This window comes from Lygodium microphyllum, chromosome 6 (assembly GCF_053477565.2).
Source record: "Lygodium microphyllum isolate KBCC chromosome 6, Lygodium_microphyllum_v1.1.10, whole genome shotgun sequence".
Lineage (NCBI taxonomy): Eukaryota > Viridiplantae > Streptophyta > Polypodiopsida > Schizaeales > Lygodiaceae > Lygodium > Lygodium microphyllum.
The window spans coordinates 37505154-37649332 of record NC_141140.1 but is presented as its reverse complement, the minus strand read 5'-3'; the positions used below and the strand labels follow the sequence as shown (position 1 = coordinate 37649332).

At 40.5% G+C, this 144179-nt stretch overlaps 1 protein-coding gene and 1 pseudogene across 1 annotated transcript; one reads left to right on the top strand and one right to left on the bottom strand.

The window, feature by feature from the left end:
- Positions 1–44934: 44934 nt before the first annotated feature.
- On the top strand, positions 44935–129111 carry LOC148034471 (glycerophosphodiester phosphodiesterase GDPD6-like). Its single transcript, XM_087679416.1, has 10 exons — positions 44935–45089; positions 45188–45339; positions 45577–45760; positions 58464–58538; positions 58826–58935; positions 100077–100295; positions 127322–127480; positions 127953–128254; positions 128655–128722; positions 128857–129111. The coding sequence occupies exons 1-8, from the start codon at positions 45056–45058 to the stop codon at positions 128205–128207; spliced, it is 1188 nt and encodes a 395-aa protein (XP_087535542.1). The 5' UTR covers positions 44935–45055; the 3' UTR covers positions 128208–128254; positions 128655–128722; positions 128857–129111.
- LOC148034472 (uncharacterized) lies at positions 76860–77440 on the bottom strand (annotated as a pseudogene).
- Positions 129112–144179: the final 15068 nt, after the last annotated feature.

Below are 144179 nucleotides of genomic sequence, written 5' to 3'. Positions count from 1 at the left end.
AGCATGAATTGGTGCAAACTTTTTGAGCTTTGATCATTGGCCCAATGACATACAAATGTAGTTTTCTTTCAAACTCGGGCTCATTCTTGCTTGCCCTTTCTTGTCATCTTATTACTTTTTTTGTTGCCTACTTCTTCTCTATGAGCTCTTCCTTGCAACCATGGTGGCCAACTAGGTTGCATTCAACAAATTTGTGCATGTTCTCCCTAGTTTTTTGGAGGTAGTTCACCCTTAAATGCCATCTATCCTTCTTGAGGCCTTCATTTCTTTGCCATGAAGGACCATACTAGGTTACCTCAAGGTGCAATCCATTGTCACATAGTTACATTAGGACACTATGATGTAGCTTGGGCAAGTGCACTATGTTGAGACAAATGATTGAGTATTGGAATGGCCACCAACCATGGAACATGTCAAAAAATTGTCTCGAAAAACAATACCCTTCATTGGAAAATTGGGCCAACCTAAGATGTAGTGAATGCGGCATTACTCACATGTCTCAAGATCTCCCTAGATGCCAAACATCCACCAACATGTAAAGGAAGTCCAAAGGATGTAACATCTCAATTTGTTTGATAATCACCAAACAAGATCATATCATTGAAGCTTTCAATGATGAAGAAGAAGACTATAACATCTTAATGTATGATGCATGGACTAAAATTGGACAACTTGATCTTGTGTTGATTGATGTGACAATGAACCCATACAAGGGATCTCCATACATAGTCCTAGGAAAATGCAAAATCTTGATGGCCATAGAATTGAAAGCATACCAATCATGTTCTATGTGCTTTTGAATCAAGAAAATGTGGGGAAAGAAATCATGCTTGTGAAATGGACTATGAAGCACATCAAATATACTTGAATCTACCTTCTAACATCACGATAATCATCACTTTCAACAAAGACACCCTTGCCAATTCTCAAGGAAATGGTAATATCCATCATCAAGATTGTGTAAGAAATAGGTTAGGGAGGATGCCAACTATGATTAAGCAATCTTGAGACCTTGATGCTATGATTAAGTTCCTTGCTCAAGCTTATATTGAAGCCAATGTGGGTGTTCTATTGGAGAGGCACGATTCATTTCTAGCCTTTCTAGTGAGGCATGATTCCCTTCTAGCCTTTCTAATAACATGGAAAATGTACAAACACATCTACCTAGAATATCCAATGATCATGAACAAGTACTTATAGATTATCCCTAATTGCATAGCCAAGAATCTTTAGTTTATCACATCCTTCCATAGCAAGCTTTGTCAAAAGAGCTTCGATGAGGTGGAAGACTTGAAATGCAAAACAAAAGGACAAAGCATATTCAAACATGAATGGTGCTCCATTTGTCACTCCATTATAAACTTTGGTTGCCAAAAAGTGACTTGTATTAAGAAAATAAGAGCCATCAAAACCTTCCACATGCAACCAAACTCCCATCTCCCTCCAACTGCTTGCAACAGTATAATGGTGTCGATCTGATAGAATCGTTTCCACAACACCTCCTCCTAGACAAAGTCCTCACAAAGGAAGAGTTGCATCAAGATTTCATAAAATATCTAACCTTACTACTCATCGTGCCACAATTTCTCACTACATATGAAATGCTTTTCTACACATGGTTTAATTCCTAAGCTAAGCAATTATGTACTATAGGCATCCACTTGTACGTAAGTAGACAATTGTTACATTATCCTATGTAAACAATTATCTAAACAAAAAAAAGGCCATGCACGCCACCAAAAACTAACCCTACAATGCTCAAAAGTATTGTAAAAAAAAATTAGAGGGGGAGAGAAGGAGCCATGAATCATGGCACAACTGTGATATGCAACATGGCATGCATAATGCGATGATATTTTAATTTATAGGAAATATGTCTTGAGTTTGAAACCAAAATCAACTACACGTGCTCTCAAGTCTTATTGAGTGGGGCACATAGAAGCCTCGACCAACCTGGTAACATATAAGACACCATCAATATCAAGGCCTTGACTTTGTAACAAGGATACACCTTGATCTCTATCTCAAGAACTTCTACCTTCCTTGGATGTTGTGTGACCTACTCATTTAAAACATTCCAATATTCATCAATGACTATGGTTCTTCATCAGCAACAATGTCTCCCATGTCGAGGCTCATATTCCAATCTTCCTGGCTCAATGTTTGACCTATCTACTTTAGTGCATTGATAACATGGTGAGCTAGAATCATTCTCATGTTTAGTTTCTCGATCTTTGGTGCTTTCATGTCACTTTTGTAAGGCCAAAAGCTCATTGTATGGCACATGTATATATATTCAAGAGAGAGAGAGAGAGAGAGAGAGAGAGAGAGAGAGAGAGAGAGAGAGAGAGAGAGAGAGAGAGAGAGAGAGAGAGAGAGAGAGAGAGAGAGAGAGAGAGAGAAGAAAAGAAAAAGGAATAAATATGCATGCACAATCATGGTCCCACATCTAGGACCCCTCAAGCTAGGAATTCCTAGTGGTCTCGGTTAGTTAGCTCTATCTCTAACCTTCTAGCCCTTCTCCTTCATTCCCCTACACTTTCTCTAGGCATATGAAGGGGCAAGTCATACCTAGGGAGCTCAACTCACCCTATCTCCCTTAGTCGCTTGCACTTTCTTTCCCTATTCTTTTTTAGCTTACTGCCATCACAACAACAATGGAAGAAAGGTGAAAAGGCACTTGAGAAAGGGGCCAATTCCTTCAAGTACCACAAGGAATTGCCACCACTAAAGACCCTACTCTTCTAATTGCTCCACTTGGATATAACATTTTGTCCAACTATTAATGGCATCTCTCCATAACCTTATCCAAGTAACATTTCCCTCAACATCAACAATTCTTCCCATAATCTAAAGAAAAATTCCTTACTTCATAAATGAATGCAATTACAAAGAACCAATTAAGTCATCTTGTAGGTAAATGCCTAATATGCATGTCCACTTACATAATTTCTACATAGCAATCTATTCATTGTTTGGGTCCTCAAGTGTGGGACATGCATATTTATAGCTTTCCACTTCCAATAACTAGCTATAAATGTTTTGCACATAAAAACGAACTCTACAACATTCCCCTAGGAAGTGAATGCATGTAAGGCTTTACTTATGTGTATAACAGATTATGGAGATCCATGAGCTATCACTTTTACTTCCACATTGAATCTTTTATCTTCTACAACCAATAATCTAAAGCCATGACATCAACATCACTATCTTGTACATATTTTGTCACCCATAACAACATCAACCAACCATCCACCTAAGATCCCATGAGCAAGACCATCATCTTCTTCATCAACAACATACATTACTCCTCCATCAAGGTTCCTTCAATCAACTACTCCAACATTTTCTATTTGGTGCAAGCCATAGCCTATTACCTTTGATGTGAGTGCCATGGGGTTGGCACTTGTCTAGGGTGGGGGTAATCTTAATTGCAAATGGCAAAGAAGGATTGAGGCTAACAAAGGTATAATACGTTTAAGACATTTGCTACACTAATTTAATTTAGATATGATCATCTGCAATGTGCAACCACAATATATTCCAATCAATTCTTATGGTTATGTGTATTTTTAAAAAATAATTCAAGAGCCAGGATCACTCTTGTGCAAATTGTAACATCTCCCAAAGTTAGACAGGAAGACCCATAGTTAAGTGAGACGGTAGGAACTAAGCTTTTGTTCACTTTTGATAGGATTGATTCCATAAACCCAATATATATATATAAATCAAAAGAGCATTGATCAAAGGCCAAATATATGGGTAGAATGCACAAATTTTGGAGGGAACCCTAAACTCAAAAGCCTATGTATAAAAGCTTAAGAGTGAATAGAGGAGCTCATTCTTATGTGTGCCAACTTTGAGAGCTCCTCTTCTTGCTTCTATCTTATCTACTTTCGAGAGAGAGAGAGAGAGAGATAGAGTGAAGGGGAGCTACGGAGCTCTACCCCGAGACCTACGGACTGCTTATTGATCAAGTGTTTCAAGCCGAGCAGCCATGGCTACCTCTCACATAGCCGACGCGCAATGCCTACCTTACGGGTGTAGTGAGCTTACCTTGATGCTCGATCGAGTTCCCTCCTCTCTCTTGCACTCTGGTAGCTCCACGATCCTTGCGGCAAGCTCAAGCAACCTCAAGCCCTCTCCATCAAGCTCCATCCTCCATAGCCGCACGAGAGAAGAGAAGAGAAAAGAAGAAGAGAAGATGAAGAGAGAAGATGGGGAGCTTCTTCTCCACGATCCCTCACTCTCACACACTCACTCCCTCACACTCCCTCAATCCCTCACTCAAGCACAAGCAAGAAGGCAAGAAACAAGAGAAGAAGAAGAAGAAGCATTAGCCACACACAAGAATGAGCTTCTCATTCACTTTTCAACTTTATATACAAAACCCTAAATCCCTTTTGGGCAGTTATCCCCTTATCCCCTTTTTTACATGGCCGGCTGTGGCCTAGGCCCTTTTTCCCATTGTCCTCCTATCTTCCTAGCTTCCTTCCTACCGCCCATCTACCTTTACAAATTGCACGGGTGAGAGCCCGGCGCTCCTTAAATTAAATCATGATGCACTTGCACTCTTTTACAAAAGTATTGACTTGTGCTTTTCCTTGTGCATATTTCTCCCTTATTTAGGACTTTTCTGTGCTGCTTGTGTTTCTAGATTTTTCTTGGTGCACCTTTGTCTTCCGTTTCACTTTGCCTTGGCCTTTTTCTTATGTTTTGACTTTTCCAGATTTTCCACCTTGTTCCTTTGGCGGTTAACATTATCCCCCTCCTAGAGAGTTGCATTCCCATGGCACTCACCGTCATAGGTAGCAGGCTTTGGCCTCCACTGAAGACGTGGGTGGAAGGGGCATCGATGGTTGCCGCAGAGGAGTGTTGGTGGTGGTGTGGAGGAAGGTCATTGGGGGCATGTTGGTGGCCTAGGTGGTTGGTGGTAGGGTTGTTCGAGTTGGTGGTAGGGCTGTTCTTTGTTGGGGATTGAACTGATGGCTAGCACAAGTGTTGGTTTGTTGGAGATTCTGCACATGACGATTCTTGGTGGGCTTGTAGGATGATAAAGGATAAGAATTCAGAATTAGATGTCGATGAAGAGTGAACGACTCTTTCGTTGGAGTCTTCAATACCTGCAAGCCCACCAAGAATCTAAATGTGTGGTGAGAGGAGGATCTAAAGAGCTTAGCCTATTGAACCCAACTCTTCTCCCTGCGCTTGACTATCATTGCTTGTGTGTATTGATATTGTCTATACAGGGTCACAAAAATCATTGTTTATTTATATACATATCTACAAATCCATGTCACTTCACGAGGATAAAAGCCTATTGTAGAACTCCGGATTGTACTGGAGTGGGACACACGTATCTAGTACTCGTGGCAACTTACTCAATACTAAAAGATATTTTGCAACATTGAGTAGCATGGAACCTTGTCCGGGTCTACTGGCAACATGTAACTCCTCCTCAGTGAGAACCTTATCAGATAGAGAGTTCTCTTGGCTAGTTTCAGCTAAGTCCATACCCCGAATGATAGTCAGCACTCGAAAGGAAGTTGGTGCCACATAGGTTGGGTCTCTTTGAGATCGCCATTTGGCCAATCACTCCTTTGAGACTGTCATGATCTGGGCTTCTAGTTCGGCCATTGCAACACGGTTTTCACACCAACGTTGTTCAAATTGACTTCAACCCTCTGATTGTCGCTTTAGTTGCTCTATGTTTAAGAGATTTGGTCGGCAGAGCACATCATTGAATGTTACAATTAAGCGTAGTTTGTCGGCTTTCTGGCTAGAGATGAGTCGTATACATTCATGTAGGAGCCTATTATAGTGCTCGTCAAGATGTTCTTGCTCTTCCCAGGATAAGGAAAATGGCAAGTATTCTTCAAGCTGCTCTTTAGGGAATGCGCCCATGTCTGCTAGGACATAGACACGTGCAAACACTTTGAGCTTAGCATCCAACTCGATTAAGCATTCTGTGACACTTCTATGTTCAATGAGAGCTTGCTCGGTTGCTATCACATGCAAGGTTCTAGGAGTTTGCCTAGGCTTTAGCATAGCTGGGGGCTCAAGCCTAGACGAGCAAGATTGGTCAACGCTAGGATTTATTATGCTCTTGGGGTTTCCATGTTTCTCATGAGGCTTCGTTATTGGGTCATGGTTCTCCTTGGATGTGATTGGTATAAATTTTTCACCTTGTTGTGACAGCGTTGTATCCACTCTTGATTGGCCAATGTGAGTTCTGTTGTCGGTGGATTGAGTGTTGCAAGCAACCATTGATGGCTGCTTTGATTTTTCAGAGCACACGGATGTGTTTGAGGTTTCACCGCTATTAGGAGAGGCATCAATGGGGTCATTGGTGGATAGACTCGATGCTTTATTCCTCAGCTCTCCAACGCTCTTAGTGTTAATGTTCTTGGGTCCACAACCACCTATAACTGTTGTTGTTTTCATTGTTTTTTCCTCTTTTTCTTGGTCAATGAAGGTGTATCTCTCAACGACTCAGGACCCTGGACTAGGTTAACCGTTGATGTTCTTGGTTGGGCCTCAGCATTCTCTTTCTCTATTGTGTACTTATGGGACATAGCCGTGGCCTGCTGAATAGCCTCGCTAGGCTGTAAGGGTACAACTGCCTCTCTTTTTGGAGAGTCTAGCTCTTCCCTTCTATTTAACTCCTCCATCCTAGACTTTAGGCGCTTTGGAATTGTTGGAGTTGTTAATGAAGTTTATTGCGACAGCTCCTCCATAGGTAACCTACTAAGGACACATTCCACAAGGGGCATTGTCACGGCCAAGGGCTGTGACTGCTGTGATCCCTGATTGGAAGTAGTAGCAACTAGTTCGGTGGACTTGCTATTATTGGTGGATTGCGATGTCAAGTCCTTAGGTTGACTAAAAGTGATCGTGTCTTTTGTTTCCCTTAGAGCATTCACTTGCATAGATCGAGTATCAGTTGAGCTAGCCACGATGGACTGCACAGGCATATCCTTAGGTTGAGAGCTAAGGGTGGTGTCGTGTCCTAGCTCTTGGACATTTGGAAGCTCTGATGTAGGTAGAGATTGGGATTGAGTAGCCGCACTTGACGACTATTGTGCTTCCTGTGTCCGTTTAGGGGAAGAGGGTGTAGGAGACTTGGGACTCCTAAGTGGCTTTGACACTGGCTGGGAGATTTGCTCGTGGCTTTTAGATGATTTTCCTATTTGCTTTGTTGAGCATTTACCCTTGCCATGAGCAATATTGTGCCTATGATGCTTGCTATCCTCTTGGGGAATCAAAGGCTCCTTGGGCACTAATGGCTTTTGCGTATCCTCAACGATTACATCTGATACTTGCTTGTCAGGCACACTAGGCTGAGGATCTACCTTCGATTGGTCCTGTTTGGTTTCTTGATTTCGACCATGAGAGGCTCGGTCACTCCACTGTTGTTGACTCGAGACTTGGTTTTTCGTTTAGATCTCCTCCTATTCTTCTTTGCTCTTGATACGATCTGGCCTTCAGTCGACAAGGGAGGTTTAGCAAGGGATTTTGGCACCCAAATCCATTGGTTACCTGCGTAATACCCTTGAGCATGTAGCAATGCTTTGGATATCATTCGTGACATTGTGCTGACCCTCCATCGATGCCTTTGTCTATAAGGCTTGGGCTTCTTTTGGGGTCTTCTATGATATTTGTAAGTCCAAAGCCTGTCCTTGGCATTGTCTCTTGACCTTCTTGTTTTAGGCATGGCTTCACTCACTGGTTCTCGTTGTTCGACCTATGCTTGTATCAACTCTTCCAACAAGTCCTTGCTCTCGTTATGATGCCCGGAGGCATATTTCACGGTGGATTCCGTGCCACGGTGGATTCCGTGAGGTTTTACGGTGGATTCCATAAATTTTTTTGACCGGGGCTCATACACAAAGTGGATTCTTTGTGCGAGAAGTTGATGGGGACACCTATCCTTTTCGGGCGTTTCATTAATTTAGTGTGTACATGGGTAATTCCATAGCGGGTGATTCTGCAAAATACATATTAAATTAATAAACGTTTATGAGTTTAGAGTGCACACTTGTAATAAATTAAGGTTAGGATTGATTTCTAACCAGTTGATTTATTTATGTAGCTGAAGACTGCTAGGTATTCACTTTTTTCGATTTAATTGTATTATTTTACTAACGATTGTGAATGCTTCAATTGATGTGTAGAGATAGCAGCAGTGGCGGAGAAAAGCATTGAAAGATAGCATGTATTCGAGTTATCACTTATATTTTGATGGGCACATACCTTAGATATGGCGCCTATATTTTGTCGCGCCTATTTATTGAGGAGTTGGATATTTATTTATTATTTTGTATGCGCATGGGCACACGATTATGATATTTGTATTTGGACATTGTATTGGGTACGTCTGACTCTTTGGGCGCCCGTCCATTAGCTTTATTTCTATTTTATGCTAAAGCAAACTCAAAAGCCAAAAGCGTGCTATTTTGTAATTTGGGCTATTATTTGAGCTTGAAGATTATTAATACATAAAATACATGCTTTGTAGAGCGCTCACAGAAGGCATGGGGGGAGATTCCACCCAATTGGTCTCTTGTTCATGCCGTGCATGCTTTTTACCTTGAGTTTTGTGCAAAAAGTAGAGTTCTTTTGTTCTCGAAGACCTTTTGGCATTCACTACGTGAGCATACGGCATCCGATCTGCACACCAATGGTATCATAGCGAAGCTGAGATCGAGAGCTTCCAATCGCTACCCATCTTATGCGAAGGTGGAGCTCCTGGAACGATCGAGCTCTATGGTCAATCTCATCGCGAACGGTCGATACGGGTGGATTCCTGGCGGTCAAGAACCTCTGTTTCCAGCCTCTGATCGCGAAGGACCGCCCTACAACGGCGGAGGACCACTCCTACATCCTCTTCTCCAAGTCATGGATAAACAGAGATAAGTTTCCAAATTTTATAAGCTTAAAAGCTTAAGTAAGCTTAATAAGCTTAATAAACTTAGTTTAAGCTTAAAGAAGCTTATAATTCAAAATCATTGATCAACGGCATCAGGACGTGCAGGGCGACGAAAATTCCGCCGAGGATATATTCATGTCCTAAAATTCGACGACTTGTGAAGAAGCTAAAAGCTTCTTAGTAACCTAAGTCTACTAAGAATCTCCAACTCTTCAAGTTTAAATTTACCTATCCTGCAAATTCTGTTAGTCATCAGTCACGTAAATCTACCAAGTTGATCAAGTCTCGTAAGTCTGCAACTCTGCAAGTCCGGCAAGTAACCTGAAGTCAGAACTGACTTGTGCCCAAAACTCCTATAAGGATTGTTCATGCGCAGAAGTACCGAACTGCAAAGTTGTTCCCTAGTAGTTATTGTTCGCATATGCAGACTTGCTGAACCAGTTTTAGCACACGCAGAAGGTCAAAACGCAGATTTTTCAAAGATTACAAATCCCGCAATAGCCAAAGACGAAGATTGTGAAAGCCACACATAAAAATATATAAGCCTTGTACACCCGATCTTGAGCTACGCTCATCCCGCTAATTGGATTTTGAGAGTGTGAGGTCTTTTGAAGTTTTACAGGATAATAGAACAAAATATGGATGATTTAATGGCTGAAGGCGATCTTCCTGAACCTACGATGGAGCAAAAGCTGGATTTAATTATGATGCAGTTGGACGAAGAACGAAGAGCCCTGCAAGCATTGCAAGTTCAATTGGCCAATTTACAAAGATCGACTATCGACAAAGAGGAACCACAATCTCAAGATCTTATCCGACATACCATCGATATGACTCTCGAAGCTCAATCCATCCGCAAAGAAACAAAGATAAGTAAAAGAAATTTCAAATTCCATACTTTCAATGGCACTCGAGATGGAAAAACTGTTCTTGCATTCATCAATCAGTTTGATGATTACTTTCATGAGGAAACATACGCTGAAAAAGATAAAATCAAGTGTGTCACTGATCATTTAGTAGATAGAGCATCTCTTTGGTGGACCGTGGTTCGTAAGAGCATAGATTGTCCCACTACCTGGGAGAGTTTCAAGAAGAAGTTTATGCATAATTTCCTTCTTCCACAATTCTATGAAAAAGCCATAAAGCAATGGGACCTTCTTCAGCAAAGAGATCGTGAGCCTATTCCTCAGTACACCGAACGCTTTTAGAATGCATTACTCCAGTTACGCATGCTTGAAGATGTACTTGAAGCGACTCACAAGCGTAAGTATATGTCTGGATTACTTGGGCATTACTACGGTTGAAGTCAATATGTTCAAGCCTACAACTCTTGAAGATGGAATTTCTTTAGCTCATGACACTGAAGACAAGCTTCGAGGAAGAGACAAGCGTCCACAACAATTTCAAGCCAATGGTAACTATGGATCTAAGCAATTCAATTCAAATTTTAGAAGATTTAATCAAGGTCGATTTCCTTCATCATCTTTTCGTAAGTCTTGGGCAAAACCACCCGCTTTACCATCAAATACCAATCAAAACCCTAAGCCAACTCCACAGCCAAATCCTAATATTCGTAGACTTCCTGCTATTGCAAACAATGTATCTAAAGCCAAACCTATAGTGTGTTACAAATGCCACCAACCTGCACATCTAGCAGCCAATTGCCAATTGAAGAAGCCACCTGTCCATATCAACTATCTTGGAGCAATGGAAGATGAAGAACATGAAGAAATGCTTGACTTTACGAAAGATGAAGACGACATTGCTACTCCTTCGGATACTTTACCAAGTATGCCAACTCCACATTCTTTGTTGACAATGAAATGTTTAGTGCATGGAAAAGAAAAGATTATTTTGCATGATGATGGTAATACACATGATTTTATTTCTGCAAAGTTAGTGAAAGAATTGAAATTACAAACTGTTCATACGCATTATCGCATTAAAGCAGCATTCTTAAGCACAAGGTATAATGGAACACAAGAGGTGCATGATTTAGAAATTCAAATTGGTGAATATATTGAAAGAATGAATTTTCTAGTTGTACCATTACAGTCCAGTGATATTATTTTAGGTATGCCTTGGCGTCATCAGCATAACCCTGATATAGATTATTCCACGCATTCAATTAATATTCATTTTCAAGGAAAACATATTACATTGTACGGTATGCATGCATCTAATGCTTTTCCACTGCTTTCTCATACTCAAGCTAAACGTGCATTACGCAAAAGTAGTAAATCTTATCTAATTTGGGTGAATGAACTGCAAGCTAAAGAAAAACATATGCACCCTAGGCATAAAGAATTCATTGCACAATTTAAAGACTGTTTTGTAGAAGATCTACCACCTGGTTTACCTCATTCACGTCCTGAAGACCACAAAATAGATTTAATTCCTGGTACACAACCACCTTGTAAAGCACCATATAGGCATAACCAGATAGAGCAAAAAGAAATTCAAAATCAAGTTGAGGAATTACTAAATAGAGGTTTGATTAGACCTAGTAGTTTTCCATTTGGCGCACCTGTTTTGTTGGTAAAAAAGAAGAATAATACTTATCGTATGTGCATTGATTATCGTGCTCTAAATAAAATTACTGTAAAGAATAGATATCCAATTCCTAAACTCGATGATCTTATGGATAAACTGCAAGGTTCTGCCATATTTAGTAAAATAGATCTTAAATCTGGTTATCATCAGGTGAGATTAGATAAGTCTGACATATTCAAGACTGCATTTAGAACATAATTTGGTCATTATGAATTTTTAGTGATGCCTTTTGGATTGACTAATGCACCTGCTACATTTAGTAGAATGATGAATTGTATATTTTTGAAATATCAGCATTGTGTTATTGTATTCTTTGATGATATCTTGGTATTTAGTAAAAATGAGAAAGAACATTATGAATATCTGTCCTTAGTTTTCAAGTTGTTGAAAGATAATCAATTGTATGCTAATCCAGAAAAGAGTGAGTTCTTTAAAACTGAAATTGAATATTTAGGTCATATTGTGTTGTCAGATGGTATTAAGGTTGACCCTAAGAAGATAGAAGTAATATTGAACTGGCCTATACCTAAAAATGTGCATGAGTTACGATCTTTTCTAGGTCTTGCTAGTTTTTACAGGAAATTTGTGCGAAATTTTTCATTACTTGCTTTGCCTTTGACTAAACTTTTAAAGAAAGATATTGTTTATCATTGGTCTGATAATCAACAGAAATCCTTTGATTTATTGAAGCATGCATTAACCCATGCTCTTGTATTACAACTACTTGATTTTAATAGACCATTCTTTTTAGTAGTTATTACTGATGCTAGCGGATCTGGAATAGGAGCCGTACTTATGCAAGATAATCATCCCATAGCCTATTCTAGTTGTAAACTGAAACCCTCCAAACTTAAATATTCCACATATGATAAAGAATTGTTAGCTGTGGTACAAGCTTCAAGACAATGGAAACATTACTTAATGGGTTCTGAGTTTATGATTAAGACTGATCAACAAAGTATTAGACATTTACTTAGCCAACCTCAAATATCTAACCGACATATCAAATGGGCAGCTTTTATTCAGAGTTTTCATTCCATTATTCAATATCAACCAGGTAAAGAAAATGTAGTAGCCGATGCATTAAGTAGAAGACTCACCATTCATAATATCTCTATTATATCATTTGATTCTCTAACTCCTATGAAAGATACTTATCATTAGGACATTACTTTTCATGCTGATTGGAATAAATTAGTTGAAAATAACTGGATTTCTATTGATTCACTGTCTTATAATGATGGATTGATGTTTTATGAAAAGAGATCATAATGTGTTACAGTTCCATTCAGATCTTTTGTTTTGAATGAGATTCAGTGTCCTCCATATCAAGGTCATAGAGGTATCATATCTACTTTACGTACATTAATTGAAGATTTTTATTGGCCACATATGGACATTGATGTATCTAACTTTGTTTCTAAATGTCTGATTTGTCAAAGAGTTAAGAGACATCATGGTAAACAGTATGGATTACTTATGCCTCTATCTATTCCATCAAGACCATGGGAATAGATTTCTATGGATTTTATGACTGGTTTACCTAATACTAAAGCTAACCATGACATGATTTGGACTGTAGTAGACAGGTTTAGTAAACAAGCATATTTCATTCCATGTAAGAAAACTTTAACAGCATCTCAAGCAGCACAATTGTTTTTGAAAATATTTTCACTAATCATGGATTACCAAAAGTTATTATTACTGATCGTGATTCTAGATTTTGTAACAACTTTTGGATTACTTTGTTTACTAACCTAGGAACAAAGATTGATTTCTCATCTACATTTCATCCTGAAACTAATGGACAAACAGAAGCCACTAGCAGTACTATTTTAGATCTTTTACGTGCTTACACTATTTCTAAACCACAGACATGGGACACACATTTGCATTTACTACAGTTTGCATATAACAATACACCACACACATCTACAAAGAAAGCATCGTTTGAAGTGATTTATGGTTATAGATTGTCTATACCTGTTGCATCTTTATCAAATAGAATTCGGAGTGCTGATTATATTGCTATTATGCACGCTACTATTTTTTATGAGGTTAAAGACATGATTGCCAAAGCCCAGCATCATATACCAAACAAGCCAATAAGAAAAGACAAGCAATGAATTTCAAAGTCGATGACTATGTTTGGTTGCAAATAGAAAAACGTAGATTACAAAGTGTAGATAAACACCCAGTTGTGAAATTAGCACCTAGATTCTATGGACCATTTAAGATCATTCATAAAATCAATGACAATGCATTTAAGTTAGAATTACCACCTCACTGGAAAATTCACAACACATTTCACATTAGTTTATTACGACCCTTTAGAGGCCAATTACATGTACACCCTGTTTATGAAAACCCACCTTTGTTAGATGAAGAGACTGAAATACTTGAACCTGAAGCTATCATAGATACTGACTTTATGACTACTAGAATTGGCCGAAGATATTCTAGATATTTAGTCAAGTTTAAGAACCATCCTGTAGAGGAAGCCCAATGGATGCATGCTAGAGACTTAAATGCTTTCCCCACTCTATTAGCTCCACATTGAGCTAATAGCAATTGAGGTCAATTGCTATCCCACCCCGGGGGTATGATGCCAGGAGGCATATTTCACGGTGGATTCCATGCCACGGTGGATTCCGTACACTTTGTTGACCGGGGCTCATACACGAAGTGGATTCTTTGTGCGAGAAGTTGATGGGGACGCCTATCCTTTTTGGGCGTTTCATTAATTTAGTGTGTACATGGGTGATTCCATAGCAGGTGATTCCGTAAAATACATATTAAATTAATAAATATATATGAGTTTAGAGTGCGCACTCGTAATAAATTAAGGTTAGGATTGATTTCTAACCAGTTGATTTATTTATGTAACTGAAGACTGCTAGGTATTCACTTTTGTCGGTTTAATTGTATTATTTTACTAACGATTGTGAATGCTTCAGTCGATGTGTAGAGATAGCAGCAGTGGCAGAGGAAAGCATTGGAAGATAGCGTGTATTCGAGTTATCACTTATATTTTGATGGGCGCATACCTTAGACATGGTGCCTATATTTTGTCGCACCTATTTATTGAGGCATTGGATATTTATTTATTATTTTGTATGCTCATGGGCGCACGATTATGATATTTGTATTTGGACATTGTATTGGGTACGCCTGACTCTTTGGGCGCCCGCCCATTAGCTTTATTTCTATTTTGTGCTAAAGCAAACTCAAAAGCCAAAAGCATGCTATTTTGTAATTTGGGCTATTATTTGAGCTTAAAGATGATTAATAAATAAAATACATGCTTTGTGGAGCGCTCACACAAGGCATGGGGGAAGATTGCACCCAATTGGTCTCTTGTTCATGTCGTGCATGCTTTTTACCTTGAGTTTTGTGCAAAAAGTAGAGTTCTTTTGTTCTTGGGGACCTTTCAGCATTCACTATGCGAGCATACGACATCCGATCTACGCACCACGTTAGCAAGCTTGATTGTTATGTCACCATCCTCTTTGCCTTTTCCTTGAGGTTCGATGAGGTCACCCTTGCTAAAGGTTGTGACTATCCTCACACTCGGTAGTGTCAAGTGTATCCTCTGTGCTACATAGTCGGCCTCACACTTGGTCGCCCTTTTGAAGGGTCTTCCTAGGAGGGTTTCCTTCCCGTAATTAGCACTATTTGGAGGAACATGAAATAGGATAGGCAAGCTTTCAGTTTCAATTGTCGCAAGGATTTTGCACTTCCCTATGAGTGCTTGTGGGTGTCCCGCATAAGGGCTAAGAGTTGCATTAGTCGATGTAAGCTCTGGTTGGCCTAGTAGGTCTTTGTGAAGAGGGCCTCCATTATCCTCGCTCTCCTCTTTCTTTCTCTCTGGTCCTGTCAAGCTTGTCAAGGGGGGAGAGAGAGAGAGAGAGAGAGAGAGATGTAGAAGAGAGAGAAAGAGAGTGATGAGGAGAGAGAATGATAGACTCAAAATTTAGAAGAAATCTTACTATAAGAACAGACCCTGTTGAAAAAAATTTGCCATAGCTTCTAGTGGAACTATCCAAACAAAGTGTGTCACATCTCAAAACATAGCTCTTGAAGAGTACTTTGGCCTTATGTAAGTGGTATAATTCTAAAAATTTGGCAAAATAAAAGTGCTCTAAAATAGACTATTGTGAGTGTTGAGAATCTGCCAATCACACCCTATGTATGCCCCTTTGTATGGAACAGCCAGGCTAGGAAGATGCAGTCCATTCTAGGAAGAGAGACAAAATCCCATATGCACAGTGGATGTTAAGTGCTACCAAAGAACTCTATATAATGATGTACTTGAACTATCACTTTCATATGATGATAATGCAATAGTACTTGTCTCTTTCTATCAAGTGTCTATGTCATTGTTAGTACTACACAAGAATGTCTTTATGAGTCCAAGTCTCAATCTTGGAATCTAATTCACTTGTGTAATAACAGTTGTCTTCTTTGTCAATGTCATCATGAGTTCTCTCTTCATCTTCCATCCTCCATAGCTTCCGCAGTTTGCCATGCTCTAGATCCTGCATCTTTAACATGGTATCAGAGATTAGCTGAGCATGGCTTAGCTCTCCTCTACTCTCTCTCAACTCATCTTAACCTCAGGTCAGCTCAAGTCCAGCTCATGGTTCCATTTCTCACCTCCATCTCTACTTGACCTTCCTTGGCAGCCATAGCCAGCCTACACCCTGCCTACTTCAAGCTCTTGGATCTCTCTCCAAAAGTCATATCTCAACCTGCTCTCTTCTAGACATTTGTTTCTTAACTCCCAAGGCTTCTTTGTATCACTTAAGAGCTCGACATTGGCCACTCCATAACTCAGCATTGACAATTTTCTCAATCTCTGCCCTGTGTCTGGCATAGCCAAACTGGACCTGCAGTACTTTGAGCTTCCATATCTTTCTCTACAGTCCTTATCTCTTCATGTTTCTTCTGAGAATATCTTCTGCACTCCTAGGCGCAATTGCCTAGCACAAAAAACACCAACATTGTGCATTGTATGGCTCGTCATTGTTGGTCTCCCCAAACTAGCATAGATTTTCGCAGACATCTAAATGACATGTTGTAGCTTGGCATAGGGGCGGCCATTGAAAGGGTTTTTATGGGGCTTTAGTAGACCATATAGTGGACCAACTCCAGCTAAGAGGGCTCTTAAAATTTTTACTTCTACGAGCTGCTACAGTGAAAAAAACAGTCGGGTCCAGGAACCCTAAACTCAGACAGGCATAGCTTTGAGCTTCAAGCTCAAAAATCCATCAGTTTCTCTCTCCTTAGGACTCAACAAAGCTTTTACCACTCTGATCTACTCCAAAACTCAGTCTTTAGCAAGAAATCAAAACATCAAAATCAACAAGAAGTAGGTTCAAGAAGATCATACATCAACATCAGGCTCATCAAGAACAATATCTATTGATACTTATCAAGTGTTATTTGACACTATTCTTCTTGTATCCTTTGATACACTTAAGTACAACACTCTTACTAATTTATCTTAGATTTGAAGCTGATTCTTGGTCATATCAATGACAATCAAGAAGATTTCTATGTGGATACACTTCATGAAGAGTAACATGACTTGTGTTGCTTATTTACATAACATAGAAGATGTTCTTAATCTACTTGCAGAAGGAAATGGAGCTGCCTACACCAAAGAGAAATCAATGAATCCATTTGAAGATTTTGAAGACACGTCTACCACTTTGCTTGAGGGGGACAACTGGAAGAGCAAACTCAAAAATGCTGCAAGCAAAGTCAATAAAGGAGCAGACCAACAAGATCATGAAGAAGAGAAGAAAGACAAGAAGATTTTCCATGCTGACAAAGAAATAGCAGATGTTGAAAAAGACCACAAGGGCCTATCGGTCCTTGTCTCTCATTTTCTATTCTAAAAGCATTGTACCTGCCTTAATGTTCCTTTTATAAGCTTGTAAAAACTCCTTATGTAGCCTTGTACTACAGCCTCTGTACACTTTGTGAGGCCCTTGTTACACCCTCTGGATGTCCACCATGTTTATGGTACCCACACTTAGCCTTTTCTGCGATAGCCTCTGGTGTTTTGCCATGTTTGTGGTATATCCACACTTTGCAAGTGTTGCTCTCACTAAAACCTCTATACACTTTGTACTTTCAGGTCGTGATTGAGGAGGGGTGTTGAGAATCTGCCAATCACACCCTATGTATGCCCCTTTGTATGGAATAGCCAGGCTAGGAAGATGCAGTCCATTCTAGGAAGAGAGACAAAATCCCGTATGCACAGTGGATGTTAAGTGCTACCAAAGAACTCTATATAATGATGTACTTGAACTATCACTTTCATATGATGATAATGCAATAGTACTTGTCTCTTTCTATCAAGTGTCTGTGTCATTGTCGGTACTACACAAGAATGTCTTTATGAGTCCAAGTCTCAATCTTGGAACCTAATTCACTTGTGTAATAACAGTTGTCTTCTTTGTCAATGTCATCATGAGTTCTCTCTTTATCTTCCATCCTCCATAGCTTCCGCAGTTTGCCACGCTCTAGATCCTGCATCTTTAACAGTTAGAACCCTGTCTGTACCATAACTCGCTCCACAATAACTATGTTTCAGCCCATCAATGCATCCCACAGTAACTATGTTTCAGCCATCAATGAGTCCCATAGGTAAGAAAACTCATCTAATATAGATTTGGGCCTCCAAGAAGTTTCTTCGGGTAGTAAACCTCTCTAGCTAATCAAATACTCAATGCTAGAGTGAGAGCGAAACTTCTTCTTACACTGACCTATGATAGCCTCAAGGATGTACTGAATAAGACCTTCTTCATCTATAGGTGGCAGCTCATCAATTATATCAATAGGAGCACATAAAAAGGATTGAGCTAACTAACATGGAATACATTATGAATATTACTTGAAGAAGGTAGTTCCAATCTATATGCCAAGTCTCCAATGTGCTTTGGGATCCTGTAGGATCCATAAAACTTGTGAGCAAGATTGTTACTCGATCCATCCTTCAAGGTAGAATAACGAGACCTGGGAACTTTCAACAAAGCTAATTCTCCTTCTTGGAACTCTAAAGGTCATCTCTTCTCATCTACATATATCTTCATCTGATCTTGGGCCATCCTAAGATTCATCTTACATTGTCAAAGAAGGTCAGCATTCTTTCCAATTCTTTTTTCCCATGATGATTAATTTTCTCATTGAAAATGACTATGGGTAAGGACACCTTATAACCATACATAGCCTCAAAGGGTAAAACTCAAATACTAGCACAAGTGGAGTTATTGTAGGCAAACTCGGTGAAGTGCAACCAAGAATCCCATGAATGTTGCACATCATGACAGAAATGGCGAAGGTAAGTCTACAACCACTTGTTTACCCTTTCTATTGATGTCCATTCATTTTTGGATGATAAGATGTAGAAGGAGAGAACTTAGTGTCCATGGATGTGAATAATGCCTACCAAAAGTTACTTGTGAACTTTGAATCTCTATCATGAACAATCACTTGCAGTAATCCATGTAATCTAAAAATTTGCTCCATAAACTAACTAGCCACCTATGAGGCAATAAACTAGATCTTGGTTGAAATGAAATGGGCTACCTTGGTGAGTCTATCCAGCACCACATATATACTATTCCATCTCTTTTTAGTAGTAGACAAGCCAATAATGAAGTCCATGGTAATGTGTGTCCATTTTCTCATAGAAATAGGTAATGGATACAACAAACCAACTGGCTTGTGGGTATTGTCCTTATTCTGTTGATAAGGCATACACTTCATCACAAAATCTTTAACATCTTTCTATAATCCTTTCCAATAAAAGCTTTTGTTGATCTTATCATAGGTTTTAAAAACTCCAAGGTGTCACAATGCAACTCCTCTATAATTTTCTATATAAAAGAAGAAGTAGAGGCAATAACAATCTTGCCATTTAACCAAATTAGGCCATTTTTAAGCTAATAATGTGAATTTTCCTCCATGAGACCTTACTATAATTTTTGAAAAACATGGCTAAGCTCTTCATCCAATAGACAAGCTTCATGTAATTCTTCAATCCAATCACTATGTAGCTTAGTCATAAGCTGAAATTTCACATGCCCACATATGAGAAAGAGAATCAACCACTACATTGCAACTTTCAAAGGCAATCACTTCATGCTCTTGTAACAAAATAGCCCCTATGCCTTGGCCACTGGCATCACACTGTATGGTAAACTCCTTCAAAAAATCTGGGCATACTAAAATAGGAGCAAAACTAAGAAGTTCATTTATTTGGTTGAAGCTACTATCTGCAAGTACATCCCAAAAGAAAGCTTCATTCTTCAACCTATTAGTCAAAGGAATTGCAATAGCCGCATAGTGCTTAATGAATTGGTGATAAAATGAGGATAGACTAAGAAACCCTCTAAGTGAAGTAGTAGTAGTAGTAGTAGGTGTTGGCCAATCTTTAACACAATGTACCTTCTTAGGGTCATCCTCGATCCCTTTTTCACTAACAATATGGCCTAAGTACTCCACCTCACTCTGCATGAAATAACATTTCTTTTCCTTAGCAAAGAGTCTGTGGTGTCTCAATACATTAAAACCTTCCTCATATTTGATAAGTGGTCAAGGGAGTCTTGTTGTAAATCAAAATATCATCAAAGAAGACCAGGACAAACTGAAAGAGAAAAGGCTGTAACATCTTGTTCATCGAACTCTAGAAGTTAGTTGGAGCATTAGTAAGCCTAAATGGCATCACTAGAAAATAGTAGAGCCATCAATCAGTCCCAAAGGCAGTCTTGATTTCATCGCCCTCTCACATACAGATCTGATGATATCTTGACCTCAAGTCAATCCTTGTAAAGGATCTAGCCCCCTCAAGCTCATAAAGCAAATCATCAATTCTGGATGTTGGGTATCTGTTCTTCACAATGATCTTGTTTAGATCCATGTAGTCAATACACTACTTGAAGGATCCATCTTTCTTCTACAGACTTCTCGTATGTGTGTGTGTGTGTGTGTGTGTGTGTGTCCATACATACATACATACATATATATCTACACACACACACACACACACACACACACACACACACACACACACACACACACACACAATCTCCATTCTCCTTTCATGTGCAACAACTCGTATCAATAGGAGAGAGGTGAGATCGATAAATTATGAGGCATGCTTGTAAGAGAAAAAATTGCTCCATTTTTTTATCTAAGTCTGTTTCAACTCTATTTTGTGTGTGTGTGTGTGTGTGTGTGTGTGTGTGTGTGTGTGTGTGTGTTGCACATGCTAATTCATCTTCTTTTTTTTGCAATTTTACATTGTTTAAAAATTGCAAAATAGGTCAATAATTCAATATCCATTGTAGAGACGCTATATACATGCTAGTGTGGATTGGTAACTAGTTGACAAACTACTAGAAAGTAGTTTCGAGTTGCAAGTAGTTTTACACAAGTTGTAGATTATAGATTTCACAATTCTAGAGATTGCTATCGGTTGCAACCATATGCAATGTGTTAGTAGAGTAGAGACTTTAATGTATATGTTGTAGCAATTATTGAGCAACATATATTGTTATATTATCCATGCATATTTGCTTGTGGATGAGTAAGAACATTGTTCCTTGATGTAATCTGTGGTTTTAGGGAGATTTGTTTTCTGATATGCTTCTAAATATTTGGATGATGTTGTGTTGCTATATTTGTGAGGAATTACTGATGTTGTAGTACTATGTTTTATCTATATACAATGATTTCCACAACATTTAAATAGTGATATATGCACTATGTGCTGAGTAATGATTCATTTTCTAGCTTCTCTTAGTTTTGGTTATACTAAGTAGGTGTTGTAGAATGTTTACTAGTTTTGTGGTGCATTTTGTTGATTTTCTCGTTGCTATCACTTGAAGTTGGTTGATGTTTTGCATAAATGGCATTATCATCTGAAATGGACAAGGAATTGTAAAACATCAAGAAGTTTAGTTGTACCAACTTCAATTTGTGGAAGGACGAAATCTAAGATTTCCTTATTCAAAAGAAGCAATTAAGGCCCATAAGAGGCATAGATGGAAAACTAGCAAACATGTTTGAAGTTGATTGGTTAGAGCTTGATGCATTGGCCAAATCTACTATTAGGTTGCACTTGATAGAATATATGTGCTTTATAGTTGTGAATAAGACCACTCGCATGACTTATAGAAGAGGCTATGTGACACTTTTGAGCAAGAAACTACCTCTAATAAGGTATATCTCATGAAAAATTTGATTGAGTTGCAAATGAAGGAGGGCTCTATTATCACTTCCCACCTTAGTAAATTCAACATCATATTCAATATGATATAGGCTCAAAATTTGAATTTTGAAGATGAGGCTAAGGTAATCTTTTTGTTGTGCTATTTGCCTACATCATGGGACACATTTAGGATAGCCATCAATAACTAAACTCTAGATGGTGAATTGAAGTGTAACGATATTGTGGATAGTTTATTGGCTAAGGAGATATGCCAGAAATATATGGACCAAGGCAAAAATTGTTTGTCTTTGGCAACTCAGGAGGAAAAAGGCAAAAAAATAGTACAAAGGTAAGAACCAGGATCATAGATGGTCACATAATAAATTCGCGTCCAAAAAAGAGATTGAATGCTTCCATTATGGGTAAACATGTCGTATCAAGAAGGATTGTTACAAATGGAGGCAAAAGCAAAATAATGATAGTGACAAGAAAGAAGATAAAGGAAAGGTAAAGATTGAAGAAATCAATATAGTGATTGTGTGTAATTATGATGGTGAGGTGCTATCTACTTCTACTCTTCTTGCACATATGCTAATTGTAGTGGATAGACAACTAGCTCAAGACTTGGAGTCATAATTTTTTACATGTCTCTTCATGTGACTCCTCATAAGAAGTGATTTACTTCATATGACAATAGCAGGTGTAGATCAACTCATTTTGGTAATGACTATGTGTGTAATACAGTGGGTGCAAATGATGTGTACTTTAGTTTTTAGATCTACCTTTACTGTGTAGAATGTATGCCACATACCTAAGCTTACTAAGAGCTTGATAATTAACTAGCTAGTTGGATGACTTGTAATACTCTACTACTTTTGGGAGTCAATTTATGAAAAGTTCACAAGGGATCATTTTGTTATTGTTAAAGGAGTTGAATGTAGTAATTTGTATCCCCTTTATGTATCTTCTATCAAAAATCATGTAATTGCATTAACTAAGCAGCCAAATGTATCTTTGTGGCATCATTGATTGGGATATATATCTAGAAAAGGAATGAAGATGCTATCTCATTGGGGTTACTAAACTTCTCTTGATTTCTCTAATCTTTCTATTTGTGAGCATCATATACATGAAAAACATGCATTTTCAACCCACAAGAAAAACTTAAATAGGAAAATGAGTGATTTGCTTGACTTAGTGCTAGGAAAGTGTGGGCTTTCATTATAGGTAGGAAAAATGAGGCTTTATCTTGCTTTTAGAAAATTTTGGCACTTGCAAAAAATAAATCTAATAAGAGACTTAAGTGTCGTCAATATCATAATGGTGAAGAATATGTCTTTAATGAGTTCAAAAAATTTTACGTGGGATAAAATGAGAACTCACAACACTTAATAATCCTACCCAAAATGATATTACAAAGTGTGTAAATAGGATAATAAATAAAAGGATGTTGAGTATGCTATCTAATAGTGGCCTAACGCAAGGATTTTGGGCTAAGGCTATGGTGACTAATATATATTTGATATAAATAGGTCACCTAATACTACTTTGGATCGTGGCATTCTTGAAGAGGCATGGTCGAGCAAGAAGCTTTCTGATGATTATCTAAGAGTATTTGGTTGTGAAGCTTATGTGCATGTGCCAAAGGAAAAGTGCAATAAGTTAGAATGAAAATCTATTGAGTATATCTTTTTGGGATATAGACAAAGTGGCGAGATGGGTTATCACCTTTGGGATCTAGAAGGTAGAAAGATTTTCTGTAATAATGATGTAAGCTTCAATGAGAAGAAGATGCACAAAAAACTTGTTAAGGAAGTGGAAACAAGAAAGGCTACTTTCCAGGATGTAACACCACCTCTTATTTTGCCACATAGTAGGGTAAGTGCTAATGCACCGTGTGCAGACATAGGCACAACTGATGCTTCATCTAGTGACTAGGAAGCAAGTAGATTTATGCTTTTCAAAATCATATGAGATAGTCACCTAATAATTTTGATGCCCTCATGCAATCTCACGGCTACAAGACATGTGAGACAGGTCATTTCTTATACACTAGAAAGGCTAAAGATGGAAGCTAAATAGTGTTAATTCTGTGGAAAATCAAAGTTTGCAGCAAGAAGAATGTGCACAAGAGGGAGAAAAGAGCTCAAAGTACAAGAACACAATCTTGCTTACTAAGTTGCTTAGAGTACAACTTGGGTAAACTCTCTCTCACTTGATAATGACCCATAGGCTGTTTATATAGCCTCTGCCAAGCTAGGGTCAGGGTTTTCCCTATCCCTTAAGGCTGTTCACATCCATCTGCCCTCATAAACCCTTGCTTAGGGTGAATTCCCATGCCTATATTCTAACCCCCCCCCCCCCCCCCTCAATGCCAGGGTGGCATTGCATCACAAGATATGTTAAATTTCCCCCCCTCAATCAAATGGGTTAGGGTAGATGAAGAGTATGGTTCAGGATATTAGTTAGGGTAGTCACAAGAGTTGAAAAAACATTTTTCACAGACTTCAAAAGAATGGCAATGGCATCTTCATCATGAATGGGTGCTTGAACAGAGGCTAGTTGTGCCATAAGCCCCTTCATATGTGAAATAAACTTAGATCTTCTCCCTATTTGTACTCTAGGCTAAAAAACTCAATCTTGAGAAATAACTTGGAGTTCTTCCCTGTAGCACCGTAGAGCCTTTCAAGTTCATCCCACTTCTCCTTCGTAGTGGAGAGTTGGTCAATATGATGAATTAAAGATTCATCTAAATGAAGCATGATGATGGCCTGAGCCCTTTCATCATCTTCTACATCAAGGGGATTGGATGGGTCAATAACTTTGGTCCCTTTTATGAAGGGCCAGTAGCCTCTTTTCCATCATTTTGTATTTTACCAGGAGTTGCCAAAGATGGAAATCTTTTCCATTGAACTTGTGAATTTGAAGCCTTACATCTACATAGGCCACGGCCATTATAGGAAGGTCTTACCTATTGCCTTAAGCAACGGTAGTTTCTGGTCCTTTACAAATGGCCAAGTACAACCAAATAGCAAAACTGATAGCCAATTTTTAAAGTTGTAGATTTGAAAATGGTTGGAAATCATACATATGCAATATCTCAAGATAGGATTTAAGAGGTCTTGTTCTTCAAGCAACTCTTGACTTAAGCTTTAATGTTTTCCAAGGTTTCAACGAGATGAGCTTTGACTGGACTTCAGGCTCTTCCTGATAATGTGGCCTATTAGAGGAGTTCTTGGTGGAGCATGGCTTGTCAATCAATTCTATGCTATGCGATGAATCAGAGGAGAGTACAATAACACTCATATCTCTGATTTACCAGCAACAAACTAATATTGGGATATGGTCTATGTGTTTATAGTTGTACACATAGCCTTACAACCAAGCAAGAAGTGGTTAATGACATAAAGCACTTGATGGGAAAAACACTAGATTGAGTCAATATTTAGCTAGCAACATGATTGAAAAATGCAACATTAGTGCTTACAAGCACTCCTCTCAAAGTTTATGCCACTTGAGATGTGAAATGTGGGTTGTTTGATGAACTAAGGAGGTCCACCGAGGGTAAGAGACTTTGAAATAGAGCTTTCAAATCTTCAACTAACTTTGGAGAAAATCAATTAGTGATTAGAATCACTATTAGTGATAGCAATAGTGTGAAAATTTTGAAATATGAAGAAAGCTTGAGGTTTGGCTATGGCTGCCAAGAAACATGAAATTAGGGTTTGCCTCTATGTGGCGAGCAGAGAAGGGATTTTGTCCAACCCTTTTAGGGTTAGGAAGCCCACTTGGGGGGCTACCATTGCCCCAAGAAGTCTGCCATGATTGCACCTTCTTCAGTACACGCAACAATATGCAATCCAGATCTGCGCCTATCTCTGGGTTTTTCACAATGCCACCTTCCACAATGCCCAATGTTAGCCTCTGATGTGCCACGCCAGGTTGCCTTGTGTTGGGGAAGAAGTCTTCAGTAGAAGTCAGGAGTTGAAATGCTCTCCTTTGGCTTCCCCAGGTCCTCCAAGGTCAAGGGGTCAAGGTTTGACAATGAAGGTAAGAAGGAAAAGATGAAGATGATGGAAAATCATGTGCACTTAGTGAAGCTGAGGATAGAAGAAGCTAAAAGGATCAGAGGAGGCTCTGATACCATGTGGAAAATCTAAGTTTGTAGCAAGACGAATGTGCACAAGAGGGAGAAGAAAGCTCAAAGTACAAGAACACAATCTTACTTACGAAGTTGCTTAGAGTACAACTTGGGCACACTCTCTCTCACTTGATAGTGACCCATAGGCTGTTTATATAGCCTCTACCAAGCTAGGGTCAGGGTTTTCCCTAACCCTTAAGGCCATTCACATCCATCTACTCTCATAGACCCCTGCTTAGGGTGAATTCCCATGCCTATATTCTAACAAATTCTTTATGTGGATGGTATGTTGATAGCTAGAAAAAACAAGTATGAGATCGATGCCCTAAATAAAAAGTTAATGAAGACCTTTAAAATGAAAGATTTGGGACATGCAAATCACATTATTGGTATATGCGTAATCAAGGATAGGACAAAAAGATTGCTCTTTCTATTCCACAAGGATTATGCTAGTAAATTGTTGCAACATTTCGATATGAAAAAGGGAAGGCAATTAATACTCTACTACCTCATATATAAAACGTAGTAGTCATGATTGTCCCAAATCTGACGAGAACAAGGTTGAAATGGCCAAGGTTCCATATTCATCATGTGTGGGCAGTCTCATGTATGCTATGATTGCGATTTTCTTGGACATTGCATTCGAAATGGGAGTAGTTAGCAAGTACATGTCAAATCCTGACAAGAAGTATTAGGAAGTAATGAAAGGCATATTAAGGTACTTGAGTGGTACAAGAGATATGTGCATGTGCTTTGGGAGAAGCAACAGTGGTATACAAGGATACATAGATGTAGACTATGCAATGAATATTGACAATAGAAAGTCAACCACATATATGTTTTTACCTTGTATGGTAGTGCAATCTCATGTATGTCTTGCTTGCAAAATGTGTGGCATTTTGTACTTTGTACCACTAAAGTTGAGTATATTATAGCCACAAAGGCATGTAAAGAAGCCATATGTCTTACTTGTCTAGTGGGAGACTTAGGCTTCAATGAAGACATGCGATTGTTGCACAGTGATAGGCAGAGTGCTATCATATTGGCAAAGAATGTTGTGTTTCATGTGAAAACCAAGCATATAGAAGTGAGGTATCACTTCATACATCAAGTGCTTGAGAATAAGTGATTTGGGCTTATCAAAGTTCATACTTATGATAACCCTACAAACTTTCTCACCAAGAGTTTATGCTTTGAAAAGTTTGCACATTGCAGGGAGTTGATGGGTATTGGGTAAGGGTAACTCACATATATTGTACCTCATATATTCACTCATTATTTTGTCCCCCTTAAAGGCACATTGGCTTTTAAGTGGGAGGTTTTTGGGATGCACTCATTCTTTATTCATTGAGTGATAAGATAATAATGTGGTGCTCACTACAAATATAGCATCTTCTGTGTGTGTGTGTGTGTGTGTGTGTGTGTGTGTGTGTGTGTGTGTGTGTGTGTGTGTGTGTGTGTGTGTGTGTGTGTGTGTGTGTGTGTGTGTGTGTGTGTGTGTGTGTGTGTGTGTGTGTGTGTGTGTGTGTGTGTGTGTGTGTGTGTGTGTGTGTGCAATCTCCATTCTCCTTGTAGTTCCAACACTGTATTGTAACTCTATCCCTACACAAAACTATCACCTGCCTTGACCTTTCATCTCGCCTCATGATTGTGCTCAAGGATGGCATGTAATCTCCCATTTGTAACCTCTCACCTCTGATAGGCAAATTGCTAGGTGACCTTTGTGTACAAGGTGACATCTATAGAGAGAGAGAGAGAGAGAGAGAGAGAGAGAGAGAGAGAGAGAGAGAGAGAGAGATTGCCATTGAAATTCTTGTAAGAATTGGCCTTCGTAAAAGTATGGCATTTTGGTCATACACATCAGTACGAATGCAACACACAATTTGTTACATGTGAAGCATGCCACCTATTACAGCCCCTAATCTATGCATAACACATATATAAGGCTGCAATGTTACATAAGGAATGCAACAGACTATTGTAGGCATTGCGGAAAAAAATCATACTGTATCAAGAAATGAATATGAAGAAACTCAATGATAATGCTATAGAACCATGGGAACACATCATAGATCAATCATGATAGTGCATAATAAGGATAGAAAATAGAGAACATGATTGAGACATGACAAAAGCACACAGTATGATGAATGGCACCAACCATCAGAGTATCTCTATTATTAGGAAATCCCATCATACATGACATGGTCATGATCAAAATGATACATGAAATACATCTTTTCAAGCCACACTTGTAACAAAATTGTTAACTTCATTTCATATGACTTACTAAGTCTATTTATATCAAGAGGCAACATAAACTTAGGTATGAACCATAGATAAGGGTAAATGTGATGTATCATACGACATTTAGGGGGCTATGAGTATCCAAGAGAAACCATAGATAAGTCTTTCCTTCAAAATAAGCCACACATAGAAACCATGAGTAGAGCCTCTTTAGTAGGATACTTATAGCCCCCTAATGTAGTTGCATAACCCACCCAAGAGACAAACATCAAAACAATAAGTATATACATAAACATATCATGAAGGAAAAATCAAAACACTAATAGTTTGCCAAATCTCTTCATAAGCTATGATGGCCATGAACATAATGAGAATTTGACATAGAAGCTACATGAGACTAATCCTAACTCAGAGGCTCATGCATAGTGAAAGAAACTACATCAATCACATTAATCTTTTCTAGTGTGAGCTCTCTAATTTTGACGTGCTTATTAATATCCAAAAGTACTTTATCAATGCTTGATTTGCTACATTAGCCCATTACATTTTGGCATACCCAAGTGACTTGGCACTCTATAGACCAAAAAATACAACAAGCATTCTATCATTCTCCTTTTTTGGACCGTATAACCTATCTTTTAAATCATCCTTTTCAAAATCTAACCTTCTAGATTTTCAAAAATTGAAACTTTTGTAGGTATCACGGGTAATAATGTCACTCTTGATGAAGAGGAGAAACCTCTCAATGAACTACTTGATATGTTCCCTTCTTTTGGGATCCAAATTCTGCATTACATATTGGTTTTGAGCACTATTGGCAAACCAAACTCTGTCACTACATTGCTTCCTCCATACATCTCCATGTTTAATATGGTCATTGCATTCCAATGAAAAACCCTTAGATAAGAGAGAATGAGTAATGTCTAGGTTGCCACCAATCTTCCCTATATTATGAAGAATAGCCAACTCTTTGTAGCATGTGGGTTATTAGCCCATGAATCCCATGGTAGCTCAACAAATTTAAGCAAATCAATTTGCAATAACTAACCCCTAGTATTTGCATCAAATGTATCAACATGAAGTACTGAATCCACTAATGGAGTAGATATCTCATCCTCTTCACTTGAAACTCCATGAGTAGCTTTATGTGTCGACTCCCTCTTCCTGAAAGGTGTGATTTTTGGTGGACTATCAAACCAATCATGATAATCCGTGTCATCATCTTATAGTTGTTGTTAGCTCCTCTTCACACGTAACTTTTGTGCTTTCATCCCCCTGGTCTTCACCATGTTATGTGAGATAAAACTTGACTGAGAAGGAAGAGATGAATGCAGGGGATGAAGAGAAGTAACGTGTTGATCAAAATGAATAGAAAATGAAGGTGCTAGACAGCATGATGTGTTCTTGGCCATGCTCTTCTCGCTTTTTGCTTCATTTTTGTTCAAATTATAAGTGCAAAACCACAAAAAGAGAGACTTGTAACTCTTCTAATTGCAAGTTGTACTCAACATACCACAAAAGTTTGACTTTTTGTATTACAATTGTGTCTAGTGAAACTGAAAGTCAAAGCCCACTCCTAGTTCTTGCGCATAAAACCTTGTAGTTACAACCAATTCCCCATATGTCTTATCAACAAACACACCTTGATTAATAGATAAAGACCCTTTAAAATTTCACATGATCCATGGAATGAAAACTTGTAAGAAACCCTTAGCAACATCTTGACCTTGCCACCTATTCCCATGGATAAGTCTTTTGTGCATCAAGTACCACAAATCACTGAAAACTCGCATTACCTATAACAGGACTGCAGAAAGACAAATGACATCCCGCACTTCTTATAGTAGGAATGAAAACTGTTTGGCTTTTTCATGAGAAGAAAACATTACTTGAAGAATGAATGTATCACCAATAATACTACAATGAAATGTCGACACTGCTTGAAAAGAATTAGCTCCATAGAACTTGCGTACAACCATTACAACTAAAAGATATTGAATTTCCACTTTAGGCACCACTGTGGGAACCTAAATCATATTTATTGCTACTACTTCCTTAAACTGTCAATCTTGAGCTAGGTCATCATAATCAAGTTGCACAAGTCTCCACAACCTCAAACCATTGAATACTGGCTTTATGACTTCACCCTGCATTGTAGCTAGGACAAAAGTTCCTTGTCTGACATCCTTCATTATTTCATTGGGGCCTATGTAATGAAGCTTAAGCTTACCTGGATGTTTTCCAAGCTTCGAGTTGTACACCATCACTAGAACTCTTCTTTAAAGATTTTCTTTTTCACATGATGGCTAACCCAAGCTTGCATCCATGAATGCACTATTGTTGACAAGTACTAAGCAATTATCTTATCTTACTCTAGTTGCATCAACTATTGTAGCCTATCATGCACTAATTCTTTAGGGGATAATCTATGATTGACTGCAATTCTTAAGCTATGAACTATGAACTCCATAAGAACCACTACTTCAAGCTCATACACCAACTCAAATGGAGTTAAGCCTATGGTGACTTTGTAAGCTATTCTAAAAGACCATAAAGTTGAGTCCAACTTAGTATCCTAGTCTTTGTGATTGTCACTCACAATCTCTTTCAAAATATGCAACAAGATTTTATTTGAACTCTCATCTTGTCCATTTGCTAGAGGCTGATACTATGTTGACCTCTTATATAGTATCACATGTTTGACGGCCAACTTCCTTATAACCTCATTCAAAAAATGTTTACCTTGATCACTAACAAGCGCAATAGGACAATGGAATCTTGTCATGATATTAGAATAAAGGAGTTGAGCCACGCTTGTTACTTTGTTAACCCATAATAACTTCGCCTCAACCCATTCAATGCATTAATTTGTGCACACCAAGATATAGTGATTCTTGCTCTAATGGGCTATTGGTTTGATGGGCCCCACAAAGTCTATACCCCATTTTTGAAAGGGCTCTAGGGATAGAATCATATGATCTTGCAGCCTGTCCTTAGGCCATGGTTAACCTTCCTGCATACAATACACTCCTTTGCGTATTGATGGGCATATTGAAGAGCCATAGGCCACCATAAACCTACCTCGAGGATCTTTTTACTTGTAATTTCACCAAAGAAGTGTCCCCTTGCTTATACAACATGAGCTTCATGTAGTACAACAGGTTGTTCATCGATTATAACACATATTCTAAGTACATTGACAATACCCTACCTATATAGCACTCCTATTATGACTTAAAAATGTCTACTCTATAATGCCAACCTTCTTTGTCGGTCTCTAAACAAGGTTGCTAGCATTACCCCATCAAGCAAAATGTTCAACATTTGATCATAAAAAGAGTTGAAGTGGTGTACTTAGACATTGAACAATTCATTGTTAGGCAACTAATCATTAACACCTTGATCCATTGGCTTAATCCTACTAAAAAAAATCTACTATACCATGTTCTTTACTTGGGATATGCACAATTTAATAGTCAAACTCTTGCAATAGAAGCATCCATTTGGTTGATCTCCTTGTTAATTGGGGTTTATTAATTAGATAGAGTAGAGCCTGATGAACATGAAATACTACTTGATCCCCCAATAGATAGCATCGAAACTTTTGTAATGTGAATACCATACCTAAGGCTTCTCTCTCTATCATAGTACAATACTTTTATGCCTATTATGAGCCTCTATTAGCATAGTAGACTGGTGCAACTTTCTCCTACATCAAAACTGCCCCCATCGCAATGTTTGAAGCATTTACAAATACATGAAAAGGAAGATTCCATTGCAGGGTTGCAAGATTGGAGGTACAACCAGCATCTTCTTTAATACACTAAAAGGCTTCTGTTGATCATGTCTCCATATAAATTGAACACTTTTTTAGCGAGCAAAGTAAGAGGAAAACAAATATGAGCCACATATCAAAGATACCTAGTATGCTACTTACATAACCTCATGTATTGTTATAAGTACTACAGCTTTTTGAACTAAAATTTTCATAGGATCGATGGTCATGCCTTCTTGTGAAATGATACGTTCTAACAAAACTCCTCTTTTTTCAACAAAGACTAATGTAAATGAATTGAATGACATTCCAAACTTGAAGCATCTTTCAAAACAAAACCTTAAGTGCTGTAAATGTTTGCTTTCTTACCCAAAACACAAAAATTATTAATAAATACTCTCATAAATATAGTGAGGTACGAGTCAAAAGTTTCATGAGCTACTCCTTGGAATTCTAGTGGTCCATTCTTTAATCCAAAGTTCATGACCATACTTACAAAAGCTCCCCATTCACTGATAAAGGTGGTCTTATCCATGTCTTTTGGATGCATTACTATATGATTATAACCTGAAAAATCATCCAAGAAGCAATAAATTTTATGACTCGGTACATTGTCTAACAAGGAATCTATAAATGGAAGAGGAAATGGGTGAATATGCCAGGAATCGCATAGTGGGGGAACTTGCTTGAGCTACTATTCCAAACACACACCATACACACAAGAGGAAACTCACTTAAGAACACATGAAGAGAGATGGAGGTCGAAACATTTTCTTGCCAATTTCTTCTTCTTTCTCATCATACAATACAAGGTACACAAAGTATAGATAAGATATAACATAAAGGAAAGTGACCTACTAAGTCAAACAACGCATAATTGACTATACCAATTTATTGGCACTATAACTATGCCAATTGTAGGTAGGTGCAACAAACTAAATACAATAAGTGATAAGTTAGTAGCCATGTGAGGATCATAATGACCACTGACGTGCTAAGTGTAGACGTGCGGACCCATCTAGCATGGCAGTCCATTATCAATGTCTACATGTGTTGAGCTTGCCATCTCAACACAATAGTGGTAGCTGCATTCAAACTTTTATAGTTTACAGAGACCCATATTTTTCCATTTTTCATTGGTACAACCACTATAGGTGACTTGATAAACCCCACTCTAAGTAGCTTATTAATTTCCTCCTTCACTTGCTTAGCATAATTGGGGTTCATATGGCACCTTTTTGATATGTAACCTGCCCACCCATCATCTGTCTAGGCACATTTTTAGTGATCCATCGAGAGACGAGTCTAAGCGATGCCACCTGGCACTCCCATGGAATGTCACAGGGTTTGTCGCCTAGGGTTTCCTGAGTCCGCTTTGCAATGGAACGTCCAAGGTTGAACCCACTAGGATCGACCTGAAATTCGAGGTTCCTAGTGGCCAAGGTCTCTTGATAGCATTCTAGTGTCACATCCTAGACATCCTACTTTATGTAGAGATACCCAAGCTGAAGCAGACCCATGCCGCACTTGGTTCAGAGAGAATGGGAAACGAGAGGGATGCACCACTCAACCTCTCTACCCGTAGGGCGTAGTCCCATCCCGGTCCCCTAAAATGCCATGAATTGGGTTCTAACCTATCAATACTTAAAGGTCAAACGACGATAAAACCTTGTAAGAAGCCTCCCAATTATCTAGGATGACCCTGCCCCAAAACAGCATGAATCGGGTTCTAACCTATCAATACTTAAAGGTCGAACGACAGTAAAACCTTGTGAGAAGCCTTCCAGTTCTATGGGACCACCTTGCCATAGAACAGACCCGTTGTGGGTTCCGCCCACCGGCTTCCCTCAATAGGCATTCTTTAGTTATCTAATAAGGTCCTATCACATTTATGTGTGACATTTAAAATCAACTTCCTTAATTAAGCCTTTAGGGAATAGGGTTCGTTCACATAATTTACAATACATTCATGAAAATAGAGTAAGCAGTCCTTTTGACAAACAAGTTCCTTAACTTATCTTCAAGTTAATCTTTGTCTCCTGCCCATACAAGAGAAATTATCTATCCCTTCTCTCTAACAAAAGTACCCAGTCCAAATCACATGGCACCATAATTGCCATCCAATATCTAGAATAGGATCTTCCAACTCCCTAGATGTTGGGCTCACGATAGTCTAGAACTCCATTCCGATCTAGGCAAGGGGTGTCCAGAGCTCCATTGACCCCAAGCAACCTAGGAGTGAGACACAACTTTTGCGAAAGGTGGCTACGATCCTTGTCAATCCAAGAAAAATGTTGGATTACAACTCTAGTTTTTTAAAAATATATTTTTAATTAAATAAAAAGCACTAGTTAGTTTTTACTTTAGTTAGTCTTTAGTTAGTAATCTTACTAACTTATTAATTGACTAACTAACTTTTAATTGCATGGAAATATTACACGATACAATGGGTTTGGCATCTACTTTTAAATTGATTCTATGTTAACACACCTATGGGTCAAAACCTTTCATATCGATATATTCCCAAGCAAAGATATCTTGAAACTCTTCACATAATTGTACCAGCGCTGCTGCTACTTAAAATCTTGCTCCAAAAAGATACTCATCTTGATCAGTTTTGACTTTATGTTAGCATCCAAATTGACTTCTTGCACATCATCTTCTAATAATATCATTGATTTTCTCATAGTATGCTTATGCTTTAGTTCAACATCAATAATAGCATGTTGATTGGCTTTGTCAAAAGCCTCTTGTATCTCCATTAAAGTATCATCTTGCAGTTTCTTAGTCTCCCCATTAGCTTCTTGACATAAAAACTCAATAAAAGATACTTCACCAATAGAATCTTTCTTTAGTGCAATTGATGCTTACTTGGCCCAATTTACTGCCTTATTGTATCAAGTCACTATCTTCTTGCATTAGTGTAACTATCTCCCACAATAGAGTGCCTATTTCCTACATCAATATTGTTGTAAATACATTGTATTTTGATAAAATCTTTTATACATTAACCTCAAAAATTGGCAGAATAATGAGAGTAACTTGTAAAAATAGTTCCTCTTCATCATCTCCTATTTTAGGTGCGATATTTGCAGTTTGAGAAACTAACGGCCTATATTTAGGTTTCAACACAACCTGATTAGCCATTGATAGCTTTACCTCTTTACTACCATACCACTTCTATACCTTCCTTTGATTTGCCATAATTTTTTCCAAGAGCTTCTCCTTAAAACCTAGGATCAAATCAAGAATTTTCTTGAAAAATTAATTGTAATGGAGATCTAGCTAATACTATAAATAATTCACATGAGCCCTGAGAATGCTCATAAAGATCCAAACTTTGTTCCAAACCATTTTGTTGCTACTTTATTTGCTACTATAGAACATGCTGATTTTTTGCACTTTGTTGTTGACTCTCCTATAAACCTTGCAGTGGGTTTGCGGGATTGAATTGATTTAACTCTTTTTTTGTCTACAATTATTGGACTTCTTTAGAGGCTACTTTCCTAGCTTTCTTTTGCTCATTCAATTCTATCCTCTTATTAGCTTTGGCTCGAGTTATGGCCAAGACTTTTATAACATTTGGATAGTTCTCTACAATAATGCAATTTAAATAGTCGTGGCCCACATGATGCTCTAACCCATGTTGGTCTATACTTGATAGATCTCTATTAAAAGATGCGGATCTAGAGCATGACACAAGCTATGGTGGATGAAAGATGAAGACCAAACTCATAATGACATGGACAAGTAGAGACAAAATGTTACACAAGTGAATTAGGTTCCAAGATAGATTAGCTTGGACTCGTAAACACAATCTTGTGTAGGATTGACAATGACAAGACACTTAGTTGAAAGTACAAAGCATTATGACATTGTATTCATTTCATATTCAAGTACAATGCTTTATAGAGTTTGGGTTGTTCCACTTTCCTCATTGTGCATATGGGATTCAGGACAGCTCTTCCTGGAGCATACATCATTTGTCTATTTCTCAACAATCTCTACAATAATGCAATTTAAATAGTCATAGCCCACATGATGCTCTAACCCATGTTGGCCTATACTTGATACACCTTTAATTGGCACATCTCTAAAATTTCTCTAATTTTAAGCCCTAGCTATTGGCCTACTACTTGGCCCGTTATGATCTCTATAGGAATCTCGACCAAGGGCAGTATTGTGGGTGCCGGTGGTTATTGTCAGTGACATGCTCCCATTGGTTGCATCTCTTACTAATTGTCAATTTGTATCCTTGTTTTAGTCCTAAGGCATGCTCATAATTCATAGTTAGGTATTCACATGTGTCCTTGCCTACCATAGTAGTAGCAAGATCCTCACTACCTCAGCTAAGCATTATTCGACTATCTTGGGGCTGATCATTTCCTCACTACTTTAGCGGTTGACCCTTCCTAGCAAAACCTCTAAATCCTCTCAGCTATGCCATCTCAGGTGTGATCTAATTAGTAGGTGTTGCTAGCGATGTTGCTTGCATTCTAGCATTTTGCACTATTAGGTTATACTAGCATTCCTTAGCTTCATGACCCATCTTCTAACATATATTACATTACTCGAGCATTAATCGCTCCCATATCCAACAACTGCTTCTTGGTTCTCTTTTTCAATCACTTTTCCAACGTTATCTTTTCATCTATTTACCCTTAATTCCTATCTTTAGAGGACCCTTTGTCTTGCTTGGACTTTGTCTCCTTTTTCCTCTATAATCATTAGGGCCACGAGATACAATATTTGAATTAGAGTTTTGATGAGGAATCCTCCTCATCACGGCTATCATTTGAATCTGAATGTTCAAAGTCAGAATATGAAGAATCCTTGCTGATCTTTTTCTTGGACTTACTTTTGTCAAGTCTCTTCTCTACCCTTTGGGTAGCATCAACCAACACATCTATGATACCTTTTCCATGCACTTCCACATTAGCAAATGCACTAGAAATAGCTTTATCCAAACCTTTCTCAAAGTACAAACATTGTAGATCCAAAGATGTTCTGTTTGCAACATCTAATCTATTCAATAAATTTTTGAACTTTTGTGCATAATCTTGCACCAACATTGACTTTTGCATGATCTATTTAAGCTTCTTTAACACATACATATGTGACTGTCTTATGTTTTTTGAATCTACTTCGAGAAGCACTTTTAAGTACATTGTATGTAGTAAAATAAGCAGCATCATAAGTGTTATACTAGTCCATAGCCTTACCCTTGAAGGTTGTTGCAAATTGTTGCAGTTTAACTTAGTCCCCATACATATTATTAAAACCACTAGCCAACCACCTTGCCTTGAACTACATGACATGGCAATCCAGATCTTTCTTCTTCTTTCTAGAAAATTTAGAATCTTTGACCTTATGATTAATAGGTGGATTGGGATTCATTGTCTTTTACTTTTTCTTCCTCCATGGGGGTAAAGGGTTTGAGAGATTTCATTGTAGTTACTACCGTACTCCACAACACTTCCAAGTACTAGATGCTACAATCTATTAGCCACAAAGTCAAGAGGGCTTGTTTGATCTTGTACAATAGACGCTTCACTCTTTTTATCAGGAGGGCTTGGAGGAGTCTTTGTAGGGCTACTAAGAGGATGATAAACTATAGTAGTACATGTAGAGCTACCCACATGGTCAACAGGGCTTGTTTGATCTTGTACAATAGACACTTTACCCTCTTTATCTAAAGGGTTTGGAGGAGCCTTTGTAGGGCTAGCAGGAGAATGATAAACTATAGTAGTACCTATAGAGGTAGCCACATCCTAGAAGTCCTTGAAGGGAGTGAGCCATAAAGTAAAAGCAAGAGCTATGGTGGAATTAGCAAGAGCAAGAGAGAGAGAGAGAGAGAGAGAGAGAGAGAGAGAGAGAGAGAGAGAGAGAGAAGATGTGGAAACTCCAACAATCACAATGTGTGACCGCCTTTCCCTTTATTTAAATGTCACTAAAAGAATAAAGAATGAAGTGAGAGTGATGGGAACCTACCACCTGCAGTATATAGGTGTGCAAGTATGCATGTACTATCAATATAACTAATACATGAGTGGCTAGGTACACTCACCTTTATCCCCAACAACCTCCCACTTAAAGGCAAATGTGCCCCTAGTGTGAGGAGAGAAAGAGAAAAAAGTGAAAAAGTACAACAGGATGAGGAAAGATGTCATTTCATCCAACACCCATCAACTTCCTAAGGAAGGCAAAACACTCCGCTAAGGGACTTTTAATGAGCAAATCTACAAGATTTTGGTTAGTTGAGATCTAGACAAGCTTAATGGGCTTGTTCTCAGTGACCTGTTGAATTCATCTTCACATGAAAGACCGAATTCTTGGCCAATTGAATAACACTCATAAAATTCGAATGCAGTATGGGGACCATCTTAGTAATGTCGAGGTTTGCCACTAGATGGGACTAACCAGAGAGCCTCCTTACAAGCCTCAGTGGCTACAACATACTTTGCCTTTTTAATAGATAGGGCAATGCATTTCTACACCTTGGACATCCAAGATACAACACCTCTAGCAAAGGTGAAGACACAGCTAGAGGTGGACTTCCTACTGTTTGCATGTCTTGCATAATCAGAGTCAACGTATGCCATGACTCCTATATCATGGCCGCCATAACAAATGCACATAGTTGCTATGCCCTTTAGGTACCTCATGATACCCTTGATGACATCCCAATGCCGTCTACAAGGTGTAACCATATAGCATGGTACAACTCCCACTACACAAATACTCTATCATGATGAGTGACTATCATAGCATACATCAAATTGCCCAACACTATAGGTGCATAAGGTATCTTGGTCATCCTAGCCTTCTACTCATCAGACTATGGATAATCAACCTCACTAACCTTCACATGAGAAGGTAAAGGATAGCGAATAGGCTTAATATCCTATAGATGGAATTGCTCAAGGACCTTCTGAATGTACTCCTTCTATCAGAAGTAGAGGAGCCCCTTAGAGCAATCTTGTGTAATGTGCATCCCAAGAATATGTGAGGCATGTCCCATGTCCTTAATCTCAAAGGTCTTCTTGAGCTGGCATTTCAAGGCATCGAGCTCATTATGAGCACTCCCAACAAAATCAACATATCATCCACATAGAGGATCAAAATCATAAGGTTGCCATCGCGAGTCTTCTTTGTTGGGGTAAAAGGCCACTAGACCTACCCATGTACATATGTTACAATATAGGCATGGGAATTCACCTTAAGCAAGGGTATATGAGAGTTGATGTATGTAAATGGCCTTAAGGGGCAAGGGAAACCCTAACCCTAGCTAGGTAGAGTCTATATAAATAGCCTATGGGTCACTATCAAGTGTGAGATAGATTGTACCCAAGTTGTACCTTGAGCAACCTAGTAAACAAGATTTTGTTCTTGTACTTTGAGCTCCTATCTCCCTCTTGTGTATACTTTTCTTGCTGCAACTTTGTTTTTTCACAATATAGACCGCCCATTCTTTATTCATATATAATATGAAAGTGCAATAAGGTTGTTATATCATTCTTGACAACACCTACATTGTGTGTGCTCTTCTCTTCCACATCTTCCTCTTCTCTTTCTCCACTGCCATTGCATCCCCTTCAACTAGTATTAGAGCGGGTCCTTTGCAAGCGCTTCTTGGCCTTTTTTCGGCATCGACATGAGGTATGGGAGTTATTCTCTCACCTAATTTTTAACCTCATAGGTACAACAGGGTTTGGAAGAGCAGGGCATCCATAGCTTCACTCTTTCAAGCTTGTTTCTACTTCCCCTTGACTTGAGTCTTTGTAGGCTTGTTTGGGCATACTCTAGGTCTCAATTGGGACTTGTCTTGTCTCCCCCCACCCTAGTTTTGTACAAAAAATGTGATGTTGGAATGATTCAGCATTTTGTGCTAGTTTTTCAAACCTATCTACAACTCGTGGCCATCATTTGAAGCAGCCCCTCCATCAATATGGCACTTGGACATGGCTTCTTGAGCCCCGAGCACTTGATTTCAACCTTGGCCTTGGTCTTCAAGCTTGGCATTGAGCATTGATGCGATTTACTTCAAATTTGGGATTTTTATACATAATTTACAAGGCAGCCCACAATAGTGCTACATTAGCATTTTATGTTTGGGCCACTTTGGCATTGACATTGGTTGCCCGGTTGGTCCAGAATGCTCCCCGAATGTTAAGGGAATGTATGCCTATGATGTGAGATGCTTTTGAGGCTGAATTTGCTTAGCCATTGACTATTTTACATGGTCCATAGGCAGCCCAAAATAGGGCCCTGTCATTATATTTTATGCTTATGCTACATGGTCATTTGATACTCGATTATGCCCAGTTGGTACCTATACATATGGGAAAGTATGCCTATGGTTTGCCTATGCTTTTGAGCTTGTTGGCTTGAGCCATTTTTTGCTCAGTTTTGGACTATTATTTGTTGCTGGAATAAGCAGGGCTGAAGCTATTTTTCTTCCAGTTTGGTTATGCCTTACAGGTTGCTCCCGGCTACTTGACTTGACATCTTGATGTATTTGGATGATGCCACATTGATGTTTATGCTCCCGGAATCATTTTGAACCAAGATTAGAGCTCAATTTATGGTTTCACTATCATTTTTCATTTGCAACTAGCATGCTACTTGAGACAGTTCATGTTACATATCATTTGGGTGATTCTTGTATGACCCTCTTTGGGATTGATGTCTGAGGTGGATGCTTTTGGTCTTGGCTGCGAGATGGCAAATGTTTGGGCTTCGTCTTTCATTGCAATATTCTTTTGAGCAGTTTGACATTTGGTTGGTTTATCCCTTATGTATCTTGGATGCTATTTAGCCTTTGATGCTCCAATGATTTTCTTGGATCTTGGATGTTTGGTTTATGCAGACGTATATTGAGCAGTGTTGCTTCCTTGTCTTGGAAGTTGGTTGTTGAGCAGTGATTGCTCATTGATACTTGGATTTATTGCGGGTTATTTGGTTGATCAGTGAACTTTACAGTGCTTGGGATTAGCAAACAATTATGGCTTTCTTGCTCCTTTGTTGTCTAGCTTCTATGCTAGTTGGGCTAATGTTGCCTGTCCTTGTTAGAGAGCATATGCTATGTATGCTTACCCGCCATCTATGCACATGGTCTACTATTTTATACCTTACAAATGGATGATTTTGTACAGGTATTTGGGCTTCTCCTGGAGCTTGACCATTTCAGGATCTTATGTGACTTACTGGTCTTGCATTGACTTGGATGCTACTATGTGGTCAAATGTACTGCAGAGTCATGTTTGCCATTATGGTTATGGGCTGATTTCATGGTTGAATACCATATGCTCTTATGAAAAATGTCTTATAATTTACCATACTATGGTTGGTTATGTCATGTAGTTGGCTACGACTCTTCTTCATGTGGAAGCTTTTGCATCCTTGGTTGATGCCTTTATGTCCTCTCGTCCATTGAGGTTTCATGAGCCTTTGCAGCATGCTTCTACCACTGATGTACTTGCAGATGATTTACAAGTTTTTCAATTACAGATGTTATATGCTTCCATTGTGGAAAGCTTGGGCATGTTAAAAGAAAATGTTTTAGACGGATTAGAGAGCAGCAAAGACAGAGACAAACTCAACATGAGGAGAGTGTCAGCGATGCAGTAGGTGTTACCACTTTTTCTAGTGGTGAGGTACATGTAGTTACCCATGATGATGCAGTTGAGCATGTCCTCCTGTCATCTAGTTTTCCTATAGCTTACTTGCTCAATGATCAGGCCTATGTCTTTGATTGGTTGTTGGATTCTTCAGCCTCTTGTCATGTTATCCCTCATAGAGCATGGTTCTCTTCTTACAGGAAGGTTGACAAATGTATTGATTTGGGCCTTGAGCAGACTCATGCTATTGTTGGTACAAGGGATATACACCTAGCTTTGCCTGATGCTACTTCTCTTGTGCTCCATGATGTATTACATGTTCCTATGCTTAGTAAGAGCTTGATGTCTATCCGTCAGTTTCATGATGCAGGTTACTCTATTTCTCTTCAAGATAGGTCATGGCAGAACTGTCGTGGTTGCTTGGTTTTGGCAAGAGAATCTAGAGTTGGTTCTCATTACCCAGTGCATGTCTCTCATGTGGGAGATTCTATTGTTGCATTTATTCGAATACCACATGCATTGTTATGGCATTATCGCCTAGGCCATATGCACCACATAGAGATGGAGCTATTGTCTCGTATGGGCTCCTTGCTGCCTCCTTTGTCACATGCAGATCTTGATGCTTGCCCTGGACATACTTATGGTCCTTGTAGAGCCCCTTTGGCTCATGGCGATCGTGAGAGGCATGATCCTCTAGATCTTGTCCATTGTGCAGTGCATGGACCTATGCCTTCCTAGTCGCTTGGTGGAGTATCGTTTTTTTTTACCTTCATGTATCATGCTACCCACCGTGTTTGGGCTTTTCCCTTGGTACGGATTGAGGATGCCGCAGTTATGCTTGATAGGTTTATGGATTTTGCTAGTTGTAGGCCTAGGTGCTTGCAGATGGATTATGAGAGTCATGCTATATCTCCTAGCTTTTAGTCCTATTGTCAACAGTCTGGCATTGATTTCCTATGCCCATGGTATTATGGGATTGCTCATGGCATGTGCCTAACTCTACAGGCAAAGGTTGCTTCTATGCTTACCACAACTGGATTATCTTATGGCTTTTGGGCTGAGGCCCTTATGATGGTAGCCTACTTGCTTAATATGATGCTGTGTTTGACTTTGGATGGTATTACACCACACGAGGCATGGAGTGGCATGAGACCCTCCTAAGATTACTTGAGGATGTTTGGCTACCAAGCATTTGTATGTATACCAAATATGACTATGTCATGCACATGTATCCTCCCTGGTTATGGAGATGGTGATTTTCAGGCTTACGGGTTATGAGATTTGGATGACGAGTAGGTTATATGTAGCCGTTATGCTTTCTTTTATGAGACACAGACATCTCTCAAGCATCTTGATGCACGTTTGGTGCGCTACTGTCGTATGTCAGTCTTCCACTTCATTGAGGGCGCATACTATCTTGAGACTATGACTGACTTTGGAGAGTCTATGTGCTCTCAGCTATCTCCTATGCACCACACTAATACTATGCGCTACTTTGATGCTTATGCATTACAGCCTTGCACTCATGAGTTGTGCTTGCTTCATGAGAAGTATTCTTGGACTGCTCCGCTATATGGAGATGTGGGATCGCTTGTCTCCTGGATGTCATGGACTTGGGGATGCTTCAATCTTCTACAGAGATTCTCGATGCTTATTGCACAGCTCGCTTTTTGATTGGGTATTGGGTGAGATGTCATGATTTCTCACCTTGTCTCTTTTCATTTTTCTTTGTTTTTTCACTCTGGCCCATTGGCCTTTTAGTGGGAGGTTATTGGGGTAAAAGGCCACTAGACCTACCCATGTACATAGGCTGCCCATTCTTTATTCATATATAATATGAAAGTGCAATAAGGCTATCATATCATTCTTGATATCATCTACATTGTGTATGCTCTTCTCTCCTGCATCTTCCTCTTCTCCTTCTTCACTGCCATTGCATCCCCTTCATATCATTCTTGACAGCATCTACATTATGTGTGCTCTTCTCTCCCGCATCTTTCTCTTCTCCTTCTTCACTGCCATTGCATCCCCTTCATTCTTTATGTTGTATAAACATGGATCTATATCGTTGCGGGAATATCCTTGTGAATGCATAAGAGCATCCCCTACCATGTTCTGTAAAGCCCTTAGATTGCTCCATGTAAATCTCATCGTGTAAGTCCCCATGAAGGAAAGTTGTTTTGATATCCATATGATAAAGATTCAAGTAAAGTTTAGCAACCAAAGCCAGTACCAAGCGTAACGTAGTTATGTTCACAACAGGAGAAAGACTTCATCAAAGTCCACACCATGTTCTTGCCTCAAGCCCTTAGCAATCAATCTGGCCTTATATCCTAGCTTGGGGCATCCATGGATACTTTTCAACTTGTACAGCCACTTGCATGGAAAAGCATGTTTACCATGAGGAAAAGAAACCAAATCCCATGTATGATTTTTCTGTAGTGAGTCATACTCTGATTGCATGGTCCTCTTCCAAGAGCGACTATCACCTCTATGCATGGCCTCATCGTAAGTAAGAGGTTCACCAATATCTGTCACCATAACAGAATCCATAGAGGGCTCTAATTGCACATGCTATCATCTATCTCTAGTAGATTACCTCAAAGCTGGCTATGGGGCATGTACATCTAGTGGAGCATTAGGGACATGGGCCATTAGGATATTAGCTACTATTGTAGATTGTCTAGCAGGTTGCACAGTAGTAGGAGGTTCCTCCTAAAAGATCACCCTACATATCTCAACAACATGCTCAGGCTGCTTATACATTTCCTTCTCACTATGGAAAACAATATCATGGCTACGAATAACCTTTCGAGCTTGTGGATCCCATAGATGATAGCCTATCTCATTTGCATGCCCATAACCAATAAATATGCATTTCCTAGACTTAGGATCTAGCTTATTGCACTTGTCCTTGGGTATATGGCAGAAAGTCTCACAACCAAAGAGACGCAAATGAGCATATGAGGGAGGTTTTCTAAACCATACCTCCTGTGCAACAACCTAATAGTCAAGAGTAGTACATGGGGATTGATTTATCAAGTGTACATCAATCGTAACTACCTCAGCCCAAAAATGTTGTGGTAAGCCTGCTTGGCTAAGCATATTGCGAACTTGTTTCTAAATTGTCCTATTTATGCGATCATCCATACCATTCAGGGGTAAGATATACAGGGTGATCAACTGATGCTTAATACCTCTCTCATCATGAAACTGCTCAAAGGCTTTAGAGATATACTCAACCCCATGATTTGATCATAGGCATTGTAACCTATACCTAGACTGGTTCTGAACCAAAGTAACTCAACAGTGAAATGTAGCCAAGACTTTTGATTTTTGCTTAATAGGATATGCCCATACTTTATGTATATAGTCATTAATAAAAGTAAGGGTGTGGTATATACAATTATGATTAATATATATTCTCCGCTTTGCAGTTAGCAAAGCTTGAGCCTGCTATCTCTATTTAAGACGAAGCAGAAAGGTACAATGGAAGAATATTCTAATCACTTCTCAAAAGATCAATGATGAGTAGGAATCGGCCCCGTTTCTCGCCATCGCCATGGCTAGTGTGTTACCCCTGCTCTTCTTCTGCGGTAGGTTCCAATTTCAAGATTCATGCAGGTGCCTGTTTTGTCCTGCTAACTAGCGTAGTAGCCTTTGCAAAGCACTGAAAGATTGCCCTTCTCCGCAGTGGCTTGCAACCTCCTCAGTCTCGGCCACTCCCGGCCCCTCCATCATGCCCACGGCTCCCAGCGCCAGCCCTTGCAGACAATGCGGCCTTTTAACATAGCTCACCGCGGCTCCAATGGCGAACTACCAGAAGAGACAGCGCCAGCTTACTTGGTATCGTCTCGCTTTTAGCCCCAAAGGACTGATTCTCCTGGCATTGAATGAATCCCCTTATTCTCTTCGTTGTTTACTTCCATGTGATCCCTTATGTTGGCACTGATTTTCCCTTCTTCTTTTTTTCTTTCATGTGATTGATGGTCCTGGCACTCTTAAAAAAGAAATTGTTTGTTTGCTTGTTTGTTCTTTTTTTTGCTGGGTGGGGATTGGATGGGAGGGCATATGCTTCCGCAGAGAGCAATACAGGAGGGTGCCGACTTCATCGAAACTGACATCCTTTCCACCAAAGATGGCGTACTCTTTTGTTTTCATGATCTGACCCTAGAAGACACCACTGATGTTGCCGATCATCCTGAATTTGCGGATCGCATTGCAACCTATGAAGTTCAGGGTAGCAATGTGACAGGACGATTTTCTGGTAAGGGCATTGACATAGAAACACGATCTTGAAGTTCCTCCTGGTTTATGTGATGTGAATGTGAAGGTGAGCAGCCATTAGCTGTTTGTGGCCATAGCTTCAACACTGTGCAAATCATGGTAATCAACGTGTGATAATGGCTTCCAAGCGCATGAAGCATGATTATCAAACTGTCATCATAATAACATGCAAGTAAGTGTAAGAATTGTAGGCTGGCTGCTCTGACACGCTACAGTTGATCTTCCATGTACTTATAAGCCAAAACCTCCGCACAATGACACATGTAGGACAGTGGAACTTGGGGAAATATATTTTGCAATTTATGTTGTCAGCATCCCGATGGCTGCTGCCTCTCTGAGTTCTGACTGCCATGAGAACACAAAATACTACATCCTTAGCATGCAAGTAGCTGGATAATGTTTTTCTCACTAGGATCCCGATTGTGCATATGCCCATTCACTCCAATGAGAACTTAGTCTTGTAAATCTTCTACATTGATATCTCTTAACCCTAAATCCAACATTTGGTACTAGAGTGAGCTTCGACCTCTTTGGTAGAAACTTAAACTTTCTCCTCTTCATCTCCTTTGACTGGGATGAGATTTGACAAGCATTTGTAGGTGAACTAGTACTTTGAGAGAGACCTGTTGAACTTGGTGTTATTAGATAATTTGCTCGGATCATTTTGGGCTCTATTTGCATTATTGCCAACACTATGTAGGCTATTTCATCCTTTTGTGCAAAAATTTTGACAGTCTTTATTTTTGTAGGTAAGGCATTTTACAACTATTTTATGTTGTGCTATATAGCATGGATTGGCTTGGTGCAAAATTTCCTCTATACAAGTAACTTTTGCGTCATGTGTAGTCAATGGCCATAGCTAGCAACAATGATGTATTCCGTATACTGATTGTTGAGGACACGTTGGATTGAATTAACTGTCTGTTGTGGGTTTACATGATTCATTATGTGTTGGTTACAAAAGGATTGTGGAGCATTGCGCATAGAATGTGTAAGTACAATAGAAAATAGATCATGTTGAGGATGTTGTAGGTCCTTTCGTTGCAATCAATGATAGAGCAACATTGCCTTTTATTGAGTAGATTTGTTGGGATGGTAAAGATATAGAGGCTTATGCCTTTATTGCATTATCTTTTATGTGTGCCATGATCTTGTACATTTGCTCATGTAAAACACGACTAAAGAGGCTTGGGATACACTTGCATGTCCATATCAAGGAAGAAATGAGATCTGTGTTATTGACATGTGTAAGTACTTCTAGTGAACACACGCATGAGGGTGACTATGGACAAATTTTCAATAAAAATCAAAGATCTTAAGAAGCAATTAATTGTTATAGATGAGATTTTGCTAGATAGTTCACTTATGAAGCCGTTCTCAATGGTCTTCTTGATTTTTATTAGAGTTTTGTGTCTACTATTGGCTTGATGATGAAAGGCAATCCCAATGCTTCGTCATTTTGAGGATTTGGCTTTTATTTTGTTTCAAGAAGGCCATCATTGCAAAATGGGTCTATCACTTGTATTACAGATGCAGCTTTTGTGGTTTGTCAAAAGTATAAAGGAAAAGCTACATTTTCTACTAGCAAATAAAAGTATGTAAAACTGTTGAGATAAGGAAGAAAGACGAGGGTAAAAGCTGTTGTAGATATTGTAAAGCAAGAGAACATGTCATTAAGAACTGTCCTAAACTAGTTGCGAAAGAGGCATGTAGATGTCTCTCCTAATTCAAAATTTGCAAATGCTATATAGGATGCACAAAGGTCATCTAGTGCACAATACAGTCATGACCCTTTGCTACATGATTCTTGTATGGCTATTGTGTATTCAGATATGTGTTACTTTAACAATGGTGTTGTTGAGTTAAAACACTCTTTACAGTTGATAAGCATTTTTAAACAGTCCAAAAACATGCTTAATTAATAAAAAATGCAAATTTGGTATGTGGTTTGAGAGAGTTTCAGTGGTCCCCCAAAACCCTAAAATTTTGGGGAACCCTTCAATATCTATAAATAGACGGGTTGTCTACCATTTAGCCATATCCTTTTGTGCAGGTTTCCCACTCTATTGTGCAGATTTCAGCCATCAGCCACCTACCATTTGCTGTCCAACCATCACCGACTGCAGCCCATTACTATCCAACCATAGGTGTTTTGTTTTCAGCCATCGCTTTGCTGTTTGGAGTTCTCCATTTGTTGCGTCATCATAACACTTGATCAATCTGTGTTTTCAGCATCCAATGCCAAGCAACAGGCTGTTGCCATCTCTCCCATTGAGTGATTGTTGCAGTACTTATATTTTTGCTTTCCAACAGGCTGTCTATTTAGCAAATGCATCTCCTATTGTCGCGTGATAGTTCTTTGCCTTGGGTGATCAGTTTTCAGCCTTCCTTTGCTGCGTTTACTAGATTTCAGCCTCCGATTGTTGTGTTTTGGTGACTAGTCTACTGCCCTTCATTATTCGGCACTCTCTCTTATCTCCGATCAGTGGTTACTACACTTGGGATCCTTCTTCGGTGAGCGTCACTGTTCGACACTACATTGCACTGGCCTTGGGCATTATGTACACTCTTATATTCATTTACAACATTCATTCACTTCAAAGTTTATTCTCTCTGTGTTTGAGTTTTGAGTTTTTGCGTTTTGCGTTTAGGGTTTGAGTTTTGCTTGTCTTTGTGTTTCAGTCTTGGTCGTACATACTGTATTTCCTCAGTGCAAACCCTAGCATATCTTCACATGGTATGAGAGCGGGTGCTCTTCAAAAGAGTATCCTGCGGTGATTGTGGAGGTTAGTCTTTGTGCGAGACTCATACACAACTTGATTCAGACTCGCAATTTCTCAAGCATCTTCTTCTTCGGATCCTATGATGCCCTATCAAGCTTCTCCATCATTGGAGGCTCTAAGAAGGCATTATGGTCTGGAGGAGGAGGTAGACACACCTTCACCTTTACCATCTTTTTCTTCTCATTTTGGTTATCTTACAGATGAAGAGTTTGAGGAGTATTTGTGCATCATGTACAGTTCGGTTTGCACTTCTCCAACGAGTGCTACTACTCCATTCAAACTGATTGGTGAGATTGTCTACCTCTCTAATCTTGGAGAGACGATGACATTTGGTGCATTTGGCGATCCATTTTCTTTATCTTAGCTAGGTCGTATATCAGGTTCGTATAACCCTTTTGAGTCGTATGAGCCAAAACCCTCTCCTGTTTCTTCCTTTGTTGTGCAGGATCTGGATGATTTTCAGTATATTAACTTTAATACAGGAGGCTCTCGAAGTAGACACTCTTCATTGGGTATATCTCTACCATTTGTTTCATTTGAGCACGTAAACCACACTTTTCAACTTACTTCTGTCTCGACACTATCTTCTTCATATTCTGATCTACTCACATCTTCATTTCAAAATCTTGGATTACACTTTACTTTTGCTCAAAGCACACTAGGGGTTGGATCTTCCATGTCCTAACACTCTCTCTTTCTCCTACCCTCCATTCACTCCACCTCTTGGTGCATCGTTAGGGAGAATGTCACCCTTCATCACATCCTTTCACTCTAGGACTGTAGTGATGGGCATCCCCCTCACTACCCCGGACACTTACAAACCCCCCACATGACCTTTTAGACGCAGGGATATTCATCCTCTACTTATGGACTGTCGTCCCACATCCCTTAGGTCACTCCTACGAAGGGATTTTCATCTTCTGCTCCCCATGTCCCTAATCCTCCACCTTGGGCTCCTTATGTAGTTACCATGCCCATACCTAGTCCGCGCATGCCCATGTTTGGATCCGTTGTGCACACTTCTTGTATACATGGTGGGCACTTTGGGATTACTTCCCAAGTATACTCCACTCCACCTCCCTATCCTCCCTAACCACCCTACCTCCATTACACACCTTCATCTCCTAGCACTACCACTCTTGTTGCCACGACCAAGAATGCCTTCACAGATTAACGGGTCGAATTTCACCACTTGGTCGAACTTCATGCAACAAGTGCTTGAATCTTAGGGACTTTGGGACATTGTCATTGGTACCAATGCTGGACCCTCGATTAGCTTACCTTGATCACATCCATCAATGGAGAGCCCACAATGCCACAACCAATGTTGAGATAATGTCGGGGTTGCTTTCTGAGTTCCACTCTCAATTATAGCATTTTCCCCTCGCATCTGAGCATTGGAGTCATCTCATTGACCGCTATGCGGCTCAAGATTACACTCAACCTATCAATCTTGATGTTGAGCTTTAGGAGTTTTCCATTAAGGAAGGTGATGATTTGAAAGTCAAGTTGGCTGAATATCGGTGGTTACTTTTCGAGTTTGCCACTACTGGCTCCTTGAAGTTAGGTGACGATAAGGTCACGTTCTTCTTGAACAAGTTGCTCGACAAATACTTTTATTTTATCCAGCACATTATCTCACTCCCTAGATTGGAGACCTTCTACGAGTTTGAGTGCCAATTCTTGTGTTACATGAGGTTGCACGATCAAGTCCACAAGAAGTCCTCAACACATATCCATTTAGAGGGGGCAAGGGTTGGTTGCCTCTTCTTCAGGAGAAAAAACTAGGGTAAGAACTCGCAAGATGCGAACACAAGCCAAAACAAGGGTGACACCACTTTCTCTTAACAGAATGAAAGAAACATGACCCCTTTGGCAACAAATGCCTAAGAAAAATAGATTTTCCACACACTACCAGAGGTTGGGCCATGTGGAAGAGGAGTGTTATACGAAGGTCCAAGGTATTTCTTCTAGAAAACCATCGCAGATTGTTGCAACTGCCTCCACTTTGGCTGGCCAGTCTAGTAGGGCTACGCCTCCTACCGTTGCACCATTTGTTCCATCTGTCCCAACAGTTACTAGATATGTGGCATGCAGATAGTCTTAGCAGCCTATCTTTTTCTCTGCTCTTGAAGGATTAGTTGATTGGTTTGCTAGTGGCTTACCTATTGCACTTTACATATCCATTCCTAGGGTATGTGTTGCACCTTCTAGGACCACTTCCCTACCTCACCGTATGTGATGGTGGCCACACACTTAGCCTTTTCTTTTTTTAAAAACTTCCATTGCATACTTATATACTCATTGCATTGCACTTAACTTTGTTTTCTTTTTTTTTAAAGATTTGTTTTTTGAAGCATCTCACTACTCACCTTTGTGCTTGTAGATTTTGATATCTTTTGTAGAGTTTTGTATTTCAATGTAGGGCTAACATATAGGCTTGCACTAGTCCTTATTGAGTTGGAGATAGAAGATGTGCGTCATTTCTTTCATGGTTTCGTCTACTTGGAGTTTTTCTCTTTTACTAGCATGGATGCTTACTCTTCTGCGGTGGATTGTGTAGCATCTCTCTTGTTGCTATCATGGCGGTGTCTTCTATCCTTGCTTTTCTAGTAGAGATGCCTCATCCTCTTCATCCACATGGTTCTCGGTACCATACAAAGACCAGCATCTTCAGGCTCCTCTTCCTTCTTCGGCATCAATATCCACGTTGAGAGGGGGTTTCTACCCTTCTTGGTATTCTATAGGTTTCTGTACTTGTCTTCAACATCGGCCTTCCCTCCTTGTCATACCTTTTACTATGCATTGTATGATTTCATCATCTTTGTACTAGGCACTTGGGCAAGTGAACAATTTTTCCATGAGAGACACTGTCTAGGTGGTACCTGCTCCATGAGCATTCTTCAACATGTAGCATATTATGCATCCCATTGTGTAGAGTATCACTAGACAGATCCTAAGTTGTTTCTATTGGCAGATTACACCAGTATTCTTCTTCCCATGACACTTCATCACCTTTCCCTTGTCATCGATATTCTCGAGTGGTTGGGTAAGCTTGTATTGCTTTGTGATGTGTTGGGTGTACCGTCCCTATTCTCATCTTCTGGGTTACTATTACTTAATCAACCGCCACCCCTAAAATTAACTTTTCACAAAAAAAAAAGGAAAAAAAAGAAAAATGTGGTTCCATTTGTCTTTGCAAGGCTTAGTAGGCCATTGGGCAGCCAAACGAGCACCCTTTGTTCGATGCCTTGTTCTCTCTGGAGTGATTACTTGGACTCCCTTGGTAAGATAACCATCGCCTCTGTAGTCTTGGTAGGCCATTGGGCAGTTGACATGTATTCTTTGCCTGATGCCCTTGCTATTTTGGGGTGGGATGCCTTGGGGTAAACATTGTAGGCCTTTTCTTTTAGGCTCAGTTTTGGGCTTGAGAGGGAGTGTTGAGCTAAAACATGCTTTATAGCTGATTAGCATTTTTAAACAACTCCAAAACATGCTTAATTAGTGAAAAATACAAATTTGGTATGTGGTTTGAGAGAGTTTCAGTGGTCCCCCAAATCCCTAAATTTTTGGGGTACCCTTCAATATCTAAAAACAGACGATTGCTCATCATTTAGCCATATCCTTTTGTGTAGGTTTCCCAGTCTACTATGCAGATTTCAGCCATCAGCCATCAACCATCTACCATTTGCTGTCCAGCCATCACCGATTGCAGTCCATCACTATCCAACCCTAGGCGGTCTGTTTTCAGCCAACCATCACTTTGCTATTTGGAGGTCTCCATCTATTGCGTCATCATAGCACCTGATTAGCTTGTGTTTTCAGTATTTGGTGCTAGGAGACAGGTTATTGCCATCTCTCCCACCAAGCAATTGCTACAATACTTACGTTTTGCTGTCCAACAGGCTATCTACATTAGCAAACGCATCTCTTGTTGTCGCGTGATAGTTCTTTGCCTCGAGTGATTAGTTTTTAGCCTTCCTCTGGTGGCACATTGCTGCCTTTACTAGATTTCAGCCTTTGATTGTTGTGTTTTGGTGACCAGCCTGCTGCCCTTCATTATTTGGGGCACTCTCATATTCGATTGGTGGTTACTGCACTTGGAATCCATCTTCAGTGGACGTCACTGTTCGACACTGCATTGCACTGCCCTAGGGTATTTTGTACACTCTTACATTCATTTACAGCATTCATGCACTTTAGAGTTTATTCTCTCTGTGTTTGTCTTTGTGTTTGATTTTTGATTTTTTGCATTTTGCATTTAGGGTTTGAGTTTTTCTCGTCTCTATTTGAGTCTTTGTGTTTTAGTCTTGGTCGTACATGCCGTGTTTCCTTAGTGCAAACTCTAGCATATCTTGATAGGTACTACAAAGCACATTATTGTACTTGTTCACTTCTCTTGAGTTTTCTTCTAAGGATGGTACTATTGCATGCCTTGATAACTCCTCTTATCTTGTAACAAGAGTTGGTAAAATTGTGTTGATTGTTGGTAATGGTAGTGCATTTATGCTTTCAAATGCTTTGTATATGCCAAAGATAAAAGCAAATTCAATGTCAGTTTTTACATTTACTAAGGTTCACTTTATTGTCAAATTTGTGGATAAAAGATGTACTTTTTATGATCTTTGTTGTAGGGATACAATTGTTGCATCTAGTTTGCTATGTCATGGGTTGTACAAGCTCAACAATTATGGGAAATGTGTGTAAGATATAGGATGTGTAGTTGCAAATTCGCACATTCTTTCTTCAGAAGCAAAACTTTGGCATACATGTTGAAATTTGGGGCTATATATTAGGTAAAATGCAGTATGCTTGCTTTCCAAAAGATGGTTATGTGAGAGTTTTTTGCAAACTATAGCTTGTATATGTTAGCAGTCATGTGTGTCTTGCATAGTCATCTTGTGTCTATAAGCCTCAATTTGAGTTAGATGAAGACATTAGGAGCTCTGAGATTCAGTTTGTCATGTGTTTTGATGGAGGAGTCAGCTCTATTTAGAGCATTCATTTCTATTTTAGCCATTTTCAGGTGTGTTTATACTCACTAGTTATTTATTTTCCAACTTAGTGCTTTCTTCCTTTTTAGTGGGTTTGGATTGCATTTATACTAGCTAGGATGGGGCAACCAGCATTTATGATAGCAATCAACATTTTCTTGATTATTTTATTGATGATGTGCAATCGGCTAGCATTTTTGGCAATCGGCATTTTCTTGATTATTTTATTGATGATGTGCAGTCGGCCAGCATTTATGGCTCCTCATGGATTAGGTCGGCTATTTTTTGGCACTTTCAGCTATCTATAGTTGTCCTTCTCAATTGGCTAGTCATTCCACTTTGCAGCTTTCAACATGTTCTAACATTTAGTGATTCTCCTCCGTCTTTTGGTGTTGTGCTCTGTCATCGTTCTAATCCAGTGCCATCATGGACGTCTTGGGCTGTTGTAGGGACTAATCAATTCTCTTTGTATTCAACATTTTTTCAATGTTTAATGCAGATTTTCTTCTTCCATTCTTTTCTTTCATTGCAGTCTTTCTCTTCCCTTCTCTCTTTGTGTTCATATTTTCTCTTCTACTGCATACTCTCATATGGTATCATTGCCAAAATGGGGATTTGGAGGTTCTATGAAGAGAAGACCATGTACAACTTGCTGTTTGGAGCAAATCTGTCGCAAAGAACACAAATGTTTTGCTTAGTTCAGGTCTTCTACAAAGTGTGTAGGGCATCTAAAACTTATTGTTGCAAGGCATAGTTGATTTTGCCTTTGTTTTGTGCCCATCCTCGATACCAAAGCACGTGTTTTTTTGTGTGTTTGTAGGTTTATTTGAAGAGTTATGGAGTATTGGTTTGACAGGTTTGATGGCTTAGATGAGGAGACCGTTCAATCTTTCTTCGATAGGCAATCCCATTAGTTAGACCATTGCAAAGAGCGATGCAAAGATCAACATTTAGAGCCTTGTCCTTGCTTTGATAGATTAAGAAGTTTAGAGCCCCCTTGCTTTTGTATATGTTTCTCACAGGGCTCGTACTATAGGTTCTTGCATAATAGCCATTATGGCTTTCTCTATTCAAGTGCTCGTGCTTTATTTTCTCCTCAAAGAAGATAGACTTGTGCAAACTACTCCCTTTGGTTCTGCAATTGGAGTGTATACTTAACATCTTCCACTAATGGGACGTTATTACTATTCCAATACCTTGTCTAGTGGCGAATTCCCGCATTGGTCCAATGATGGACCAAGTAGCCCTTCGAGATTGGCTTAATTTTGGAGTGTGCTCTTTTTTCTTCATGAGTCTATAGGATTCTTTCCTTATGCATGTTAGCAGTCATGCTTGTCATGCCTTGTCATCTCCTGCCTATGAGCCTCAATCTGAATTAGATGAGGACTTTAGGAGCTCTCATCTGACTATGTCACTAAATTGATTGCTTATTACACATTCTCTATTTAGTAAATTTTATGTCAATAAAATAACGACTCACTTTTCTTTAAGTGTTGATGATAATCTAGCATGGCCATGAGACCATTTAGAGACAAGTATTCCTAGTGCATCACTTAATGGGGTGATCAGAGCACTGTGACGGGGATATCTGGTACAGGCAGTACAAGTTATGAAGGTGGAAGGAAGTATTTGCCAAGTGTAAGAGTGTACACAAGAACCAAGGAGTTATACATAAATGAAGATGGATTGAGTTCTAAGAAGAGAAAGTGCATTAGCATTGTGTATATGTATTTATGTGTGCATCCAGGGATACCTGGGAACGTTTACTTGTGTGTAATGAGTATTGCATTCATTTGGGGTCATCCTCTCCCTTACAAGTCAAGGTTTTAAGTTCTTTCATTAAGAAAGATGAGAGAGGTAATTCTCTCACTAAGAAAGACGAGAGACGTGATCCTTTGGAAGTGAGGAGAGAAGTGATTTTTCCTTTCTAAGGTCTAAAATGACACAAGCTTTTGTGTGGAAGTCAATCTTAAGGTTGAGGCCCAAGGAAATCTAATGAACTCTCCTTATCTATGGCTCAAGGTGGTTGCATGGACCACAAGTTAAGAGTACAGATTAAAAAGTTATTTTTCTTAAAATAGGCATGGTGAATCCATTTTTAAAATATCTCGCAATAGAAAGACGATTTCTAAAAACGACCTGCGTGGGTTATCGGAAACAACGAGACCTACAATTTTCGTGTTGGATGTTTTTTCATCCGAACAACGCACAGAGAGATATTCCAAAATTGGTGCTGTAGAGTAGGTCATGGAACAGCCACGTCTTGCATGAAGATCAACCTTTTCAATCTTGGTATTCAAGTCTCTCTCCAAGAAGAGAAGCTCTTGAAGTCTATAAAAGAGGAGGCTCTCCTTGGGTGTGAGGGAGGTGAAAGAAGCATCACTTTGCATGCATCCAAGAGGAGAAGAGGAGCAAGTGTTACGGAAGCTGTGGTGAAATTAAGTTCCAAGAGGAGAAGAGAAGGTGCAAGTGCTACAGAAGCTCTATTGAAATCAAGCTTCAAGAGGAGATTTCTACACATATTGTGTAGGAGAGAAGGGAAGGAGAGACTATAGAAGAATCAAAAGGCGCCAACTTCCAAGTTGTGCAAGTGTTAGCCAGTTGTATACCGTGCAAGCAACCGTGATCTTGTTCCCAAGATCTACAAGTTAAGAACAAGTTTATGTGTAACGAAGGAGCTTACTCCTTGTCAACAATATAACTCCACAAGGGGGGGTGGGGACTGGCCCATCTTTCAGTCCCCAGCGTGTTGTCAATCTCTCTATATCTCTTTCTTTCTCTCTACATCTTTCTTTTCTCTCATTTGTTCTCTCTCTACGCCAGCATAATATTCACCATATATCTTTTAAGTATATAAGAAGGTCGAGCGTGTATCTCGGATCTTATAACAGACTATCACTTGTTTTGATGGAGAAGGTAGCTCATTCCAGAGCACTCAATTTATTGCATTTTAGTTCTTCTCTAGTTGGGATTTTATGTGCATTTCTTAGGGTAGTTTATGCATTCTTCAGCTTGCCTCACTTACTGGACATTGTCCACCCTTTTCAGGGTTTTTTTGAGTATTTATGGTATTTTTACCAGCATTAAATGCTGGTCGGCCATATCTTTGGCCCCAGATTTCAGGTCAGCTTGTTTTTGGGATTTTTGGCTATTTATAGTCATTTCCCACTTGGCAATTAGTTAGATTATCACCTTCCCTCCTTCCTTGGCAATTGCACTTTTTGGCTCCATCATCTTTCTTCGACTTCGGTGTTGCCATCATCATTAGCCTGATTTGGTGCCCTCACTAACAGTGTGGGCTGCGTGCAGGGGCTGATTAGTCCTGCTTCTGTATTTAGCATTTGTCCCTTGTTCAATGCAAGTTTATTTTCTTTTTCTCTCTTGCAAATTCTCTCTCTCTCTCTTTCTGCATGTTAGAGTTCCTTCTTTTGTTGTGCACTCTCTTAGTACATATGCACAGACTTCAAACCGTAGTAGATGTTTGGACAAACCTCTCTTTCCTCTAACATTAGAAGACCTTTGTCCACTGTCTCATCGTAGAGAAAGAACTTTCAATGCTTTCTGTGATGATTCCCCTTTTACGCAAAATTACATCAACAAGATGGAGGACGAGGGATGAGCTTGCATCCCTTAGTAGGACGATTTCATCAAAGGACATGGCGATGATTATCACTACTCCTTTGCCATCTCCCAAGTATGATGTCTTCTACACCAGCTTGCTTACCTCCAGGGTTTAGGAAACTCTTCTAAGGGAATACCTAGCTTCTGTTATTTTGGAGCACGAAGAGTGACTCAAGGAGATTGGTACTAGTGGATCCATCCTTACTAAGGCTTCTGTTGTAGGTTTGGAAGGGGGCAAGAAGAAGGACAAGAAGGCCAAGAAAAAGAAGAAGAAGTAGGTTAAACATTCAGAGTCTTCCTTGGGCTCTGACATAGATTCAGAGAAGCCTCCATGTCCATACTATGAGAAGGGCACTCAACTTGAAGAGAAGCGTTGGACGAAATACCCTCACCTTCGTCTGGGAGTGAAGGATGGAGCTAAAACGTCTAAGCCCTCCTCTACTTCTACACTAGCTATTTCATGAGTCCATGTTCCTTCACATCCATGAGATGGTGGAGCCTTCTTCATCAGCTATGAAGAGGCCTTGGCTGCTCGTAGCACGTGCCCTTTGGTCACATCATTGTCCCCACTTTTGTCCTATTTATATATGACACCCACTTGTGCATACATCAATCATTGACATCCCATCTGTTTTAAATTCTGCTCATTCATTGTACATATGGTATTTTGGTTTCTTCTTCAACATCTTGTGTTTTTCTTCTCTCTCTCTCTCTCTCTCTCTCTCCTCTGCTAGGCACATTCTCTGTTTTATCATAATTCAGCCTTGATGACCTCCAAGATGCTGCCTCGAGGTGGGTCCTTGTGTTGAGTTTGTATGCATTAGACATCTTGCAGGAATACCTTAAATGCAGGATTGTACTGCATACTTCTAAGAATAGGCAAGTAGTCTTGTGTGGCTAATGCATAAATAGGGAGCTGCAATTAATAGATCCTGAAATAGAAGCTGCATAAATAGGCAAGTGGTCCTGTGGCTAATGCATAAATAGGGAGCTGCAATTAATAGATCCTGGAATAGAAGCTGTAAGGTATCACGATTGGCAATGACTGTCTATCTCCTTGTTTAGTGTAGTTCTGACAGATGAAAGCTGGGTGAAGCAGAGTGTGAAGAATTTCTGTATCAAAGATTGGACTGCTTTTCCGCTTCTGCATGTTTTGATTATCTTGGCGGTGTTCAGACGGTCAATGAATTACCACTGCTTTACTTTAAATGCTCAAGCGACTCTTCCATATTGAGATGAAATGAAATAAAGCACCTCTGGTTTGATGACTCACTTTTCCTTACAGTTGATTTTACTTGGGAGGAGCTCAGGACGCTGAGAACAAGACAAAGATATAGTTTCCGGGATCAAACTTTCAATGGTAAGCCTATCGTTTGCATATGGTGTTTTTGTTGGCCTTACATAAATTCCAGTCCAATCTTTAATTTCTGTATGCTTCTTATCTGGCAAATAACTTAGTACTTATATACTCCTAGTAATCTGTCTAGTGTCATTCTTAGGCTCATGGTATTCATTAATCTCCTTTCCCCAATTTCCTTCTGCTTGGAAAATTGCCAAAAAAGCTACTGCTGCTGAAGAGGAAAAGCTCAATGGTTCAGAACTTCTGACTTTCTCACGCTCCCTTCACTTCCTCAATGTCGAGTGCAGATAAATTTTCAATCATCGCTTTCGAAGAATACATTGAAATTGCCTTGAATGCTTCACGAGTTATTGGCATTTACCCTGAGATAAAGAATCCTGTTTTCATCAATCAGCATGTAAGTGCTTACCATGTTCATTTGTCTTCTCAATGTTTAGTTGGATTCACCTTCATTAGTCTAAAAACAACCCTCTTTGCACCTGATTGTATCTGAAACTAAAGATGAGACAATGTTGAGTCATTTGCAGCCTTAAGTAAGGATGGCATAGTTAATATAAGTCATGACAAAATCTGCGAAAGAAAATTACAATAGTGGTTGCTAGAACAGTAAAAATGTAGGATAGAGCATCATAGACTCTACTCTCATTGCAAAGGGCATTGACATGTTGGAGTAGCTTTAGTAATGAAGACTGTTCCATTAAAACCACTTACACTCACATTTTGGAGATAGTACTTGTGATAAAAAGTTCATCAGTCCATAGCGAGCAAGTGATCAGGGAGATAAATTGATGTGCACTTGCAAAGTCCATAAAGTCGAGTACTTTGTCTTACCAAACATACTTTGAATGTCATAGTCAAGTTGAATGTCAATATCTCAAGTTTGAACTAGGTTGGCAAGTACCAGCCATGGGATAGTGTGTGGGGGCATTGCCTACAGACTGCCTAGGTCATTGCCAATGGTATGCTTCATTAGTGACTGCCTTCGTGGCTGTCCCATGAGCTGAGCAAGGGCAATTATTTAGAGCCCACCATTTATAGGCAGGCTCCCTTCTCCACTTTTAGTTTGTCACTACACTTGCAGATTCACTTCATGGTGGAGAGAGAGAGACATGCCAGTGCTTGTGCTTGAGCTTTGTACTGTCTTGTGCCTTGGTTTATGGATTCCACTTCATGAGCATAATCTTCTTGCATTCTTTTGTTCTTTGCAGTGTTCTTCTTTCCTTTTGTGTTTTGTGTAGTCTACCACCAAGTCTACCACAACAATACTTTATGCTTTCATTGCTGCTCCCTATTCTTGTTCGTTATTTTTTCCCATGTGCAAACACATCTTATGTGTGTGTTAAAGGTGTGAACACCTTTTACACCTCCTAACATTAAAAGGTGTCAAAGGCTTAGGTACACTCAATGGCTTGTATATTCAAGCCCTACTCTTGAACCAACCCTTGCTGTGACTGCCCTATCTCAACAGCCTATAGATGCTATCGCCTGCTGTTGGGAACCTCTCCTTCTTGTCGCCTACAATAAATGCTGCCGTCAGCATCCCAGATGTTGTTGCCTGCAGTTTTGAGGTCCCTAGGAGTTGTCACCTGCAGCCAACCTGCTCTTTCCTGCTGGAAAATGGACGAAAAACAGTCCCAATCAGCTCCAACAGCTCCCCATGATTCACAACAGCAGAATGGTCATGTTTTTCCGCTTTCTTCAGCCTCCCACCAGCTTTCATGGGCAAGCTTGCCAAATGGTAGTCTTCCCAAATAGTTTTCCAGCATTATCCATAATTAAATAATAAATTTCAGTCTTTAAATACTGAAAATTAATCTAATAATTATTTTGGTGCCCATAAAAATAATCTGATTGGCTAATAATTAAATTGTCTAAGCAACTTTAATTTCCGAGTGTCTTTGTGCCATCTTTGACCATTAGATTGGCGTTAGGTACCCTTAAATGCTACTTCTGTAGTGTCACCAACAATTGATGCTTATGGCCAAATGAATGACCTAGGCCAACAACTGGCACTAGACACCACTAAGTACTTGTGCAACATAACTTATGGCAACTTTTGCCTTTGGCATCTCGTGATTTCCTTGAGCCGCGGGCTCATAAAATTACTTTAACCTCACTTACACCTCATATGTGTAACATTTACTTAACCATGTGATTAAAAATCAATCCATATGTTAAGCGAGGTTTCAAAAATACATGTCCTCATGGCAACCCTTTCTCTTAAAATTCTTGCAATCGTCCTCAATTGCATTGCCAGATGCATCAAAATAGTGGGCTAGAATTTCCACAAGGCATCATAGCTAACACAACATTGCGCATTGCTACCTAACCATTCCATATGCCTAAAACATGCTGAAAATTACTAGCCGACATAATAAAACATAACATAACATAATATAAGACTCACAAAGAATCTCAAAAACATTGCGAGATTATTATGTGATATGTCTATTTCTCATGAGCTCAACTCGTTTGGCAAAACCAAATCATAGCATAGTATAAACCATGGCTAAAACGTCAATGGCATCATAACATATGTTGCTGTCCATAAAACCAGCTGAATACCATTGAATAATGATGATTATACATTTGAAATCAGCATTCATTAATCAGTCCTCGATGATCAGTAATCAATGCAAATATACATTTTCAGAGCTGCAGGAAAACCATATCCATTTGAATACCAAACATAGTGATTAGTACACTGAATAGTGATCTCTTGGCAAACGTACTGTTAGCTACAGTATCCTGAATATATGTTGAATACATCCGAGATCCACCACATTTAGAGCTATTCATCATTGAGGATCGGAGTTGCTAGCTCTCTCACAAGCATCAGGCAATACTCTGGACCCGTGCTTTGTTGAACCTAATTGAGCCCGAACTAAAGTCGGCTCCTAACTGGAAAGCATTCAGGCAAAGCTGCAACAACTGAGGATGGTCTGCCAAGTCATCCTCTTCATCCTCTTCTATCCATTTGGTATCATTGTGGTGAATAATTGTGAAACTTCACTAAGTACCTTTTGGAAACCTTACCTCTGATCTTCTGCTTTTTATTTGCCAAAATCTACTTTGGTAATTTTATCGAGCTCTTCAACCTTAGGCTGAATTTCAGTAGATACATCCTTTGGCACATCACCATGAAAAAGCATAAGCAAGCTCACATGAAAGGTATTGTATATCCGCTAGTGTGGAGGTAATTTCAGCCTATAGCATGCATTAGTGATCCTCTCTAACACTTGAAATGGTCCATAGTATCTCATAGATAGCTTTGGATACAATCACTCTTTGCCCTTCATCTTTTTCAGTTGTGCCTTTTCAAAACGCAACAATATATAGTCGCCCTTTGCAAAGTACAAAGCACACCTATGATGATCAATTGTCTTCTTTTGCTTATCTTGAGATCTTTGAAGCACATACTTAACCTTTTGATAAGCTTCGTCCACGCTTTCCACATAGCGATGAGCCTCAAAGATCTTATTTGTTGTGTGCAAAATAGGGGGTAGTCTCTTACTACCCTCTACCACTTCAAAAGGAGCCTTACGAGTGGAACTATGCACGGTGTTGTTATATGCAAACTCAACCAATGGCAAATACTGTTTCCATTGTGCTTTGTGGTTTGATACACAATACTTCAAAAGATCTAACATTATGGAATTAGCCTCCTTAGACTAACCATCAATTTGTGGATGGAAGAATGAAGAGAATTTCAACGTTTTGCCCATGTTCTCAAACAATCCTTTCCAAAACAAATTGTTATCCATGGGTCATGATCACTAATGATTGACTCTGGCATACCATGATACTTCAACACATGCTGTATAAAAAGACGTGCAATATGATCATCCTTGATGTTTTTCCTCACGGAAATGAAGTGGGCTTGCTTACTGAACGTGCATATGATAGTCCATATCCCATCATTCCCTATAGGTGTGCGTGGAAGCTCAAAGATAAAATCCATAGCAATGGTTTGCCAAGGCTTATCAGTAATAGGCAAGGGCTGCAATAAACCTTGCATCTTTTGCCTATCAGACTTAACTTTTTGGCACACTATGCATGTCTTGACAAACTGCTTAACATCTTGCCTCAAAGCTAGCAAAAAAAAGAAGTGTTTAACTGCCTCGACTGTGACATGAATACCTCTATGACCTGCATAAGGAGGAGCATGACTCTTAATAATTACCTTGGCCCTCAATTGCTTTGTGACACACAGTTATCCATGCATCATCAGAAAGCCCTCTCGAAGTACGAAATGATCATGCCTCTGGCCATTGCAAAGCTGATCAAAGACATTTCCAAAGTCAGAATTAGCAGCATACTGATTCTTCATGGCATCCAACTCAATGTGATAAACCATACTGACAGCCAATAACTGAGGCTTACATGACAATGCATCAGCCACTACATTCATTTTGCCATCTATGTGCACAACCTGAAAGTGAAACATAGACAAAAAGTTTGCCCATTGCATATGCTTCTTAGATAACTTCATTTGAGTCAAAAAGTAGCACAAAGTCTAGTGGTCTGTCTGCACTGTGAAATCAACTCCTAAAAGATAATGTTTCCATGTAGAAAGTGCATGAATTACAGCCAAGAGTTCTTTCTTATAGACTTGCGAACTCCTCTCTGCACCATGGAGAAACACAGCTCTCATAAGCAACCACACGGTTGTATTGCATTAAAATGGCCGTAGTCTTGTTTCCACATGCTTCACACTGCACAACAAATGAGTTCTTGAGATCAAGCAACACAAGCACAGGGTCCGAAGTCATCTTTATTTGTGAATACATCAAATGCTGAAATTTTCACTACTATCCATCTGAATGGCATATTCTTCTTCTACAAAGCATGCAATGGAATTTCAGCAAAGTTCTGTACATACTTCTTGTAGTAGGAACATAGACACATAAAGCAACGAATCTCATGAACATTGTTGGGTGTAAAGTCCCTTCATCTTCATGTGTATAAACTTATATTGGTGTAAATATACCCTTATTTGTACCCTAACGTATAAATATGTTTTATTCTTTGTGTATCGTGACTTGGTGGTACACTCATCTTGGGATTCTCTCAGTCTCAGTCTCACTCTCACACACTGTTCTTGCTTCATTTTTGTCTCGCATTTCATTGTACACTCATCCCAACAAACTTGTATGAGAGCTGTGGCAAAGGTGTGTGCGCTTCCTAAGGTAGGCGATTGTTGACAGCGTTGCAGGCTTGTTTTTTGCTCGCAGAGGTCAGGTTGTCATTTTTCAAACACGTGTGTACCAGGCGAGGCAGGCAATAGGTCAGTTTTGACCAAGTGTGGCAGGCGATAGGTCGTTTTTGACTAGGCTGATCAGTTGAGGTAGTTGATAGGTTAGTTTTTGACCAGGTGGATCAGGCGTGAGCTGCGATAGGTCAGGCATGAGCAGGTGATAACTTTTTTGGCCTACAGTAGTCAATCGCAGGTAGGCGACGGCATGGTAGAGACGACGTGATAGTAGGCAAGATGCCTTATGTTTCAGCATTTTTTTTCCGTCAGATTTTTTATGAATTTCTGCAATTAGTTCCCCTTCTCATTGATGGGGGTTCGCAACGTAAGCACAATTCTCAGATTTGTGCTTGGAAATTTGGGGGGTTTTTCTATATTTGATGCTGTTCATGCATAACAGTGACATTGTACTCGGAAATTACAAAAATTGTACACATTGCCCTTGAAAATTTTGGGGATTTTCATGTATCAGTGAAATTTTGCTCAGCTGAGCCGAATTTCTCAAGACCAAAACCCAAGGAAAGTCCTAGTCATCTCTAAAACTTGGGTGGCAATGTTCTATGAATTTGAGTCATCTCATAGCCCACCATGTCCACATTCTATGAAGTTGAGTGTTAGCTATTGCATCACGCTCGGATGCTCAATCAATTTCATAGTGTGACCTCTACAGTGGGGGCTCTCATTGCTTCTTCTCAAAAGGGCAGCAAGGGAAGGATAAACAAAATCAAAACTACAATCAAAATATAAAACGAATAAAAAATCAAAACCAAAATCAAACTAGTGAGACCTAAGGAAATTCCTAGTCATCTCTAAAACTTGGGTGGCGGAATGTATCGAAGAAAAATTGGTATTGTCAACATTGTTATAAGGTTGGCCATTTTGACGACGAGTGTTGATCAAAGGCAAGAGGCACATCACCAAAAACTAAGACTTAGATCCTTGTCCCTTAGTTGGGCAATTTCGAATAGGGGAGGGAAGGTAGTAGCAACCCTCAGTAGGGGTAGTGGCGAGGCAAGGTTGATGCTGCCACCGATTGGCCATCATAGTTGACAACATTCTCAATGCCGGAGGGCTTGTTTGACTGGTTTGGAGGGGTCCACATTGTCTTTGTAGAGGCATTTGAGGATGCAAGTCTTATCCACATCTGCGAGTTGCCTCTTGATGAGGTGACAGTAGAGGCCTACTCATCACAATTGCATACTTTAGCTACTCGGATTGTGGATAGTGGAGCTACCTATCATATGACCCCCATTATGGATATTTTCATTTCCTAAGCCACTATAGCCATGCACGTTTGAGTTGGAAACAACTTCTTGGTCACAATTCAGGCTCACGGTCGCATCAGGTTTGCCACTAACTAGGGCTTGGATCGCACTACACTAGATGATGTATACTAGGTCTCCCATGTAGATGTGAACTTGTTATCCGTTTACGAGCTTTGCCGATTGGATGGAGCAATTTTTTTTACAACGATCACAATCGAGATCCTTGGCTCTTAGACTGGTTTAGTGATTGCTCGTGGTAAGGCACAACCTAGTGGCTTGTACCACACGACACAGTTTCTTTCCGAGCCGACATGTAAGGGATTTGAGCTCCACTACTTTTAGGCTTTAGCTGCTACATGGGAGCCTACGAGCACTGCGCATCTTTGACATTTTCACTTAGGATATCTCAAACACGACTCTCTTCATGAGTTGCCGCATCAACAGATGGTTGATGGCCTGTCTTGCTTGAAGCTACGACGGGACATTTGTAAAGCTTGTCAACTTGGAAAACATCAACGTATCCCATTCCCTTAGTAGTCTATACATAGAGCTAAGGCACCTTTTAGATTGATTCATGTTGATCTTTGTGGGCTGACATCCATTACTGCCTTGAACGGTGCATTGTACTTCTTTTTGATTGTGGGCGATCATTCTCGTTACATGTGGGTATACTTTCTCAAGCATAAGTTTGATGCCTTCACATATTTTTGTGCTTGGGTGTTGCTAGTGCATAACTAGTATGGTCATTGTGTAGGATGCATGAGGAATAATAGCGGGAGCAAGTTCACCTCCCATGAGTTTTTTGAGTTTTTATAGGAGCATGGTATTTCATGCCAGCTTACCTCTACCAACTCCCCTTCATAGAATGGAGTTGTAGAGCATAGGAATCAGACCATCATGAACATGGCACGCTCTATGCTATTTGCAATAGAGCTGCTTGAGCGGCTTTGGATTGAGGCTGTTAACACTTTGGTGTACATTCTCAATTGGTGCCCATTCCTCAAAGAACTCTATATGAAGTACTCTTTGGCTCTTGGCTTGTGGTTTCCCACTTTCGAGTCTTTGGGAGTCGTACTTACACGCACACCCCTGATGACAAAATAAATAAGCTCACTCCCCATGACGATCTCTTTATTTTTGTAGGATACTCCTTTGAAGAAAAAGCTTATCGTTTGTTCGATCCTTGGACGAACAAGATGATTGTTAAGAGAGATGTAGTGTTTGATGAGAGGGACATTGTGCAGTCTTTTGTACCCGATCAGTGCTCTTTCCTCACAAATTGTTTCTTCGGAGATAGTGCCTTCTTATCTGGGTCTACTATCTGTTCTTGACCCACCTATAGATTCTTTACCTCCTAGGCCCCCTCCACGAGATTTGTTACCTCGTTGCTACTAGCAAATCATGTGGGATGCTGGGATCTTTTTATCATATTCCACTTTGAAGGGCCCTAGAAGATCTGTCTGTTTTGCATCTCAAGCTTCATGTGCACCTTTGTTTATAGTTGATTATATAGCGCATTCTGAGTTAGATAGTTGGCAGGAGGTTCTTCAACACCCCCCCAATGGCGAGAGACCATGCCAAAGAAGTTAGAGAGTATTGATTGGAATGAGACTTGGATCTTGGTGGATCGTTCGAGCCAGGAGAAAGTCATCCGGACAAAGTGGATTTTTAGAAGTAAGCTAAAAGTTCATGGGACTTTAGACAAGTACAAGGCTTGCCTTGTGGTGCAAGGGTTTCAAGAGAACCAAGGTATTGACTATGAAGAGACCTGTGCTCCTATTGTGTGGTTGACGTTATTTCGTTTGTTGGTTGTGCTTGTCGCTCGCTATGGTTGGCCAAATAAGCTAAAAGTTGATGGAACTTTAGACAAGTATAAGGCTTGACTTGTGATACAAGGGTGTCGACAAAAGCAAGGTATTGACTTGAAGATTCAAGATACCTTTGCTCCCATTGCGCAGTTGACATTATTTCGCTTATTGGTTGCACATGCTGCTTGCTATGCTTGGCCAATCTCTTAGATGGATGTCAAAAGTACCTATCTAAACAAGTATTTGAAGTAGGAAGTCTATATGGAGCACCTTGTGAATTTTCTTTTGCTGATCGGAAATATAAGGTCTTTCGCTTACGAAAAGCTCTTTATGAGTTGAAGCAAGCATTGCGGTCTTGGTTCTAGAGGATGTATGAGTTTCTTTACAAATACCATTCTACCCCCTTATGACCCGAAGTCATATATTCATACTACTTCAGAGGGGTCAGTTTCACTGCATCGATGATGTCACATTGGATTGCATCTCTTCATATTTTGAGATATTTGCGGTGTATTTATTCTTATGGCCCAACTTATGGATTTGGTTTTTGTTTGCAGGGGTACATTAACTCTGATTGGATAGGAGATTTTGACGATCGGCATTTCCATGGTAGTTATCTTGTTACCTTGGCACGATACCCATCTCTTGTGCCAGCCGTAAGTAGAAGACGGCAGCGGCTTCCATGGCTAAGATTGAGTATTAGGCTCTTTTTGAACCACCATTGAGGCTATCTACTTTAGTAGCTTATTGGCGGCACTTCAATTTCCATGTGACTCTTCCACCATTGTCCATTGCAACAACTAGAGTGTCATTGCCCTTGCTGTAGACAATCTGATCATTATACCACGGATGTGGTATGTGGGGGTCCATATCCACTTCACTAAAGAGTAGGTTAAGCTAGGCACCACATGCCTAGAGTTTGTGTCTTTCTCTAATAACTATGCAGGCATATTGACCAAGGTGGTCAATCGGCCAGTGTTGTTGTATATTTTATCCAGGATCGGCTTGGGTACATTTTTCTTTAGTTCTTTAGATTGATGGGGAGAGGGTACTTTCCTCTAGCTTTTCCTTTCTGTTTCAAAGGGGACGATTTTTTTCTCTTGGTGGTGTCAAGATGTTGTTTATAATTTCTTAATTTCACATTATTGTACATTGTCCTTTGTATCTTTATCTGCATCATCAGGATGACATGATTGTAAAAGGGTGCTTGGGCAAGTGAACAATTTCCTTGCGAGGGCACTATCCAAGTGGTATCGTTACATAGTATTTTGCATGAGCATGATCACATCTATATTGCCTCTTGCATAACTCCAATGCATGGGCATTCTGTTTTGTAAACATGCAGATTGCTTTGCATCAATTATGAGAGTACTATGCTCGAGGCAATAAGAGACATCCGATGCGCACTAAGTCCTTTTGAGCACATGGAGGATCACTTGGCGCTATGACCTCCTGGAGATCATTGTAATGCCATTGGCAGTCTTCTCCCACCTATTTTCGGATGCGGTGGCTACCACGATCCGCGGTTCTGTAGTCCGCTCCATCGGACAAGAGTGATTGTTTGATACCGTCTCCTTGTCAGTCCGCTCCTTCGAGTGACAGTGGCTGCTCGACTTCTTTCTCTTCTTCAGCTTCCCAGTTCGCTCCATCGAGAAGTAGCGATTGTTGCCCACTCATTGCTCAGTCTGAGCCCCACCCTTCTTCACCCTCTCCTACTCAGGTTCGAGAGGCCACCTTTGGGAGTTCCTTACCACCCCAAATACCTTCTTTGGTACGACTAGTGGCACTTCCTTCGTCATCAGACATTTCAGAGTCCATGATCCATGAGTTTTTGGATTCCCTATCTATCTCAGTGGGGGATTCAGAGGGGGATGATCTTTCATTGCCCTCCGAGGGGTTATGTACATCTATTGTGACTTCAGAGGGGGCTCGTATTTCTCTAGTTTCAAAGGGACTTTTCCCCACCCAGCGCTCAGTCTTCCGCACATCTTGGCGGAGGCCTTTTACCTTCTTCTTCTACCCTTGGATGGGGTGCCTTCCTTCTAGCGGTCATCTCACCTATCGATACCCAGGATCTCAAGGATCTACCTAGATTAGGGCCTTGGAGGTTCAGTTGTGACTTGGTGATGAGGCCTGCGTATTCCTTCCTGCATGGATGCATGGAACTAGTGGCTTCTCTCCCGAGGTTGAGTTTCGGTTTCTCCAGTTCACTTTGTCTACTATTCTTTACTGTAGGTTACCTTTGAGGTTGAAATCTTGGATCTTAGTGATCCTCTACATCTTTTTCCTCCTTTTCTTCTTGCCTTGGTCACTTGGTTAGCATGGAGCCAACTTCGAGATAGAGTACAGGCATATCCTTATGGTTCTCGACACCATACAAAGTTTGACATTCCTCCTTTGCATTGCATGATTTCATCATCTCTGTACTAGGGTATTGGGGCAAGTGAACAATTTCCCGACGAGGGACACTGTCCAAGTGGCACCTGTTGCACAAGCATTCTTCAAACTGTTGTATTGCATCTCCACCTCATTCTTATCTTGCTGCCCTTTGTTGGGTCTGAGAGGGAGTGTTGAGAAACCCTTCACTTGCAGTTTGCATTTTACGTTTAGGGTTTCACAGTGGACCCTAGACAGCCGCGGTGCCCTCCCTCCGAGTACCACCCTAGATAGTCTCTTGCCTATTTATAGGCTGCCTTTGTTACTCATTCTACACGGCTGATTCATTTAGTCCGTCATCTCTTCTCTCTAGCCTCTCCACTGCCCTCATACCCCTTCAGGAGGACATTGCGGTTTGTGGTTTGTGGCTGTCTTCATCATCTTCCTTGTGCTACGGCACCCTTGTTCCCTTGTATTACTTTCACTCCATGATTCAGATCTTCATCATTCCATTCATCAGAGTTTCTTCTCTCTTCTCTTATTTTCTTAGTGTTTGTTGAGTTTACTCTCTGTTCCTCCCTGCAAACCCTGCTCTCTCTCGCTGATATGTCATCTTTTGACACAAGGCAGTCTCCCTTGCTTACTTAGCCTTTAACTTGCTTTCCACACATTTTTTGTTTTCTCCACACACACCTCCCCTTCCATTTTCTACACTCTCCACTGGCCTATTCCTTCGTCACATCGACATTGAGTAGTGGTAGAGATAGCTTGTTTATTTTGTGAAAGCCTTTGGGTTTGGCTACTTTTCTCTCATTCATTACTTAATCGATCGCCACCTTCCCTTTTTGAATAATCATTATCAAACAAAAAAGGGGAAAAAAACCTAGCTCATTGTGGTTTCATCTGTCTTTGTAGGACTTGGTAGGCCATTGGGCAACCAACGTCCACCCTTCGTTTGATGCCCTAGCCTCTCTGGGGTGATCACTTGGAATCCCTTGGTAAGATAACCATCATCTATGTAGACTTGGTAGACTAGCAGCCACCGTGCACTCTTTGTCCAATGCCCTGGTTGCTTTGGGATAGGACGACTTCGGATAAAAACACACAAAAACCAAAAACATTCAAAAAACTTTGGGTTGGCCTTTCTTGCTAGCTCAGTTTTTAGGCGTGAGAGGGGGTGTTGAGCTAGCATATGCATTACATGCTGAATTAGCCACTTAAACAGCTCCAAAAATGCTTAATTAATGAAAACCCTAAATTGATTCACGGTTCGAGAGAGTTTTGAAATAGTGCGTAGTACAAGGTCACAAAACTTTCTATAAATAGACATGCTGCCATCCATTTAGTCCCAATCTCGTTTTTGGAGATTTTAGGAATTGTCTCTACCACCCACACCCCGTTCTCAGAGGACATCTCAATTAGAGTTTCCCCTTGCTATCTTCTGCCGTTTGGCGCCTGATTCCAGTGGCCATCTCCATCATCTTGTTGTTGGCATCATTAGGAGCTGTTGCCTACATCATTGGTGCTTGCGTTTGTGGTGTTGTCTAAGTATTGACAAAAGTATCTCCATTTGAAGCCAAAGGAGAAGGATTGGAAGGATATGAAGGTTCCCCCTGCAATGACAAGAGTCTGTCTTTGTGCATGTATTTGTTGAGGAGGATACAAGTCTTGCTTCTTTCGCTTAGGAGAAGCCTTGGGTCGTTGACAATGGGGCCTCTTCTCACATGACCTATAGATAGGATTGGCTTCAGGACTTGAGTGCCAGAGGAGGCCACTGTCACCATTGGTGACAATCCTACTGTTCTCGTTTGTGAAGTGGGGACTATTCCTTTATTGCTGCACAGATAGTTTTCTTTGGCCAAAGTTCTATATTTACCGGATTTAGGTTTGAACCTTTTGTCTATTCATGGTCTTACATGGCTTGGTATCCACAAGGTATTTACACAAGATGCGGTGATAGTGGAGGATGCTTCTACAAGTGTCGTTCTTTCGACAGGATCCTGGGAGGGTGGGCTTTACATGCTCAGAACCGCTGTGAGGTCTTGCCATGAGCTTGGGCTGCTTTGGCATGCTCGTTATGGTCATCTAAATTTTGAGGCTATACAACAAGGCTGTTTGAAGAAGATGGTGGAGGGGCTTCTTGATTTCCCTCGTATTCACACTTTGTGCCCTAGCTGTTTGAGGGGCAAGCAATATCTGTAGCCTCATCCTTTGGTTGCCACTAGGAGGGCTTCTACTCCGCTTGACTTGGTTCATGCTGACCTTTGTGGACCTATGGGCATGGGCTCCCTTGGGGCCAAGTATTTGATGCTGATTATAGACGACTTCAATTGTTATGTGTGCCTTATTTTTCTGAAGTACAAGAGTGAGGCATATTCTCATTTCTGCGAGTGGAAGGTGTTTGTGGAGAGACATACTACTTCCAAAGTTTGTGGCCTATGAGCAGATCATGGTGGAGAGTTTACCTCTAAGCTCTTTTCTCAACTTTGTAGGGATCATGGCATTTGGGTGGCGTATACCCATCCAAATACACCTTCGGAGAATGATGTGGTGGAGCATGCGAATCAAGCCCTACTTGAGATGACCCGATTGACGTTGAAGCATTAGGGTCTACCTCATACCCTTTGGGGTGAGGTGGTGGCTATTGCGGTTCATATCCGCAACCATTCCCCGACTTTTGCATTACAGGACATGACTCCTTAGGAGGTTTTCGTTGGTCGAAAGCCCTCCATGTCTTACGTTGGCATCTTTGGATGCGATGCATTTGTCCATGTGGACAAGAAGAAGAGGAAGATGAAGCTTAACTCAAAGTCTAGGAAGCTCATTTTCATGGGCAGCAGCACTAACACGAAGGGCTATTGACTCTACGATTCGCGGACTCAGAAGCTTGAGACGAGCAGGGATGCAATCTTTGACGAGGTTGCGGCCTTCGAGTATTCTATTGATGGTTGTCTTACAAGTGATTCTTCATCATTGGTTGACCCTTCCCCACCCTTAGTTCATCTCCTTCCTTCCAAGGTACCTCTTAGCACCCCTTCTTCATCTTCGGCTCCTCCCTCTTCTTTTTAGCCCTCTACTCTCGCTTCACTACTACCTTTGTTTTCATCCCTTTAGCCTCCCCTCCGGAGTCATTTAGGGCTAATCAACTGTGTGAAAGGAGAGACATCTTCTGATGAGAAGGATTTACCTTCCCTTGGTAAGGGGGACTCTCTACCACCAACAGGTGCATTACAGATATTGGAGGCTGCTCAGTCTCCCTCGCACTAGGATGAGCCTATTCGGATTCCTTGTTGGTATGGTCCATGTAGGATCCTGGTGTTTTGAAGTGTCTGATGCGTAGTGGAGAAGCGATGGTCAACAATGGTAATGGATGAGAGAGAGAGAAAACATGAGCAGCAGTAGAGAGTGTGAGATGCATGATGTGTGGGTACAATAGAGTTGTACCTCTTTTAGGTTTTAGAGTTGTACCAAAATCAGCATGCTGAAAATGAATTACAACAGCCTGAAATTGTATTACAGCAACTTGAACATGCAGTTCAGCAACCAAACAATGAGGTCATTGACATTCCCTTGGATGTGGATCCATTACTTGATAACACATATCATTGGGTAAGAAAGTTTACACGTGTCAGAAGATCTATACACGTATAAAGAGGCCTTATCATGCGAATTAAAGAAAAAGTGAGAGCTAGCTATGCAAGAAGAAATGAAGTCATTGTATCAGAATGATACTTGGGATTTGGTTACATTGTCCAATGATAGGAAAGCCATTCCTAACAAATGGGTCTATAAAATCAAATGTGTGGATGGTAAACCCAAATACAAAGCTAGACTTGTGGCTAAGGGCTATACACAAAAGGAAGAGTTTTTTCCTGTTGTTAAAATGACCACTCTTTGAGTGTTATTTGCCATTGTAGCATCTATGGATCTTGAACTTGATCGGATGGATGTTAGAATTGCATTTCTGCATGGTGATCTAGAAGAAGAGCTGTACATGAAACAACCCGAAGGTTTTGTTATACAAGGAAAGGAGCATTTTGTATGTAAACTTAAGAGACGCTTGTATGATTTGAAACAGGCTCCTAGACAATGGTATACAAAGTTTGATGCCTTCATGCTTTCACATGGATTTAAAAGGAGTAGTGCACATCACTGCTTATATATTAAGAAGGTTGATGATGGAAGCCTTATTATACTTGTGCTTTATGTGGATGATATGCTTATTGTTGATAAGCATAAAAGCCAAATTAATGCATTGAAAAGACAGCTGAATTCAGCCCTTTCCATGAAGGATTTGGGTGCAGCTAAACATATTTTGGGCATGCGTGTAACACCAGATAGAGAGCAACAACTCTTATTTCTCTCACAAGAAAAGTACATCAACAAAGTACTTGATCATTTTTCTATGGCTGATGCTAAGCCTCTTGGTGTACCTTTTCCATCTTATCTTAAACTTAGCAAAGAAAATTGCCCAAAAGATGATAAGGCAACTGGTACTATGAAGGGTGTTCCTTATGCTTTAGCTTGTGGTTCACTCATGTATGCTATGGTTGCCACTAGACCTGACATTGCTTACGCAGTAGGAGTTGTAAGTAGGTTCATGCCAAATCGTGGCAAAGCACATTGGGCAGCAGTGAAATGTATCTTACGGTACCTTAAGGGTCCACAAAGAAAATGTATTTTCTATGGCAAGGGTACGTTAGATTTGTAGGGGTATTGTGATGCAAACATGGCAGGTGACTTGGATACTCGCAAGTCTACTAGCGGGTACATCTTTGCCTTGAATTGTGGGGTGGTTTCTTGGTGCTCTAGATTGCAAAAAATAGTAGCACTCTATCACTGAGGCTGAATATATTTCAGTCAGTGAAGCTTCAAAAGAAGTAGTTTGGCTTGGTCGTTTGGTCAAGGATTTTGGGCTGCCCACCAAAACACCTATACTTAGATGTTATAGCGAGAGCGCTATATGTCTAGCTAAGAATGCCATGTTTCATGCACGTACCCATTATATTGATGTTCGGTATCATTTTATCAAATAGGTTCTGGACAATGGTCTAGTCATACTGACTAAGATCAAATCACAGGATGACCCTGCAGATGTTCTCATTAAAAGTCTTGCAAAGGCTCAACATGAGCATTGCATTAGACTTGTGGGAGTTGGTTAAATGTTTGCTTTGGACCTTTAAGTGGGAGGTTGTTGGGTGTAAAGGCCCTTTACGCTCTTCCGTGTATATATTACTTCACATACGTGAACTCACCCTAGCAAGTGTAAGTGTACCGTACCCTAAGTATAAATACATTCTTTTTTCTTTGTGTGTATCACATTTGTACACACCTATCCATCGACTCACTCTCACTCTATCTCACTGTTCAATACTGTCCAGTTCTGGATCATTGAGCACCTCGATTAATGTGCTCGCTCTCAACTCTCTCTCTATCTGCTTCCGCTTCAACTTTACAATTTGGAGGAGGAAGTTGACATGGAGCAGCCACCAGGGTTTCCTTTTGTGCATTGTCAGAATCAAGTGTTTTGTTTGTGGAAAGCTCTTTATGGGCTGAAGCAAGCTTCAAGGTCTTAGTTTTGGAGGATGGATGAGTTTTTATAGACTCATGAATACCCTTCTACCCCCTATGATGCAAATCTCTATGTGCGTATCACATGCGTGGGGGTCAACTATATTTGAAACCGGCCTGTTCACTGGAAAGGGCGGTAGTGTACAACCAAAATATATAAATGCTTTCACCCAATTCATAGTCGCCCATTTTACCTGAACTTAAAGACATAGAACCAAGAAGAAACACAGGAAGCTAGAATGCTCCTGTTGCGACACAGACACCCTGTTTGCCCCTAAGTCAGGCACCCCTTGCGGTATTTCTTTATTCATTAACAAAGGGATAATCCCACAATAACCTGCCTACAAGCTGTCCCTGTACAAAGTGGAGAAGGAAACACAGTTCCAACCCGATTTCGACACCATAACGGCAGTACAACTTGACTTGGTCATTATCCCTACTCAATAGGTGCCTCCATATACCTAAACACACTCAATGAAGTGCCTGGTTAGAAATTCACCACTCTGAATTTTCTGGTTTTTGTCTTTAAACTGCTCCAAAATACATGTACAGTGTCCCTGGAGCTTCCTTGAAGCTTCTGGAGCAAATAGACACCAAAAATGTCCAAAAACCTAAACTTGCAAAAATATACAGCAGGCTGTAATTTCCTGTTTTGGGCCCTGTTTTACCTGCCAATCACTTGTGTGCGTAGCCAGTGGGCTCCTGCACCTTGTGGGCCACTTGCCCTTTGAAGGAGCAAGCTCAACCTCTGTACATAAGTCAGAGATGAAGAAGTACCCTCCATAGCTGATGTATTTGCAGCACGTTGCCCTCAGCCCCATGAGTTCCATGCTCCAATCTGCCCCTCATGCATTGAAACTCGTTTTTGTGCTGCGCTCTCTCTCTCTTTTGGGAATTTATGCCCAAATTGTGACATATGGCATACATGTAACAATTTTCCTGTTTAAACCTTTCGGTCTAAAATTCTCTATGATTGGTGCAAAATTTGACCTCGGCATAGACTAGAGAATTAATCCTAGTGCAAAAATGAAGATAATGACGTGAACAGATTCTGGGGTCCAAAAATAGTAACTCCCTAAATTTTAGGAGTTGCTTCCATTGCATCCCTACTAGTCTTCTGACCATCTTTGCAGACTATGGCTACATCCAAATTTGCAATGTAGCTCAACTGAAAGTGAATTTCCACTGATGATCCCACATGGACTAATCTCTTGCAGATTTGTCCATCTTCACTTTGAACTAGTCTCTTCCAGGCTAGTTCTTCAACACACTTGTCCATATACACTTTCACAAGTCTCTTCCAGGCTTGTCAATCTACAGTGTCATCAGTCTCTTCTAGACTTGTACTGGACCTTAACTGTCCAGTCTTGACTCATTGGACATTCCTGTCCGTTTCACATACTGGCCATGCAACTCAGGCGTTTAGATTTCAAGAGGGATCCTTCCAAAAAGAAAAACCAAATAAAGTAGTAATAAAGAAATGAGCAAAAAGGTAATAGTTGTCACAGTCTTGTGACATACCTCCCTCTTGAAATCGCAAACGTCCTCGTTTGCATGAATGTCATACATGCTTCCAGCTAACCCAGTGAACTTACACTTGGCAGCACATGTACAACATATACATGCTATCAGTCAACATTGTGTACTGAACACATTGTTAACACATGTATGTTCTAACTGTGAAACATGGCAGACTATCATCATGTGACTCCACTTCACTGTTTCCAGATATAGTGGCCGGTACATTACAATGATATCCCCATAGTGGCAGATTCTCATTTGATGACTCCACATCACCCTGACTAGAGATCTAGTGGCCGGTACATCAAAAAGATATCCCCAATGAGTCAATTCACAGAATACATACCCGATCGAGTAACCATTGTTACAACATGTATTCAATTCAATAGAAGTAAAAACTGTATTCTTTCAAGCAATACTTACTTCTTTAGCACTGAGAAAACAATATGGACACAATAAGTGTTAACCTGTACAAAATTTGTTTCTATACATAATTTCTTTCTTGAGCAATTGTCACTTTGATAATCTATTTCAGCTTAGAGATACAAGGGGTCAAGGTAGGTTGCAAGCGAAATGCTTCAAGGTAAAGTTCCAACACATTAGGTGACTCTGCAAGTTCACCTTCGTCCATCCACTTAGCATCTATAGCTGGATAGTTCTTGAACTTAACCAAATACCTTCTAGCAACCTTGCCTTTCTCTTTCCTTTCCTTGTGTGCCAGTACCTGTTCTGGAACAAGAATTTCATAAAGTTTCTCAACTTCGGGCTGTTCCTCAGCTGGCATATCTTCTGGCACATCACCCACATAGGTCTAAGAAGACTTACATGGAAAGCATTATGAATCTTCCAATTGTCAGGCAATTTCAGCCTATAGCTGACATCACTAATCTTCTCTGTTACTTGAAAAGGCCCATAGTATCGCATACTAAGCTTAGTGAAAAGACTTTCCTTGCCTTTCTGCTTCTTTAAGCGTGCCTTTTCAAACTGCAATAGTACCCAGTCACCAAGTGAAAATAACAATTCACGACGGTGATGATCAACAGCTTTCTTTTGCTTTGCCTGAGTCCTTTCAAGGGCATGCTTAACTTTCTGATACATTTCATCCATACTCTGCACATACTGATCTGCCTGAAAGATCTTATTCTTTGTATGCAAAATGGGAGGAACCTTTTTACCACCTTCAACAATTTCAAAAGGGGCCTTGCCTGTTGTGACGAATGCACAGTATTATTGTATGCATACTCAACCAAAGGCAAATATTGCTCTCACTTTGACTTGTGCTCTGACACATAGCACTTAAGCAGATCCAAGACAATAGAATTTGCCTCTTCTGACTGTCCATCAGTCTGTGGATGAAATGACGATGAGAACTTGAGCGTTGTGCCCATGTTCTCAAATATGCCTCTCCAGAATAGACTTGTCATCCGTGGATCACGGTCGCTGACAATAGACTGTGGCATACCATGATACTTGAAGACATTGCACATAAACAAACGTGCCATCTGATCTGGTTTTATCTTCTTCCTGACAGGAATGAAATGAGCCTGCTTGCTAAACCTGCAAATAATAGACCATATCCCATCATTTCCTGTCTGTGTCCTTGGAAGATCAAAGATAAAATCCATAGCTATGCTTTCCCATGGTTTATGTGGAATAGGCAATGGCTGTAAAAGCCCTGGTGCTTTCTGCTTGTCAAACTTGACCTTCTGGCAAATCAAACACTGCCACACAAAAGCATCCACATCGCTTCTCAAAGTAGGCCAATAAAAGAATGTCTCTACTGCTTTGACTGTTGCATCAATACCACAATGCCTTGCATACAGTGGAGAATGACTCTCTGTCATAACTTTCTGTCTCAATGGCGTAGTCACACATAGTCTACCATGCATCAACATGAAACCATCCTTGAGAAGATAATGCTCATGATGTTGTCCATTGACAAGCTGATCAAAGATCCTTGCAAAATCTTCATCATCAGTATACTGTTCCTTCATATCATCAAGCTCATGATGATAAGGAATTGACACAGTTGAAATTTGTGGCTTCCTTGACAAAGCATCAGCCACAACATTCTTTTTGCCTTCCACATGCACAATCTGAAAATGGAACATTGACAAAAAGTTTGCCCAATGCATATGCTTTTCTGACAGCTTAGTCTAAGTTAAGAAATAACGCAATGTCTGATGATATGTCTGGACAACAAAATCTGCCCCAAGTAGGTAGTGTTTCCAACTAGAAAGCGCATGAATCACAGCCAACAATTCTTTCTCATAGACCTGCATAGTCTTCTCTGGCCCTTGCAAGATTCTGCTTTCATAAGGCACTACCCGGCCATCTTGCATTAGCAATGCACCAATGCTATTGCCACAGGCATCACATTGGACAACAAATGACTTCCTAAGATCTGGCAGAATGATCACTGGACTAGAAGATTAAAACCTGAAATCTCTTTCTGTGTCCACTGGAAAGAGACTCCTTTCTTCTGTAAAGCATGTAAAGGTGAAGCAATCTCTGCAAAATTGCAAATGAACCTCCTGTAGTAAGAACACAAACCCAAGAAGCTTCTAACATCATGGACAGTCTTCAAATCTGGCCATGTTCTAATTGCTTCAACCTTAGCAGGATCAATTCGGACACCATCCTTTGACACTATGTGCCCTAGGAACTGGATTTCTTCCAAGAAGAACTCACTCTTCTTGCCATTGATAAGCAACCTATTACTGCGAAGCTCATCAAAGATTGCTTTCAAGTGTTCTCTATGCTCCTGTTCATTCTTTGAAAAGACAATCATGTCATCAAAGAATGTACCAACAAACTGCTTGTATGGACGAAAAATCCTGTCCATCATTCAATTAAACGTAGCAGGAGCATTAGTAAGTCCAAATGGCATTACCAAGAACTTATAGAGACCAAACGTGGTCCTAAATGCATTCTTATGCACATTCTCTCGCTTAATCTTGATCTGATGGTATCCACTCTTCAAATCTATCCTGCTGAAAATTGACGCTCCTTCCAAATGGTCAAGGATGTTGTCAATTCTTGGAACGGGGAACCTGTTCTTGATGGTACTCTTGTTCAATGCACGATAATCTATGCACATGTGCCAAGAGCCATCCTTCTTCTGCACTAAGAGCACTGGTGAGCAAAGGGGAGATGAACTTGGCTGAATCAGCTATTTTTCTAACAGCTCATTCACCTAGCTCAATATCTCTTTCTGTTGGGCTGCACTAACCCTATACGGAGGTCTATTTGGTGGGCTACTGCCTGGCACCAAATCTATTGCATGATCCTTAGACCTCTCTGGTGGCAACTGTGATTGTAATGAGTCAGAAAAACAATCATTGAACTGAGACAAGAAAGCAGACCTGTCTCTATCTAACATAGAGAAAATTGACTCATCATTATCCTTGACATCACGTGCAAAAATCAAGTACGCAGAAAGATGATTCTTTATTACAGATGTAATGGCAGAAGCCGATACAATAGGTACAGACTCTTCTTTAAGCTTCACATCAAGCACATGAGTCTTTTCCCTATGTTCCAAAGTTAGTGTCTTGTTAAAGGCATCCAACACACCACGCTTTCTGAACATCCATGGCATTCCCAACAAGACATCATAGCCTTCAAGTGGCATGATATAAAATTCTTTTGCATCAACATAAGACTGTATATGAAGACGCAGCTTTCCAAGAATGGGTGTCACAGACTCTGAGTGGCCAGGACATGCCAACCCTGCCTCTGCTGTGTAGCCCATCTCATCTGCTCTAATGCCCAAAGTAGAAGCCAACTCTGGTGAGATAAAGTTTGCCTTAGCTCTAGGATCAAAGAAAATGAGTACATGTTGATCCCTAACTTTACCCCAAGCTCTGCAAAGCTCATTAGCATCCGAGTGTGGCTTGTCTCCCAGCATATTTGGCACTAAACCTTCTGAAGGTTTGGGCTTCTTTCCTTTCCTGTCCTCTTTATCATCATCAGCTGGTTGACCAGTCTGCTCATAGATAAAGCACTTCCTCTCAGCCATCAAAGCCTTTTTCTCTTCAAGAGACTTGCGCACAAAAGGCTTCTTCTAGTCCTTTGACTGTTGTCCAAAGAACTTGGCTGGCTTCTTCTTGAATTGCCAAGGTTTACCTGTGCTTTGAGAAATTTGAGAAACCTATTTACCAAATGGCTTCTTTGCTGAAAATTTCTCAGATTTGTCCTGTTCAATGCTGCCCCCAAAACCACTTGACTGTCCCAGCAATAATGCATTTCCTCTGCTGACATTCTCAATTAACTGAGTCAAAGTGGTGACCTTTGTCTTTGTACAATAATTCCGGAGTTCCTTGGGCAGCCTGCAATAGTATTTCTCTATCTGCTCGGTCAATGGCACAATCCTGTAAGAAGTGACTGGAAGCAAAGCCTCCCAAAACTTCTTGTTATAATCTTCCAGATCCTTGCATTTAGATGCATCCAAATTGTGCCAAGCTGACATAACATTGATCTCAAATTCATTGGTCAACCAAGCAGAAGCAAATACTTGCTTAAAGTAAGTCCAAGTGGCAGGAGCCTGTCCTTGCATCAACAGTGTACTCCACCACTGACTAACATTGTCCTTAAGAAAGGTGGCAGCTTTCCGGACCTTAGAAGGCTCTGTAAAGTTCCCTCTTGCAAATGCGGCATCAAACTGCTGTAAGAAAGAGAGAGCCTTAGTCCTATCTTCAAATCCTCGAAAGATGTCAAACTGTACGGCTACACCACCTCCTTGTATGGCTTTGGCTTCTCATGAGTCATCAAAGGGTCCGTAGGATATGCTTGTAACATAGGAACACTAACAGGTGGCATGGAAGTTTCCGGACCACTGACTACAGGGCTTGTAGACACAATACTTGCTTGCTGATTTTGATAATCAGCCATACCAAAAGTGCCCTGTGGCATGCCAAAACTGCCCTGAACTCCCTGAAATCCAGGTTGCATGCTTATATTGCCATACATGGGGTTTGGCATAAAACCCTGTGTACCCCCAAACACTGTTCTTGGTACATAAATCTGGTTTCCAGGCGCATAACCAGCCATACTCTGAAATACAGATCCACCTCCAAAGTACCCAGGATGTATAGAGGTCGGTGGGAAAACCTGTGGTAAAGCCTGAAAACTGCTTCCTTGTCTATTTAAGCCAACATTTGGCTGCTGTAAAGTGGCGAGCTGAACTAGCAATGCTTGTATAACTAGCGTTTCCGCCACCTGTTCGTGGACAGTTGGAACCAATCTTGGAGTCTCCATTGACTCCGCAACCTGCCTTGGTGTTTCCACTGAATCTGCAGCATGCTTACCCTTATCCTGGACCTCTACTGGATCCGAAATCTTTGCAGATTGCCCAACTTGCTGTAAAGGAAGAGAGGGCTGCAAAAATGCCAAAAACCTTGGATTCTACATCACTTGAGTAAACATACTCACAGTAGCAACTCACTGAGTCTTGAAAATGTCTTCATCCATAGAAGAAGCCATAAGAACTTGTGGCTCAACCATAACAGGAGGAGTAACAAACTGTGGAGGTCTAGAAGACTCTCCCACCTCATGAACAACAGGGATCTCCTGTGATGAAGACAATTGGTGTCTTCCTTTCTATCAGCCATAATGCACAATTCTGTGTTTACACCCAAATAGACCCTGGCTCACTCTTTAGGAAAAAAGTGATTCATGTCCTGGCAACGGAACCATGAAACCGGCCTGATCACTGGAAAGGGCGGTAGTGTACAACCAAAATATATAAATGCTTTCACCCAATTCATAGTCGCCCACTTTACTTGAACTTAAAGACATAGAACCAAGAAGAAACACAGGAAGCTAGAATGCTCCTGTTGCGACACAGACACCCTGTTGGCCCCTAAGTCAGGCACCCCTTGCGGTATTTCTTTATTCATTAACAAAGGGATAATCCCACAATAACCTGCCTACAAGCTGTCCTTGTACAAAGTGGAGAAGGAAACACAGTTCCAACCCGATTTCGACACCATAACGGCAGTACAACTTGACTTGGTCATTATCCCTACTCAATAGGTGCCTCCATACACCTAAACACACTCAATGAAGTGCCTGGTTAGAAGTTCAGTACGCTGAATTTTCTGGTTTTTGTCTTTAAACTGCTCCAAAATACATGTACAGTGTCCCTAGAGCTTCCTTGAAGCTTCTGGAGCAAATAGACACCAAAAATGTCCAAAAACCTAAACCTGCAAAAATATACAGCAGGCTGTAATTTCCTGTTTTGGGCCTTGTTTTACCTGCCAATCACTTGCGTGCGTAGCCAGCGGGCTCCCGCACCTTATGGGCCACTTGCCCTTTGACTCCTGCAAGATTTCACGTGAGAAATCTCAAGAAAACAGCGTTTTCTACACAAGTATGTGCTTGGGAATGCAATTAGCAAACCCTGTACCTGTTCAAGAGGCTCTTGCCTCGGCAATTATGCATAAACCCACAACACTATACATGATCCATCTGATCAGCCCACAACACTGTACATAATCCATCTGCTCAGATAAGGAGAGAGTGACCTAGGAGGAGCAAGCTCAACCTCTGTACATAAGTCAGAGATGAAGAAGTATCCTCCATAGCTGATGTATTTGAAGCAATCTACCCTCAGCCCCATGAGTTCCATGCTCCAATCTGCCCCTCATGCATTGAAACTCGTTTTTGTGTTGCTCTCTCTCTCTCTCTTTTGGGAATTTATGCCCAAATTGTGTCACATGGCATACACGTAACAATTTTCCTGTTTAAACCTTTCAGTCTAAAATTCTCTATGATTGGTGCAAAATTTGACCTCGGCACAGACTAGAGAATTAATCCTGGTGCAAAAATGAAGATAATGACGCGAACAGATTCTGGGTTCCAAAAATAGTAACTTCCTAAATTTTAGGAGCCGCTTCCATTGCATTCCCACTAGTCTTCTGACCATCTTTGCACACTATGGCTACATCCAAATTTGCAATGTAGCTCAACTGAAAGTGAATTTCCACTGATGACACCCCACATGGACTAATCTCTTGCAGATTTGTCCATCTTCACTTTGAACTAGTCTCTTCCAGGCTAGTTCTTCAACACACTTGTCCATATGCACTTTCACAAGTCTCTTCCAGGCTTGTCAATTTACAGTGCCATCAGTTTCTTCTAGACTTGTACTGGACCTTAACTGTCCAGTCTTGACTCACTAGACATTCCTGTCCGTTTCACATACTGGCCATGCAACTCAGGCGTTTAGATTTCAAGAGGGATCCTTCCAAAAAGAAAAACCAAATAAAGTAGTAATAAAGAAATGAGCAAAAAGGTAATAGTTGTCACAGTCTTGTGACAATATCCTACTGTACACTGATGACTTATTTATCATTGGCTCAGGTTTTGCTACCATAGCGGAAATTAAGGCTAAACTTTGTGCTACCTTTGAGATGATTGACCTCGGTCTATTGTCTTATTTCTTGGGGATGGAGATAGTTCGATCTAAGGGAAGTATTTTTGTGTCCTAGCAAAAGTATGCCATTTAGCTGCTGGTGGAGCAGTATTGCATGGATTAGACACGACATGTGGCCACCCCTCTTGATCCCACTTTCCATTTGTCGAAGGATACCATAGGTCAGCCTTTTGATACACACACCTATCGATCTGTTGTAGAAAAGCTTCTTTGGTTGATTCATACTAGGCCAGATTTAGCATGCTTAGTATTTTTTAGTACTTAGGATGTCACATTAGATTGCTTGTCTTTGTGTGTTGAGATATTTGTGGTGTACTTTTAATTATGGCATGAATTATGGACATGGTTTGTACTTGTTGGTTAAAATCGATTCTGACTGGGTGGGAGATCCTCACATTCGGTATTTCCATGGCAGTTACCTCTTTTCCTTGGGTACGGCTCCCATTTCTTGGTCAGGCCATAAGCAAGAGACAATGGCGGCTTCCAGAGCTGAGGTTGATTATAGTTATTTCTTTGATGGTACCATTGAGGCTATCTATTTGAGGAGCTTGCTGGTCGTGCTTTAGTTTCCTTGTGATTCTCCTACAGTCGTCTACTGTGGCAACCGGATTACCATTGTCCTTGCGGGCATTCCAATCATCACACTTGTATGACTATATCGAACTTACGATACCATTCATGTGGTGCCTATTTCTGCCCATACAAACTTTGGTTGAGTCTACATACCATTCTACCCTTTGGCCACTAAACCTTTTGGCCATTGCATAGAATGAGTTTCTTATCCTCATATGCAACCAAGCTCAATATGGTTTGCAAAGTAGTCTTCTTGACTATAGGAGAAAATATTTTGTCAAAATCAATGCCATGTTCTTGCTTGTATCCCTTTGCAACAAGTCATGCTTTATACTTTGTCTAGGAACAAAAAGTGACATTCACATTGTAAAACCCATTTGCATGGTAGGACTTTCTCCCCTTTGGGCAAATGCACCAAATCCCAAATACCATTCTTCTTTAGAGATTTCATCTTTGACAGCATAGCTTTATGCCATTTCTTATTGTCCTCTATATCCATTGCTTCCTTGAAGCATGACGGTTCACCACAATCTGTCAACATGACATAATCAACAACATACTTTACACTTGGAACAAACCTATCAGGTTGTTTGGTATTTCGGGTTGACTTACGAACCCAATGATTAGTGTATGCTGGGTATTTCAGCTTGCAAATCTGCATTGACAGCTTGCTGTTCATATGGGCCTATTCCGGCTGCTCTAGTGGTGCATTTTCTTACTGAAATTCTGGTATATCATGGGCAGCTTCTTGTTGATCAATTTCAGCATCATTTCTTGCATTTATAGGGTTATTTACATCATGTATTTTTGTTGTACAATGGGCACTCTTTGTTGTCCTACATGTATCTCTTCTCGGAATACAACCCTTCTGACTTCCTCAATCTTTTCGGCCTGCTTATGCATCGTTCTTCTTGAAAGATAACATCATTGCTCTGTACAATTTTCCTTTTCTCGGGATTCCATAATCTATAACCCATTTCACCCTTGTCACCATATCCTAAGAAAATACATTTATAGGACTTTGGTTCCAATTTGCTACATTATTCCTTGCATCTGTGCACAAAAGCCTCGTAGCCAAACGCTCTCAAGTGTGCATATGAAGGTGGCTTGCCTGATCGCCCTTCTTGAGGGACTTCCTGCCTGGTCATATTTTCAGCAAGTGCTAGGAATGTTTTAAACTTATCTAATGCCTTGTCATTTCGAGGGATTGGATAAACCCATACTTTGTGTGTGGCATCATCAACAAATGTGATAAAATATTTCTTTTTCCCTAGAGATAACCTTGACATCTCACATACATGTAATGGATATGGAGTGTCATTCTTAGAGCCTTTAGTAACAATCCTAGATTCCTTACATCTCTTCCATTTGCCATCCCATAGGTGGTGTGATAGCCTTCATTATCTAGCTGCCTTGTGCTTATCAAGATTTTCTTGAGCTAGGGTGCACGTCTCACATTATGTAAGGTGAACATTGAACCATGCTGAAATGCCAACTCCACATTGCCAATCCTTATGTTGCCACCTATGGCGCAAGGATCGAGACACGTAGTGCTTGCTAGCAATAGAGAGACAGAGAGAGTGTAGAGTAGCGAGTGAGAGTGAGCATGACTTGTGGGTACAATGATGAGTATACCTCTTTAGGTTTTTAGATAGATATATATATGAAAATACAAGTTTACTAAGGGTGTGTTCACACCCGTGCACATGTAAAAGGCACGATGGCTCTTTATTCCTAACAACCTCCGACCTAAAGGCAATGTGCCTCAAGAGGAGAAAAGAATCAACTAAGTCTAGGTATATACAAAGCTGAAATACATATATCTATCAAATTCCCATGATCTGTTGGCAATGAGCAAACCGCTTTGCTGGAAGACCCTTCGTGAGAAGGTTTGCAGGATTATCATATGTATGCGCTTTGACAAGTTCAATGCTCTTGGTGTGGAGTACATCTCTAATGAAGTGATACTTTACCTCTATGTGCTTCATCTTTGCATGAAAGACGGGATTCTGTGCTAGCATGATAGCACTCTGACTATCACAATGGAGAATATGTAACTTTGTACTGCCAAAGTCTCCCACCAGACGTGAAAGCCATAAAGCCTCTTTGCATGCCTCAGTGGCAGCCACAAACTCTGCCTCTGTAGTAGACAATGCAACACACTTTTTTAGCCTGGAGATCCAAGAGATTGCTCCTCATGTGAAGGTAAACACATACCCAGAAGTGGACCTTCTGCAATCTGTATGACCAGCATAGTCTGCATCCGTAAAGCCAACGACAGTTGCCTTCTGCTTTTCAAAGCAGATGCACAAATTCTTTGTGCCTTTGAGGTATCTCATAATACCTTTCACTGCTTCCCAATGCTTTTTACTAGGGTTTGCGATGTATTCGCTAACCACTCCCATTGCAAAGGCAATGTGAGGACGTGTAGCAACCATAGCATACATCAAACTGCCAATGGCTAAAGCATATGGTAGCTTGGCCATTTCAACCTTCTCATCATCAGATGTAGGGCCGTGCTTTGAACCGAGTTTCATATATGGAGGCAATGGAACCCCAATTGTTTGTCTCCCCTCCATATTGAAACGCTGCAAAACCTTGGAGATAAACTCCTGCTGAGATAGATAGAGTAATCCTTTCGGCCTATCTCTGAGTATTTGCATGCCAAGAATGTGATTTGCATCACCAAGATCCTTCAGATCAAAGCTGCCATGAAGACTTTGCTTCAGTGAGTCCAAGGCATGAGTATCCCTGCCAACAATCAGCATGCCATCAACATATAGAACCAAGATAATCAGACTGCCATCTGCTGCATTCTTCGTATACAAGCACTGATCCACTTGACTTCTATGAAAAACTTGAGATTGCATAAATGTATCAAACTTATGATACCATTCTCTTGGTGCTTGTTTCAGCCCATACAAACTCCTTTTGAGTTTACATACCATCTTCTCTTTCCCTTGTGCCACAAACCCCTCAGGCTGTTGCATATATATGTCTTTATGCAAATCACCATGTAAGAATGCAGTCTTTACATCCATCTGTATGAGCTCCATATCTTCAACTGCAACCAAGCCCAAAATGGTTCTCAATGTAGTCATCTTGACTATAGGAGAGAAAATCTCATCAAATTCAACTCCATGTTCCTGGTTGTACCCCTTTGCAACCAATCTTGCTTCGTACTTTGGCGAGGAACTAGAAGTAACCTTCATCTTGTAAACCCATTTGCATGGAAGGGTTTTCTGCCCCTTAGTCAACTGCACCAAATCCCAAGTGCCATTTTTCTCAAGAGATTCCATCTTTGACAACAGGCCTTTATATCATTTCTTGATGTCTTGTTTGTCCATTGCTTCCTTGAAGCAAGACGGTTCACCACAGTCTTTCAACATGACATAATTAGCCTCATTGTTTGCACCAGGAACAAATCTATTAGGTTGTCTAGTAGCCCCAGATGATCTCCTAACCCAATGATCATTGTTTGCTGGCTGTTGAGCATTTTCAACTTGTTGTCGTGGCATCTCAGCCTGCAAATCAGCATTAATAGCTTGTTGTCCTAGCTGTTCGTGCACTTGTAGAAATTTTTTGCATTTGCAGGTTCATTTACAGGAGGTATTTGCTGTTGTACAGCGGGCACATTTTGCTGTCCAAAAGGTATTTCTTGTTGAAATACAAACCTACGGAGCTCCTCAGTCTTTTCAGGTTGTTTATGCATGTAATCTTCCCAGAAGATAACAACATTGCTGCATACTACTTTCATTTTCTCGAGATCCCATAATCTATACCCCATTTCACCCTTGTCACCATATCTTAGGAAAATGCATTTACATGACTTTGGCTCAAGTTTGCTGCATTTTTCTTTACGAATGTGCATAAATGCTTCGTAGCCAAATATTTTCAAGTGTGTACAAAAAGGTGGCTTACCCGACCACGCTTCTTGGGAAACTTTCCCCCTTAAAGATCTGTTTGGTGATCGATTAATCAAGTGTAGAGCTGTCACAACAACCTCTGTTCAAAAACCATGGGGTAATGCAACATGAGATAGCATCGTACGGACCTTATCCTGTATGGTCCGATTCATATGCTATGCAACTCCATTTTGGGGTGGGTTATGAGGGGCAGTGAGCTCTCTCTTTATTCTTTTGCTGTCACGAAATGCCTGAAAGGCCTTGGACACATATTCCTTGCCATTGTTAGAGCAAAGACACTTAAGTGTCTTATCAGTTTGATTTTCAGCCAATGCCAATAATTTTTAAAACTTGTCAAGCTCTTAATCCTTGCTACGAATAGGGTAAACCCATACCTCCCGTGTAGCATCATCGACAAAGGTGACAAAATATTTCTTTCCCCCTAAAGATAACCTTGGCATCTGACATACATCAGAATGTACTTACTCTAGAGGAGAAGATTTTAGCGAAAGAGACTTTTTATGAGACGTTTGTGCATGTTTACCATAAACACAATGATCACAATGCTCAAAATCAGCATAACGAAGACAAGGCAAGTAATCCAAACGAGAAAGCACTTTCATTCCAGTTTGACTCATGTGTCCCAACCGGCTATGCCACAAAGAAACACTTGGCTGCTCGGTCATGGCAACAACATGATCACTCACACTAGATACATGGAGAGGATACAAGGTATCACTTGTACAACCTCTGGCAATCACTCTAGATCCCTTATATATCTTCCATTTCCCATCACCAAAGGTGGTATCAAGTCCATCGTCATCTAGCTGCCCTGTGCTAATCAAGCTCTTCTTGAGCTGAGGTACATGCCGTACATGTTGAAGTGTGAAGACAGAACCATGCTGAAACTACAACTGCACATTGCCAATACCTGCAATGTCACACGCATAGTTGTTCCCACAAGATGGACAACGCTATGTCGACCCCCTGTATAGTCAGAGAATCACTCACGATGAGGGGTGACATGAAATGAAGCACCTGAATCGAGAATCCAAGTATGCATGTCATCATCTGTATCTGCAAGTAAAGCATGTGCACTAAAGTGTGAAGAGACCAAGAGTACGTCATTCCCATTGTCATTGTCATGAGTGACTACATTCACCTCTTCAATTTTGACATTGCTCTTCTTAGGCCGACTCTCTTTCTTCTCTTCCTTGCTATCATCTGTCTTCTTGCCATTTCCTTTTTCTTTCTTCCATTTGTAGCAGTCATGTTTAAAGTGACCCTTCTTGCCACAATGATGGCATTCAACATCCTTTCCACGTGATTTACTGCGTTCCTTGCTATCAGATTTGCCTTTCTGCTGTGATCTGCCCTTAGTATGCAAAGCACTGGAAGACTTACTGGATGTATTGTTCTAACGATTCATTTCTTCCATGAGTAGAGCACTCTCTACATCAACATACAAAAGGATCGCATTGGAATTGCTCATAGCAGTCCTGAATGTATCCCAACTCTATGACAGAGTGCAAAGCAAGAACGTAGCCTTAAATTCTTCATCAATCAAGAACTTCAAGGCAACTAGCTGGCTGAAAATGGAGTTAAACTCACTCAAGTGAGTAGACATTGCTGTACCCTCTTTCATACCCAAATCCATAAGCTTTTTCAGTCAATACACTTTGCTTGCGGCACTCTTCTATGCATACAGTTCTTCAAGTCGAATCTAAATAGCATATGTAGAATCCAAACATTCAATGTTAAACAGCAAGGCATCAGAAATCAATAGCTCGATGGTTGAGCGTACAAGCTCGTTTAACTCATCCCAATTTTTCTATTCCATTTCTATGGGCTTTCCCCCTTTGGTCTTAATCGGCTTTGCTTGCTTCTTCTGCAATAGGATATTGTAGCATTGTTTTTGCCAAACTGCAAAGTTATGTGCTCCTTCAAGCTTCTTAATGTGCATGAGATTACTGCTGTCATTGCTGCTAGCCATGATTTTCAGCCCAAATGTGACAAAAACATTCGGCAAATGCAGGCCCAAACTGTCACACAAGTGACCAAGGTACAAACAAGTACCAACCAGAAATAAATAGCCACGTAGAAGCAGAAATTTCAGATCTGCAGATAAATTTTCAGAAGCACCAAACCATGTGCTATAGCACTCCACAATTGATTACAGCTGTTTTAGGGGCAAAATACATCACATTACATGAGAAGTCCCAAATTTTAGCTGCAATTTTTGTTGTACATGCACCCACGGGCACAAAATTTGACACGCACAGTCAAAAACCCCAAAATTTTTGTACTCAAAGCATCAATCATACATGTGCACTGTCTCTAACATGCATAAAATAGGCCAATTGTGCCAAAAGAGAGTAATTTTAGCAAAATCTCCGAATTTTTTACATGTGCACTGTCTCTGACATGCACAGAATAGGCCAATTTTGCCAAAATAGAGTAATTTTAGCAAAATCCCCAAATTTTTTCAAGTGCTAGGTGTCCAAGTTGCATGGAATTAAACCCGCATGTTCATAATATGACCAAATGGCGCAGAAATTTCGCCCAAACAGTAAAAGCCCCAAATTGCACAGGGTCCATTGTGCATCAATGTCGAGAAATTGGGTAAATTCCAGCCCAATTTTTGCATGTACACGAAAAGCCCCAAATGTTGGAGGCAAAATGGGTCAAAGTCCTGCAATTTTTGAGACAAATGGTCTTGCTCTGCTTCACAATCCCCAAAGCCGGGAAAGGGCCCAAATTTTCGAGTCAAGATTGCACAAATCTGCACTGTGTGCTTCCATTGTGAAACCCCGCTAAGAAAGAGGGGTAGAAGCTGATTTTTTTGAAAGAAAAAAAACATGTGTATGACCTGTCGTAGGTCCATTGACCCGTCAAATTCGTGACGTGACGATCCGTTGAAGCCTCCCATCCGTCGCGCGCCGTGGTCCCGCCGTCAGCGCTCATGAAGTTGCCTGTTAGTCCCGCCGTCTCGTAAGTTGCCGTCTCGTCTGCAGCTTGAATCAGGTTGCGTGTCGCCCGCCCAATTGGTCGCGGCTGTTGCCCCTTTGACCTGCCGTTGCTGCCGTTGCTTGCTCTGTTACATACCTGCGCCTGACTCACGCCGTTGCCATCTGCAATCCATGACCTGACTACTAGCCTTCGATTGTCTATCGTTTGCCGACGTGCCCAGTCTACAACCTAACATCTCCTCCTCAACTTGCTCTCTGTGCACGTGGTCTTCTGCCTCAGCCCGACACATAGGTTGCCAAGAACTCCAGCTGTCTGCTGGGGTCTTGGTAGATCTTGGAAAACGCACAGAACCTGATGGCTCTGATACCACTTGTTGCCACTTGTGGCGCAAGGATTGAGACACGCAGTGCTTGCTAGTAGCAAAGAGACAGAGAGAGAGTGCAAAGTAGTGAGTGAGAGTGAGCACAACTTGTGGGTACAATGACGAGTGTACTTCTTTAGGTTTTTAGTTAGATATATATATGAAAGTACAAGCGTTCTAAGGGTGTGTTCACATGCATAGTTGTCCCCCAAGTGGACGATACCATGTCTACCACCATTGTAGTCAGAAAGCCACTCATAGTGTGGTGTCACATGGAATGAGGCACGTGAATCAAGAATCCAAGTGTGCATGGCATCATCAAAATCTTCAATCAATGAATGTGCACTAACAGAACAAGGAAAGAGTACATCACTGCCACAACCACTCTTGTGACTGACTACATTGACTGCCTCTATCTTCACACTGCTCTTCTTTGCATCTTGGTTATCCTTTTTCTCATCTTTGCTATCATCAATGCTTTTGCTCTTGTTCTACATTTTTTCCATGAGACTTGCTGCATTCATTGTTGTCAGAGTTACCCTTTTGTTGGGATCTATCTCTAGAATGAAGTGCATTGGAATACTTATTTGTTGAATTATTTTGCCTATTTAGCTCTTCCATGAGCAAAGAGCTCTCCACATTTGCATATGACAGCATATCATTGGAGTTTCTCATTGCTGTCCTAAAAGTGTCCCAACTTTTAGGCATAGTGCATAACAAGAATGGTGCCTTGAACTCCTCATCAATGTTGAAATCCAAAGCAATCAATTGGTTGAAAATAGAGTTAAAGTCATTTAAATGTATAGACATAGCTGTATCTTCCTTCATACGAAGGTCCATCAAAATTTTCAACCAATAAACCTTGCTTGTTGCACTTTTCTAGGCATATAATTCCTCAAGTCTTCACTACATATCATAAGCAGATTTCAATTTCTCTATGTTAAATAGCAAAGTGTCTAACATTGAAAGTTCTATGGTAAAGTGTGGAAAATCATCTAACTCATCCCACTCATCTCGATCCATGGTTGTCGGTTTTACTTCTTTTGTCTTGATGGTCTTCACATGTTTTGTCCAATGACTCAGAAGAAGACTCAAGCCAGAAGAAACAGTCCGGATGGGTGAGCACGAGTGATCCTTTTCACCTCCCAGCCTTGCCTAGTATATTGCTGGCCAGACCATCGTGATCCGATTGCCAGCCGTAAAAACTTGGTGAGTCCTACTATTCTTGGATTCTCTTTATTTCTAAGCTCCCCTTAACTCCGTTCGGGCGCCCAAGAGTTTGGACGGTCATCCTCGTGCGTGTTCCCCTAGATTTACGTTAATGTCATATGAAATGTCACTTTAATGTCACATTAAATATTTGTGATCTTAATGTTACATTAAATATCACTTTAATGTCACATTTCCTTCCCCTTAAGAATCGGTTTCGTCCTCGAAAACGATACTTGGAAGGTCCAACTGTAAATCGGGAAACCTTTTCTTTAAAGTACTTACTCGCTCCCATGTTGAGCTTTCTTCTGAACAATCTTTCCACTTAACCAAACATTCTTGATAAATAGTATTCCTCATTCGTCTAGTACGAACATTTAATATTCTTTCTGGTTCATGTGGATTAGATTGGTCATTGAATAGCTCCTCAATGTCATCATTCAAGATTAGATTATCCAAATCACCCAGCTTCTTCCTTAATTTACTTACATGAAAAACTGGATGTATTTTACTATCAGCAGGTAGTTGGAGCTTGTAAGCCAATTCTCCCACCTTTTTAAGTATTATGAAAGGACCACAATACCTTGGTGAAAGCTTTGGACATTGTCCCTTTTTCATAGTTTTAGTTTGTTCAGGCACCTTGAGATAGACCAATTCTCCTTCTTCAAAGGAGATGTCTCTTCGGTGAGGATCTGCATATGCTCTAGCTCGGTTTTGAGCCTTTCTAATATTTTCTTGAGCAAAATTTAACATACTATTCATATCCTCCAAAAAGTCTTTAGCTGCCTGAACCTTTTCCTTATGCAATCCTACTGCAAAAGGAGCTCTGGGCTGAAACCCATACATTAACATAAATGGACTATATCCAGTTGAAGAGTGCTTGGCATTGTTATATGCAAACTCTGCTATCGGTAGATACTCTTCCCAATTAGTTTGCCTTTTACTTACATATGCCCTAAGCATATCTTCAAGAATTTGGTTAACCCTTTGAGTTTGCCCATCTGTTTGCGGATGATCCGCCGTACTCATGCTAAGTTTAGTATCCAATTTCCTAAATACCGCACGCCAAAATTGGCTATCAAATTTTCTATCCCGATCAAAAACTATATTTGCCGGAAGGCCATACAATCGGTATATGTTCTCTACGAACAATCTAGCAAATTCTGGTGTTTTAACATCAGTTGAAGTTGGAATGAACCTAGCCATTTTGGTTAACCTATCCACAATCACCCACACAGAGTCGTGCCCCCTCTGTGTTCTGGGTAAAGGAACAATAAAGTCCATGGAGATACTCTCCCATTTTCCCGAAGGAATCTCTAGTGGATGGAGAAGTCCTCCCATTTTCAATCTTTCAGCTTCATTAACCTGGCATTTATTACATTTGACCACATAGTCAAGGACGTCCTTATTCATTCCAAGCCAATAGAACTGCCTTTTAATAAGACTATAAGTCTTATTCACTCCTGGATGTCCCGCGCTAGGGGTATCATAACCCTCAAAGAGTATCTGGCGCCTTATTTCTGTATCTTTCGGGACACATATTCTACCCTTGTAGAGTAAATAACCATTATCAATGGTAAAATTCTTCCACTTGAATCGAGTTTGAGCAACCCCTAATGCTCCATTTCCTTGTTGAATATCCTCAGATATTCCTTCCTCAGCAGAAGCACTTTCATTTGGATCCCCATTTTTTATTGCTTCCCATATGTTGGAATATGCTAGATCAACCTGGCATTTCTCTTTTAAAGATTCAAGCAAGTTGGAAGTGAACTGAGTAAAACTCAATTCATTAATGATGGGCATTTTGCTGAGTGCATCAGCTACTATATTATACTTTCCTTTTCTATATCTTATCTCATACTCGAACTCTTGAAGGAGTTCGGCCCATCTGGCTTTACACCCGTGTAAATCCGGTTGATCATTAAGCCACTTAATGCTTTCATGATCTGATAAAATCAAAAGTTTGGCACCGTACAGATAGTGCCTCCATTTCTTCATTGCATGTACTATTGCATACAGCTCTCTCTCATAAACAGAATAATTCTGTTTTTCACGGTCTAATTTCTTGCTTTCAAAAGCAGTTGGTCGACCTTCTTGTAATAAGACTGCGCCTATTGCCTTATCACTGGCATTAGCTTCAACCACAAATGGTTTATTGGGATCCACTATTAATAATACTGGAGCTGTAGCGACAGCTACCTTAAGTTTTTGAAAACTTCCATTTTGGTCTGTTCCCCAATTAAACCTTTTCCTTTCCCTTTAAGTTGGTCTGTCATTGGAACAGCTATTTTGGCATAATCTCGAATGAATCTACGATAAAATCTAGATAAACCTAGGAAGATTTGCAGCTCTTCCAGGTTTCTTGGAGGTGGCCATTCAATAATTGCCCTTACTTTTTCTGGATCCATGTTGATTTCCTCTTTCGAGATTATATGCCCCAGATATTTGACCTCTTGTGCAAAGAATTCACATTTAGTTTTCTTCGCATAAAGGGAATGTGTTCTTAACAGTTGGAATACTGATTATAAGTGTTCCAAATGTTCTTCTTTTGATTTGCTAAAGATCAAGATATCATCCAAGAAGACTACTACAAAATGTTCTAGATAGGGCCGTAAAACACTATTCATCAGCTTCATAAAGATAGCTGGTGCATTAGTGAGGCCAAAAGGCATCACCAAAAAATCATAATGCTCGTATCTAGTACGAAATGCTGTCTTGGGAACATCTTGTGCCTTAATTCTTACTTGGTGATAACCTAATCTTAAATCTATCTTTGTGAAGAATTTTGCCCCTTGCAAACATAAGAAAATTGTTGCTTTATATTACAGAAAGTAAAAGTATTATGTATAGGAAGAGACCATAACATATATACCTCACAAACTTCCTTCTTTATCAGCTTTTGAACTTCAGTAGAACACAACAAAGGATTATCAGATACTTCATGTTCACCTTGAATGACAAAAGTCTTACCATCCCTTTCAAATTCCAGTGTATTATGGTGATAACTACGTTTTAAGGATGGTTCCAATCCCCATAGCCACTCCTTCCCTAGAGCAATATCAGCTCTTTCCATGTTCATAATTTGGAAATCAAGTTTATCTTTATATCCTTGAATCTCAATTTTCAAATTGGATACCATTGTATCCCATATTTTATTATCTTGGCCTTGCATCATACGAACAACATATTGATGCCCACTCTTTTGTTGGGGAAGTTTCAATTTTTTGACAAGTGCATAATTTATAAAATTATGTGTGGCAGAGTCATCAATCATGACTCTAACCCTCTTTCCAGCTATCAATCCATATACTCTAAGTAAATCATGTGGCCCAAAAGTAGGCTGCCACATAGAAGTTGACATGCAACACTTATGTTGTACATCCATGTGCAAGACCTCTAAAGATTTGTACTTTTCATGCCCCTTTAATTCTAAGGTCTGCACTACATGGATTTGTTTTTCTTTTCCCTTGCCCTTGTCCTTATCCTTTCCTTTGTCTTCCCCCTTTTTCTTTCAAGAGCAATTCCAAGCAGCATGGTTAGGGGATAGGCAATTGAAACACAACTTTTCTTTTTTGGCCTTATTAAAGTCATCAGGACTTAACTTTGGCCTCACATACAGTTTCTTTTCAAAAGGTTGTTTTTTACCCTTAAAGAATGGCATTTTCCTTTTAAATTTGCCCACAAATTTTGAGGTTTTAAATTCCTTAGACTTGGGCTCCGTCTCAGTGAGACTAGTGAGTGTACCTGGACGCATACTATCTTCATGAATTAATGCAAATTTAATTGCCTCTTCCAGCGTCTTAGGTGAACTCCTTTTTACTTCCTTTTTACAGGCTTTGTCTAGTCCCCTAATGAATGCTCTTGTTTTTTGGAATTCATCTATTCCTTCCAATTTGAGGATTATCTCACGATATTCCTCCAGATATGTCAGCAGGGGTCTTCCCTTTTGTCTGACATAATCCCAATCTTCCCAATTTCTTTCCATTTCATTTTTAGGAAGGAATTCTTTCAAAAAGACGGATTCAAATTGAGCCCAAGTTTCAGGTATTTTATTTGCCTCCTTTAAAGTTCGCCACCACTTATATGCTTTGGGCCCCAAAGTTAAACTAGCCTCCAGTGCTTGGAGATGTGGTGGGGTATTCTTAAGTTTATGTAAATCTTCCCATTTTTGGAGGAAATTCAAGATTGTATCTTTATTTCTATCTTTTTCCTCCCCGTGAAATTGAGGTGGTTTCATATCCTTTAGAACTGGATTATCCCTCAATTTATGGTGGGGTTCCTTAGGATCTCGCATAATCACATCTAAATCTTTTGATGAAGATGGGACATCCGAGGTCTCTATCTTATTTTTATCTCTTTCTAACAATAAAGTTAATTGAGATTTTATTTCAGTGAGTGTTTGGGTTAAAAATTCCATTTGAACCCCCTGAGCTTGCACATGAGCAGTAAGATCATCAAATTGTTCTAGCAAAAAATTCTTCCTACTGTTCTTCTTGCATTTCTGGTTCATGGGGATCTACCATAGGGTGGTCCCCAGAACTAGAACCTTCCATTACTCTCTCTTTCCCTTTTTCTGCCATTAATACACTGGAATTGGAAAGCAAAGATAAGAAATTTGCATACAAAGTAAAGTACTTCCCTGATTTTAATGGCAGGCAGTTGTTGCTGGTTTGTGAATAAACCCGAAGAGTAAGGAACCAATTTTATTGCCCGAATAAAGTCGATCACGCAGGAAATGGGGCTTCTTTGCAGAAACAATTAATATTCAGCCCCCTTCTTTAATAATCACGCAGGCCATCAATGCCCCTTTCCTGAACTTGCTCTTTGCTGAGCTTGTCCTTGTGATGCAAGTGCAGTCGATCCAAACGCGCAGTCGACTAATTAGACACACATTAGAAAATAGCTTCAGCTTCAGCCTGCAAAAAGGAAAAGAACGTGTGTGATCTGTTGGTGCGTTCACGGACGGGCGTGAATCAGGATTTGACGGCACATGATCCAGCATACGACGTTGCACGATCCAGCATACGACGTTTTTTGTAAAAGATATCTGCCCCGCCTTTAATTCGTGACGTAAATAATCGTCACGTCAAGTTTACGTGACGTGTCACCAAACGTTTGACCAGCGGCTTCACGGATCCGTGACGGGTCGACGAGGGAAAACCCGTCGACTGAAATGATTAGCGTGACGTATGAAACCTGTCGACTGACCCGTCGACTGAATGGATAGCGGGACTACTGAAAATCCGTCACTGCCTTTTCGTAGAAGAACTCCACGAATCCACATGGCTAAACCTGTCAGCTCTGATACCAATGTCCGATGACTCAGAAGAAGACTCAAGCCAGAAGAAACAGTCCGGATGGGTGAGCACGAGTGATCCTTTTCACCTCCTAGCCTTGCCTAGTATATTGCTGGCCAGACCATCGTGATCCGATTGCCAGCCGTCAAACCTTGGTGAGTCCTACTATTCTTGGACTCTCTTTATTTCTAGGCTCCCCTTAACCCCGTTCGGTCGCCCAAGAGCCCGGACGGTCATCCTCGTGCGTGTTTCCCTAGATTTACCTTAATGTCATATTAAATGTCACATTAATGTCACATTCAATTTTTGTGACCTTAATGTTACATTAAATATCACATTAATGTCACATGTTTCTTCTGCACCAAGACATTATCTCATTGCTTCTGCCATATAGCAAAGTTGTGTGCAGCCTCAAGCTTCTTAATGTGCAAATGATTGCTGCTATCACTGCTGCCAGCCATGATTTACAGCCCAAAAGTGACTCCAAAGTCAACAAATGTTACACGAATGACCAAGGTACAAACAAGTACCAACTAGCAATGGAAAACCATGTAATTGTAGAAATTTCAGATCTGCAAATCATTTTTCAGAGTTAGAGAATGTATTCTACAGTACACCACAAGTAATTGCAGCTGTGCCATGGGCTAATACATCAATTGCATGAGAAAGCCACAAATTTTAGCTGCAATTTTTGCTCTAAATGCATTCACGGGTTGTCAAAATTTCTGGAAATTGTACTTGTCATTGTGTAGTTCCCACAAATATATGAAAAGCCCCAATTTCTAAGACTCGAATGTGTGCAAATTTCACAAATTTTACTCAGCCGAGTAAAATCTTCGAGCATATGTTAGAAGAAGTAAATGCATGCATAATCATTGAGATTTGTCAATCTGTGCTTACATGCGCGTTATAGCCCGCAAAATTTAGCAAAGGATAAACCTTTTGAAAAAAAACATGATTTTGTTAAGGGAAAAAAACCGTAGAATGTTAGGATGTTGCGCGCGTGCGACCTACGCCTGGCTTGGGAATTGCCACCAATTTTGACACTTGACTGTAGGGCACTTGCACTAACCTACGGACTTGAGTTGACCACCAGCCAGGCTATCGCATGAGCTGATGCTTGACCTACGACCTGTGTTTGCACATAGACACGGGGAGCAGAGGATGGAAAGCCTTGTGTAGGAGTGACCCAAGGGATGTGTGACGACAGTCCATAGGCAGAGGATGGATAGCCTTGTGTTTGAAAGGTCGTGTGGGGGGATTGCAACTGTCCCAAAGTGGAAGGATGTTGAAGGGTGCCCCAAAAAATTAGGGTTTTGTAGGACCATTGAAACTCCCTTGAATTGTGCACCAAATTTGTGTTATTTATTAATTAAGTGTGTTTTGGGGCTGTTTAAAAATGCTAATCAGCTGTAAAGTGTGTTTTAGCTCAACAAAGGGGCTTTCCTTTCCCTCATTATTTATTTGCAGATTACAGATTTAGATTGCTGCTATAGTCTTAATACTGATGCTATTGATCCTAATAGATGTGTGTGAATAGATAATTCTCTGCAACTATTTTATCATGCTCCAATTTGGATGGGGTTTTATTTTGATTGCCCAATGTATGATTTGCATTTTCCCATAGAAAGATCATGTTTGTTGGGACAAATAGAAGTTGCATTGCTCATATTATCTTTTTAGTTATAAAGCTGAAGGTTGTTTGATTTGTTGGAAATAGGGATGTATGAAGATTTTGATGTCTCATGACATTATCTTACTGTCCATTTGCAGGGAGTTTTTATGATAGAAGCAGGCATGTGCATAGCAGAATAGAGGAATTAGATGAGTGTAGATTTATTTGGTTCCTAAACGGATCAATATCTTTTCTGAGTGTAGATTTCATTGGTTTGTATGAAGTCTGGCATAGCATTTCTGTGGAAAAATTTCAACATGTCTCTCTGACCATGGATTTTGTTAAGCTTAACCATAAATCTGCACTACTCCGCAGGTTACATGGGAAGGAGGAAAGAAGTTTGAGGATGTATTTGTTGAAACACTGGTTAAATATGGATATAAAGGAGTATATCTTTCAGACCAGTGGTTGAAGCAGCCCATATTTATCCAGTCATTTGCACCAACATCATTGATATATGCCTCTAGTCTTATAGATTCCCCAAAAGTTTTTCTTATTGATGATATTGATATTCCAACACAAGACACGAACCAGGTACGCAGGCAGTCCTTTAATGTACTTTACCACATTTCTACTGTGATGGATTGCTAGTATTGAGTGCCATCAAGACAGTTTACACTTTATCTTGAGAGCTGCATCTGTTTCATTTGGCTGCATACTCAAAACATAGTCCTAGACACCATGTTGTTATAGCGAACTGTCATGCAGATGTGTTCAGCAAGCTTTAACTAAGGTAATATGCAGGAAAAACCCTGTGCAAGTTGACAGTGAGAAGGCAATATTGGTGGTATGCTGTATCCAGTCACCAGTAAGATCTGTGTATCTACAGAGTGATATTGAGTTTCGATGTGCTTGGTGTGGACATAGAAAAGGAATAGTCATCTTCAAAGCAGTTGTTGTTTAAGAGACTCTGACTTAGTTTGGAGGAAGCATTGGCAGATCAAAACTGGACATCTGCTACATACCATGCTGTCTTTGCTGAACTAAATGACACCGATTCTTTATACAGATAGCTGTAACTTTCTCCACCTCATGCTGCTCATAGTTGAAGGATCTGATCTTGTGCACAATGTTTGAATCAGCCTGTAGAGAGACAAAAGAGGTCATCTATGAGTAGCTGCTTGAATGAATGCTCCTATCCGTGAGCAGAATTTTCTTGCACACAGGAGGGTAAACATCTGCATCTGCATATTACAAGTCTCATGTCTACTCGGAATTCAGCACTTGAAGAGTTGTTCTCAAGGATTTGAGGCGTTGTGGAAGCTGTTGGTAGTATTAGATTGGTGCATTTCTACGTAGAGTAATTTTTGCAGTTCTCTTGGCACTAATCATTGCTGCTCTATGTGTGCAATCAGCCCTCAATAGGACCATAGATTTTGATGCAGATTTTGAGAGACCTTCTGCAGTAGGGATGGGAGATTTCGGGCTGGCAAAGTGAAACCAGCCTTCCTTCTTGGAGAGGGTGGTAATGACCTTGTTAATCGACAATTACAGCAAGTAATTAATTACATAACTGAAATGCACAATTTTTCTTTTTCTTACCCTTGTTTTCCTTTTTGGGAGAAGTAAAAAATCTCTTAAACTGTGGATCTTTGGCCAATTGAGCAAAGATGGTCAGCTGCTGCCTATAACCGAGCCTTGAACTAGTCATCATACTCTTCACCTCGTTGGCCATTAGCATCTTGTGGCCTAGAAGGATCCGCTTCTTGGTCATCAACCACACTTTGTCGTTGATGTCCATGTTATAAGCCTATTCCAAGATTAGGCCACTGCATGTTTACCCTTCATTATGTGCATTTTCAGAATGAGATCGTTGGGTATTTCACTCACACCTCACTTACGCCTACGCTCACATCGGAGTGTTGGTGATCAGTAGGACACCGGGGCACTTTTTACTCTCGGTAGGAGAGGTTTTTTCCCCCAAACTTATGGTATTATTTCGTATGTGCTTATGACACACTTACGGGCACTTACCGTGTTCGGGTGTGAACACCCTCTACAACCCTAAGGTTTAAGGGTTGTACCTTGTACTTTTAGCTTACACTCTTTCAGTCTATTGCATTGGGTGTTGTGCTTCACTCTTACATTGTCTACTGAGTTTCTGTGCTGAGCTTCGATCCTGCCTTCTTCTCACATTTGGTATCAGAGCAGCATTGGCTCTGTTCAACTGAAGCCCAGGTTCCGTTTAGCTCAGCTCTGCTGAGCCGGTGGGAGCTCCCTGCTCAGTTCAGCTCTATTGGGTGGAAGAGGGCCAGTGCTGCCTGTCTCCTGCAGCAGCTCATCAACAGTGCCCACTGTCCAGCAGGTCTGCCACAGCTGCGCTAGGTTCACCAGTGCCAACTCCACCTGCAACAACCCAGCCTTGTCTGCGCAGCCCTTGCCTACGCCCTTTTGCGTGGGCTCTGCCGCCCTGTCCCACACCTGCCAGTAGCGCCGCCTGCGCCTGTTGAGCACAGCCTTAGGCCCCTGTGCCTGCCATGCCCTGCTAGACGTCCTGTCAGTCGCGTCCTCTGCGCCACACGCTAGCCGCTACGCTCGTCAACAGTTGCCAGCTCAGCCCGTATGAATCTCTGCCTGTACCGGCTTGTCGTCAGTGACAGCCCATCATCACAAAGGTATTCTTTTTAAAGTTTTTTTAAATCCTTTTATTTCAGAATAAATTTCTGGAAGGAGGGGTTCCTACGCAGCATGCATAGAATTGAGGAAATGTGTTTGGGACACATTGGATGCAAATTTTTTGGGCACATTCATAAATTTTTTAAGGGTTTTTATGTTTTGTGAGAACATTGGCATACGTATTGCAGTTACAGTCACTGAAAGACTGTTTTGAACAAATGTGAAGCAATAAAATTTGGGGATTTTGCTGGTACAGTGTTGCTGAACATTGGTTGCACCTTTGATTGTGTGCATTACAGACAGTTTTGACAGAGTGCACCTCTGTACACTAATTGCAGAAAGTTATTTCTTGCAATTTCTGAAAATTTTCGGATTTATTTGGTCCCGCTTTGACATTGCTCTTTTGCCTTTTTTTGGTAATTGATAATCATGGCAAATCAGGGAGAAGATGTCTTCACCTATGTATCCAAGGATGACAGATTGGATGGAAATAACTATTGACTTTGGTCCTTCATGATGAAGAATGTACTTGTGGCAAAAAATCTTTGGGATTATGTCAGTGGAGAAGAAGCTAGACCTGGAGTTATGGCTCCAGCTACTCCTTCTCCAGGAGGACGTGCACAATGGGCACCTCAACGTGCTCCACTTCAGCCACTTCCCCAAAGAATAGTAGCTCAAAAAGCATGGGATACATGGGATGCACGGGCTTTGTTGCTGATTGCATTGGCAGTTCAGCAGTCAATCATCTCCCACATTTGTTCAGTAGCTTCTTCACGAGAAGCTTGGCTAACTTTGGAGCAGATGTTTGCAGGCAAGAATGAGACTTGCATCTCTTTCTTAAAGAAAGAGCTAGAGACATTGAAAATAGATGAGGATGATTCTATTCAGGATCACTTGAACAAAATTTAGGACTTGCGTAAGCAACTCATGAATGTTGATGAGTACTATTCGGATGCATAGATGATATCTACCACTTTGAACTCATTACCTCTTTCGTACTTGGCTTTTCATACGGCCTTAAATCTCACCATGAGAATTGCCGCACAGTCAATCACTTTTCTTCAGTTAGTCAGTTTGCTTCTAGAGGAGGAGCAAACAAGAAGAAATAGTGGTGTGGATGCTATAGCCTCTAAGCAGGCTTTTATGGCTAGACAAAAGGGCAAAGGAAGCCAAGTGAAGAATGCTCTGCAGAGTTCTGGGACTTTTGGAACATCACAGACAAGTAAAAAACAAGGGGGCACGCAAGCCAAAAAGGATAAATGCCATTATTGCAAGAAGCCAGGCCACTATATTACTGAGTGCAGAAAGCGCATTGCCAAGGAGAAGGAGTTAGGAATATCTATTTCTGATGCTCCTTCCACTGCTACTGAGTCCGCGTCCTTTGTTGCAGATAGGGACTATTGCTTTTACACATGCAGTTATGATACTTCTTGGGCTGATTAAGCATTTAGCTCTACTGAGGATGGAAGTACTTGGTTTTTTGATAGTGGTGCTTCGAGGCATATTACATCTCACAGAGATTTATTTGCTTCTGTTGGTGTAGCTCTAGTTGGTAAGTCTGTACAGTGTGCTAATAATGCATCATAACCTGTTAGAGCTATTGGGGAGATTGTGCTCATAGCCATTGATGGCTTTATTCTTCGCCTACAGGATGCTTTGTTCGTGCCATGCATAAAGAAGAATTTGCTCTCTATTTCTTTTTTGGCACGTTGTGGATTGCAAGTCACATTTGATAACGACAGATGCATGGTGAGAGACAAAGAACACATGACTTTGGTCTTGACATGCACTTTATGTCATGGATTATACGAGTTGAATGCTCTTTCAGTTGATTAGTCAGCGTACTTGGCATCCACTCTCACTCCTGCTATGATATAGGCAGAGTTATGGCATGCTAGGATGGGACATGTGAACTTTGGCAGCTTGATGCTCTTGCAGCGTACATAAATGCTAGATGGATTATCTCTAGTGGAGAGACCTCCTGAGCACTTATGCGAAGGATGTATTTTGGAAAAAATGCATTGTTTTTCGTTTCCCCGTGATGTTGCTTTTAGAGCAATAGGCAGATTGCAGTTAGTGCATTTAGATGTATGTGGGCCTATGCAGACAAAGTCATTGGGAGGATGTTACCATTTTGTGATTTTTATTGATGACTTTACTCGATTTTGCTGGGTCTACTCTTTGGTCAAAAAGTCAGAAGTCTATGATGCATTTTTGGCTTTTATTGCACTTGTTGAAACTAGTCTGGTTGTAAAATTAAAACTCTCTGCAGAAAATCAGCCATTGGCTGATTTGAATATTTAGCAAAGTGCTGAAGCTGAAATTCAGCAAGAGCTTATGCACAATCAAGAGGCAAGACAAATGTCTAGATGGTATTTACAGACTATGAAAGATAGTCATTTGGATGCACCCATGGCTGGTCGTACTAGAAGGTAAGCTCGTATGCATGATACTGCACATACCATGGAGTTTGTTATTGCAGCAAGCACCCTTGATGAAGAGGAACTTGAATGTTTTGGGGATGCGTAACAAAGTGTGCATTGGATGGCAGCAATGAAAGCTGAATTGGATTCTATCACTAAGAATCAAATATGGGAAGTGCTAATCATTTGTCTATATGTTGATGATCTCTTGCTTACAGGGACACATTCTGATTAGATTTCAGTATTTAAACAAAATTTGCAGCAAACTTTTGACATGTCAGACTTGGGGTCTTTGCATTATTACTTGGGCATTTAGTTCATACATGATGCTAGAGGTATTGGGTTATCACAGTCAAGATACATTGGTAAAGTTCTTGAGAAGTTTGGCTTACAGGATTGCAAGCCAGTCTGTATACCAATGGAACCTGGCCTTAAGCTGTCATTACATGATGACAGTGATTTGTTTGATATACATATATATGCTCCAACAGTTGGATGTCTTATTCACCTATGCAACACTAGGCCGGACATACAGTTTGTAGTTTCAGCCTTGAGTAGATATATGCATCAGCCATGCATGTCACATTGGCAAGCTGTTAAGCGTGTCTTCTGTTACTTGCAGGGTACTAGATCTCTTGGATTGCTTTATGCCAAGGGGGGACCACTGTAGTTACATGCTTACAGTGATTCTGATTGGGTTGGTGATTATGATTCATGTCACTCCACTAGTAGCAATTGTTTCTTTCTGGTTCGTCTTGCATATCTTGGCTTAGCAAGAAACAGTTCACTCTTGCCACATCGTCATGTGAAGCTGAATACAAGGCAGCTTTCACTACCACAATTGAATGTGTATGGATTAGACGTTTGCTAGTTGATCTGGATGTATCTGTTACGGAACCTACTCCTTTGTTCATTGATAGTCAGAGTGCCATTGTAGTGGCACGGAACCCAATGTTTCATGCACGTGCAAAACACATTGAGATACATTATCACTTTCTTAGAGAGAGGCTACATGTGGGTGATATAAGCCTTGTCTATTGTTCTACCATCAGTAATGTGGCAGATATCTTTACCAAAGCTCTTCCTCGTGACAAATTTGAAGCATTTTGCAATGCTTTAAATTTGATCTCCTTTAGTGGCTGATGATTCTTGTACTCTTGATCACCCTTCACTCCAGGGGGATTTGTTGGGTATTTCACTCACGCCTCACTTACGCCTACGCTCACATAGGAGTGTCGGTGATCAATAGGACACTGGGGCACCTTTTACTCTGGATAGGAGAGGTTTTTCCCCCAGACTTATGGTATTATTTCGTATGTGCTTATGACACACACTTACGGACACTTACCGTGTTCGTGTGTGAACACCCTCTACAACCCTAAGGTTTAAGGGTTGTACCTTGTACTTTCAGCTTACACTCTTTCAGTCTATTGCATTGGGTGTCGTGCTTCACTCTCACACTGTCTACTGAGTTTCTGTGCTGAGCTTCAATCCTTCCTTCTTCTCACAGAGATGCATTATCACTTGTTGATCCCATCTCATTATAGAAAGACATTCTTGCTATAAGTGCTTAGTTGAACACAATTTCACCACTAGAGCAAAGCTTCTAACCTTCAATCAAATGCATTGGGGCCACCAAGTCAAGGAAATTGATGGTATCGTGGCAATGGAACCATGAGACCAGCATTCCTTCCTTAGGGAGGGTGGCAATGACCTGATTAATCAACTGAGATGCACAATTTACCTCTTAATCTTGGACAATGGATAGCCAGTTGGCCCCAAATTGGCGGCCCTTGCCATATTTCTTTAACTTGTATTGAAATCTAGATGGAATACATTGAGATTCCTTGAATCTCCTTTGCTCTCCAATTATCCCTTGCTGTGAAGAATAACTAGTAAGCCTCAAACCAATTTGCCCTTTGGTTTATTTGGGGATTGGCCTTCAACTATGCTCCTTAGGTGACAAATTCAACCTCAAATGTTTATAGGCTGAATGGCCACTTGAGTCTCCTAAAATTGCTCCAATTTCAGTGACTGAAATTCGATTATTTAGGCCTTCATTTCTTAGCATGCTTTTCAATGTGGCTGTCAAACCCTAATTTTTGTTGTAAATTAGGGTTTACAGTAGAGCTTAGTCAAAATCTCCTCCTCTAATGGTTGATCTTGCTGGAAATGGTTGATTGAGAAGAATGGGAATTGACTAGAGGATGAGAGAGAATATTGAAGAGAGAAAATTCTGAGTTTTGTTGCTCTAGAAAGTGGAGAAAATCAATTGCTACCTTGTATAATAGCCATCTAAGCTATAACAGACTGCCAAGACCTCCCAAAAATGATATTGCCTTGAGCTAGAGCTTATTGCTTGCATCCATAGGGCCTTGGGCTGTAGTCTCCCTTGATACATGCAAATGCCCCTAACTGTTGGTGTAACTGGTCTATGACTCACATAAAGCGGCAGTTTCTTCAATTAATACCTGGTCTTTACTCACACACACACACACACACACACACACACACACACACACACACACACAGACCTCACTTCCCCGCTCAATACTAGATTGACCCCGAAGACCGGCGCCCCTCTTGATATTTCTTTATCAATTAAAAGATGGAAAGTTACAAAAATGAAACGTTCCAAAATACATAACTTGTGAACAGTTTGGTTTCATCTTTTCTGAGTAAATCCTAGTTGCATAAGGACAATTTAACATGACCAGATCAACATCCCTTTTAGGAAAGCATTTTCTGTGACCATAACTCAATAATTCATGTGCATAATTGCTGTTTGTAGAACTCTGTATTTACTGTTCTTACTATCCAACATATCCTGAACAACATTCCTTTTAGGAAAGCATTTTCTGTGACCATAACTCAATGATTCATGCGCAGAATTGCAGTCTGCAGAACTCTGTATTCATTGTTCTTACTGTCCAACATATCTAGAATAGCATCCCTTTAATAATTCATGTGCAGCATTGCAATCTGCAGAACTTTGTATTTACTGTTCTTACTATCCAACATATCCAGAACAACTTCCCTTTTAGGAAAGCATTTTCTGTGACTATAACTCAATGATTCATGTGCAGAATTGCAGTTTGCAAAACTCTGTATTCACTGTTCTTACTGTCCAGCATATCCAGAACAACATCCCTTTAATAATTCATGTGCAGAATTGGAGTCTGCAGAACTCTGTATTCATTGTTTTTACTGTCCAGCATATCCAGAACAACATCCCTTGAACCTTGGCATCATTCCAACAATAAAACAATCCCACAAACAACATGAAATCAGAGCTGGAAAACCCTGTTCCTGTGTGGCATGGTCATCACTTTCTTTAGTTTCTGCATTGGAGAAGTCAACAACTGCTCCTAAACCTGGGCAGTGAGGCTCTTGCCTCACCAGAAATGCAAAGAAAGCACAGAATTGTATCTTCGATGGAATCAGCCCATTATGCAGAGCATTTCCTCTAAGAATAGAGAGAGAGTTGACCAGAGGGAGCAAGCTCTACCTACGTACATGAGTCAGAGACGAAGAAGTACTCTTCATAGCTGATGTACTTGCAGCAATGTGCCCTTAGTTTCTCAAAACTTCACTCTCAGATTTGCCCCTCATGCCTATTACGTTTTTTTTAACGCTCTCTCTCTCTCTCTCTCTCTCTCTCTCTCTCTCTCTCTCTTTTGGGAACTTATGCCACATGGCATACATGTAACAATTTTCCTGTTTAAATCTTCTGGTCTAAAATTCTCCATGTTCGGTGAAAAATTTGACCTTGACATAGACCAAAGAATTAATTATCGTGCAAAAACAAAGATAATGACGTGAACAAATTCTGGGGTCCAAAAATAGTAACTCCCTAAATTTCAGGGATGGTGACCCTTGTATTTCTTAAGTTGTTCTAAGCAACTTTTATCATTGTAACCACATCAAAAAGTGTAATATGGCTCAGTTACGGTGACTTTTATTCCGTGAGCATTCTCACATGTGCATCTTCTGTCTTGACGAGGCTCATTGTCCTACACCATCTCCAGTGGCTAAGCACACAGTCCCAAACCACTGGCATTCTATTCTTTAGTACCCATTTAATATGGAACTGGTTCTAAGGCTCAGACAAACCATTAGTCTAATTTGTCCCAATGGCTACCTCTTCTGGCTATGCAAAGATCCCGGCTTAATCCAAGAGAACTCTGGGGATAAAAAGGAACAACAACTAAAGAAAAGAAAAATAAAATATTTATATGAGTAAATAAGGAAAGCAACTGCAAAAAGTATCACCACCTGGTGACAGTTGGTGCTTGTAGCAAACAACTCTTCCACTAATTCTCCACTAAGCCCATACACCCATCACCTTCCTAGACACACGATATGCATATGCTAGCAGAGTGCAGACCCACTTCAACTACCTTATTTAGCACAATGAGGGTTCATGATACTATTGATGGACTTTAGAATGGGCAAGTTGAGGACCACGATGGACTAGTAGTAGAGCAGCTATCACATGGTAGAGATATCTTAGCATCCCTTCTAGCCCAGCTGTTTAACAAGGCCGTGTGTGAAGGCTTCCCTGCTAGTTGGTCATCTAATACTATAGTACAAATCTTGAAAGTTGGAGAACCCATAGTTCCTATGAACTCTAGGATGGTCATGGTTGGCCATGTGCAAGCCAAACTTTATGGATTGATACTAGAGCATGAGTTGATGAGTATGTGGACATGTGGGGTCCAGGAGGGGCTACTCCACTCTTGATCATATCCTCACACTTTGAGCAATCATGGTGGAGAGCATGGCACAAGGGAGGTAGGCATGCTATTGCTTTGTGGATTTTCATAAGGCCTTTGACACAGTATCATATTCTAGGCCCATGTAGAGACTGAAGGAGTTGGAGGTCCCGATAAAGATGATATGGGGGTAGTAGCATTGTACATGTCTATTACAGGATAGGTACACATACCAAGAGGGCGTTCAGAGGAGATGACTAGCACCATTGCAGTGAAATAGGGATGCCAACTCTCACCTACTCTATTCAGCCTTTATATTGATGAGATATGGGACAACATTGATGGACTTGGAGGGGAGGGAGCTGGCCGAGGGTGGCATTGATACCCATATTATTGTATGCCGATGACATAGTCTATATCTCTAGCACATCAGAGGGATTGCAACACCACTTGGATGCTCTATAGGCCTTTTGACAAGAGAGAGATCTCCCAGTGAACCTTGGGAAAACCAAGATTATGGTGTTTAATACTTCCTCCTAGTGGATTCAACAATTAATATCCATTTTACATATGGAGAGGAGATAGTGGAGGTGGTCCAAAGATATGTTTACTTGGGGATTACGTTTTTAGGGCTGAGATTCACTTTGAGGAGAGCAACAGGGGATAGATTGATACAAGGCTATGTGACTCTAGAGTTGATGGAGAGTTAATGTACACACATACAGTTTCAAGAGCCTTGGATGAAACTTTGACTCTTTGACACTTTGATCACACTAGCACTTGTGTATAGGGCCTCCATATGGGGATTGAGTCGCTACCACATGAGGAGAGCCATACAAGGTTAGCCACTACCTAGGGGGAAGGAGATAGATTAGGGGTGGGAGCAGATAGAGAGACTCCTAGTATTGTTGATTTCACGGATGATTTAGAGTAATCCCTCTGTACCAAATGAGATTATCAGAGTAGAGATGGGAGCACCACCCATAGTGGGAGAGGCCTTGGACAATGACTTTTCTACATAGGCTCTGGACCTTGTTGAGACATAGATACTCTCGGCTTGCACTAGAGTCATCTAGACAGCTAGCATTACAAGGGGATATTGAGTGTTGGTATGCTTGGACAGAGGCATGGCTATAGCTACATAGATACTCCTGGCAAGTCATCTAGACAACTAGCATTACAAGGGGATACTGAGTGTTGGCATGCTTGGACAGAGGCATGGCTACAGTTACATGGATTACACATGAATCACCTCCCACCTCTACAATATAACTTGGATTGCCCTCACTTGGAGCTCAACTCAGAGGAGCTGAGTGGCATCATTAGGATGGACATTATTCAAACACACACAACCACGACATGGGTGACACCTATTGAGGATTTGGGGATGAAGATGGCTTTCTATTAGAAGTATCTTTTGCACATATCTCTGTTAGCGATCAGAGCCGTTAGACGGGCAGCCAATCGGACTGCCCAGTCGGACTGCCACGTGGCAGTCCGACCTGTTTCAGTCAGTCGGCTGCATTTAATGCAGCCGACCTGCATTTATTTGGCGCCCAGCTTTTTTGGCTATATATAGCCGAGATTTCCGCAGTCTTCCACACTTCTGTACGTAGGTTCCAGGCTGGAGATACGTGCAGATTCCGTCTCTGTTCGCAGATTTCAGACAGGAGATTGTGCAGACTGCAGCGGACTTCGAGCTGAACAGCAGGTTGCATTGTCGAGGTGCAGACACGCAGTCCAGCGCACTGCGCCCGTGTATATATCTGCATATCTTTGTATACAGTACACTTATAGAGCAGATCTTCATCTTCCACTGTCTCTTTCTCTCTTCTCTCTCTGCGTTCTCTCTCTCTTTCAGTCTTACGCTTCCGCATTGCTGCACTCTGACATGGTATCAGAGCAGTGTAGAAGGGCTGACTAAGTGAAGAACCAACCTGAAGAGGAGTTTCCATCGCGACACAAGGCTGCGTTTCCAGCGTTTGAGGGCGAGCGGGAGGGCTGCTCCTCGGAACAAGGCTGAAGCGAGCGTGGGCGTGCGGGAAAGGAGTCTAGTTGGTGGATTTGCTGCTGTTGCTGCTGTTTGAAGAGGAGGAATGCTGAGTTTTCAGTCTTCAAGTGCAGGTTTTGCTTTTTCATCGCCTCTGGCGGGTGAATAAGGTTCGGGACGCGGAAGAAAGAGCCCTAGCAAGCTGCGTTTTCATAGTCAGAGGGGGCTGCTTTTGCGTTTGTGAAGGCATTACAGGTGAAGATGTCTACAGAGATTGACTTGGAGTTCCAGACGATCATGGACCGGAAGGTGCTTGTCTTACCGGCTCTTCTCGGCAGATCAAAAGCTCGATGGCGACAATTACTGCATCTGGCGTGTGATGATGTTGGCCATTCTTGAGTCCTACGATTTGGCGGAGCTTGTACAGGAGGAGATCGACCAGCCTTCGGTGAGAGATGAGTCCAAACTCTCTTCCGATGCTCATGCGGAGTTGGCCAAGGCACAGTCTCACTGGGACAAATTGAATGCCCGGATTCGTTCTTTTCTTTTTCTATCATGTACTACAGCCGTGATAGCCCACATCGAGCACTTGATGGTGGCTCGGGAGATATGGCTGGAGGTTGATCAGATGTATAACCGGATGACCCTTATGAGGCGGGTTTCTTTGGAGGTGTAGATGCGGACCTTGTCCGTGAACAAGTCTTATTCGTTGTGGGAACACATCAACAAGCTTAGACAGCTTCAGATGCAGGTTCAGAATGCGGGGAAGCCGATTTTCTCCGAAGACATGGCGATCACACTTTTGTCCCAGTTGCCGCCACGATTCGGTGCTTTCTACTCCGCCCTTATTGCTTCGAGGGGTGAGTCTACTCTTTGGTGGGAAGAGCTGGTTACTATGGTCTTGGACCAAGAGGAACAATTGAAGGGACAACATGCTTCCAAGTCGGAAAACTTGACAGGTCAAGCCTCTCAAAAGAAGGGGAAGGACCAAAAGAAGAAGGAGGACAACAAGTCAAAGAAGGACAAGGGCAAAGAATCCACATGCCATATTTGTGGAAAGATTGGCCATTGGAAGAAGGATTGCCCTGACAAAGACAAGAAGGACACCAACAAGGATACAAAAGATTCTGGAGCGGTGGCTGCACCCTCATCAGCTGCGTTTCTTCATCTAGCTGTCATTGAGGACTCTACACCGAATGTTTCTGATGCTGCGATGACCGCTCCCGAGGCTCGAGAGTGGATCGTTGACTGTGGTGCCTCCCCGCACACGACTCCTTCATCAAATGGTGTTGCCCAGCTGCCACCTTCGCGTTAGCAGATTCTCATTGGAGATAGCTCTTCGGTGTCTATTGCAGGATGGGGTGAGATGCAACTTATTCCAGATGGACGTGGTGGTACCCATACCTCAGAGGTCTTGCATGTGCCAAGTTTAGGGTATCATCTACTTTTAGTTCATAAGATTTGTTTCCTTGGACTTTTGGTGGAGTTTGACAGTGATTCGGTGCGAGTCCTTGATCATAGGTCGAGGAAGGTTCTCTCATCAGGATATGAGGAGAATGGCATCTACAAATTGACGTCTTCTACCGCCCTCCCTACTCTTCTTCTTACCTCTCAGACACAGTCAGAGCTATGGCATGCTTGGTTTGGTCACCTCAACTATGATTATCTTCGAAGGGCGTCACGTGAACAGCTTGTTCGAGGGTTGCCGGACATAGTGGTGAGCCAACAGCTATGCGTCTCCTGCATTTGTGGGAAACAGCATAGGGATGCGATTCCCAACAAAGCTTCGCGGCGGTCTACTTCACCGATGGAGCTTGCATCTACGGATCTTTGTGGCCCTATGAGGAACGAGTCCTTGAGAGGGAGCTCGTACTTCATGTTGATCGTAGATGACTACAACAGGATGACATGGGCCTATTTCTTGGCGTTGAAGTCAGAAGCTTTCTCCCACTTCAAGGATTGGCTTCTCTTTGAGGAGAACCGATCGAGCCGGAGATTGAAGACCTTGCGATCTGACAAGGGTGGTGAATTTGTTTCTAATGAGTTTGCTCGTTTTTGTGTAGATAAAGGTATTCACCAGGAGTTTGTCCTCAAGAAAATGGCATTCTTGAACGGAAGAACCGAAGTGTGATCGAGATGGCGCGCACCATGATGGAGCATCGACAGATACCTCAATTTCTGTGGGCCGAGGCTGTGGCTACTGCAGTTGACATCCTTAACCGATCCCCCACTTCGGCCGTTGATGGAATGACACCTTTTGAGGCTTACTTTGGGACTAAGCCCGATGTTTCTTATTTTAGGGTTTTTGGGTGTGATGCCTATGTTCACATTCCGAAGGCTCATCGTGATAAGTTTGAAGCAGCTTCCCGAAGTCAGGTGTTTGTTGGCTATAGCTCTCAGTCCCAAGGCTATCGTTTGTATGATCCCGTCAAGCGGGATGTGTACACCAATCGAGATGTGCGGTTCGTGGAGGTTCCGGCCATAGCAACGGGTGAGGAGTATCCTGTTCTTGGAGATCCAAGGGAGAGTTGGGCTCCCGCAACAGTTCCTTTGGAGCCCGCACCTTTTGATTCCGATTCTGTTTCTGATACAGAGTCTACTGTTCCACCGGTCACCCCCGAGGAGTTACCACCGGTGGATATCCCAGAGTCTTCAGCTGATGGAGAGAGACGAGGAGAGGTCCGGCCTCCTCCTCGTTGGGCACGTGACACACTTCGTGATTCAGGGATCGAGGGGGTCCCTGAGGAGTTGGGACCACAGGATGGTCTGCGGCGGTCACATAGGCACCAGGCACATACTATGGAGCTTGTTTGCTCTAACTATTGTTTGATGACCCATGTTATGGAGGATCGAGAGCTCACCTCTATGGAGGAGGCTTTATAGTCCGCACCATGGAAGAAAGCTATGGAAGCCGAGTTGGAGGCTATTAACAGGAATGGCACTTGGTATCTTGTGCCTCGCCCCTCGAATAAGAAGGTGATTGGCGTCAAATGGGTCTTCAAGACCAAGTACCTTAGTGATGGTTCTTTGGACAAGCACAAGGCTTGCCTTGTTGCTAAAGGTTTTGCATAGCGCCTAGGGATTGATTGTTATGACACTTTTGCCCCCACTGCTCGTATGGCGACTATTCGAGCTGTTCTTGCCCTGGCCGGCCATAGGAGATAGGTTGGATGTGAAGTCGGCCTTCCTCAATGGTGATTTGAAGGAGGAGCTCTATGTAGAGCAGCCTCCTGGCTTTGGATCTTCAGATGGGAAAGTCTACAGGTTGAAGAAGGCCTTGTATGGCCTCAAGCAGGCTCCGCGTGCATGGAACGAGAAGATTGATTCATTCCTTCAGTCACAGTTGGGATATTGGCGCTCCAAGGCCGATCCGCAACTTTATGTACGCACTTGCGCGGCTGGTTGTGTGCTTTTTGTGTTGTATATTGATGATTTGATTATCACAGGTGATCATGCACAGAAGGTCAAAGAGACGAAGGCAGCTTTACATTAGACGTTCAAGATGACGGACTTGGGTCTCCTCCTTTTCTTCTTGGGCCATGAGATTTATCAGTCTCAGAGGGGGATTTTCATCTCTCAGCAGAGATATGTACAGGAGCTATTGGTTTCTTTTGCGATGGAGGATTGTCGGACCATTTCTACTCCTATGGATCCGAACTGGAAGGCCACTTTGCATTCAGCTTCTCCCATGGCGGATGCCTCCCGCTATCGTCAGTTGATTGGATCATTGATTTGGCTCCTCAACACTCGTGTTGATCTTTGTTTTGTTGTTGGTCTCTTGGCAGGGTTCATGAGTGAACCTCAGACGGTGCATTGGCAGGCTGCCCAGCGGATACTTCGGTATTTGAGGGCGACATCTGACTTAGGGATTCATTATCCAGCGGGCACAGGTGGTTCAGATCTTGTACTTGCAGGTTGGAGCGTCTTGGGCTGGTGATGTGGACCACAGGCGGTGTACAACAGGTTACTGTTTTACCTTGGGTGCAGGTGTTATCTCATGGAGTAGCAAGAAGCAGCCCACGATAGCCCTTTCGTCTACTGAGGCGGAGTATCGGGCCGCGTCTTCCACCACATGTGAGGCTGTGTGGCTTCGGAGATTGTTTGAGGAGCTTGGGTGCCCCCAGACTCGTCCTACTTTGCTGCAATGCGACAATGAGAGTTGCATTGCCTTGGCACGGAATCCTATTTTCTATGCCCGGACGAAGCACATAGAGATCCAGTACCACTTCATCAAAGAGAAGCTTTTGGATGGGACCATAGCTGTGGAGTACTGGAAGACGGAGGACAATCTTGCAGATTTGTTTACGAAGGCACTTCCCCAAGCTCTACTTCGGAGACATGCCAGATCCCTCAAGCTTCAGCCCCGCCAAGGCTCTGAGAGGGGGTGTTAGCGATCAGAGCCGTTAGACGGGCAGCCAGTGGGACTGCAGTCGGACTGCCCAGTCGGACCTCCACGTGGCAGTCCGACCTGTTTCTGTTAGTTGGCTGCATTTAATACAGCCGACCTGCATTTATTTGGCGCCTCGTTTTTTGGGCTATATACAGCTGAGATTTCAGCAGTCTTCCACACTTCTGTACGCAGGTTCCAGGCTGGAGATACGTGCAGATTCCGTCTCTGTTTGCAGATTTCAGACAGGAGATCGTGCAGACTGCAGTGGACTTCGAGGTGAACAGCAGGTTGCATCGTCGAGGTGGAGACACGCAGTCCAGTGCACTGCGCCCGTGTATATATCTGCATATCTTTGTATACAGCACAGTTATACAGCAAATCTTCATCTTCCACTGTCTCTTTCTCTCTCCTCTCTCTGCGTTCTCTCTCTCTTTCAGTCTTACGCTTCCGCATTGCTGCACTCTGACAATCTCTCGGTGGCTTTGTTTTTCGCTTGATGTACATGGGGATGCACACGTCTCATGGTGTATGATATGCCATTAGATAGGTCCATACATCCTCACACCAGCTTTAGATTGAGACAAGTAGATACAGTGTAGACTTTGTCCCCCTAGAGGATAGGATTTGCCAGCTCCATCAGCTTGAGCCAAGCTTGAGCCAAAGATAGAGGAGCACTACATATGCAAATGCCCAGTGTACTATGAAATTTGATGGAACTTCCACTATTTGTTCAGAGAGAGATTTGGGCCACTATCTAGGGTGATGGATTCCTTGGATTGGAGATGTCTCATGCTCTTCCTATTGGAGCTACGCCGCCACAAAGAGCACCTCTTATGGACCCATGAGCGGAGACATGGATTGCATGCCCAGTGTACTATGAGATCCGAGGGTGCTTCCACTATTTGTTCAGAGAGAGATTTGGGCCACTATCTAGGGTGATGGATTTCCTGGATGAGAGATGTCTCATGCTCTTCCTATTGGAGCTACGTGGCCACAAAGAGCACCTCTTATGGACCCACGAGCAAAGACATGGAGTCACATACCAATGCATACTCACAGAGTTCTACAGAGTATATTGACTACTGCCTCCACTGTAGAGCCCTTATTAGACTGACTTACAGCTCCACTAGGGGGACCTACCTAAATACAACCATAGAGAGATGTAGAGCCCGTCACTCATTCCTAGCTGGTCGATGCCCTCACAAAAGGCATCATTTGCAGAAACAGAGGATACTACATCGTCATTGAGGAACCATACCTCGCTACTTCAGCCTCTATGTTGGATAGACCCATGAGAGATATCTTGGAATGAGAGTGCCTCCTGAGTAGTTCATTTTGTACTTATTATGTATTAAATTGTTTGTTTTCCATTTAGTTAGTCATAGCATTAGATGATAAGTATTTTGGGACTTGTGAAATTCCTTGACTTTTGAGATGTAACATTTTGGTCTAATAGGCCAATTTAGCCTTTTGTAGATGTTAATATAACTTTCTTTCTTCCTTTCTCCTCTCCTCTCTCTCTCTCTCTCTCGACAACAACCCCCACACACAGACAGAGCGGAGCCTCCAAAAACGTTTTTTCCACTTGCATGGGCAAGTTTTGCCGAGTGGTAGCCTTCCAAAACAAGTTTCATCATTATCCAACTTTATTAAACACCAAATTCAATAATTATTTATGGCTTATAAAAACAATCTGATTGGCCAATAATAAAATTGGCTGGGCAAATTTATCATCCAAGTGATTCCGAGCACTCATTAGCTCGAAATTGGCATTAATTAAATAATTAATGGCAATTTTCCAGTGTCATCTTTGACACCTAGGGCTAATTTAATGGTCTAGGCCAAATTTTGAGACCAAGTATCACCTAGTACGTGTCCAATATAACTTGTTACAACTTTTACCTTTGGCACTCGATATTTCAAGGTCTCAAGTCCCACATTGTGAAATAACTAACTTGCACCTCAATGTGCAAGTCACATTTGCACATTTGATTAACTCTTCAATCAAATGCTAAGCAAAGCATCAAAATTTCAGGTCCTTATGACACAAAGTAGAAGTTAGCTATGTAAGATACAAAAGTTAAATAAATGCTCAAACTTCTAGATCTACATGACATATTTGTAGAATCATTTTATTGGATAGGCTAAGCTTCCCTTCTTTCCCATCTAGCTTGATGTTCTTGGGAGACTACGTGTTGAATCTGCGGGCTTCTTCCTTGGCAAGGGCTTCTCTTGTGGCAATCCTCCACCATAACTATAGTTTATCAACTGTTTAGCAAAATAGGTAGATGGGGCACGGGATGAATTTCAAATTAGAGCTTCATCTTCCTTGGCAAGGGCTTTTCTTATGTCAATGCTCTATCATAGAGGCGGTTTATCAACTGGTTAGCAACACAGGTACATGGGACCATGGTTTCTTTGCTCATATGATATACATTATTTATTGGCAGTGTTCATGTTTTATTGCTTGGTATGGGTTACCTTGAAGTTACTTACAGTCATTCTATACCGCATGCTTATTCCATTGCAACACTTCTAGCAAGGGTACCAGATGTTCCAAGAAAACATGTCTTATGGTTTCTTCTAAATGGAGATGTCAGAGTTGTGTTATGAGACATGAGCACTTCATTTTTACTTTCCTTGATATTAGACTGGATGTCTCTTGCCTGTGCTACATATTGATTCTTTTTGCATGGTTCTGCTGGATGTTAGAAATGCAGACAGATTAGTCACTTTCACAACAAGCACATGGCGATTGCAGTCTGAAAAGAAAGAAAAATTGAAAGAGGAGCAAGAAGCCTTACCTCAAGAGGACTCTATCACCGTGTTCCCGTGGAAGGCCTTGTAGTTGAGGCTAAGAAGAGTCTCCAAGGACTTGGTTATAGAATGTCATGATGAAGCAAGCAGTAGAGTTACCTGTGGCCAGTCTCAATTGTTTTCGCTGTCATCAGAATACATGGTACTCTCCATGATGCGAAGGATAGATCAACATCAACATCAAACATGCCTTAACTGCAAATGCATGTGCGAAGAATATAAATAAGGGGGTTTGAGGATTGTCAGAATAGCCCTCAGAGTGTCATCAAGTCCTCCTGCAAGGATCCAAAGTGTCAAATTGAACGGTAATGGAGGAGAATCTGTATATTTTAGGCTTCTATGGTTTGTCCCCGTGATGCTGTCCTTAGATGCAGGGGATCCCTTTTCCTGTAAAGGATATGATAGGGCTTGCCGCATGAAAGAGGTCAGATCATGGTTGATGAAACATAACAGTGTCAAGGGAAACCTGCCCAGGGCCAAGATGAGTAGAGTAAGATGTTGTTCTCTAGGATTTGGCTATTGTTGTGGCTCAGCATCTCATAGCAGGCAGGCGAATGCATACGTAATGGCCTATGCACATCCACGTATCTGAATTGGATGATCAAGCCATCCTTGGAAAGAGAAGTGTCAGAAGTGGTGCAGCAATGGAAGCATAGACAAGTGCTGAAATAAATTGCTGAACACAAGACAAAGAGAAAAGAAAATAGAAGAACTCTGCAAAAGAAGAGAACTCAGTCGGGAAATGGAATCCATATACCAAAGACGAGAATGACATGTACAATAGTGAGTCTCTGGCTTCTAGGCACTGGCACTGGCTCCTTCTCTCCATGGAACTTGTAGGTGATAATTTGAATGAGGTGGGAGCTAGATGCATAAAGAAGAAAACAATGCCAAAATAGGGGCAGGTTGGCCAATATAAAATGACCATAATAAAATGCCTAAATAACCTAGCAAATGTGCCCAGCCCATCAAGTTTGCATAGACTCACACATGAGTTGATAATCTTGCTAACACCCTCTCTCAGATCATGGGTGATTTGATAGAATACAATGATACAATGATAATGACTTATCATGGTCCATACAACATAGAACCACTAGAGTAGAACCAGGGATACCCAAGTAGTGGGTGATTAAGCCACCACCAAGGTGCCTTGGAGAGGACTTGATGTCGATGTTGATCGTACTAGCTCTTGAAAATAGAGAAGAACCATAGCATGCCTCTGTGTTTGTCATCAATATCTCGTAGTAGCATACAAGACCATCTTGTCAAAAATGCCTTTAAACGTATGTGACCATGGATTCCTTGCCTTTGGCTAAACTGCCAAAGTGTAGGAGCCAAACTTGCTCTTTGTCAAATAACCAGCTAATCATGAACCTGGATGTCAATCTTAGCTCCAGGATTTGAATTTACCAAACATCGGTCGATGCGTGAAGGACGTTCCTCTCAGGAACTTGTACACCTATATACCTGTATGGATGAGGCTAGGCTGCCTCATCTCACCACCTTCTCACAATCCCTCTTTGGGATTGGACAGTTGTGATGGATGACCACATCACCTAGACTAGAAAGCAACAGAGGAAGGGGCAGTCAAGCTCTTCTCTCGATTTGAGGAAGTGGATCCCATCCAAGCCTTGGACTTCTCCTTGGCCGAAGGATCGGAGTTGGAGCTTGAGGAATAGGATGACTCGTCGGAGGATTCTGCATCTTGCTTCTTCTTCTTCTTCTTTTTCTTCCATGAGGTTGCTAACTCCTTGCAGGCCTTTCGCAAATGGCCCTTTTTACCACCGCGATAACACTGGGTCTTTGACTTTTCCTTTTGGCACCCCTCTCTGAAGTTGTAAAGGCCTCATTTGAACCTCCATAATGAGACAGAAGTCTTCCTTGTAAATGCAAAGACGCCTCATGCTCAAGCAACATCCAGGACATATGTGTAAAGCTCACAGGTAGAGATGATGCTTGTGCGTGCAAAGCATTGGCCACTCCATCAAACTTTGGGGGGAGCTTGTAGAGTACCGTTCCCATGAGATGTGCCTGTGGAAGGGTAGATTGCATGTGTTGAAGCTAGTCCTATACTTGTGTAACATGGAGCAAAAATGATTGAATGGTGTCCTTCGGCTCAAACTTCATTTGTTGAAGTTGTCCATAAAGTGTCACTGCACACATGGTGGAAGGTGCCTCGTACAACATCTAGAGCTTTGATCATATATTTGGGGATGTCTTGCTAGAGGTAACTGCCAATAGAACTTCTTTAGAAATACTCCGAAGTAGTGCAAAATATGCACTTGTATCGTTTGAATCCCATGTAAGCACAACTTCCTCATGGTTGTACTCATCAAAGTCTTTGGGAAGAGGAAAAGGACATTGAGGCCCAGGAATAGCTCCACTAACAATATACCAAATTTGCACAAACTAGGCTTTCATCATAGCATTCCATGTAAGATAGTTAGATTCATGTAACTTATCATTTGTAGAAGTGCACGGAGGAGCTGTCTAGAGAGAAGATATAGAAGAAAAGGTATCCAAAGAGAGAGTGCAGCCAAACCAACAACAAAGACTTCATGAAATGAGAGTTCACATGTAGGGTAACCAAAAATCTGATCAGAAACGAAGGGCAACTGTTGCAAAATGAAGAAAACCCAGCCAAAAACCTCTAGAAATAGAAAAAACAGCTTGTATAAATAGTTGCCCAACCATGATAGGGGCAGAAAACCAAAAATGTAGGCTGGTTGAGCATTTAATGCAGTAAATTGACGATTGCAGGCTGGAATCCAGGCATAGGCTGAAAATGCAGGGTGCTAGTCTGAAAACGTAGGGAGCAGCCGAGTCTGAAAACGTAGGGAGTAGCCGAGTACACATAGGTTGAACATTAGCAGCAACAGGGTTTGATCAACAGGGGGAAGAAAGACATGTAATTAGCAGAGAAATCGCAGTAGGAACCTAGATTGTGCAATTTGATACCATGTTAGAAGTGGTGCATCAATGGAAGCATAGACAAGTGCTGAAATACATTGCTAAATACAAGACAAGGAGAATAGAAAACAAAAGAACTCTATAAATGAAGAGATCTTAGAGATGTGTTCGGGAATTGGAATCCATATATCAAGCACAAGAATGACGCATACAATAGTGAGTCTCTCGCTCCTAGGCATTGGTGCAAAATACGGGCAGGTCAGCCAGTGTAAAATGGTCCCAATAAGCATAAAATGACAATAATAAAATGCCTAAATAACCTAGCAAATGTGCTTTCCTATCAAGCATGCATAGACTCACACATGAGGTGACAATCTCACTAAACAAGAAGATGCTCTTTATGGAAGGTCATCATTGTGCCAGATGGTGCTTGTTGCGTTGTTTCTTGCGCATTTGTATAAATGCTTTGTAGCCAAACACTCTCAAGTATGTATACAAAGGTGGCTTGCCCGACCACACTTATTGAGAGATCCCCCCCCTCCGCCCCCCCCTCCCGCCCAATAAAAAAGAAAGACCCATTTGGTGACCAATTCATCAAGTGTATTGTTGTCATAATACCCTCTGCCCAAAATCCATGAGGTAATGGAGTATGAGATAGCATGGTAGGGATCTTCTCTTGAATAGTTTTATTCATAAGCTCTGTGATACCATTTTTGGGCGGATTATAAAGGGCAATGAGATCCCTTTTTATTCCCTTGCTGTCACAAAAGGCGTGAAAGGCTTTGGACACATATTCCCCATCATTGTCATAGCAAAATATACTTTAATGTGTTGGTCATATTTTCAAGACGTGATAGGAATTTTTAAAACTTGTCAAAGGCCTTGTCTTTACGATGGATGGGATAAACCCATACTTTGCATGTAGCATCATCAACAAAATGAAGGGAGTGAGCCCTGAAGTGAAAGCTCAGAGAGGAAGCAAGAGCTATGGTGGAAGGAGCAAGAGCAAGAGAGGGAGTGGAGGATCTTTGCCGCTATTTGAGCAGATCTAGCTCTGATACCATGTCAAAAGATGACGTACCAGTGAGATAGTAGGGTTGGCGGGGAGGAACACGGAGTGAACTCGGCAAACATGGAGAAGGGAAGAGAAGAGAGAAGAAACTCTTATGAATGGAATGATGAAGTTCTGAATCATGGAGTGAATGTGATACAAGGGAAACAAGGTGTCGTAGCACAAGGAAGATGATGAAGACAACCACGAACCACGAACCACAATGTCCTCCTGAAGGGGTGTGAGGGTAGTGGAGAGGCTAGAGAGAAGAGGTGACGGACTGAATGAATCAGCCATAAGGAATGAATGAGAGAGTGGCCTATAAATAGGCACAGTTAGTCTAGGATGGCACCCCTTTTTGGCGCTACAAACCCTAAACGCAAAAACGCAAACTGCGGGTGAAGGGTTTCTCAACAGAAAGTACCAAACAGCAATGAAAATTCAAGTAATTGTAGAAATTTCACATCTACAAATCAATTTTCAGATGTATGAAATGTGTATTAAACATACCATAAGCAATTACAGCCATGTCACAGGCTAATACGTCAATTTCATGAGAAAGCCCCAAATTTTAGCTGCAATTTCTGCTCCAAATGCATCCATGGGTACAAATTTGACTCCCATGGTCAAAAGCCCTAAAATTTCTCTGCTCAAACTGCTCAAATGACATCAAACATAACTCCTGAATCTATTGCACAAGCCAATTTTGCCAAAATTTTGCAAATTTAGCAAAAAGCCCCAAATTTGTCCAGGGTCCTATGTGCTTAATTTGCATAGAAACTGCATTGCAAGTACATATCGAGACCAAATTTGACCTAACCTTTGCGAATTTTGCAAAAGCTTCAAATTGTACGAGGTCCAATATGTCAAAATTTCAAGAATTGTACCTGTCCCACTATAATTTCTGCACATACATGAAAAGCCCCAATTTTCGAGACCTGAGAGTGTGCAAAAATCCACAAATTTTACTCAGCTGAGTAAAATTTTCATGCATACGCCAAAATCCCTAATTTCTAAGAGTTGATGCGTGCCAACTCTTTGAGATTTGTCGAGCTGTGCTTATGCATGCGTGATAGCCCATAGAGCACCAAGGAAAGATGGAAAAAGAAAAAAAGAGTTTTGTAAATTAAAAAAAAAAACCGAATTGGGCAGGTTGAGCAGCATGCGATCTACCCGCTTGGGAGCTGCCACCAAACTGCTCGTAACCATTGGTCGGCATGGGACCTACGCCTCCAGCGTGTCGCCTCTTACTGATGTGGCGTGTCAGTCATTTGCTGCATGCGTCGCTTGTCCCTTGTGCTAATGTGGACTGCTTGCTTGCACATGCGTGGCCTACAACCTGCATGGCATGTCTGTTTGTCATTTGCTTGCACGGAAGTTGAGAGAAGAACAACCTTTAGCTTTGATACCAGTTTGCGGTGGCGTGCACGCAGTGAAGGTTCAATGTTCAGCAATAGTGGGGGCGGAGAGAGAGAGAGAGAAAGAAAGAAAGAAAGAAAGTTATATTAACGTCTACAACAGGCCAAGTTGGCCTATGAGACCAAAATGTTGCATACAAAATGTTTGGGAGATTTCAAAAGTCCCAGTGAAGCTGACATTTATGCTATGTTGAACTAAATTGAGTAGGTACAAAATGATATCTAGACTAGATACAATCTAGAGGTACTCCCACATAGAGAGAGAGAGAGAGAGAGAGAGAGAGAGAGAGTCAATTTTTGTTTACCTTTCTTGAATGCAATTGGAAATACCTTTCCTCTTTAGGGATAATGTACCGATACTTGGTATAAAGAGTTCCTTAATTATGAGCATCTCCAATATCTTGTGGAAAAGAGGGAGTAAAATCAAAAGATTGGGAAGTAGATGCATACTTGACATGGGAGAGAATGAAGATGGAGTAGAAAATGGCTTATAATTCATACTAGTTTCCACATAAGGGTGATTAGTCCTTTGTGGAATTTTCATCCTTTTTGCAAAATCATTAGACTAGTGCACTGAATCTAAAGGGGAAAACTCAAATTTACCTTCAATCTGCTATTGAGCTAGATACATGAGGATGAGTTTGTACTAGGCGCATGAAATTTCGTATGGTCTATGGACTCCCATGGTAGTTCGAAGACTCTTTGTCCATGTTGGATGGAGGAGCAAGCTATGAAGCCCACTTTGTTGCGTGTCTCGATATGCTAGGTTGGGGAGCATCATGATGATGTGGTGAATTTGTGTTCGAAGTCATCTTGCCCTCTTGTTATTCGTGCTTCTTGTTCCACAAAACCTTGCATTGATACCGTGCGAAGAAAGACCCTAATGCAGAAATGTAAACTAAAGCATATGACAAAGCATAAAGATAGAAGAACATAGTTAGGGTTAGGGTAACTCGAAGACAATGAATACAAAATGTGAATGAAGGGCTGAATACTGAATATACAATGCTCATGCAACAAACAAACAGTGTAGGAATGAAAACTATACCTTGAACTCGTGTCTCAAGGATTGAGGCATAGGTGCTGAGCTGAAGAGTGTGTCGTACTCTTGATGGATCCCAAAACACAGCAAAGGCAGCCTCCGAGAGTCTGACACCAGCAAATGCAACTATGGAAGCTGGATCTGATGCAGACATGTAGTGAGGAGAGAGAAAGACTAAAAATGCAGGTACCTAAGGAGAGAAAAACTGGGTGACAGAAAATGTGTGCAAACGCAGCCACCAGGAGCCAGGCAACAGCCAGAGGAGAGAGAAAACACCAAACACAAGTGCCAGATGATGAGGCGACAACAGAATAGTGATGGTGACAGCTTCCCGAGCACCTGGACAATGTATATGCAGCATAGAATAGGTCTTGGGCATGATCAATTTCACAGCTGGCAATGAGATCATCGAATTGATTTGTGTGCAACAAATGCCAATGAGTTAAAAGGACCACAATCTGATGGATTTTGTTTGTTATTCATGGGGTATTCTCTAAAATCCCCATGCATGAAAGCATCATGGAGCCATGGATAATCCAGCATTTCAGCTCAGATCTCAGCTCTCTTAATATGAGCTTGGGATGACTATGTGCTTGTCCATAAATAAGACATCTGGGTCCCTACCATCGATCATGATGGTCAGTATCAGTAATCCTGTGAACCAGAATAGACTGTTATAACCTGCAAAATCTCCAGCCAAGGTATGCTGATTGTGCTCCCAGATACATTATACATTATAGAGCCATGGATATCCTGCATTTCAGCATAGATCTCAGCTCTGTCAACATGAGCATGGGATGAGTATGTACTTGCCCATGAATAAGATATCCAGGTACCTACCATCTATCATGATGGTCATTGTCAATTATCCACTGAACCAGCATAGAATGCCATAACCTGCTTTTTCTTTGTGACTGTATATCTGAAGCTACATTTAATGCTGCACTAGGGGCCACAGTCTTGCTCTCCTTTGTCCTTTTCTGACTGCTTATTGTATTTGGGTGTCCTGCCTTGCATTTCCTTGCATAGGTTGCCTCCTTTGAGGTCCATTATCATTTGGGGAATCACGTAAGTTGGAGGTGGTTGTAAAGCAAGTGCACATTCCAATGTTATGTGTCTGATTTTGTGGAAGACGCGCTCACACAAAACCACACCATTTTTTTTCTGAAAACCTTGCACCCTGCCTTTAATAATCTGCAGTACAATTGAAATTGATGGCACATTTCCTTTCTTTGTTCTACAAATGCAAAATAGATTTTGTTACCAGTTGGCCCCAGTGAACATATGCTGGCTGCCATACTTAGAAGATGCTCCTTGCGCATACCCTGTAAGGTCAACAATGTCCACTGAAAAATGGATAACTGTGACTGATGAGGCTCTGATGGGGAGCAATGCAGTACATGCATGAGCTGGGCACCATACATAAGTGGAGATGTCTGAAACATTGTGAATCTGTGTTCAGTGTCTGTGATCAGTACTCATAAAATCACTGGGCGGTATAGTGCACATGCTGAGCTGTCAGTGAAGAAAATAATATGTACCCTTTTGACTCTGTAAGCATATTTCTGCTATTCAGGAAAAAGGAAACACATCATTATCTCATACACACCAATAGAAGGAAAAAAAGGGTGTGTTTTTTTGGTTGGGTGGTTCTTTTCTGTTATTTTTCTGTTTTGGGGCCCCTCCAAGTTTTGGGGAAATCTCACAAAAATTGATTTGTACAGTTAACCATTGTAATCAAGATAACCCTGAATGATTGTCTTGGGCGACTCAAGTTGACTCTACAGACAAGGACTTGCAAATCTGTGACATCAAAAGAGCAGTTCTTTGACCTCTTGGAGGGTCAGCAAGAGGACCATCCCAGTCATTGACTTGAATAAGCTTTAGTAACTCTGATTCTTCCATTAGATGTAGGAGGCTAAAATAAAGACAAGCTGAAAATGTGTGTAAATTAAAGAACACAGGTGGTTATAGCCAAGCACTAAAAAGGAAGGATAAAATCTCTGTGAAAGGCTTAATCAGCAAGTGGCAAAGAAACCCTTAAGATGATGTTCTCCACGCCATCATGTGAACCTTTTATTATTGTCCTAAGTTCAAACCATGATCTGTAACATGTAGTTGTTTTTGGCTTTCATTCTGGTGCTGTGTTTGATCTGTGTGTGAACTAGTTATCTGGTGCATGCAGTCATTTTGGGAGGTTACTTCAGATAAATACCTTGGTTACATAAAGAAGTATGTTGTGAGTATTGGACCTTGGAAGGACAACATTGTACCTCCAGATCCTTCTAATCACTTGAAGGCTCCTACAGATTTGGTTGAAAGAGCTCATGCACATGGCCTGCAGGTCTCTCTCTCTCTCTCTCTCTCTCTCTCTCTCTCTCTCTCTCTCTCTCTCTCTCTCTCTCTCTCGCGTGAAGGATTTTGAGTTAATGAATAGAAATATTTACAGAGGGCCTTCTGTCCTATCAAGTTTCACAACACACGTGCATGCATGCAAGTGTGTGTGCTTGGGTGTGTGTTGGTGTGGTGTAAGCCTTAGGTCTGGGCTTGTACACATGCCTTTGTATTATATGTAATGTATGAATGTACATGTATTCTGCATGGCTCACGCATGCGTGCATGTGCACACACACACACACACACACACATTGTTACTCTCTCCAGTTGTTGGGAAAACACACATGTCACACATGATGAATGCAGCCTGTTGAGAAAGTTTCCATTGATGAAATGGTTTTATTTGCCTCGTGATTATTAACCTTCCCATTTCATGTTCCTTTGTGATTAATTTCATGGATTGTAATTTTGGATTGCAGGTCCATCCTTACACGTTTAGAAATGAGAATTCATTTCTGCATTTTGACTTCCATGAAGATCCATATCAAGAATACCTCTACTGGATAGATATCATGAAAGTAGATGGGCTGTTCACTGACTTCACTGGTAGTCTTCATCTCTATCAGGAATGGACTTCCCCTTCAAGCTTGCATACACAGATGTCAGCTGTGGCCCTATGTGAAACTTTCTCTAAAGCAGTTTATTCTTTCAAACATAAACCACCACATCCTTAGTAGCTTTTTCTTGTGCTAAAGAAGATACATGGAAGGAGTTAACAGAGGTATGCTCTCTCTCTCTCTCTCTCTCTCTCTCACACACACACACACACACACACACACAAATTGAGGTGAAAATTTTAGTAAGGGCCTGCATTTAACGACGAAAGATAACCAATGTAAAGATTTAAGCAAAAATCAGCACATACATTGACTGGAGTTGAGAGGGGTGGAAGGGATTAGACAAGACATGCACTAAAAGAAAAGTAGGGATAGGTATGCTAAATAATAGAAGGAAAATAAGAGAGGAAACAAATGCAACAAAGTTCCATCAACTAATATCAATGGGGGCAGAAATCCTTTTTACATGAGATTATGTGTTGCTTGCCACTTCAAAAGTTGGAGGATATAGGGGAATTGTGCATGCATATGTTGTCATAATTGTTGGTATGTAAGTTGTTTCAGGTTTGTTTTCAAGCAAGGACTTGAAAGAAATGAAATACATATCAGGCAAGAGAATCTTTGGAATGCAGGTAAGGTTAATTGATAGAGCTTTGAGTAAATTTCTGTTTTCAATATCAACAATGTGCTATATGTGTTGTTGACATAAAGTCTCATTGGTTCTGCCTTGAGATAAATTTTCATTTGTCCAAATTGTCTTTGCTAGGGCACACCAATTGATGAAGGCGGATCAAATTCTCCTTTATCTAAATTTATTTTAGCTGGGAAACACTAGCCTTTTTTATTCATTGGGATGATATAAAGTAGTTGCTAAAAGCTTACCTTTTCTTATATATGAAGCATGTAAGATTACATGACTCGTTGTATTATTATTGATTAAAAGGTTCATACTTCGTATATGTATTCCGCACTCGTATCAATTCCATCATCATGGCTTTTGTATCGAGCCATTGTTTTTACTTTAGCCCTAGGAAGTAGTGAGTGTCTTTTCTTTTCAGATTCATGTTTTTCATTTTCTGCTTAGGACATAGTTTCCTACATTATTTGGGCCTCTAGTAGACGATATATCTATTTCTTTCTTATACTAAAAGTTGAGTATTGGTAGGAAAATCCTACCACCGCGCCCCCTCCCCCCCTTTTGGTGCTAATGGTGCCTTGGCATTGGTTACTTTTCATGATAATTATGGCTCCCCAAAGTGGATTCTTACTACAAATTCTGGTTTGTTTCTCTGTCCTATGCGACTGTGCAGGGCTTAAAAGGACATTAATACAGCTTTCTTCTTTCTCCTCCTCCTCACACACACTCTTAATCCTGTGGGCCATGGCTTGTCAAGTTGATTGAGTCCTCAAGATGATGGTAGGTACATGCCAAATGTTGACCTCCTCACAGTAGCATTCAGTTGTGATAGAAAGATACTCTTATTTTTAGCAATGCCAAATGCAAGAAGTGGACTTAGGATAACTACATATGTAGTAATTGCCTCGTTTACTGCACGGTATGAGGTTGTTACCACTATTTTTTCTATGAGGAATTTGTTCCTTGGTGTTGGTTTTCACATTTGATAACTGAAGATGTGGATCATCCACAATTGTAGTAAACATTCACAGAGTTCTTCAGGTTGCATAAGCTTAGACCACGAACATTATTCCCCTTAGTTTATTGGAGGCAATGGAAGAACCACTACTATGTAGACTTGATGCAAGGTAACATTTGCAAGGCTATTTGAGGATGCATGCTATCATCTCTCATCACAACTGAAGATCCTCAAACAATCTCACTATGTAGAGATAGGTTTTCATGCAAGGTAACATTTACAAGACCATTTGGGGATGCATGCTATCATCTGTCATCACAACTAAAGACCCTCAAACAATCTCACCATAGACAAGGAGAGATCCTATCATCAGGCTCTTATGATATGGATCTTTTAGGATGGTAGAATGGGTCCCTCGACCATTATCTATCTCAGGCCACCTAGTCTTAACCCCAAGTCAAGCATCATCTTTCTTCCCCATTTTTTCTAGATAAGCGGCTTCACCTGATCGATTAACAATCGCTCCATTTATTTCATTCTGCTTTGAATCTTGCCATGGTCCGTGTTCGATTCTGCTCGCAAGTCGTCCTGTTAGTTTGTTGATAGATATCGATGCTAATCTGCAATAAACATCGCATGTAGTCACATAGCTATCATATCATTGAGCTACCAAGCGGCGGCAACTCACTTTGTCAATGCAGGGAACGACTGCTCAAGAAAGCATAGTAGCGCCTAGCTCTTCGATGAGATCCTTTACACTAGAAAGCCCACATCTAAATATCTCTATAAATACTTATCCACTAATTAGAAGTAGATAATACATCAATGGGAGAATCTCTTTTTTGTTTTTCCTGTATGTATGGCTATACTATTTTGCATTACATTCGTCATATGAGAGGTATACATAGTATTTGTACTTATAGATAGTAGATAAGATCTCCTAAGGAAAATTGCATACATATTTCTTTTGTATGACTTGAGGTAAAGGGACCAATAGAGTGCATTTAATTGTCCCTTATTGGAATGTTCTTGCTTAGATGAGTTATATAATATTTTTTGAATAGTTAAATTATATATATTGCACTCAGTTTTAGAAAAGTAAGGCCTTCCAAGTTTTTTGTCAAGTTGACCTAGTTGAAAATAAAAAAGGAAAGGGTGACAATGAGGGGTCATTGCATTTGCACTTAAGAATGTGTAGCCTTCAAATTTTAGAAAATCCAAAAAAGAGAACATTTAAATAACTCACATTAAATACGTACATTACATAGAAGAGTTCATACCATAGATTTAAGTTGCCTAAAATTGATGCATCTTTTATGAAAATTGTCACTACATCAGGCTAGAGTCGATAAACCAAGTTCAAGCATTGCATCCTCATGGATAGCAATGAAGGAAACTTAATCTTAAAACTTTGATTATGGTTCCACTTGGTTGGCCATCAAGATGGATGTTTTAATGCTATCATGGGTTGAGTTGATAATCAAGGGTTCGGATGCCTCTCGATTATAAGTCTCGGGTAAACCGCGACAATCAATTAATAGTAAACCCTTTTGTGTTTGAATCGGGACTAGTGTGTTTTGCTATTGGGGGTTGTTACTTTATTGGTCCCCATACTACATTTATCAAAATGCTTGTTCGATTAAAATTGCATACATAGCTCGTTTACAATTGGATTCCATTATGAAGAATTATATCAAAGTCCAAAGTAAGATTAGTGGCCAAAGGTTTTAAGCAAGAAAAAGGTATGGATTCTTTGACGATATCTTTTCACTTATAGTGAAATTGATTACTTTTCTCACTGTGCTTGCCTTGGTAGCTAAGGTTATACAATTGGATGTCATGACAATATTTTTGCATGGTGATGTTCATGATGAAATGTATATGCAGGAGCTAGAGGGTTTTGTGGAACAAGACAAAGAAAAGCTTATCTGCAAGCTAAAGAAGAGTCTTTATGGATTAGAGCAAGCCCCTTGAAAATAGCATAATAAGTTTGATATCTTAATGTGGAATCATAACTACAAAGGAAGTGAGACAGACAATTGCTTATACACTAGAAAGTTTAAAAAACTTGGATCAGGCTTCAATATTTTTACCAAACAAGTCATCATTATATACGTTAGAGGGGATATATGGGTCCACAAAGTTCAAAATGACCTAGTTGAAGAGGTTTAGAGGTGGACGAGATGGACTTGATGTAGGGTAAACTAGTCGCTTTATTGAGTGCACAAGCTTCACTAAAGGGTGGACTAGAAAGGCTAGTAGGAATACCCATGATAACTTTCCTATGAATTGATTACTATTGAAGTATACGAGAGGATGCATGTTCGAGTCTATAGAGCTAGAGAAGCACCTTGAGATATGTGGATGAAGAAAGTGAAGAATGGGACAATGCATTAGGATTTCAGAATGTAATATATTATAGTGTAAAGTCTATCGAATTTAGAGCAAGTTTGAGTGATCGTGATAGAATAGTAATATAGTAATCTTTGAAAAAGTGAGTAGCGAGGTGAGTTTAGTGATACTTAGGTCAATTTTCTTGAAATTAGTGACATACTACCTTTTCTTCCTTGTTTATGTGATTGGATAGTAGCTTTACTTATATGATACTATTACATGGAGCTTATTAGATGGTATCATCTCGCTGCATTTATTGTAGTTAGAGTCTCCCTAGCCACTCCTTGTTGGGAAATGTCATGTAATGTGTTGGTTTCATAAGAACCAATTGTAATATTCTCTATAGTCTTTTTGGTGCACCCACATACTTATAGCTAGATTGATGAAGGCTTCTCTTTGCTCTTCTTCATAGTTGCCAATGGTTACATAACGTGCTTAGCCTCTTTATAGTGGTTTTTATTGGTTGTCTCGTTGTGTAAATTAGGTGATAATGTGGATTATTTTGAGTGAATTGAGATTGATATAGCTAAATGGAGTGATAAGAGTTGGAATGATTATTGGTCTTATGAGAAAATTTTATGAGGAAGAGGAAATGAGACACAATTGTAACAAGTAGTACAAAAATAATAAAATTATGTAGAGGAAACAATAGTACCAAATGATTTATTCAAAATAGAAGGGCAGTAAATGGTTGCCAAGTACAAGTGATGGACCAATCCCCAAACCCAAAACCAATACTAAGAAGTGTAAGTAGCTTTGATATGTATATAGAATGTTGAGAGTATGGGCTACACTCAGGACCACTCTATACTCTCAATAGTATATCTCTCTAGTATCTCACTATCTATTGTTACACCCATAGTCCAAAACTGGTGAGTGTATTGCTATAGAATAGTTAACATATCTTTCTATGTTGAGTGAATCTCAAGGAGCTCTTTGGTAGGTGGATACTCCATGATGATGTAAAAGGCACCTCTTCTTCATACTTCACCTCTAGATATTCAACTCCCCAAGTAGGTTGGTGTGTGAAATTTAGATTCTTGTGAGTAGGTAACCAACCAACTTCTGGTTATATAGAAAGATCTAAAGATTAGATCTGGAAGATCCCAATGGTCAAGTTTTAGTATGCAAAAATATGAACATTTCATATTTTTATATCTCCAAAAGTTAATGATTGGATTGAGAGATATTAGTCTTGCAAGCCTTCTTACAGGAAATGTGGTAACCAGAAATCTGCTCCTTGTTGAAAGGAGTCTTCCACCATTCAACCCCACGGGTTGTGTACTATCAAAAGTGTACTCATAGGTAAAATGTAGGACCTTAGGCACATATGTTTGCATCATATTACCATTGTTACATTCTTGTTAATCTTTGCTAAACCGAAAACATTGTTCACACCTTAGTGAAGAGATGGCGTGAGCTTGTATACTTTAATACCCTCCCTCAAGTTCAACATCTTTGAGTACAGTCTGAAAATATAAGGTTAAAGAAATAAATCTAAAGATCTGACTGGAAGACTTTGAAGCCTTCTATGATAAGCCTTTTTTGACTCCTCAAACTTCTTCTCTTGAGGGAAGCTCCATTATGCTAAGTCCTACTCTATGTTTGAAGAATAGCATTTTACTTGGAGTTTTTGTAAAGATGACTACCATATTCTCCTTAATATTGTGATAATTTAATACTACATCATCATTATGCACTTTTTTTCTGATAAAGTACTCTCAAACTTCAACACATTGGGTCCTTTTATGCATAACTAGATTCAATATGCTTGGTCCTTTGATAAGCTCTCTCCAACTTCAATATACTTGGACCTTTGATACATGATTTGTTTGTTTGCTAAATATTCAACTAAGATGTTTACTATCACAAAGAATAGGATTAGGATTAACTTCAACATGCTTGGTCCTTGATGCATGACTAGATTCTTTGCTAAGGATTTAGTTGAGATGTTATCACAAATAATAATAGTAGAATCAGAGGACCACGAAACCCAAGTTCTTACAAACATTTGTTCATGCATGTAGCTTCATAGGCTACTGTAGTTAAGGATTTGTATTTAGCTTGTATAGAGAGACTAATTGTTCTTTGCACCTTGGAGCACCGATTGATTTCTCGACTTCCAACGAAGAAAGGATTGCCACTAATGCTTTTTCTATCAACCAAATTTGTTGCATAATTAGAGTCAACGAATCCATGTAGATTTGGCTTATCTAAAATACCCCAATGTTGAGGACCTTTGAAGTATCTCAATAATCTTATGGCTTCCAGCCAAATGAGACATTTTTTGACTCTGCATAAATTGAGTAAGTGAATTGATTGCATAATAAATATCAATCCTTGTTAATAGTCAAATAGATGAGGGAAAGAAGTAAATTTTTAATCCTTAGTTATCTTGGGGGTTGATTTCATGGGTATAGAGATGCCTTTGGAGCTAGCCATACCAAATCTTTCAAGGATGGATTGAAGTTACTTTTGCTGAGAAATGAAAATATCTATTGACTCCATTCTATAAATTTGAATATGTAGGATATAATGCAAGTATCCAAGGTCTTTCATTTCAAACTCATTGGAGAGCTCCGAATTTACAACCTCTACCAAGGCATCATTGCTTTATGTCAAAATTAGCTCATCCATATAACACAAAACAAATACAATATCATTCCTTTAATCATGTAATGGACATCATAGTCAACCTTGATCTTTTGAAATCCTTGACATTTGAGATGGTAATCTATTTTTCATACCAAGATCTTAGAGTTTTCTTCAATCCATACAAGCTCGTTTTTATCTTTCATACCAAATGCCATTTACCTATATTGCAAAACATAGCCTTATGGTTGTTGCATGTAGACTTCTTCCTTAGGTTGTCCATTGAGGAAGATGTTGTTTATATCCATTTTCCATAGCTTCCATTTGTGAAGAGTAGCCAAAGAGAGCAACATCATGATGGAGCTCATCTTGGCTACAGGTGCATAAGCCTCTTCATTTTGAGTACCATATTTTTAAGCAAATTCTTTAGCTACTAGTCTAGCTTTATGTTTATCAATTTGTCCATGTTAAATTTTAGCTTATAGATCCATTTACATCATATTGGTTTGTTATTGGATGGATGCTTATAAATCTTTTGTGTCTTTAACGAGGCACTGTTGGTCTTCAAACTCCACTTTGAAGCCTTTCTCTATCATGGATTCCACTGAGAGTAAGTTCTTGGTTAATGAGTGTACGGAGGGAATCTCGAAGTGTCTTTTTCAGCCCCATATTAAGTTGGAAAAGTATCATTTACTTGCAATAGCATTAGCACTACTATCTACAATATAGATATTACCTTTGTGAATAGAATCCAATTTAGAGACAGTCAGATGAGAAGTCATGTAGGCGCTTGCCCCAACACAAATCCACCATGGTTCTTCTTTGATTTCAAGGTCTAAACTATTGGCTTGTGTAGTCTCCTTAATAGAGAGTAGAGAGTTGTCTTAAGAGGAGCATTAAGAGTTGATTTCTCCATCAACAAAGTTGATTTTCCTTCCAATTGGCTTACTTCCTCTTGCAAGATTCCTCAAAATCCAATAATTTCAATAATAACGACATTGAATTGAGTTATGATAGCCTCTTCCTCTATCTCTAGAGGAATGGTTTCCACTTCCATAAGAAGATTAATTACCTTCTTGATATAGTTGATCATTGTCGTGGCTAGGTTGGTTTGATTGGTATCTTCCTCTTCCTCTTTGGGTGATGAATCTATCTCTTCCTCTTGTTGAAAAGAGGGTTTTGTCAGTTATGCATGTAGAGGTACTTGTAGAGTTACCATTATGAATGTTCTTTATGGCTACTTATTGTTGATCTTTATCTCTAATAATCTATTCTATCTCACAAAGTGAGGGGTTTTTTCTCAAAATGATGAGGCCTTACATAATTTGTTCATAAAGTTCCTTTAAACCATGGATGATACTTGTAGACAACTCATTATTTGTCATTTTATCCCCCACAACAATCAATTTTGCCAATGTAGATCCTTGACTCTTTTGATGAACGTTGTGGCAATCTCTTCTTCAATTTTCTTTGTGTTGGTTAGCTCAGCTCTCAAGGCTATTTGCTTAGCTCTTTTTGTTGGTTAGCTCAGCTCTCAAGACTGTTTTTATTGATGTACTTTTTGAATTATATATGTTTTTCAAGTTTTCCAAAGCTTTCTTAAGAGTTGTCGCATCCATTGAGAATGTCATCTTTGACACTCAACATCATTATATGTATAGCAAATATGGCCTTCTCGTTCCATTTGGGGCCTACATTTGCAACTTAGGATTGGGAACGGTTTCCAGCTTGAGGCCATCATTAGTCATTTCTTATTTTGGCATTCCATACTTTGCACATATATTCACATTTGTCCTTGTAATATTATCCACCCTTGTAGGTACTATATTGCTCTTTGCATTGATTTGATCTTCCACAGTACTTCAATCTTGTTGATGTATCCAATTCTTCTCTAGTAACCTCATTTGCTCTTGGTCTATCCATAGAGACTAGCTCCTAACAAACTTGAAAGAAGAGGAGTGACTCCATCTTCACTTTCCAAGTAAGATAATTGGTTTCATTGAGCTTTTTAGCTCCCTCCAAGTGTAGACTATTTAGACTAGGCGCCATTTTTTAGCTGTGATGAATGGGGATAGGCTCACACTAGGCATGATTCTAATATACATGCTCTAATACCATGAGAAAATTCAATGAGTAAGAGGAAAATGCGATAAATTGTAACCAATAGTACAATAACAATAGTACTAATAGTACTATTGACAAATAATTTTGACATTGTAATAGCATGTGCACAAGAGTCACAACACGCTAAGGAGATGACCTTTAGGAAGTGCACACATTATTCTATGGTGAACACTTAGCTTAAAGAGAAGCTTGACTAAACCAACAACATCAGTGGCCCACACCATCTTGATCTTTGTATCCTTTATCTCGACAGCGAGCCTAACCCCAAAAACTTATTGGGATGTAATCCCTTTCCCACTAGCTATGGCCCAAAGCACAACAATAGTATTGGTTACCCACTACACCTCTAATTGGGATTGGTTGCACATAGATCCCACAAGACCAGAGAGTGCCATGAGAATGGCATGAAATTAGGAGGGGGTAATGTTAGCCCCTTCTAGGAAGGTGCAATAAGAAGCATTCAGAAGAAGGCAAAAGAAAGAACTATGTAGAGGAAACAATAGTATTTACTTGTTTATTCAAGACAAAAGGTAGCAATGGTTGCCAAGTACAAGTGTTGGGTTGATTCCCAAACCAAGAACTAGTATTAAGAAGATCAAGTAGCTCTAATATGTCTATACATACTATGTTGAGAGTGTGGGCTATACTTAGCACCACTCTACACTCTCAATAGTATGCCTCTATGGTGTCTCGTTGTTTATTGTTACACCCACAATCCAGAGCTATTTAAAACCGCTATAGAAGAGTTGATATATGTTTGTATGTTGAGTGAATATCAAGGAGCCCTTTGGTAGATGAATGCTGCATAATGGAACATGTTTTGTTCACGCCATTTTGAGTTAATGTTTGTAGCTCTAGATATTTTTCTCACCAGGGAGGTAGGTAGCTGTAGTCCAAATTCCTATGCGTAGGTAACTAGTTGACTTTATGGTTGTATAGAATGATCTAAAACATCACGATGGACAAGTCATAATACATAAAAAGATGAATATCTCATCTTTTTAATCCTCCAAAATTTAATAGTTGGATTAAGAGTTATCAGCCTTGCAAAATTTCTTACCACAAAGGTGGTAACTAGAAATCAACTCCTTGATTGAAGTGGACTTTCCACCATCCAACCCCATGTGTTGTGTACCATTAAAAGCACACTCATAGGTCAAATTTATGACCTTAAGCACATATTTTCACATCAATTTACCATTGTTATAGTATCTCTAACCTTTGCTAAACCAAAATCATTGTTTTCACACCTTAGTGCAAAGATGGTGTGAGTTTGCATACTTTAATGATGATGAGGAGTGGCAAGGGTGCCTTTTTAGTTAGAAGTATGAGTGAAAGTTTTGGGCTTGGAATGAGAGTGATTGTGATTGGACCTACTAATTTAAGGTGAAAGAAAGCTTAATATTTCTTAAAGATTGCAAGGCTAGTTATAATAGTTTCATCTAGTATGGATTGCCATTGAGTTGGAAATCAATCTTCTTATATTATAGTAGTGGCCATATTTCTAATCGCAATCATTTGATCGACTATATCAAAGTGCTCATAAAGGTTTTTGAGAAAAGCTCAAAAAGATTGTGAATTATTTGTTGTTCTCATCATTTGTACTTTTTCTTCTCCATAATGGATGATAATTTCGATCCTTGCATTTGCCCTTTGTAACTAATCTTCTTTTTTAGAAATATCTTGATTTAAGCACTCATCTTGGTCATTTGTTGTACCCCATAGGCTTGATTCAAGAATTCATATTTGCCATTCATTATACTTCATTAGAGTTCCATCCTTAGCTTCCAAACTTGGTAGTTGTTGAAATTGAATTTGATAAGCTTGATGTGCATATTGTAGAAAGTGTTGGCATTGACTAGAGCCATCACATGAAAAGCAAAGGAATAGGGCCCGTGAAGGGATATTAAACTAGTATCATACTGATTCGAGTAATATGATATCACAAGTATGACAATATGACTATTATAATATGGCATGTAAAAGTTGTAATATCATAATATTGGTGCCATGCTAGTATGATATGGTATGAATCACAAAAACAATGTTTGAATGCAAAGGAGTTTGAATTCATAACCAATATGTCTCTTCAATTATGGTCACTATGGTGTATGATGTATGCTATCTCTTTCTAGGCACAATATTCATACATGTTTTCAAATGATTTCAAAAGTTTTTGGATTTAGTCAAACAAAGAAAGAATACAATCACGCATGGATAATCGTAAAAGAGTATTAAATTCATACCAAGTCATAGTCAAAGTGCACAAAGCTAAAATATACTTTAGACATTGTGGCATGTTTGAGAGGAAACTTGTTAAATGGTTCTACAACCACTCATTCATCCCACTTCTATCATGGAAGTTGTGTTTTTGAAGAGATCCCTTTGGGGGACATTCAACATGATAGAAAATGGGATGCACAATTTGTAACCAATAATGCATGCATTTTGTCTCTACCTTCTCAAGGTGGACAAAAAGTGCTTTAGGAACACGTTCACTATTGTGCTTCTATAAAGCATGTATGCATAAATGCACGGCCCTCTCTACTACAAAGGCCAAGTATGTTGCAGCCATTGAGGCTTGCAAGGAAACTCTCTGGTTAGGCCATCTGTGGAAGACCTTGGTATGACGACTGACATGGTTCCTACACTACATTCAAATTCTATGAGTGCTATCTAGTTAGCCAAGAATCTGATCTTCCATGTGAAGATGAAGCACACTGAGGTGTAGTACCACTTTATTAGAGAGGTTAGTGAGGACAAGTTTGTTGACCTTGTCAAGATCTCAATTGATCAAAATCCTACATATTTGGTCACAAAAGTCTCTCATCAGAGTGTTTTGCCTTCCTTAGGAATTTGATGGACATTAGATGACATGACCTCTATTCCTCATCCTATTGTACTCTATGTACACTATAATTTGTCACATTTTTTTTCTTATTCCCTCTTCACTCGAGGCACATTCGCCTTTAAGTTGGAGGTTATTGGGGGTAAAGGTGCCTATGCCTAGCTGACTGCGTATTACTACACTGATACTACCCGTACGTGCACACTACAAGCGAAGGGCACCCATCATTGTCACTTCATTTTTTATTCTTTCAATGACATTTGAATAAAGGGAAGGCCAGTCACACATTGTGATTATTAGAGTTCCCACATACTTGAGTCTCTCTCTCTCTTACTCTCTTGCTCCGTCCACCATAGCTCACACCTCTCTTGCTTTCGCTTACTCATGCTTCCACTTGGGCTTCTCCCTTCACTTGTTTGAGATCAAAATTATATGGTGTATTAACATACATGTTTATAATGCAAATGTTGGAGAATCGTCGATATACGTTTAGATGGATAAGCATTTTTTTGCCTTCATGATTATTACTCATTATCATTGGAGTATTGATAGTCATGGTTTTTCAATGTTATCCTCTATGATATTTTGTGGATGTCATTATACAGGACAAGCACCCATCCCTAGCTTGTTGACTTAAAATGATTGCACTAGGTTTCACTTGATTGATGAAATTAGTAAGTCCATATATTGGCTTTCACAAAGTCAACCCACTGTGCTTATTATGCGCATGTATCCTTAAGAGGTAAAAATACATATTCACATTATGAAGGGTCACATTATTACATGCACTTTTGTTGAAGTTGTCATGCAATCTCATGTGAAGGAGGAGAGACATAGAGAGGAGTATTTTCTTATTCATTGTGGATTTTTTTTTCATAGAAGATAATGAAGATATGGCTCTTTCTGTTCCCTTTTCTCTTAGGTATCCATTTTTCTATCTATTTCTTGTTCCTTTTTCATGATAATTCTATACAAGTTTAGTGTTATCAAACTTTTAGATATGCTCAATAATCTTAAATAGCTCTCTAAGAGTATAGGAGCATCTTTGTATGACATTCCACTAACTATTTGTCTCATCTGAATTATATTTTTATGACACATTCCTAAATATAAACTCCACACACTCATGCTAAAGAAACAAAAAAATTATCACCAACAAGAAGTTCTTGAGCAAGCAGATCAAGGCATTCTTCATACATTGCATCCTCAATGAGATGGCCATCTATATTTTCCTTCTTTGGTGACTTGCTCAAACCTCCTCCTAGAGGTGGATTTTCTACAGTTTGCATGTCCTACATAATTAAAGTCAGTGTATCCCACGACTCCTGTATCCTGGCCACCATAACATATGCACATATCTGTTGTTCCCTTTAGGTACCTCATGATACCCTTGATGGGATCCCAATGCTACCTACTAATTGTAGCCATATAGCGTGCCACAAATCCCACTGCAAAAGCTATGTTTTAGGATGACTGGCTATCATGGCATATATCAAACTACCCACTGAAAATGCATAAGGAATCTTGGCCATCTTCTCATCATAAAAGATTGCAGACAATTGATCTAGCTCACCTTCACATGAGTAGGCAAATTACAGCCAATAGGCTTAACATCCTACATATGAAACTGCTCAAGGACCTTTTGGATATACTCTTGTGACAAGTAAAGGAGCCCTTGAGAGCAGTCATGCATAATGCGCATCCCAAGAATATGTAAGGCTTGTCCCATGTCTTTCATCTCAAAGCTCTTCTTGAGCTTACTTTTTAGAGCATTCAATTCATCAGGACTCTCCCAGCAATCAATGTGCCATCCACATATAGTGCCAACATCAAAAGACTGCCATCACAAGCCTTATTTTATATAAACACAAATCCATATCACTACATATATAGCCTTGTGTGAATGCATAAAAGCATAAAACTTGTGGTACCATTCCCTAGGTGCATGCTTAAGGCCATAAAGGCTCTTTCTCAATCTACACACTAGGTGCTCCTTTCATTTTTCCTCAAAGCCCTTAGGCTGCTATATATAAATCTCCTCATGCAAGTCCCCATGTAAGAAAACTATCTTAACATCCTTCTGATAAAGGTCTAGATCTAACAGAGCAACTAACGCTAGTATCAGGCATAGGGTAGTTATCTTGACTATAGGAGAAAAGAATTCCTTGAAGTCAAGACCATGCTCCTATTTAAAAGCCTTAGTAATCAATCTAGCCTTATAGGCAGGCTTGGGGCATCTAGGGGTGCTCTTCAACTTGTACACCCACTTGCATGGCAATACATGCTTTCCACTAGGCAAAGGAACCAAATCCCATGTATGATTTTTCTGTAAAGAGTCAAACTGTGACTACATGGCCCTCTCCTAAGAGTGGCTATCAACACAACACATGGCCTCATCATAAGTGAGAGGCTCACTTGCATCTATCACCATCACATAATAAACATAGGGCTCAAACCACCTAGGAGGACATTTGGCTCTAGCAAAGCTTGCCAAGGCAGGCTTATGAGCATGCACATTCTCTCTAACATCATGCTCATGGGCTACTGGAGCATCAGGTGCTACTACAAGTTGTCTAGCTGGCTATATGGGAGAAGGAGGCTCCTTGTGAAAGATAGCCCTACATATCTAGACTATTCACTCAGGCTGCTTATGTATCTTTTCCTCATGGAAAACTACATCGTGGCTGTGGATGAATTTTTGAGCCTGTGGATCCCATAGGTGATAGCCCATCTCACTTGCATCCCCATAACCAAGAAAGATGCATTTTATGGACTTATGATCCAGCTTTGTGCGCTTGTCCTTGGATACATGGCAGAAATCCTCAAAACCAAAGACACACAAATGAGCATATGAGGGAGGTTTTCCAAACTACACCTCCTTTGCAAACTAAAAGTTAATATTAATGCAAGGAAATCAATTGATCAAGTGTACGGCAATAGTAATCACTTCCTTAGCCCAAAACTATTGTGCTAAGCTTGCTTGGCTAAGCATACTACGGACCCTTTCCTGTATTGTCTTGTTCATCCACCTAGTCATACCATTTTGGGGTGGGGTGTATGGGGCGATCAATTGATGCTTATTAATATCCCTCTCATTGTAAAAATGCTTAAAGAATTTAGAGACATACTCACCCCCATTATCTAACCATAGGCATTTCAGCCTATACCAAGATTGGTTCTCAACCAATGCAAGCCGACACACTGAAAGGTAGCCAAAACATCAAATTTTAGCTTTATGGGATATGCCCAGACCTTAGGTGAGTAATCGTCACTGAATGTGACAAAGTACCTCCTAACGACTAACAGGGCATAGGTCCATAGCCATTAGAGTGAAAAAGAGCCAAAGACTCATCCATGCGTAGAGTGCCAGACTTCTTATGTGTACTACGTGTCTATCTGCCATACAAACAATGGTCGCATGACTCAAAACACTTATAGTCAAGGAGCGGAAGATAGTGCAAATGAGTAAGCATTTTCATTCCCTTTAAGGACATGTGCCCAAGGCGATGGCATGATGCCAAAGAGATACATGTGGAGCTATAGCCACAGACAAAACACAATCTATGGATCTAGATACAACCAAGGGATATAAAGTGCCATACTTGCAACACGTGCCAAAACAAGGTTCCCATGGGTGATCTTCCAAGAAGAATCCCCAATGGAAAGAAAGTAACCCTCATAATCTAGTGTGCCAGTAGAGATAAGACTCTTCGTGAGAGCTAGTACATGTTGAACATTATGTAAAGTAAACGTACTACCTGAATCAAACTATAGCCTCATATCACCAGTACCAAATATCTGCAATGCTAAGTCATTCCTCAAATAGATAGATCGAGACATACTACGATAGGAGTGGAACCACTCTCTATGAGAGGTTACATGAAAGAAAGCCCCTAAATCCATCAACCAACATTGAGTAAAACCAAGGAAGGCATGAGACAGCTGTGACTCATCCAAAGAAGAAGCTACAAGTATGCAATCATCATCAGAGTCAGGTTGCTGCACTACATTGATCTCTTTGATCTTAACATTGGACTTAGCATGGACAATGCTGCGATCATCAGACTTGTCTTGCACTTTCCGTTTGCCCTTTTCCTTATGCTTGTCATTGCGCATTTTATGGCAATGTGGCCTGATATGTCTTGCTTTTTCACAACAGTGCCATGTATGAGCAAGTTTATGCATAGCCTAGACATTAATCATTGGTATGCAGTGAAGAAAATTTGAGTGGTACTTAGGAGTCGGCACTTTAGGTTGTTTTATCCCAAGTAGGGATCATTACCGCTCAATTTACATGCTTTCTCAAAGTTTGATTGCTTGGTGGTTTTTATGATACTCATATATCCACAAGTGGTTTTTTCCTCATTCTTGGTAGCTCATGCATATTGTTGTTAAGCAAGAAGTAGCCCATTGTGGAAAATTCTAGATGTGAAGCTAAGTACATGGTCACTTTTACAACTATGATTGAGTGTGTTTGGCTTAAACACCTCTTAGTTGATTTGGGTGTTGGACACTCATCTGCCACTAGTATTTTTA

Coding starts and splice junctions, on each gene's coding strand:
- LOC148034471 (XM_087679416.1), top strand. CDS start 45,056: ATGGCTAGTGTGTTACCCCTGCTCTTCTTCTGCG. Junction 45,090..45,187: donor ACCCCTGCTCTTCTTCTGCG/GTAGGTTCCAAT, acceptor CCTTCTCCGCAG/TGGCTTGCAACCTCCTCAGT. Junction 127,481..127,952: donor CTCATGCACATGGCCTGCAG/GTCTCTCTCTCT, acceptor TTTGGATTGCAG/GTCCATCCTTACACGTTTAG.